The sequence below is a fragment of the Gossypium raimondii genome, chromosome 2 (genome assembly GCF_025698545.1).
Source record: "Gossypium raimondii isolate GPD5lz chromosome 2, ASM2569854v1, whole genome shotgun sequence".
Lineage (NCBI taxonomy): Eukaryota > Viridiplantae > Streptophyta > Magnoliopsida > Malvales > Malvaceae > Gossypium > Gossypium raimondii.
In genome coordinates this window covers 25362600-25506778 of record NC_068566.1, presented here as the reverse complement: position 1 = coordinate 25506778, position 144179 = coordinate 25362600, and the positions used below count along the sequence as shown (strand labels likewise).

The window sequence follows — 144179 nt, the reverse complement described above, 5'->3', positions numbered from 1 at the left end:
AGATGACACCACTTTTCCATCTTTTTCCCATTTTATTTTTTTTTATTACTAAATGATTAAAATGCCCTTACTAAAAAAATCTATTTTACTAATTCTATGCCCATTTTTGTCCATCAATTTACTAATGGTCTAATTACAACATAAGAACCTCCAATTAGAATTTCATAACAATTTGACATTTCTAACATGTAGAACTCAACTTTTGTACTTTTTACAATTTAGTCCTTTTGACTAAATTGAGTGCCCAAACGTCGAAATTTTTGAACGAAATTTTTATGAAATTTTTCCGTAAAATTGTAGACCATAAAAATATAATAATAATCATATTTTTCCTTATCGGATTTGTGGTCCCGAAACCACTGTTCCGACTAGGCCCAGAATCGGGCTGTTACATAGTGACCATACTGAGTCCTGAAAGCAATATTAGGAACATCCGTCTCTTTCACTTTCAACTTATAGTATCCAAACCTTAAATCAATCTTATAGAACACATTAGCCCCCATGAACTGATCGAATAAATCAACTTGTTCAGTTGCTGATAATCAATGCATAACCTCATGGATCTATCCTTCTTCTTTACAAACAAAATAGGAGCTCCCCATGGTGACACACTCAGTCTAATGAATCCACGATTCAGAAGTTCTTGTAATTGCGCCTTAAGTTCCACTAGCTCTTTAGATGCCATGCGATATGGGGCAATGGATACCGGAGTTGTGTTTCGCAACAAATCAATGCCAAAATTTCGGTAAGGAGAGAAGAAGAAATCAACAATGTGGTTTTATGGTGACTAGGGGTTGCGATAGCAAAACGGTACAGCGGTAAAAGACTTTCAGCGGTGAAAAAGGCTAGTTGTAACAGTTGTTGCGGCGTTGGGATTGCTCCGGTGAAAAGTTTACGGTGTTAATAAGAGGGATTTGCGACAAGGAAGGAAAATTAAGGAGAACTTTCAAGATTTGAGGCTGACAGTGAAGAGAAAGAAAGTAGGTGGCTAGGGTTGAAGCTAATTGCTTGAATGGTGTGAAAAATATGATGGTAAAGAGGAGTTTATATAGTAATAGATTAGGGTAAATTTGTAGCAAAAATTTAGCTGCAATGGGCTACTTGGGCAGCAAGGTATGGAGGGAAGAAAAAGTAGCGGCAAATTTAGGGTTTTGAGGGACCCTTTGAGCGACAATAGGTGGGTAATTTCCTCATCTTCAGTATTTTGGGCCTTAAGCCCAAACTGTAATTATTTCATGTACTGAAGAATTAAACTAAACCAAAAAGTAAATGGATTAGTACTTAGGCCAATTTGGCCCTCTTATTTAACATAAACAATTAAAATTAAAATTTTCTTTTGGATTACTTAGAAATAAAAAAATTACGTCAAATTAAATTCCCAGTAAAGGTTGGAGGGGTCACAAATAGTCCCGCTTAAATTCCAATCTCCGTAGACGGAATTAATTTAATGTACTAATTCAAGAAAAATAATTTCTAAATATGTCATTTATTAAAAATAAAAATAAGAAAAATCAAGGGTTTGTTAAATTGAAAGATGTTTCAACTCGCTCAACTTCACCATCTCAATAGTGTTTGAGACATTGACCATTAACTTTAAATGTACCTCCCTTGTTGTCATGTAATTCTACTACTCCATATGGATAAACTTTGTGAATTGTGTAAGGTCCAGTCCATCAAGATTTGAGCTTATTATGAAATAACCTTAGACTTGAATTAAACAAAAAAACTTTTTGACCTTTTCTGAATTCACGAGGTTGTATATGGTTGTCATGCCATCTCTTAGTATTTTCTTTATACATATTGGCATTCTTGTACAAAAACAACCTCAACTCCTCAAGCTCATCAAGTTGTAACATTCTTCTCTCACCGACTTGCTTTAGATCTAGATTTAATTGTTTCAAGGCCCAATGAGTTCTATTTTCCAACTCAAGTGTCAAATGACATGCCTTTCTAAAGACTAACCAATAATGATTCATTCCTAACACTATCTTATTTATATGCCATAGTGTAACACCCCTTACCCGAGATCGTCACCGAAGTCGAGCACGAGGCGTTACTTGACTTAACTTACTAGTTTGAGGCATAAAAATTTGTTTTTAAAATTAATTTCACTATTTACAACAAAGTTGTCCAATCACATAGTAGTTACTAAATTAATTATAAATAGAGCTACGAAACTCAAAACTTAGATCCGTAAATTTTCCCTGAAACTAGACTCATATATATTCTTACCATAAATTTTTCAGAATTTTTTGTTTAGCCAATTAGTACAGTTTATTAGTTAAAGTCTTCCCTGTTTCATTGTTCGACTGTCCTGACCTCTTGTCACTAAAATTCAATTTTCTCATTGTATTATTTTAATATGGTGTTCTCACTTGTTTCTATAGAAAATAGACTCATTAAGAAATCTATAAATATAAATTAAAACTCATAGCTATTTTTTTTTACAATTTTTAATGATTTTCTAAAGTCAGAACAGGGGACTCCAAAAATAGTTCTGACCATATCTAACTAAAATCAACATATCTCAGAATATAAAATTCCTTTTTCTACACCGTTATTTTTCTATGAAAATAGACTCAATAAGATTTAATTCTATATATCATTCACCCTCTAATTCATTTTATACTATCCTTGGTGATTTTTCAAAGTCACATTACTGCTGCTGTCTGAAATCTGTTTCATTTCAAATTTTTACTTTTTCACAATTTCTAGGTATAAACTATCACCTAGTCATTCATAATACCAAACATATTCTTACTTAGTCATTTTAATAGCTAAACATTATCACATATTTACACACCATCCTTTAGCATTATCATAAGGACATACATTCAAAATGACTAAGTCCCTATACATGCCATAGTTCAACATTGATCATCATAAAATACCGAGTTGTTGTGGTTGATAGTGTGGACGCTCTCCGACGTCTTTAAGATCCTTGAAGTAGTTTTGCAATACTATAAAAGAAAGAGAAATAAAAGAAGTAATCATAAAGCTTAGTAAATTTACAAGTAAATGAATAACAACACTTAACACAAATAATTATATTCAAGTAACATGATCCCTAATTTCCTCTTTACTTAATCTCTTACTCGTTCTCTTGCTTGTTTACTTAGCTAACTCATGATTATAACTTACTCTTCTCTTGCTGAAATGTTGGTTCTCAATTGATAACATAATATGTTCTTAACTCTTACAACTCACTTGAATTTGCTATTTATGCTTTTACCTGAACTTTCATGGAACATAATTTGTTTACTAGCCCGTTGAGCCACATTGGAATAATAAGGATACTTAGGTCTCTTTTCTGATAATAACATGCCAAAGCCATGTCCCAGACATGGTCTTACATGGGATGTTTCTTGTACTACCAATGCCATATCCCAGATATGGTCTTACATGGGAGTTCTCATATCGGTGGCCATGCCATGCCCCAGACATGGTCTTACGGGGGACCTCTCATCTCGGTGCCAATGCCATGTCCCAGACATGGTCTTACATGGGACCTTTCATAATCTCAATGATGCCAATGCCATGTTCCAAACATGGTCTTACATGGGATCTCATTACCCAAATGTCACGACATTTGTATCCGATACATTCCAAAAGTTTCAACGGAACTTTTTAATACTAATTCTCTATCGTCTCATACTTGAGTCAACATCAAATAAATTCATGAAATAAATATATAATTGCTGGAAAATAATAGCGTTAATGATAATTATTGAAATATTACATTTATTTACCGTAAACTTACCTCGGTACAAAATATAGCCAAATCCACCCATTTAGTCTTCAACCTTATTCTTTCCTTTGTCTAACCTCGGATTCCGTTCTTCCTGATTATGAGCTTGAGAAAGTGAAGAAACCCTAGCTATGGCTTCTTTCAAATTTCGGCAGCAAGCAAAGATGATGAACACAAAATTTTCACATCTTTTTCCCTTTTTAATCCATTTATTTACTAAATGACTAAAATGCCCTTACTAAAAAAATCCTATTTCACTTATCTCATGTCCATTTTTTTTCCATCACTAACTAATGGCCTAATTACCATATAAAGACCTCCAATTTAAAATTTCATAAAAATTGGACACCTCTAACATGTAGAGCTCAACTTTTGCACATTTTACAATTTAGTCCTTTTGACTAAATTGAGTGCCCAAACGTCGAAATTTTTGAACGAAATTTTCACAAAATCATTTCGTGAAATTGTAGGCCATAAAAATATAGTAAAAATAAATTTTTTATCATTGGATTTGTGGTCCCGAAACCACTGTTCCGACTAGGCCCAAAATCGGGATGTTACACATAGAGCATCATCGAGCCTTCAGGTCGAATCTTTTCTATTAGTTGTACCACATTCTCAAGGATTCCTTTGATCTCACAGTTTACTCGTTCAACTTGCCAATTTGACTGTGGATGATAGGTAGTGTCAATTTTGTGTTTCACATTGTACTTGTTAGGCAACCACTTAAGCCATTTATTTACAACGTGAGATCCTTCATCGCTAATTATAGCTCTCAGAGTCCGAAACTTTGTAAGCACATGCTTATGTAGGAATCACATAACTACTTTAGCATCATTTGTGGTATACGCCTCGGCTTCAACCCACTTGGATACATAACCCACCGCCACTAGGATGTACCTATTACCATAAGAAGAAGGAAACGATCCTAAAAAATGAATGCCCCAAATATCAAATAATTTTACCACTAAGATGTTTGTCAAGGGTATCTCGTTCCTTCTTGATATGTTTTTAGTCCTTTGGCATCAATGGCAATTTTTCACATATGCGTATGCATCTTTAAACATCATAGGCCAACAAAATCTAGCTTGTAAGATCTTTACTACAGGACGGGAACCACAAAAATGTCCCCCAACTGGAGATGAATAAAGATGGTATAGGATCTCGTTAATCTCACTTCCAGCTATGCACTTCCTGATTATATTATCTAGACACTGTTAAATAAAAATGGATCTTCCCAGAAATAATACCTACTATCATGAATGAATTTCTTCTTTTATTGGTATGTCATTCTAGAAGGTATTATTCCACGTGTTAAATAATTCACATAATCAGCAAACCAAGGAATTTTATGAATTCAACTTACCTTGAAGATATGCTTATTTGGAAAATTCTCACTGATAGGAACAAGTGAATGAGTTACCTCGTTTTGTTCCAACCTAAGCAAATGATCAACTACTTGATTTTCAACTCCCTTTTTTACTTGAATTTCAAGGTCAAATTTTTGGAGTAAAAGTATCTATCGAATTAGGCTTGGTTTAGCATTTTTCTTCGTGAGTAAGTATTTAATGGTTGCATGGTCGATAAATACTATGACTTTGGTACCTATAAGATATGAACGAAACTTGTCAAAAGCAAAAACTATCGCAAAAAGTTCTTTTCTAGTCACCGTATAATTAAGCTGGGCTCCTGTCAAAGTTTTGCTTGCATAGTACATAGGATGAAACACTTTATTTCTTCTTTGACCCATTACAGCTCCAACAACAAAATCGCTAGCATCACATCAACTCAAAAGGTAAGTTCCAATCTGGCATAACGATTATTATGATTGAGATTAAGTGACTTTTTAATTCTTCAAAAGCTTCCAAGCATGCTTTGTTAAACTTAAAAATGGTGTCTTTTTCTAATAGCATACACAAAGGCTTGAAATTTTTTGAAAAATCTTTAATAAACCTTAGGTAAAAACCGACATGGCCTAAAAAACTTTGAAATCCTTTCACATTAACTGGAGGTGGTAATTTTTCAATTACATCCACCTTCCCTTTATCAACTTCAATCCTGTTCTAAAATTTTGTATCCTAAGAAAATTCCCGCCTTAACAATAACATGACATTTCTCCTAATTAAGGACAAGATTTGTCTATTCGCATCTCTTAAGTACCTTAGCCAAATTACTCAAATAAACATTATAATACCCTATTTTTGCCCGGGTCAAAAGGGCCCAAATTACAAACGGGCCTATGTGGCCCAAATCAAACAAAGGCCTAAAACCAAACCCCAAATCCAGTGGCCCAAACAATCAGAAACCCTAGGGTTTCTAGGATGAACTCGCGCCGCAACCAGGATCTTCGCACTAGCCGCCTCCCCGAATCTTCATTTGCACACAAAAAAGGAAGCAAAACAGTAATGGAAAGAAATCAAAAGATTGAGAATCAAATCGATGTAATGGAAAGAAATCAAAAGATTGAGAATCAAATCAATGTAAACAAGATTTTATTTCTATATTTTTATTATGGCTATATAAAGCCATTGAGGATACATTATTGGAGGAGATCTGATTTTGGAAAAAAATCAATAAAGAAAAAAAACGATTAACAGTTAAAAAAAGAAGGTGATTTACCATTTTTTCTTTTTTCTCTGCGTTTCTCTACTGTGTTCTTTTATTTTATTATTATTATTATTATTATTATTATTATTATTTCTCCTTGGCAAAACAAAAAGGAGTAAAAGAGGGGAATATACTTACCTGCGTGGAGGAAGACGAAACCCTGTTTACTGCCAAATCGGAACCGGAGGGGAGACTCGGGTTTGCCGAAGTGGTTGTGGCGGCTAGGGAGTTTGGGTTAAAGAAAACCCTAGCAGAGAGTTTCCCCCTCTGCTTTCTACTCTTTTAAAAAAAAAAGAAATGAAATGTTTTTAGAAAATCTTTTATTTTTAATAATAATAACAAAACGGCACCGTATCACTCCATGACCCTCGCGTGTGACCCGACCCGGGGAGGATCCGCGTGCTTTTAAGCGGAGGGGTAAATTTCTCTTTTAGCCCCTCTGCCTTTAATATTTTTACAATTAAGTTTCTTTTATTCTTAAAATTTACCCCTTTAATTTTTCTTCGATTTCAATTTAATCCTATTTGAACGACGCCGTTTTGGAGGAGAAAGGGGTAATTTCCTTTCCAGCCCCTCTGAATTATTAGCGTGTTCAATAGGGCCCTCCAGTCTCCGTTTATTCGTGGATTGGCCCCAGATTTCAATTTCTAATTCAAATTAGTCCTCTTTTTGTTATTTTTAGGAATTAATTAATTTAAACGGTGTAATTATTATTTTTATTTCTATAATTTATATACATAATCATTATTATTTTCATAATCTATATATACACGTGCACATTTATTTCAAAATTAAATATATACATATATCCATCTATTTATTTTCTTATTATTTTTGCAAATGTCTTAATGCGCATTTATATATATTCTTTACATTTTAAATATTCCTAGTTTTACATAGATTTTTTATTATAATTTGTATATACATATTATTTTATAAATTTTATAATCCATATTCGTACCTTATGTATGTCTTTTACTTTTCATAATTTCAATAGATATATTATATACATACTTTATATCCTTTATTTTTCTACTTTATAGTTTTGCTTATGTCCCTCACTTGTTTATTTATTTGTGTTTGCATTTATATTCTAAAAGAATGCTTTACGTTGCTTATTTATTTATTTAATATTTTTACATTTTCATTGCTTTATTTATTTATTTATATTAATTTCGTTTATTTACCATTTATATATTATTTCTATACAATTGTAGCATTTGTTATTGTGACATTTATACATATATATAATATAACGTTAGATCATCTTTTACTCAAATTTAAAAATAGAAAATTTTCAAAATTGAGATAATGCTCGTATTTAGGATTTTCAAGGAAATTGAGCCCTAACGTATTGGGTTCCGATTTTCTTCATTAAATCTAACAATCGAGCATTTCTCTTTAATAAAAAATAAGACCTCATTATTGGGAATTCAACACGTTGTGTCCTAACGTATTGGATGTGACGCTTTGATTTCTCGAAATGAAGATTTTTTCTAAAAAATAATAAATGAAATATTCCGAGTTTGGGATTTTAGAGGAATTGTGCCCTAACGTACTGGGCCGCGATTTCTTAAATCTTGAATAAATGGATATTCTTTTAAATTTTTATTACACGAGTATTCTGGCCTAATTCATTTTTGAGGAAATTAGAATGTCGTGCCCTAACGCATTGGGTGTGGCATTTTCTTTCTCTGAAATGATAAGGGTCTTAATACGTAACGTTTAAGAGTTTTGTGCTAAGGATTATATTTTTCAAATTTTCGACATTAAGACATTAATTAATTAACTAGGTACCAATTTTGGGCGTTACGAGGGTGCTAATCCTCCTCGTACGTAACCGACTCCCGGATCCGTTTTTCTAAAACTCGTAGACCAAAGCCATTTTTTCAGGTGATCCAATCACACCTCAAGAAAAGTTGGTGGCGACTCCCAATTTTCATTTTTTAAAGTCGACAACCTAAAAATTTTATTTTTCAAAAAATGGTTTCGACAGCTTGGCGACTCCCAATTTTCATTTTTTAAAGTCGACAACCTAAAAATTTTGTTTTTCAAAAAATGGTTTCAACAGCTTGGCGACTCCATTGGGGAACTTAAGAGCGTCGAGCCACAAAGTTGATTAATTCTTGTCTTATAGTCGAGAAAATATTTTTTTATAAAAAAACTCATGACATCCTTCATTATCTTCTTGTTTAAATATTGTTTGCATTATACATTCCACGAGCTGAACAATTTTACCCTTTTAAGTGGGAGTGAGAAGCTATGCCTTCGTGAGGTTTTCACCTCCGTGTAGGGTAGTGGATTGCTTTTGGGATACATCCGTACCTATGTCTTCGTGAGATTTTCATCTCCGTGCAGGCATAGGGAAATGTATTCCCCTGAACTGAACTCAGTCCATATGAGCCTATAATGGGTGAAGATCGAGGAATCTGCTGGTTCGGGTACCTTTGCCCTAGAAGCCGAACTTCATATAGTGAACTTTAGGAATCCACCTTAGGTAGAACTATACTAAACCCTAGTAGATATCCTAGTAGGTGTTTTACTCTTTCTTGATTATATTCTATGTTTATATTCGATACTGGCTTTTTGTGTTTTATTTTGATTGCATGACATGACATGACATTTCATCATAAAAAAGGAGGTGTTGATTCACGTTCAGTTGCTAAATAGAGAGCTTGTCATAAGGAAATGGGTTTCTTGATAAAGTGGATGACAATATGGTTGTCTGAATATGGTCCAAGAACACGTGATAAGAGAAGGATGATAATTTAATGGAAGACTACACGACTATGGCTCCGTTGCCCAAGGATTCAAGATGACAAAGATTATTTGAGAGCTGCTGAACCTTCTTAAAGAGAAGCCAACTAGTATCACGAGGATGAGTGAGCAACAAGTTACGACCTGGATCGTGCAAAAAAGGAGATAGAAGAGACGTTTTTTAAAGAGTTCGTGAGATTTATCTTAATGCTCGAATGAAGAAGAGGATCGAATATCTCCACCTATGAGGGCAAGGCCATATAAATATCCATTTTATGTAAAGAGATTTGTTTTCTAGTAAAGTTTTCTAAATGAAATTGAATCAGAATCAACGTCTCTTTATGCATTCATTTCATGCATTCGCATTACATGATATCATAGCATTAAAGTCCACTAAAAGATTCTAATTAATTTAAATCACTCCTCAGTTAATCTGGAAACCAATCAACCTACCAAACACCGCTACGGTACTCGTTTGAAAACTAAAGACATGGATCAAATGATGGAAAGGCTAGAACAGTCCCAAAAGGAAATGCAGGAGCAGCTTCAAAAGCAAATGAATGAGCAGCAAAAAATGATAGACAAAATGATGGAATCTCAAGGGAGTATGATGGCCCAGTTAACTCAATGGTTCAACAAGGGAACTGATAAAGGAAAAGGCTCTGTGCTCAATGTTGAAGAAGGAGACAATGAGGGACCTGTCTATCCTCTAGACTTTACCTCCCAGCAAGTTGAGATATACCCGCGTAGGTCCTCTGTTACCATTAATCCTCAGCAATTTCAGGGTGACGCTGTAACGCCAATGAATCTTCAGACAGGATCAGGCTTTAACCCCGGAGCCAACCTTGTTAATCCTGCTATCCCTGATTTCGATGAGACGGCTAGAAAGGAGAAAATGAATGATGAATTGCCAAGACAGCTAGGGGAAAAGTATAAATGGCTGGAAGAGAAATTTAGAGCGATGGAATGTGCGGAAGGCTACTATGGGATGGATGCTAAAGAATTGAGCCTAGTTCTGGATTTAGTACTCCCTTACAAATTCAAAATGCCAGAGTTTGAGAAGTACAATGGAACTAGTAGCCCCGAAGCTCATGTTACCATGTTTTGTAGGCGGATGACTGGGTATGTTAATAATGACCAACTGCTAATACATTGTTTCCAGGATAGCCTCGCAAGGGCAGCATCCAAGTGGTACAATCAATTGAGCCGTACCCAGATTAATTCATGGAGAGATCTAGCACAGGTGTTCTTAAAACAGTACAGCCATGTGACTGACATGGTACCTGATAGAATTACTCTGCAGAACATGGAGAAGAAGCCTGGTGAAAGTTTTAGGCAATACGCACAGAGATGGATGGAGGTTGCCGTCCAAGTTCAGCCATCTCTTCTAGAAAGAGAGATGACGATGCTTTTCGTTAATACATTGAAGGCCCCATTCATCACACATATGTTAGGGAGTGCAACAAAAATCTTTTCTGACATAATCATGAATGGTGAAATGATTGAAAGCGCCATAAGAAGCAGAGAGATTGATGCTGGAGGAAATAACAGAAGGCAAGCCTCAAAAGAAAAGGAAAATGAGGTGAACAGCATGAATACGTACGGCAAATTGATTGCTAATCAACAGGGTTCATCAAGACAAGAATTAGGTGTGAAGCCAGGTACTGAAAAGCTCCAGTTCACACCAATTCCAATGTCATACAAGGAGCTGTATCAAAGCTTATTCAATGCGCATGTTGTTTCTCCTTTACATGTGAAGCCTCCACAGCCCCCGTATCCCAAATGGTATGATGTAAGTGCACAATGTGATTATCATACAGGAATTACGGGGCATTCTATAGAAAATTGCATTACCTTTAAAAAAGTGGTGGAAAGGCTTATCAGTATAGGCGTTGTCAAATTTGGTGATTCATCCAGTGCAGAAAATCCGCTACCCAATCATATTTGATAATGTGGGTGAATGGGATATATGAAGAGATGTTGGGAAGTGTGCACATCAATGAAGACACAAATGAAAGGGGGACCTTGTTAGATATCCGCCCTTATAAATCTGGGAGTGTTCAAAATAATTGGATTGTGGAAGAAATCTCTGTTGTCTTTAGAGCTTATTTAGAGTAATGTTCAGAACATTCTTTTTGTTTTTAGCCTAAAAATGATAGGAATTCCTTTGTGAAATAGGCTCATGTCTGAACATTATTATTCTAATAAAATACATCTTTGCATTCATTTTTGAGCCAATTCTTTTTAAATAATTATTCTTTCATTCTTTTGGATTTTCTTCCACATTTATAATTATATTGTACAAATAATCATTTTCAAATTCATACATTATTTGTATATTCTTTTGTACTTATTATAGGTCCCTGGATATCAACGACATGAGTGACGCTGCTACAGACTCAGAATCTCCTTTTGAGCGAGACATGTGTTTAGAGGGATCTCATGACTTTGAAGATGACATAGATTGTAGCCTATTTCCGGACCTGTTAAGGATGGTAGAACAAGTCGAGAAACGAATCTTACCCTACAAAGAATCATTGGGATACGACTTCTCCTTATGTGGGGCATGAAGGTCATTTGGTCAATCTAGCCAAAAGAGTCTGACGATCATCGATTCATCTTTGTGGTCGTCAATTACTTTACTAAATGGGTGGAAGCTACTTCAAATGTCAATGTCACAAAGTTGACAATTAGCAAATTCGTGAAGAATCAGTATGGAATGCCAAAAGAATTATATCTGACAATGTACTAAATTTGAATAACAGCACAATATCAAAAGTTTGCATTCTGCTCATGATTAATGCCATATCGCCAAAAATGGGATAAAAAAATCTACCGGGGCAATGTCTTTCTCTTGGGTCCATTGCGGTTTTGCCGATTGAAGACAAGATTCTTTCTCTCTAAGTTTTTTGGATCCAATTTCGATTGAAAATGAATTTTCAAAGTTATCCATCATGGTCAAATGCGCCAAAAGCAAATGATGCAAGCTCACAAAAAGGTCCGCTTTAGAAAATTCCTCAAGAGGGACCTGGTATTGAAGAAGACCCATCCCATGAAAAAAAAACTTTATCCCAAGTTGGGAAGGACCTTATGTAGAATGCCTTATTTAGAAAAGTGTCAATTTTGATCAGAAGGGATAAAAAGGCATGCCTTATCCTATGAGTTCAGATTCAATCAAAAAAATATTTCAAAATAATAGCAAAGAAAAAGGAAAAAACAAAGAAAAAGAAAAAGGAGAGGCCAAGGTGAAAATCCGCAAAGGACGCCTTGAAACCAAATGTGGATTTGAGTTGAAAACCCAAAAAGGGCGGCTCAAATATTGATCAGAATGGGGCATGAGGATCGAGCAACTTAAATTTTGATCAAATTGGGGCATATGATGATATTGTTATACTTGAACCAATAGGAAAGGGTAGGCGACATCTTGGGGCATCGACAAAGCGTTGTAGATCTCCTAAACTCATGTCAAACTCAGAATGGTCTTCAGAAAGTTTGTACAGAGAAGCTCAAGCTGCGATATCTAGGGCACCCAATTTTTATACTATTTATGTTGAATTTGTTGTTCTTGGAATACTTCATTCTTTTCCAAGATACACATTCCCAATCAATTTCTTTGTTATCCTTCTTTACTATTTTTGATAATTTATTCCTTTCGAGCTATGCTCAGAACTAACTTTATTCTTATCCATTGTTATGACCTTTTCGCAAACATGTTGCATTGGAATAATAATTAATGGACTAATAAAACTTTCACAATGGAGGTTTTGCATATTACTCTAGAAGTTTCTAAATAATACAGGAACCTGAAACAGGACTATTGTTTAGAAAGCACCAAGTTTAAAGGCTGGAAATCTGAGAAGGAAGAGTCTAAATTAAGACTTTCTCTTGAGATTTTGTTGTCAAAAACATTGATTGAACAATATGACAAGATGTCAGTTTGGTGACAAAGCTTAAATGAACAAGCAAGTAATGATCACCAGACAATAGGAAGAGGTTACCTCAGAGAAGAAAGCCTTCATTTGCGCATGAGCCTTTGGTACGATACCTTGGGAATGGTGTAAAAGACTAGAAAAAGTTAGATCCTGTATCCTTGAATTGTGATAGGAGAGGATTGAAGAAGCTATATACCCTTGGGTTACAGTGGGAGAATAATGGTTTGAATTTTTACGCCCCAATGGATTAAACTTGGAGGTTCACAGTGGGGGCAACCTGGCTAAATGTTTATTCAGAAAAGCCATTCAAGCAAGAAGGCGTTTTAGCACGTCAGCCAGAAAGCCTTAATAAACTTTGAGTAATGACAACCTAAACGGGATTATTCTCAGAAAAAAATAAAATTTTGCATTCATGCAAACACCATCCACACATGTCTAGTTAGGAGCATTTGATTCATTTTATGCCATCCTAATCATTAGGCATAGATAAGTTCATTATACAGGTCATGTTCCCCAAAGAGCAGATCTTGCCTTCCTACACCGACAATGAAGCAGATCAAAGACATCAGCCTTGCCTCCCTAGGTTGCAGCGGAGCAGGTTAAAAAAAAGCAGATCTTGCCTTCCTGCACCGACAGTGAAGCAGATCGAAGATGGTGGATATTACCTCCCTGTGGTTACAGTGGAGTACATTGAAGCCAGTAATTATACTTCCCTAGACAATAGTGGAATAGATTGAAGATTTCAGATCTTATCTCCCTAAGCAGTAGCGGAGCAGATCGAAGATGGCGGATTTTACCTCCCTGTGGTTACAGTGGAGTACATTGAAGCCAGTAATTCTACTTTCCTGGACAACAGTGGAATAGATTGAAGATTTCAGATCTTATCTTCCTAAGCAGTAGCGGAGCTGATCGAAGATGGTGAATTTTACCTCCCTGTGGTTACAGTGGAGTACATTGAAGCCAGTAATTCTACTTCCCTAGACAACAGTGGAATAGATTGAAGATTTCAGATCTTATCTCCTTAAGCAGTAGTGGAGCAGATCGAAGATGGCAGATTTTACCTCCCCGTGGTTATAGGGGAGTACATTGAAGCTAGTAATTCTACTTCCCTGGGCAACAGTGGAATAGATTGAAGATTTCAGATCTGATCTCCCTAAGCAGTAGTGGAGTAGATCAAAGATGGCGGATTTTACCTCCCTATGGTTACAGTGGAGTACATTGAAGCCAGTAATTCTACTTCCTTGGGCAACAGTGGAATAGATTGAAGATTTCAGATCTTATCTCCCTAAGCAGTAGCGGAGCAGATCGAAGATGGAAGATTTTACCTCCCTGTGGTTACAGTGGAGTACATTGAAGCCAATAATTCTACTTCCCTGGACAACAGTGGAATAGATTGAAAATTTCAGATCTTATCTCCTAGCGATGGCGGAGCGGTCGAAGATAGCAGATTTTACCTCCCTGTGGTTACAGCGGAGTACATTGAATCCAGTAATTCTACTTCCCTGGGCATCAGTGGAATAGATTGAAGATTGTGAATCCTATCTCCCTTGTCAGCAGTGGAATAGGTTGAAGATTGAGAATCCTATCTCCTTGGTCAGCAGTGGAATAGGTTGAAAGTAAACAAATCCTATCTCTCTAAAGTTATAGTGGAGCGGATTAAAATGATGGATCTTATCTCTCTGAAATTACAGTAGAGCAGATGCGAAATTCATCTTTATGCTGCAGAAGATCAAGTTGAAGCTATAAGTCTTATCTCCCTGAAGTTGCAGTGGAGCAGATTAAAAATAGCAAATTTTGAGAAACTACAACGTACAAATCCTATCTCCTTGACATTGCAGTAGAGTAGAAGATGCAGTAGGAGAGAATGAGGTTACTTGAAGAAGAAGAGTACCGAGATCCAGCACAACCGGGCAAAATTGGGCATTTTTAAGTCTTCGCTCTGTTCCTGTTACACGATAACGAGTAAAGAGGGGCAGCTGTAATACCCTATTTTTTCCCCGGTCAAAAGGGCCCAAATTACAAACGAGCCTATGTGGCCCAAATCAAACAAAGGCCCAAAACCAAACCCCAAATCCAGTGGCCCAAACAATCGAAACCCTAGGGTTTCTAGGATGAACTTCAGCCAGAACCGGATCTTCGCACTAGCAGCCTCCCGAATCTTGATTGCACACAAAAAGGAAGCAAAACAAGAATGGAAAGAAATCAAAAGATTGAGAATCAAATCAATGTAATGGAAAGAAATCAAAAGATTGAGAATCAAATCAATGTAAACAAGATTTTATTTCTATATTTTTATTATGGCTATATAAAGCCATTGAGGATACATTATTGGGGGAGATCCGGTTTTGGAAAAAAATCAATAAAGAAAAAAAATGATTAACAGTTAAAAAAAGAAGGTGATTTACCATTTTTTCTTTTTTCTCTGCGTTTCTCTACTGTGTTCTTTTATTTTTTTCTTTTATTATTATTATTATTATTATTATTATTATTTCTCCTTGGCAAAGCAAAAAAAGAGTAAAAGAGGGGAATATACTTACCTGGTGGAGGAAGACGAAACCCTGTTTGCTGCCAAATTGGAACCGGATGGGAGATTCGGGTTTGCCGAAGTGGTTGTGGCGGCTAGAGAGTTTGGGTTAAAGAAAACCCTAGCAGAGAGTTTCCCCCTTTGCTTCCTATTCTTTAAAAAAAAAGAAATGAAATGTTTTTAGAAAATCTTTTATTTTTAATAATAATAGCATAACGGCGCCGTATCACTCCATGACCCTCGCGCGTGACCCGACCCGGGGAGGATCCGCGTGCTTTTAAGTGGAGAGGTAAATTTCTCTTTTAGCCCCTCTGCCTTTAATATTTTTACAATTAAGTTTCTTTTATTCTTAAAATTTACCCCTTTAATTTTTCTTCGATTTCAATTTAATCCTATTTGAACGACGCTGTTTTGGAGGAGAAAGGGGTAATTTCCTTTCCAGCCCCTCTGAATTATTAGCGTGTTCAATAGAGCCCTCCAGTCTCCGTTTATTCGTGGATTGGCCCCATATTTCAATTTCTAATTCAAATTAGTCCTCTTTTTGTTATTTTTAGGAATTAATTAATTTAAACGGTGTAATTATTATTTTTATTTCTATAATTTATATACATAATCATTATTATTTTCATAATCTATATATACACGTGAACATTTATTTCAAAATTAAATATATACATATATCCATATATTTATTTTCTTATTATTTTTGCAAATGTCTTAATGCATTTATATATATTCTTTACATTTTAAATATTCCTAGTTTTACATAGATTTTTATTATAATTTGTGTATACATATTATTTTATAAATTTTATAATCCATCTTCGTACCTTATATATGTCTTTTATTTTTCATAATTTCAATAGATATATTATATACATACTTTATATCCTTTATTTTTCTACTTTATAGTTTTGCTTATGTCCCTCACTTGTTTATTTATTTGTGTTTGCATTTATATTCTAAAAGAATGCTTTACGTTGCTCATTTATTTAATATTTTTACATTTTCATTGCTTTATTTATTTATTTATATTAATTTCATTTATTTACCATTTATATATTATTTCTATACAATTGTAGCATTTGCTATTGTGACATTTATACATACATATAGTATAACGTTACATCATCTTTTACTCAATTTAAAAATAGAAAATTTTCAAAATTGAGATAATGCTCGTATTTAGGATTTTCAAGGAAATTGAGCCCTAACGTATTGGGTTCCGATTTTCTTCGTTAAATCTAACAATCGAGCATTTCTCTTTAATCAAAAATAAGACCTCATTATTGGGAATTCAACACATTGTGTCCTAACGTATTGGATGTGACGCTTTGATTTCTCGAAATAAAGATTTTTTCTAAAAATAATAAAGGAAATATTCCGAGTTTGGGATTTGAGAGGAATTGTGCCCTAACGTATTGGGCCGCGATTTCTTAAATCTTGAATAAATTGATATTCTTTTAAATTTTTATTACACGAGTATTCTGGCCTAATTCATTTTTGAGGAAATTAGAATGTCGTGCCCTAACGCATTGGGTGTGGCATTTTCTTTCTCTGAAATGATAAGGGTTTTAATACGTAACGTTTAAGAGTTTTGTGCTAAGGATTATACTTTTCAAATTTTCGACATTAAGACATTAATTAATTAACTAGGTACCAATTTTGGGTGTTACGAGGGTGCTAATCCTTACTCGTACGTAACCGACTCCAGGATCCGTTTTTCTAAAACTCGTAGACCAAAGCCATTTTTTCAGGTGATCCAATCACACCTCAATAAAAGATTGGTGGCGACTCCCAATTTTCATTTTTTAAAGTCGACAACCTAAAAATTTTCTTTTTCAAAAAATGGTTTCGACAGCTTGGCGACTCCCAATTTTCATTTTTTAAAGTCGACAACCTAAAAATTTTGTTTTTCAAAAAATGGTTTCGACAAACATCATAAGTGTTACCAAAAATAGAAAAATCATCCATGAATACCTCAACAAAATTTTTTACCGTATTAGTAATTATTGTCATAATGCATTATTGAAATGTGGCAGGTGCATTACATAGACTGAAAGGCATTCGCCTAAAAGCAAACGTACCGTATGGATAATTAAAAGTCATTTTGTGTTGGTCTTCTAGGGCTACAACTATTTGGTTAGATCCCAAATATCTATGAGTTGTTTTATTTAATTTTATGTAGTCAATATAGATTCTTCAACTCGTGATTGTCCTCATCATGATTAACTCGTTACATTCATTCTCGACAGTCGTGATTCCACCTTTCTTTGGTACACACTATACTGGACTTACCCATAAACTATCTGAGATGGGGTAGATAATTCTCGCATCTAACCATTTGATAACTTCGTTTTGAACTACCTCTTTCATGATTGGATTTAGTCTCCTTTGCCCATCAATTCTAGGTCTTTCGCCTTCCTTTAAGATGGGCTTATTCCTCGAATATCAGCTATGGTCCAGCCGATTGTCTTTTTAAATTTCTTTAAAACTCCGATCAACTACTCCTCTTGATGTTCTTTTATTTATGTTGAAACAATAATAGGCAAAGTAGAACAGTTACCCAAATAAATGTATTTCAAATGGGAAGAAAGTACCTTTAGTTCAAGTTTAGGTAGTTCCTTGATTGTCAACTTTGGTTGTGTGTATTCCTAAGCTTCCAATCCTAATGGTTCAAACCATGCTGGTTGAACATAGTCCATCGGATTGACTTTCATCAAAGCCATACTTCCATTACCTTCTTCATCTTCCAATGACTCAGACCCTAAAGTGTTCTCTAATGGGTCATCTACAAAATTATTCTCTCATTCCATAGAAACTAAGGTTTCTAATCCTCTATCACTGAACATTCCTCCATAGGATCGGGAAATTTCATTTTAAGAACATTAAATGTTACCTGATTGTCTTGAAATCTTGTTGTAAGTTCACATTTTTGCACGTCTATTAACGTTCTTCCCATGGCTAAGAAAAGTCTCCCCAAGATGATCGACACTTCCTTATCTACTTCAAAATCTAATACAATGAAATTAACAAGAAAAATAAACTTATCTACACATACCAAAACATCCTCAATCTTTCCTTCTTGATATGCCAAAGATCGATCCGCCAATTGGAGTGTCATAGTTATGGGTCTTACTTCACCTATTCCTATCATCTTGAAAATAGATTTCGGCATTAAGTTGATGCTTTCTTCAAGATCACATAAAGCTTTACCACAGTAAGATTCTCCAATATTATAGGGTATAGTAAGCTTCTACGGTCTTTCATTTTTAGAGGAAGCTTGTTCTATAAGAACACACTGCACTCATTTGTTAAAGCTACCATCTCAAACTCATTGATTTTCTTCTTCTTGGATAGAATGTCTTTAATGAACTTGACATAGTTGGGCATTTTTTCTAAGGCCTCCACCAATGGTATATTGATGTGAAGGTTTTTTAGAACGTCCAAAAACTTCTTGAATTGCACATCTTGTTTCTACTTATGTTGTTGGAATCTTTAAGGATATAGAGGTGATGGAACTTTGGTTTAGACTGGACAAATTTTCTGAAGAGATAAATATGCATCTAAAGCTGGTGTTAGCTTATTAGAATTCATTAGTTTATATTTTACCTCATCAAACTTTGTAAGTTCTAGCTCTTCTAGTACAGGAATTTCAATTGTTAGTTGACTTTCCTCCTTCTCAGTAGGTTCATCTTTAACCACAGCTTCCTTGGGTTCCAAAGTCTTACCATTTCGTAAAAAAACTACCTTGCAATGTTCCTTACTCCAATTCCTTAAATTTTTTGTATCACTCAACAAGGCTCCTTGCGGTCTATTACGAAACTCTGTAGCTAATTGACCCATTTAGTTCTCTAAATTTTTTAGTGTTGCTGCTTGGCTTTAGATTAAGGCGTCATTCTTCGCCATGTGCACCTTCAACAAATTCTCTAAACTATTAGATGATTCAGCTTGTGGTGGTTTTGGAATTGATTAAACCCTTGGGATTGACTTAGTCTATGCTGCATGTAAGTGTTGTTCAGCCTATTTCCTTTGTTTACTCTAAGAAAAGTTTGGATGGTTTCGCCATGAAAGATTAAAGAAGTTGGACTGTGGTCCTTGTCCACTTCTATTTTGGTGTCGATTTCCTACATAATAAATAGACTCGGGATTTGATGGACAATTCTCAAAAGATGATTGTCCCGACAGTATACATAGAAAATAACCTTGAATTGACTTGGTGATTGGGCTGCAACAGGATTTAAATCGTTAGTAGTAAACTATTTCAACATTGAAGAGATAGAAGATATCTAAGCTGAGAGTGAAGTAAGGGCATCTACTTCATGCACTCTGGCTACTCGTCTTCCTGAAGTTGCTCAATTTGTCGATCACTGGTAATTGTTACTGGCTATTCTCTTGATGATTTCGTAGGCCTCATTATAAGACTTTGATAAGAGAGCACCATTTGCAGAAGCATCTACCACCAACCTTATGTTTGTGTTGAGACCATTATAAAATGTCTCCAATTGGATGCAATGTGGAATCCCGTGGTGAGGGCATCTACGAAGTAACTCCTTAAATCTTTCTCATGCCTCGTATAAGGATTCGTTATCCATTTGTTGAAAAGGGTTTATCTCATTCCGCAACTTAGCAATTTTGCTAGGTGGGAAATACTTTACCAAAAAGCATTTAGCTAATTCTTACCATGTTGAAATTGAATGTGGTGGCAACAAATTAAGCCATGCTCGAAGGTGGAGGTGTGGATCTTCTATGGGCATTCCACTAAACTGGCCCATGGGTTTAAGCATCTGAAACATTATAGGCTTCAATTCAAACTACGGTGCCTCGATCTTCGATCTCCTAATTCCCGGATTTAACTCATTAAAAAGGGGCACATCGTACTGTCTTATAGCTCGATCCTTATCATCAGCAATAAGGATTGGATTGTGAACATCATTTTGATTTCTAAGGTCCATTTCTATGACTTGTCTTTGGGCTATTCTTTCTCGCCTTCATTGTCTAAATGTTCGCTTGATTTCAGGGTCTACAAGTAATAAATCGATGATTTGATCTATGCTCATAAACACCTAAAAGTAAAATCACAAAAAAATTAAGGAATAAATAATAAAAAATTAATTAGTAAAGTTAGAAAAGAAAAAAATAAAATAAAAACAAAATTGCAAATAATAATTTCACAAAAATGATTAAGGCAACACTCCCCGGCAACGACACCAAAAACTTGTAATGCTGGGGTTTCTGCAAGTATACACATTCGTTATCAAGTAATAGGTATAAGAGTTATCATCTTCATAGGGACTGTATATGTTAATCAATATTCTACAAAATTGACTTTTTACAAATTGGTGAGAAAAACAAACACAATAATTTTAATAAGTGATTGATGTAGAATTAAATACCTAGACAAAAAAATCCTAAATGGAAATTAACCTAAGTGTGATGAATAATTAAAATGTATGAGGTGGATTTAGCAGAAAATTTGCAAGCTTTAACAAAAATAACATAAATAGGCTAGAATAGTTACAACATTTGACTTGGTTCATTTTCATCATGCTCACGATGTTCTGGAAAATATTCCATGGCAACTCGATCTCTCATTAACTTTGAAACCAGTATTAAGTTCTTTCAGAATATTTTACTTAGAAAACATGCATACTACCAATATCATATTTAACTAAGGGTTTCTTAGATTTTATGCTAAGTAATAGGGACAAATTAGGTTTGAAACAATTTAATCACACAAATCTAAAAGTTATACAAGGTAATAAAGCTCTCTCAAGTTATTACGAACCTTTAATTTAATCTGGATAGGATCTAAATTAAGCATGCACATTTTAATTATTGCTAAATCATGCCCATTATCTTAATGTGAACAAAATTCACCTAATTAACTGTCAAATATTTGGGATTAACATAATTTTTAAGTAAAAATGTGTCATAAACAACTATAAAAAAATCTATATAATTTAAATTTTTAGACAATGCTCAATATGAGATGCATCACTATACACCACATAATTCTTCCCAGACTCTAATTGAATCAGAATAGGCGATTGAGTCAACATGGACTTAAGCTTTTCAAAACTGTCTTGCTACTGTACAGTCCAGTTGAAAGGGGCACTTTTCCTCAACAACTTGGTCATTGGAGCTGCAATTAAGGAAAATTCTTCCACAAACCTCCTATAATAGCCAACCAATCCTAGGAAACTTCGAATCTCACTGATGTTCTTAGGTTGTTTCTAGTCCAATATTGCCTCGATCTTCTTTTGGTTAATACGAATACCCTCAGCCTATACCACTTGTAAAGACATTGGGATAGCTCCTCATTATACGAATGTTCTCAACAGATTATTCACTAACACTCATATCCAGAACGTAAGCCAGATATGCTTCGCATCCCTTGTGCACAAATTTTCAGCCATTAGAGCGGAGATCATGTTAGATAAGTAATCTTTACACTCCCTGTTGCATGTAAATATGTAATGTAAATGTGCAAGTGTACACGTAGATTCAAGTAATATAATGATGAGTGAGTATCATCTCTACAGGGATCAGAAATTAATTACAATTGGTAAAGTATTACTATAGATGTAACTAATTAAAATGTGCATAAGAAACAGAGGATAAATTGATGAAGAGAATAAACGAATGAACTAATAATATCAATTATAACTAAAAAGGAATGACAAGGCAATCTAAATGTCATGGAAATTCACAAAGAATAAGTAGAGAGTATTTCTGCTATTGAATGATAAAGGTTGGAATTACTCAGGGAATAATTTCATAACATAATAATGCCATGTAAAATTTTGACTAACTACTGCCCAGAGAACTACTACTGCAGTCAACTTCTTTCGAAAGTCAAACTCTAGTTATTATCCTGAGTCTATGTATGTCTACAAGACTCACGAATGATAACCATAATAACGTTTTTCACTTATACAGATCACAAGTTTTATGTCTAGAGTGATGCAATTATTCTTTCGAATACTTGCTTGTATCCATCGATTAATAATCTGATGTATTTACTCCTTTCAGATTCAAATCCATCTAAGAACATAACATACATTCAACTATGTCTAGAACTTACATGCATGCATTCAAAATAAGCATAAATCGAATGGAATTGTAATTCTAATCAAAATCATATCATTGACATTACAGATAATTCAATATTCACCCAAACAATCCCAACCCAAAGATAATTAGCTCATAGGTTAGGCAATGAAATCCAAAATTAAATCATTCATCAACATTCTTCAAGTTTTACGAATCACAGAAATTAAAATCAAGAAAAAAAGAACAAATGAGGGACTGTAGGAAGTTCTCACTGCACTTCAGCTTCTTCTCAAGATTTTACACAAAACTTAGGGCAAATTTCTCTTCCCCTTCTTCGCGTCTGTTATCTCCTCTTTTTGGTTGTTACCCTCTTCTTCTTTTCTGAATTTTCCACACAGTTTCTCCACAGAATTTTATTGCAGAGAGAGTAACTGTTCTCTTTCTTTTCTTTTCTCTTCACAATCCGTATGTCCTTCATCTCTTCTCTCTCCTCTTTTTATAGGGTATACGTACAGTGGCTGAGAGTGACGTGGATTAAATGTTGTGTCATCTTCCTAGAAATTCCATGAAATTTCTATTTGCAATCTATCCCACCATTTGCCGTGGCAATATTTCACCTCCTTCGTTCTCTTTTCCTCTTCCTCATTTCCTTCTGCTTGCCTCTTTCAGCCTATCTGCAACTACCACCAAAGACTAACAAATCTCTTTCCAGAAATTAAAAGTAACATAAATTTATAGTTAAAACACAATCCAAGATTTAGTATATAATGTTGTAACACCCCTAACCCGTATTCATCGTTGGAAAAGGGTTACGAAGTATTACCATACAAACTAAACATTAAAACATTCATTTCTTACATCAATACGAACATAATCTAAATAGACTCAAGCACATACATAATGTCCCTTAATCGAGCCCTCGAGGCCTTAAAATATACCTTAGGAACAATTCAAGACAAAATTGGAATCAATTGAAAAGTACAAGAAAAAGTTAGAAAATTTAAACTGCAGGGGTTACACGGCCGTGTGGCCAAGCACATGCCCTGTGTCTTAGGCCGTGTAACATTCAAAATAGGGAAAAATGACCATGTCCCAGCTCATGTCCTCACCCGTGTAACTCTCTGAGTTGGGTCACATAGCCAAGCCACACGCCCGTGAGGTAGGCCGTGTAATACTCGAAATAGCCCCACACACCCGTGTGCCAGGTCGTGTGTTGGGCTATGTAATTGCCTGACTTGTGAGACTTAAAACCTACAGGGGACACATAACCATGTCGCCTGGCTATGTGTCACACACAGCTGAGTCACACGCCCATGTCTCAGGTCGTGTGGACATGAAATTGGCCAAAATCAAGCCATTTCCATCACCCAATCAAGCATGTACCTAAAAACATTTTGTGCACATAATAAAGGGACCATAACATGACCAAAACCAATATGAAATGACCAACTCAAAATGGCTAAAACCATACAACTAGTATGCCATGTAAGGCACCTCAAAAACATACATATAAACTTACCTAAACATATGCATATTTGACTACATTTCATTCATTCACATCTAGTTCATTTACCTTTCGAAACATACCATAATTTGACTTTTACCACTTCAACATAACTCACCATTTGAGCCATATTATACCATTCATGCATTATAGTACCAACTAACATAAAACACCATCATCAAAATAATAACAAAACAACCAACTCATATATACCAAAATCAACTTCTAGCATTCAACTAAACATCAAACACAAGTCCACCTATTATGCCATTATTACCTTGGCCAAAACATCAAAAACTACTGATATAAATGCTGGATAGTGTGATAGGTCTCCGATGAGCTTCCAAACCGATCGAGCTTCTGATTATCTATAAAACATAGGAAAGAGAACTTCGTCAGCACATAATGCTTAGTAAGTTCATAAAACATGAACATAACTTACCATTTCAATACATAATATTAAGATTAAGCAAAATATAATCCAACCACAAGTTTGGCACAAGCCTAAGCACCATCAACAACAGATGTTAGCATATTCAAACATATTTCACATGGATTTAACATAAGGTAAGCCATTATACATGACATAATTCACATGAATTCATCATTTTCCTTAACATAACATACTTCCAATGAACTTATCATTTCAATCCTTTTCACAATTACATGATATAGTTCATTTGAACACTTACCATTCTTTTCCTTTTCATGCCTGTTGAACCGTTCAGAATATTATCAGATACGTGGGATAGCTCAGACGAAGTGTGCTAAACATATAACCGTAACTTTTCTTTTCCTTTCCTTTACATCCTTGCTCACACAAGTTGTGAAATGGGCTTGCTCACATAAGTTGTGGGTCGAAATGTAAGCTACACAATGCTGCTCACACGAGCTGTGGAGTATTCACAACAAATGCAGAACCTCAACCATCGGTAGGACATTCAAGACAAGCACCCGAAACATGAAAACCCTAATGACATGTCATTTGTATCCTACAAATTCCTAAGGTTCAAACAGGGCTCGATAATTGTCGTGACATTGTTGGATATACATCATTTAATTAAATAGAAATTAACATATTAACATATAGATCAATATATAACATTAAAATGATATATAATCACATGAACTTACCTCGATGAATTGAATGTAAAAACGAAGTCGATCAATCCGAGGCTTTTGCTTTTCCCCGATCTAAATTCGTACGAGGTCTATCTTGATCTAAATATACAAATTCAATCCATTTAACACTTCTATCATTAAATTTAATTCATATTTCACATTTTTATAAAATTACTATTTTACCCTTAACATTTCAACTTTTTTATAATTTAGTCCTTAAGCTCATAAATTGAAATGTAAGCATTTCATCCCTAACCTATGCTAGCCAAATTTGTTATGAATCCATATCAACTCATACAAACCATCATTTCACAGTTTCACAATCTACTTTTACTTTTTTTACAAATAAGTCCCTAAATGACATTTTCATCAAAAATCACTTTACCAAACTTGCTTATTTATCAACAAGGACTCATAATCTTTCATAAAAAATCAAGAATCATGTTATAGCATTCATGGAAAAACCCTAATTCTTTAACAATTTTGCAAATTGATCCCCGGGATAATTAGATTAAGCTACAACGACTTCAAAAAAATAAAAATCATTAAAACCGAGGCTAAATTACTCACCATGCAATAGAAACAAAGCTAGTCGAAATTATCTTCTTCTCTAATGGTAATATTCAGTTAACATAAAGAAAAGGGAAGAAGATATAGCTTTTAGGTTTTAGTTTTATTTAATTAACCTTTATTTACCTAATTACCAAAATAACCTTTAAAATCTTTAATAATTTCATCAAAACCTTGCCATATAATTCCACTAACTAAAATATTGGTCTAATTACAATACAAGTCCTTTAGATTAAAATTTCATAGCTAAATAACACCTTTAACTTATAGAACTCCACTTTTGTACCTATTACAATTTAGTAATTTTCACCGAATAAATTATGCAAACGTCAAAATTTCTTAACGAAATTTTAACACAACTCTAATATAGTCCTAGAAACATCAAAATAATAAAATAAATATTTACTCATCGGATTTTTGGTCCCAAAACCACTATTCCAATTTTACGAAAGACGAGTTGTTACAAATGCTCTAGTAATAAGTCTAAAATGAAAATGTATTTTCTTAGTTATAAGCAAATACTTTAGTTTAGAGGCCTGAAATATAACTCTTTTCAAGAGTTATCACACCCCCAAACCTGAATTATTGCTTGTCCTCAAGCAAATATGTATGAGTATGAATGAATGCAGGTATGCATGAGTTTGCCAAAACATTACAATTACCTAATATATCACTGGACGATCTGAATATGTTTTATACCTCCATTCTCAGCAATCTTGTTTTCAGAAAATTGGTTCAAATTTTATAGGTTTGTTTAGCATACGAAATGTAGAAAATGTTACCTACAAATAAAATTTCCTAAATATTCATGCAATTCTGACTATAGCAAGAATCCCCTAATGTACTTAGTTTATATTTCCACTAAAACTCAATGTCTCTTCTCATAATTATTCTGTCATTGCATACTTTAGTTATATTTTTTTCTATGGAATTCATCTTGTCACATGATTTCTGTACTTGACAACCTCAATGGAGTAATTACTAGATTGCCAGATATACATCATGCCACGATTTGAATGGAATTCACTCATGAAGCTAAGGCTTTTAACTAAAAAGATGGATGGAGCAAACAACTACCTTCTTAGCTACTCAGCCTAACACTATAGTGGAGTGTCCCTACTTTTTTTTTTCAAGTTCACTCTTATTTGAAACTATTTTTCTAATTAATAATGTAATGGAGCATACAAAACATTAGTGACCTATTCAACAAATCCCAAACATTGGAGTATTCAATGTATTTTACCATGATAAACATTATTTGTTTCTACCAGCTTATTGAATTTAGGTTCAAGAAATCCTAAGTGTTTTAAAAGAAACCTACTATAAACTAACTACACTTATAAGTAGGACATTCTACTCTTAAGTATCAATTTTCAAATAGCTATCCTAAACTAAAAATACCTAATTACTCGAATAATTTTCTAAATTTATCAAAGAGTTATTATCCTCATCAAATATTATAAACAAAAATATACTTAGCAAAGTCTTGCAATTATTTGGCAATTGTATGTCATGGAAAAATAAATGAACTGCACGTTCTTGTGTAGACATAGGTGCTTCCTATCTTGGTGTGGCGGCAGTGGTAGTGTCTGCAGGTGCAGTAGCTTGAGTCACATCATCATCTTCCTTTTCAGATTCAACATGGACAAATTTGGGTTTTCTTTGATAGTTTTCTTCTCCGTAGTAGGTTCTTCACCTTCTTCATCATCCTCCTCAAGCTCAAACAACAACTTCTTAGGAAAATCAAAGAATAGAGGCATTGCACGGGTAAAATTCATTTGAAGGGACTTCTTAATGGCTTTGTCCCTTCTTCTAACATAACCTTAGAATATTTTTATTTCCTCTTGATATTTGCCAATATTAGTGGCTATCAGCTTCTGCTATTTTTCCAATTTCTGAAATTGTTGCTACAAGACCTCTAGAGTCTTGACCACCTTCTGTTCAAATACATTCTTAGAGGTTGATGGAGCAACATCATTGGGCCTGGGTGGAGAAGATGTCGGGGAAGGATCTGAATGCCGTGGTAGTTCCTGTCTAGAAAATTCTAGAGCAATGTGCTTAGTGGTAGCACCTTCGCTAGGGATTCAGTCTTCATCTGCTTGAAGTGGAACTTTCACCTGCTGACAAAGCGCAGTGATAAGTGATGAAAAATTCAAGGTATCAATGTTTTTCTAAGCACAACGATGGATTTCTTGAAAGATAATGTTCCCAACATTTATCTTTCGTCCCGCCATAATCGAATGGAGTAGCAGCAAGCAGTCCTTCGGGATTGTAGAATTATAGGTGGATGGAATGAGACGATTTTTGAGGAAATGATACTAAACCCTGTCTTGAGGCTTCAAAGTTACCTTGCCAATGGTGTAGCAACCATTCTTAGAGACCGTCCATTTTGTACCATCAACACAAACATCAGTAAGCACGTGGTTTAATATTTCTGCTATCATTGTCTTGATAAAATCAGTGTGTTTATCGGGACCATTAGACAACCCGTATTGTGCATTTATCAAGTCGACATCCAACAATACTGATGCACCTCGCACATATATAAAAGAATTTGTAGGGAAGTAAGGTAAGCGTAGAACTCCTTTACTACTTTAGGGAAAATATTATCAGGATGGAGACAGAAAATCTACCATCCATGTTGGTCCACGACGAAGGGAATGGCTTCAGTATAGCCCATAAAAGGGGCATATTGAAAAAGGAATCCTTTTTCCATGCACATCAGGCATTTGGAGATGTTGTCGTGGTATTTGGTTTCTACGGTCTTACTAAAAAATGTACACGGCTGTGCAGCAGTAAAAGTAGATGGTGCTTGACGAGCCATTGTCAAGAAGATGGTAATTGTAAGAGTGAAAAAAATGAGACCTTTAAAAGTTTGGGATGAAAATAGAGAGCAAAATAACCTAGAAATAAAGTGAAGGTAACGATGAAGAGGAAACTGAATCGGCTAGGGTAAAAACTTGAGGGGAAAGAATACATCACGTGGGTGATAAGATTGGGCCTTAATCATGGTTTAACATAAGTAACAGTAAATATTTAAGCGGGAAAAATGAAATACTAAGTAAATTTATTAAACTAAAAAGTGGCTAATAGAATGAGTGGGCTAAGGCCTACAAACTTGGGTCGCAACGTACCTACAACAAAAAGAAAATAAAAGTTAAATAAATTTATTGATTCAACTGAAAAAAGAAATTAAAATAAAATAATTGAATAAACATTACAATGAAATACCTAGGCATATTATATAGCATGAAATACCTTGGCTTTTCTTTGTCCCAGGACTGCTCCTACGACAAAGCCACTGACATCACACATCAATTCGAACAGTAAAGTCCAGTTTGGTGCAGTGACTAATGGTGTTATGGTCAATCGCTTCTTCAATTCCTCAAATGCTTGCAAGCATGACCCATCAAAATTAAAAGATTTTTTTTGTTCCAATAATGTGCAAAGAGGTTTGGTTATTTTGGAAAAGTCCTTGATAAGTCGATGATAGAATCCTGCGTGACCGAGGAAGCTTCGGATACCTTTTACTGAAGTAGGTGGTGTCCATTTCTCAATAACCTCAATTTTTTTTTCAACGACAATTCCTTGTTGTGAAATCTTATGTCCCAGAAAAATACCCTCACAGACCATGAGGTGGCATTTTTTCTAATTCAGCACAAGATTGGTTTTTGTACATCGACATTGAACTAAGTCTAGATTTTGCAAACAGTCTTCAAATGTATCATCCAAACATAGTCAATTCAATTTAGTATTAACAAATATGTCATTTCTCAGATAATATACGGGCTAATGTATACTCCAATACCATCTAGAATTTAACTAGGACTAATTTGCAACATTCTCAAAATTTTAGTTTAATTATAAATCAAAACAATTCAGAGATCAAATTAATCATCATAAATCAATAGTCAATAATTATTCATAGCATATATGCGAAAACAAAACTTAAATTGGGTCCACAGGACCTTAAAATCAGTTTGGAAAAAAACAGAGATTAATCTGAAACAAAACAAAAAAGATGGAAAAATTTGAAAATAGAGGTCACACGGCCGTGTGATAGAACCTGGGTTGTATGGCTCAAGAACGTGGCCGTGTGGGCAAATCATGTACAGTTTAAAAATAGGGTCACACGGCCATGTCGCAGACCGTGTGCCAGATAGTGTGTGATTCGAAATAGGGTTATACGATCGTGTAATAGCATGATGCCGTGTACAAAAACCTGTACCTAAAAATTAATAAGACACACAGTCGTGTGGTAGCCCATATCACAGGCCATGTGTACCTGAAAAATTTCAAATCCATGCCACATTTAAGCACCATTTCTTAAATACCAAGCCAAACCACTTGCAATAATTTTCATCTATTCAAAACACATTTAAACCTACAAAAAATACACCATATCATTCAACCTAATTTCCTAACCAATGTACCCTCATTGATACCATAAATTAAACATCTAAACAAACACACATTCAATAGCTACAAGTCATTACCTTTAAGGACATACCAATTCAATCATTTTGTCACAACCATTTACCATATCTCAAGCTGATCACATAAGACATTTATCAAATGACTAAAAGCACATTTAATCACAAACTTAAGCCAAAGATACCCTACATCTATATACAACCATAAAGCTTACTCAAATCAACTTATAGACAACATCATCATAAACAAAATAACTTAAAGGCTCCTAGTACATGCCACTTATAACCTAAATAAAAATAATCACAAATTTATACCAAATTGTTGAAAGGATAGTGTGAGCTCTGACTTGCACTTCTAACCGACGTAAACTTCCAATGATCTACAATAAATCAAATACAATGGATGTAAGCAAATCTTTGCTTAATAAGTTCATATTAAACTTAAAATTTAACTTACTGTAAAGGTTGTAACTTAAACTTTTTGCAATTAAATTCATAAGTAAGGTCATGAGTTCATTATTAACCTATACATATCACAAGTCTCACAAGGTTAGTGAGTTCACATATATGGAACGATGGAAATGTGTAAGTGTACACAATCACAACAAGTAATAAAGTGACAAGAAAATGTGGAGTTATCGTACCCACAAGGAATGTTCAAAGAATTATTTATGAATGCAATTTTAAAAACACTTTGGTGAAAAAATATTTTAATTTGAGAAGGTGATTAAAAACTAGGATTTTAACTAAGTAAAATAAATAAAAATAAAATAAAAGTTCCAATGCACGATTCCAAAAGATGATTTTAATCAAGATGACATAATTGTGTTAGATTAATTAAATTTCTTAACTTAGAATTATTAAACTCATGTTTATGTTGTTACGAATAAATTCACGGCAACTTGGTAATTTGCTAACTTATGAACATACTTACCTACCAAAATCCATTTATCTCTTGACTATATCTCTATGTCAATTCAATCGATTAACCAAATTTTAATAAGCAAATGTGTTAATGCACATAGATATTTTGAAATCAAAATAATCTCTTGTACATATCTCTATGCCAATTCAAACAATTAATTCAATCTCATAAGCACATAAAAGATTACGTAAGGTAACAATGTATTTCTACCTTGAAATGTTTAATCACAATAATCTTGCAATTTATGCAAGACTAATGTATCGCTAGATATCGTTGCTAATTTAATCATTAGCTACCTTAGATGATTAAACATGCACTGATTAAGTATTGTGTCAATTAAATTTAATTCGTGTTATAGCCATCGATTCCATATACCTAATTTTACCCTTTTTTCCCTAATCCTTTTTTATATCGCTTTTGTAATGTAAATTCATATCTTCCTTTTATTTTTATTTACAATTATCTCATTTGGATACAATCTAAATGAACGAATTCATTAGACCATATCATTGCATACAAATAAAACATCAATATCAGATTTGATTGAGCTAAGTTCATACAATTTATTTTATTATTTAAGAAAAATAAATTTCTTTTGGTCAATCATTGAATTGAATGAAGAAATCGACTAAAATGGGAATCATTCTATATAAAGAACAAATTTTTAAAAATCATAGACCTTAAATTACCATAAGAATTCCTATTCAAATTAGGACTCATAATATTGAAATTGAATAAGCAAAAACAATATCAAGATAAAGATAATATTCATTGAAGGTAAATGTGATATAAATATAAGTAATAAACAAATGGACCAACCCTGAATTTTAGGAAAAAGATCTTTTCAATTAGATCTCTTTCATTTTTTTTATTACAATTCTCTAATATCATAATCTTTTTTGTTATTACGCTAGACTATTTCAAAAATAAAAAACTAGTCAATGATGACCCTCCATGGATTCGCCTATATAAGCTGCAGCTAAAGTTGCAAAAATAAGAGCTTGAATCCCACTTGTAAATAATCCAAGAAGCATGACAGGTATAGGTACTTGTAAATAATCTTCAAGGGCTATTTTGCAATCCAAATAATCAGCCAAACAAGCTGATTGGGTCAGCATGTGGGACGGTTTTGGGCTGCCCAATGCTCGATTGGATTGGTTTTCTCGGTTTAGCTCAACTGGGCCACTTTTCATAATTAATTAATAATAATTTATTTAACCAAAATTAAATTGGATTAAAATTAAAATTAATTATACTACAAATTAATACACATAATTTGGACTGTCTTAGGCTAAAAATTTAATTTGCCTTGATGCTTTAAAATTACTTCTCGATTTTGCGCTTCTAGTAGTGTTTGCCGAGCCGTTTTACTCCCTTTGAGCATATCTGTCGAAAATAATCAAAATTAATCATAATTTGATATTAAATTAATCAAAATTCAACATGTTAATAATTTAAGTACAAAATAATTATTTTATAATAATTATATATTTTTTGACAAGAATTTTACTGAAACTGCATGAATTTGAGTTAAAAAGGGCGTGAAAAAGTGTATACATTTTCGTGTTTCCACACCCCCAAACTTAATTCACTGCTCGTCCCGAGTAATGTAAAAATTGAAAAGAATTTTTGGGAAACAACTTTGGAAAATTCCTTCAGAACAACATTCTTCCCAAAATTATGAATTTGGTATACTTATGCTCAAGAACAAAAATTTTGAGATTTACGCTACTTAAGTATACATATCATTCAAATTAATCTCAAGTATTCTTATGATAGCAAAAATAGACTAAATGCTTTCTAATAAAGACATGTTAAATCCCTACCAATTTGATTGTATCCCCTTATTCAAGATTAAGCTGCAATCATTAAGTTTAACTTATGCCTTCATATGTTGTGTCAAAACCATTTTTTAAAAACAAAAAATTTAGGTTGTTGACTTTAAAAAATGAAAATTGGGAGTCGCCACCAATCTTTTATTGAGGTGTGATTGGATCACCTAAAGAAACAGCTTTGGTCTACGAGTTTTAGAAAAACGAATCCGGGAGTCAGTTACATACGAGGAAGGATTAGCACCCTCGTTACGCCCAAAATTGATACCTAGTTAATTAATTAGTGTCTTAATGTCGAAAATTTGAAAAATATAATCCTTAGCAAAAACTTAAAAATGTTACTTATTAATACCCTTATCATTTCGAAGAAAGAAAATGTCACACCCAATGCGTTAGGGCACAACATTCTAATTTCCTCAAAAATGAATTAGTCTAAAACTCGTAATAAAAATTTAAAAGAATATTCATTTGTTTAAGATTTAAGAAATCGCGCCCAATACGTTAGGGCACAATTCCTCAAAATCCCAAACTTGAAATATTTCCTTTATTATTATTTTTTCAAAAAATCTATACGTTAGGATACAACATATTTAACTCCCCAACAACAAGCTTTTTATTTTATATATTTTTATTAATGAGCAACCTCGATCGTTGATTTAACAAAGAAAATTGGAACCCAATACATTAGGGCTCAATTTCCTTGAAAATCCTAAATACGAGTGTTATCTCAATTTTGAAAATTTTAAAATCGAAAAAAAATGATGTGATGCTACATTAAATATAAAATGTAATAATAAATACAACAATGGCATAGAAATAACTGAAATTAATGTACATAAACAACGACATGTAAAATATCAAATGGATATAAATGAAAACATAAATCAATAAGCAAATGAAGGAAATAAACAAAAAATATAAAGAGAAAAGGTACAAAATATATATACATTTGAAATTATGAAGAATAAAAGACATAAATATAATTTTTTTGGGTTATAAAACTTATATATATATAAAATACATAATGCATTTATGAAAACAAGGAAAATATAAATATATACATATAAAATATATTCATGCATTTACAAAAAATGAAATATATCAAGATAATATAAAACCCGGAAAATATTTATAATAAGCTTTGAATGGAGTATAAATATATGTGTATATATTACAAAATGTATAAACATATAAAAATCATAGAATATTGGCAAACGATAAATATTATGAAATATAAATGTGTATATATATATATATAAAAACTATGAAAATAAAATAATAATAAAGTATGTATATAATATGTATATATATTAAAACGTTTAAAATATATATGTATATATATTAACATGCATATGCACATATATGTAGGTATAATAATAATAATAATATATAATATAATAATAAAAATAATAATAACAAAATTAATAAAATAGACTAAAAACCTAAAATGAAAGATTAAGGATTAAATTGAAAATCAACATAATTTTAAAAAAATGAAGGGCCCAATTAAAAGGTGCAAATAACTCATAGGGCTCGAATGGGAAAATATCTCCATCCTTTGAAACGCGTCACTTTATTAGGGCTAAATAAAATAAATAAATAAAATTCGCAGTGGTATCACCTTCTCCCTTTTTTAAAATCGAAAATAAGTAAAAAATAATCGAAAAAGAAAAAAAAGAAAACAGTAAGCCACCTTTAAAAAACTGCCAATCGTTCTCCCTTTTTTATTGGTTCTCTTTTTTTTTCTGACAATGAAGGGAGAGGCCTCTATTTATAGCTGAGCCTCCCCAAATCCAACGGTACAGATCAATTACATCAACGGCTAAGATTAAAGGGTATCTACAAATTAAATCTTTAATATTACAAAATCATATCTTCTAAGATTGTATATATCATATCTAAGATTGCATATATCATATCTAAGATTTCATATATCATATCTAAGATTGCATATCATATCTAAGATTGTATATCCTCGAAAATTATGTTTCCATATGTGAGCCCGGGCTAAAATTGGGTATTACATGTTGAATATAGCAATTTCTCTCTACTAATGTAGGTAGCATAGAAACTTAAATCAATAGGTCTTTAAAAAGGTTGTAACGTAGCTAGGCTAGGGATAGGTAAAAGATAGATAAATTTAGGCTAAAAACTCTAGACTCAGCTTCAATCGGACCTTCGGAATAATTACCTTCAATACACCAACTTACTTTGCTTCACATGCTCTTTTTTTCTGTACATCTATTTTCTTTCAAGTACATATGCTTTCTCTTTTTTTTCACGAGCATTTTGCTGTATGTACTACAGTTTTTTTGAGCATTTGATACTTCTTTTCAACTCCCCCAAACTTGTTTGAAAGAATATTCTGAGTAGTGCTAAGTCTAGTGTTTGGGACAATTTAGATAATTAAGAGAAAAGTGATGGCTAAATATTGTAAGGGCTCAAATAAAATTAGGCCATATAGTCTCAAATTTGGGTTTCAAGCGATAAAAATTCATCATGGTTGGCTTGAAAGGCTCAAACGGTCCGAAAAAAAAGTTACCTAAATAATTTTCAATATTCCATGCTTCCTAGGATTTCACCTCAAGAAACCACTAGGTCAATTCTAGAGACTTAAACTTTCATGCATGCCTAACTTTCCTAAGGAACTAAAAATTTTATGGTATGATTTGCATGCTTTATTAAAAATTCATTTATTTCATTATTAAGCTAACATAACAATTATTGAAATAATTGAACTTTATTTACACTAAAGTTTAGCATACTTAACAAAATTTCAAATTTTTGAACAAAATATATCCTAATCATAATTAAAAGAAAATTTTATTCTAAGAGGAAATAATTTTAATTTTTCGGTCTCCCTACTTAAGATGAACAATGTCCTCATTGTTAAAAAGTGAATAGATACTATACACCAGATAGGATTCTAGAAAAGAGGAGGTGAGTCAATTCGACTGCTTAAGTGCCAAGCTCTCTCTGGATCCAATCCTAGACATGTATATATTTGATTCCACACTTTATACTTTATACTTTTGCACTTTGTTCATTTTTATTTATGATTTCCACCTCTTGTTTTATTATGCGAAAAATAAAAATTCCTAATAAAACCTAATCCTATTAAATAACCTAAAAAAGAAAATAAAATAAAGTCAAGATCCCTTCAAATTCGACTCATCTTTTTCTCCATCGTCTTTGTTTTTGCATGAATCGCTTTTCTCCCTCTTTGATAGTGGACTCTATGGTTCAAATATGAAGTTTGAAAACTTAGGCACAAAAATAAACGGGTCATTGTATATTTTCGTATGAGCGCTTCTCATTTAGTCATCCCGTATTTTTGGATATCTCTAGTAAGCTTGTTGCTGCCACTTCATATGTTGTATGATGTCGATCACCTTTGATAGCTCATCTCAAAGATCTGGGTGAGGCGATTGCATTGGTTCGATTTCTCTGGGATCTTTTCTTCTTCTTCTTCTGGATCCTCACTCTCTTCAACTCGTTGCTGTAGAACAGAGTCTCCAGCTATTCAGTAGAGGTCCTAATCTGTGATTGTGCCCTGGCTATAACCTGTCTTCTTTACGTTTGCAAGAATTTTAGCTTTCAGGCACAAAATTATTATCGTAATTGGAAAGTAAGCTGGGTCAGAACGTCTAGCGGCACAATTCCACATTTCTCTCAAGATGATTTTTCCCACACCAATGGTCTTTCCAGTTAAAATTGAGTATAATAAGACCATTCGCTCTAATGAAATTGTAGTCCCATGTGAAATAGGCATAAGGCTGAATCGAATGAAATAGAACCATACTTTCGCTAGTGGTGTTAAATATTCTCTACGGCAAGTGTGAATTCCTTGCTTTGCCACAGTCCACTTAGAACTTGAAACTTTAAGTTCCTCGAGAATTTCTTATAGATTTTTAGACTCAATATTGCTCATCAAGGAAGAATATTCGTTGTCTTCGAAATTAGGTAGTTCAAAGGATTCATTAATAGCGTTTGAGGTTATTGGTACCTTGATTCCGTGAACAGAAACTTTTTTCAATTCGCTTGAGGTCAAATTCGCGTAAAATTCACGAACTAACTCCTTATCTGTACTAGGTCTTTTCTCGTAAAATAACTCCCAATTAAGAGCTTCAGCAATTTCTTGAATGCGCACCATGAAATCAATATAGTTGCTTTTTTTCTGCGTAAAGCCTTTTTCTGGGTGCATCTATTGATTCTTGAAAACGATTTCGTATCTTGCTTTGGCTTCTTCACAGTGGAATTTGTTTTGTGATTCATCAATTTGGACAGAGCAGTAGCGCCTCAACATAGAGACGTGGAACACGTCGTGAATTTGACTCAATTCCGGAGGTAACTCCAGCTGGTAGGCAACCGGTCCCACAGGTTTTAGTATGCGGTAAGGCCCAATAAACCTAAGGCTCAACTTACCCTTACGACCAAACCTCAATACCTTCTTCCATGGCGAGACCTTGAGAAAAACAAAATCCCCCACAAAATACTTAATCTCTCGATGCTTCAGATCGGCGTAGGACTTCTGCCTATCAGATGCCGCTTTCAATCGATCCCGAATCTGTCTAACTTTATCCTTGCTATCATAAACTAGTTCAGGGCCTAGACCATGCCGCTCGCCCAACTCAGTCCAACATGAAGGTGTGCGACACCTACGACCATATAAAGCCTCGTAAGGTGCCATTTGAATGCTAGACTGATAGCTGTTGTTAAAAGTAAACTCTGCTAGTGGCAAATAATCCTCCCAACTACCTCAGAAATCAATCACACAACTTCTCAACATAACCTCCAATATCTTAATCGCCCTCTCTAACTAACTGTCAGTCTGAGGATGGAATGTAGTACTGAAGTCCAATCTTGTACCCAGAGCTTCATGTAACTTCCTCCAAAATTGGGATGCGAAACGAGGATCCCTATCAAAGATGATCGAAACTGGTACTCTATGTAGTCTCATTATCTCAGAAATATAAAGCTTCGCTAGCTTGTGTAGAGAATAATCAATATGAACCGGTATAGAGTGGGCGGACTTGGTCAATCGATTTAGAGGCAACCCATTAACGAAATCCATAGTTACGCGCTCTTATTTCCAACGAGGAATCTTAATCGGCTGCAGTAAACATGAAGGTAACTGATGCTCAGCCTTATCTTGCTGGCAAGTCAGATGTCTGCCACAAAATCAGTAACCTCACATTTCAACCCTGGCTACCAATATAACTCATGAAAGTCTCGGTACATCTTATTTCTACCAAGATACATAGCATAAGAGCTACTATGCGCCTCTCAAAGTATAGATTGCCTCAATTCACTATCTTTTAGTACACAGATTTTCTCACGAAAACAGAGTACCCCTTCGCTATTCAGTCCAAAATCCTCGGTATTCCCACTCTCAACCTGTTAGAAACGAAGTCTTAACGACTCATCCTCTTTCTGCTTACCCTGAATCTGCTCTATACACGTCGATTTAACTTGTAATTCGGCCAACAGACTACCATCATCAAATAAACTTAGGCGAGCAAATATTGCCTTCAAATCAGTCATAGCCCTACGCCTTAGTGCATCAACCACCACATTGGCCTTACCAAGGTGGTACTTAATGATGCAGTCATAGTTTTTAAGCTGCTGATCCTTCTGCACTGCCTAAGATTAAGCTCTTTCTAAGTGAGGAGATACTTGAGGCTCTTATGATCAATGTAGATGATACACTTCTCACCATACAAATAATGCCTCCAGATTTTCAGTGCGAATACCATAGCGGCCAACTCTAAGTCATGCGTCAGATAATTCGCCTCATGGGTCTTAAGTTGACGAGATGCATAGGCTACCACCTTACCATCCTGCATCAACACACATCCCAAACCAACATGTGATGCATCATTATAAACAGTAAACTCCTTTCCAGGCTCCGACTGTATCAGAACAGAGGCATCAGTCAGTACAGTCTTGAGCTTCCCAAAGCTCTCTTGCTGTGCATCAGTCCAGTTAAACGGCACACTCTTACATAGTAGCTTAGTCAAAGGTGCTGCAATCAATGAAAAAACCCTCTACAAATAATCGATAATATCCCGTTAGTCCCAGAAAATTACGGATCTCAAACACGTTCTTAGGCGGCTTTCACTCCAACACAGCCTCAATCTTTCGAGGATCAACTTGAATCCCCTTAGTCGAAACTACATGACCAAGAAATGTCTCCTCACGCAGCCAGAACTCACACTTACTAAACTTAGCATAGAGCTATTTTTCCCTTAAAGTCTAAAGAATGACTCGAAGGTGCTCATCATGCTCATCCTTAGTCCTCGAGTAAACCAGTATGTCATCAATGAATACCACTACAAATTGATCTAGATAAGGCTAGAACACTCGATTCATTAAATCTATGAAAGCTACCGGTACATTAGTTAGTCTGAATGGCATCACTAGGAACTCGTAGTGACCATAACGAGTCCTAAATGCTGACTTATGAACATCAACCTCCTTAACCCTTAATTGATGATATCCAAATCGAACGTCAATCATAGAGAAAACTGAAGCTCCTCAGAATTGGTCAAACAGATCATCTATCCTCGGTAGGGGGTACTTATTCTTAATGGTCAATTTATTCAGCTGCCTATAGTTGATGCACATACGCATGGATCCATCCTTTTTCTTTACAAACAGAACTGGTGCTCCCCATGAAGACACACTAGGGCAGATGAACCTACGATCCAAAAGCTCTTGAATCTGAGCCTTAAGCTCCACAAGCTCCTTCGGTGCCATTCGATAGGGAGCGATGGACACCGGAGTTGTACCAGGAATGAGCTCTATCCCAAACTCCACTTCACGATTCAGAGGTAAACTCGATGGCTCATTACGTTCGAAACATCCTTTACCATTCTGATATCCTTAACTTTAGAGTCCCTAGAATCCGAAACACTTACATAGTCCAAGAATGCCTCACATCCCTTACGAACCAAATTTTCCGCCACCAGTGCAGAGATCACATTAGAAAAGTAGTTCTGACGTTCTTCGATCATGACTACCTCCATATCCTCCTTAGTGACTTTCGCCTTGTCGACCAGGGCAAGAAAGATCTCGCTCCCTCTGTGACGCTATCAAAACTCTCAAATTATCTCTGAAGCCATCCTCAAAGCCGACACATCGCTCATACTCAGATGCCACCATACCTCATGCATAGCGCTTAGTCTCAGAAACTCAGCCTCGTACTCAGCCACTGATCGATCCCCCTGTGTAAGATTCAAAAACTCCCTCCTACGTGCATCCACATAACTAGATCCAACATATTTCCCCTGGAAGGCAGTGTTAAAGAACTCCCAGGTTAGACGTTAGGGCTGAGAGCCTCCTTAATGGTCAGCCACCACTGATGAGCCTCGTCCCGCAACAGCAAGACTGTACCCTTTAATTTCTGCTTAGGGGTGCAATCTAGATCATCCATGATCCTCTCCGTGGCCTCAATCCAGTACTCAGCCACACTAGGGGCGACCCTAGTGACACCCCTGAATACCTCAGCTCTATTGGACTGGAGTCGTTCCGTAACCGACCCTTGGCCTCCAAATCTAGTATTGGGCCCAGTGACCCTCTTCAAAATCCTTAGATAGCCTGGGACAATGCATCATCCCCAGCCATGCAATCTTGAGACCAAGTCTCAGTAGCAGGCGACACTAGCATCTCACTCGTATCCAAATTTGGCAGATTACCAGATGAAAAAGACCCAGCTCGAGCACCTCTACGGCCTCTACCACGGCCTCTTGTACCCCATCCGTGAGTACCTCTGGTGCTCATTGTCTAATTACATTTTATCGATATTAACAGTTTTATGCATCAATTTACAGTTCCAGTGTTTATTAACAGATATTTTATGAAAATAGTATCAAAAGTGTAAAGTTTGTTTCATACATCGCGGTGTCAATCAATGTCTATCAGTTTTACTACAATCTCAGTATACACTATTTTAAGTGTTTTCAGTATAGTCTATCTATAGTAGTCTCAGTATATACTACCTATAGCAGTTTCAGGATATACTATCAAAGACAGTTTTAGTTTCAGTTTAAACAATTCACAGTTTCAGAAAACTTACTGGATCGGCGCTAGAGACTCGTTGTACCACAGTTTCAGTAAAAACAATTAGAAATTAGTTCTTAGAAATCACGTCTTAAAAACCCACATCCACGGTCGAGTTTTGTAACCTGGCTCTGATACCACTTGTAACACCCCAAACACGGCCTAGACGTTACGACCGAATCTGACGATATCACAAGGTAGTGCTTTTCAAAAAATATGCCGTCGCTAAATCCCCTTTTCTTTTAACCATTTTTTTCATTATCTTATGTTAATTTCAAATCGTGTCGTTCGTTTCCAAAACATTATTCATTTACAAATCGTTATTCAATTTCAAAACATTTTCTGATTGCAGAAGCTTTTAAACAGTTTGCATATTCGTGGTATTTTTGATAAAACATTAATTTCATTTAAAAAACTGAGTTTTACCTAACACTAGCAGATTTAAATCATAAAATCGTATAAAAACCAAATTTAAACCAAAACCCGTAAAGGCCATAATTACAGCAAAATACTCCCAAATAAAAGTAAAATCATAAATAGGTAATAAACAATGTAAAAGAAGTCGTGTGACCACAACTGAGTCCTCCGCCACACCGATCTGCCTAAATCTGGGGGATTACCTGTACAAATTAAACAGAAGGGGTGAGTTTACGTAAACTCAGTGTGTAATCCCCATACAAATTAATAGACAGTAAATAGATAGTCACAGTTTGGGCTTAAGCCCTTTTCAGTATCAATATCAGTCCAGTTTGGGCCTTAGCCCATCTCAGTACAAAAATAGTCATGCAGTAAGGCTTTAGGCCATCACAGTATCAGCAGTAGTAACAGATATGCAGTCACAAAAATCCTACCCATCCAGCCTCTACACACCATCTTCGTTCAACCCTACACTCTATGTGGGGATTTAATCAACCCACCCATCCCTACACTCCCAGTAGTACCGAATGTGGTACTAGACAGTAGTTTGCAGCTGAGCTGCCAGTAAATTAGACTCTAGGCCTTTTAGTAAACTTCCTCCGAACATTATAATCTCCCAACCTAGTGCAGTGCAATATACAGATCTGACATGCTATAACATAATATCATGCATGTAAACAGGGCATACAGTATCAAATTAGTGGGACATCGTCAGGCTTAATCATATCAGTCATACAGTCATTTCAGTCAATTAAGGGTCTAAGTAAGCTTACCGACCTTACAGTAGGTTCACAGTCGACTTGGGTGACCCGTGCAACCTTATCAGTCAAATAGTGAAAATGAGTCTACAAGCCCATGATGTTGCCCGTGTGGGCCCACGCGCTCCTGTGGCCCACATGACCCAAATTGGCCTTGGCCTCGTGATCCATTTTAATGTAACTCGTGCTAGTTAATTATTCATATGTGTTTCCACTATTTACTCATATGATCCTTCAAAGCTGTCTACTTGAGTCACTTTTACTAAATTATTTGTATCTTAAGCTATAGAATTCCGAATTAAGATCTGTAAATTTTCCCTGAAACTAGGCTCACATATCTTCTTACCATAAAATTTTCAGAATTATTGGTTTAGCCAATATGTTAAGTTTATTCTTTAAAGTTTCCCTATTCTACTATTTGACACTTTTGACCTTTCTACACTAAAAACTAATTATCTTCTCGTACGGAATTCAGATGATGTTCTCGTTTGTTTCTCTTGAAAGTAGGCTCATTCAGGATTTTAAACATATAAATTATAACCCATAATTATTTTTATACAATATTTAATAATTTTACAAAGTCAGAACAATGGATTCCGAAATCATTCTAACCCTGTCTCACTAAAATTCAAATATCTCATAATATGAAATTCTTTTGCTTACTTCATTTCTTCTATGAGAAACTAGGCTCAAATATATTTAATCCCATATTTTTTTTCATCCTCTGATTCAATTTCTACAATTTATGGTGATTTTTCAACTTAGCCTACTGTTGCTGTCCAAATAGCAAGCAATTTCGGCTTTTCGCCGAATCCCTTATTTTTCTGTTTCAGGTACACACATTGTTTTGTTTGATGCTAAAACAGTCCCCGAGCACTCCAAAGCCTATAATTGAACAAATAACACCATAATCAGTCTTACCTCGCGATTAGTCAAAATCTCGAAATCAAAATACTTACCCATAAAATGATGAACACTTACTGCAAAAACTTCAAATCGGTATGTTTACGAAAATCACGAGGTAAGGCTTAATCCTCGTTAAATGCTATTGCCCACAGCCCAGAATTAGACTATTGAATAGAAAATAATCTCTTAAAATGATACCCAACAACTTACTGAATTTGCACAAGTGCTACTTAATCCTATGAAATCAAGATGAAAGAATGGTTTAGGGGGAACAAGGGAATTTCTACTGTAGAGGAAAGAAAAGAAAATATAATTGAGTAAGAAGCAAAGAAGAAAAAAAAATTGGTAGAGATGGGGGAGAGAAAACGTCAAATGATGAAGAGAAAAATGTCTTTTTTTTTTTTAAAGTAAAAAGTGATCAGATTTTGGATATTCTCCCCCATAATCCCCCAATTCACTACTAAAATCATTCCCTCACTTCCCACTACACATCCACCACTCTGAAACCCAGTTCAGCACAACTCTTGCTGAAATTAGGAGTAAAAATACAACATTTACCATCCTAAAGATTCAAACCCATGACCTCCCTCACACCAACACTCCACTTATCCACCAGACCAGCAGGCCCATTTTATTAATTATTTTCCAACTTTTACTTAAAAGCCTCCTGATAAAAATACCAAAATTTACCCAAGTCCTGGCTTGAACTTAGGACCTCCCAAACACTCCTAGAACACATAACCACTAAAGCTGACAAATATTTGTGTCACACATTCACAATACCCAAATTTAAAATTTTGGGCCGTTACATTCCTTCCAAAAGAATATTAATTTCCATGTCTTTTATATTTTAACCGAAATGAATTAATATAACTGTTTATATCAATAAATTTGGTAAAATACAACAATTAATAAGTTAGAAAAGGAATTATATTCTTTCCAAAAGAATACTAATTTCCATGTCTTTTATATTTTGATGAAAATAATTAATATAATTGTTTATATTAATAAATTAGTTAAAATATATACAATTAATATTTTGAATGAATCAAATTCATATATTAATTATATTCTTTCCAAAAGAACATTAACTTCCATGTCTTTTATATTTTGACCGAAATTAATTAATATAACTATTTATATTAATAAATTCGTAAAATATATACAATTAATATTTTGTGTGAATCAAATTCATATATTAATTATATTCTTTTCAAAAGAATATTAATTTTCATGTATTTTATATTTCAATCGAAATTAATTAATATAATTGTTTATATTTATAAATTCGGTAAAATATATACAATTAATATTTTGCATGAATAAAATTCATATATTAATTATATTCTTTCCAAAAGAATATTAATTTCCATGTCTTTTATATTGTGACTAGAATTACTTAATATAACTGTTTATATTAATAAATTTGGTAAAATATATACAATTAATATTTTATATGAATCAAATTCATATATTAATTATATTCTTTCCAAAAGAATATTAATTTTCATGTCTTATATTTTGACCAAAATTAATTAATATGTAACACCCCAAACCCGGCCTAAACATTAGGGCCGAATCTGGTGATGTCACATTGTAACACCTCTTACCCGTATCAACGCTAGAATAGAGTACGAGGCATTACCAAAATAAATACACTTATAGGCATATTAATCCGAGTTATAAAATTTTATCCAAATTAAAACTTTCCAATTGTTATTCTTGGGTCGTTAGTTAGGGTTTACTTGGCTAAAAATACTCACAATCTTTCACTTCCTCATCGTATGAATTTATAAATTTTCACTTACTTGTTGAATTAGTCCTGAGTACCTGAATTGATCCGTATCATTACATATTCTCATATCGTCAAATTTTCCTTTTTAACTATTATAGTATATCAATAGTTCACTATCTGGTAAGCTAATTGTCACATACATGCATTAACCATTCATCTCCCATACAGCTAAAAAAATTAGCCACAAAGATAGTACAAATTTTCTCTATTCGATATAAACCAAAATCTGTTATTTCTTTTCCAACAAACCTTACTAAATATACACTTTATACTAACCCAAGTGTTTAACCGTTCACCCATGACATAAATGTATTTTATCCATTATTGCGAATATAGATATGCTTCACAAATCATAATTCACCTCAAATAGTAACCAATTAATTTTATCATTTTTCAAATAGATTACAAAATAAGTTATATAACAAAATATAGATACATTTTAAACCACACAATTAAACAAATTTTCATGGCATTACATGATCATCACATATCAAAGACAAATGTTCTTGACATTTCCATCACCTAAACCGAATTAATCAATGCAACTCAATAATATAATCATCCATACATCATTATTATCACACATATATATATCATGACTAAATTTCTTAAACATTTGATCATTTGCTTTTCAATACCGCAATAGCTCCTTCAGTACCAATACGTATTTAACATTCAATTTAACATTTTTTGATTATAATCGGGCATATAACCATTTATACACAATTCATTCATACATTTTATTGTCCTCCTCCTCCTCTCCATCCCACATCCTTTATGTATATAACATGCTTAAATAGCATTATACATAATTTCACTATCCACTTATATTTAAATTTAAAGTTGTCTAGTCAAGTTACAGTCACTAAATTATTTTTATCTGGAGCTACAAAGCCCCAAATTAAGTTCCGTTAATTTTCCCCGAAACTAAACTCACATATCTTCTTACCATAAAATTTCCAGAATTTTTGGTTTAGTCAATTAGTACAGTTTATTCTTTAAACTTTCCCCTGTTTCACTGCTCGACAACTCTGACCCCTCTTCACTAAAATTTACTTAACTCTTTGTACAGAAATCAAATGATGTTCTTGTTTGTTTCTATTGAAAATAGACTCATTGATAAGTTCGATCATGTATAATACAAGCCATAATTATTATTTTTACAATTTTTGGTGATTTTCCAAAGTTGGAATAGGGGATTTCGAAATAAATTCAAACCTGTCTCACTAAAATTCAAATATTTCAAAATATATAACTCTTTTTCTTGCTCTGTTTCTTTCATGTGAAAATAAACTCATTCAGCTTCAATTCATATATTATTCAGCCTCTAATTAAATTTCCACCATTTATGGTGATTTTTCAAAGTTGCACAACTGCTGTTGTTCAAAACTGTTCTATTTCTAAATTTACTCTTTTATAGTTTTGATATTTCATACCATCTTACACATGGGTCGATTAAGTATCAAACCCAATATTCCTCACATAATCTTGTCCATTTAATATGTACATTCATTTTCCAATTTCCCTATTGAACACTCGGAATATTATCCGTTACTTGGTGGATTCAACACTTAGCAACCACCTTAAATTTAGTGATACAGGGAATCATCACATAGCAACCCCTTTCACAATCAAAGATACGATGGAATCAGCACTTAGCAACCACCTTTATTTCAGTGATACGGGGAATCAGCACATAGCAACCCCTTTCACAATCAAAGATACGATGGAATCAACACTTAGCCACCACCTTTATTTCAGTGATACGGGGAATCAGCACATAGCAACCCCTTTCACAATCAAATATACGGTGGAATCAGCACTTAGCAACCACCTTTAGAATCAATAATTCGGGGAATTAGCACTTAGCAACCCCTCGGGGAATCTGCACTTAGCGACCCCTTTTTATCCAATGTATTCCGGTCTATTCCGAGTCTTCAATCAGGAACCTTGTTTTTTTAACATTTTACCACCTTTCTCAAACTTAACCACATTTTTTTTTATAATCTACATCAAATATTTAATCTATATTCACTCAAATCTCAACAATATATTGAATAACATTAAAACAATGCATTAATTCACATACAAACTTACTTTGGTGCAACATTATAGAAATTTAGCAATTTAGTCTTTAATCTTTTCTTTTCTCCGATCATGGTCGATTCCACTTCTTTCTTGAACTATAATAACACATTTAACTTATTTAACATGCACATTCATCAAAACAGTCCTTAACTCAAACTTTTGCAAAATTATAATTTTTCCCCTAAACTTTTGCATTTTACACTTTTTCCCCAAAGCTCAGAAATTAAACTTCATATCTTATTCTTATGTTTTATGACATACTAAACATTTTTCCCTTCTATGGCAACATCAAACTCCCACTCTAACACTTACTTATGAACATTAGGTATTTTTACCGATTATGTCGTTTTACTCGTTTTCACTTAAAATCGCTTAGCAAAAGTTGTTTAACATAATTTCTAGCTTTATATTATACCATAAAACATCAAAATAAACACATTTCACCTATGGGTATTTTTTCCAAATATAAACCCTAGGTTAAATTATTGCTAGAAATAGCTAAAACAACTTACCGGGACTCCAAAAACATAAAGAACATTAAAAACGGGGCTTAGAATCACTTACCATGGAGCTTGGAAGCTTGAAAACCCTAACTATGGCTTCTCCCCTTGCTAAATTCGGCCTTAGCTTGAAGATGGACAAATTTTTGGCTATTTTGGCCTTTTTAATTCTTTTAATTACTAAATGACAAAAATGCCCCAACTTAAAAAAATCCTATTTCACTTATCTCTTACCCATTTTTGTCCAACAAGTCAACCAATGGTCTATTTCCATTTAAGGACCTCCAATTTAAAATTTCATAACAATTTAACACCTCTAGCTTCTAGAACTCAACTTTTGCACATTTTACAATTTAGTGCTTTTGGCTAAATTGAGTGCCCAAACGTCAAAATTTTTGAACGAAATTTTTACGAAATCATTCCGTGAAATTGTAGACCATAAAAATATAATAAAAAAACAATTTTTTTCTCGTCAAATTTGTGGTCCTGAAACCACTGTTCCGACTAGATCTAAAATCGGGCTGTTACATAATATAACTGTTTATATTAATAAATTCGGTAAAAAATATACAATTAATATTTTATATGAATCAAATTCATATATTAATTTTATATATGTTCTCTATTTGTGTACAACAAGTTTGTACATATAATGTGTTTAATATTTAACTATCAATTTAAATTAATTCAATAATTAATTTAATTCATGTGTCAACTAAATACAATACCAAATGTATTTGGATTCTGTTCGTTTCAACTATAGGGTGACCCTGTAGGCTATTGTAATCTTGGTAGTAATACTAGAACGTTTCTAACATTACAATCAATGAGTGTCATCTAGCAATGCATCATTGTCACCCAAGTTAAAAGAAGTCGTGATTCAACATTTCTATGATAATCTTTTCATGTATTATATCCTTTTATCCTTAATATCAAGATTGGACACAAATCATGGAATAGTCACATTTTTATAATCCAATCTCATATTTCTTGATTTTCTGAGCAAAGTACAATAAACAAATAAATGTGACATCTCATATCCACTTATTCGAGCATGTCCATGTATTTCTAGTCTCACTCCATCAAGAGACCTAAGATATTGCTCCCATTATGTAGGAGGGATAAATCCTATCTTGATCAACCATATCCCACTATATGGATTGTGGTATATCCAACATCAATCTTCATAGTACAACCTATTGTGGTAGACGTTTTGACTATATCAAAATATACAACTCATGATGTTGGGACAATGATGATCTCAAGTCTGAGGATCATGTACATAGTTATCAAAATGAGTAATATTGTGACTATTACATAATAATCCAAGAAACATACTCATAGAGGGTCAGTCCAATATGTTGTTATCCAACACATACTCATGTATTGATTTTGACATATGTGACAACCCGTTTTTTAGTAGTGTCAAAAACTGTGGTTTCGAGACCACAACTCCAACGTGTAAGTCTGTAAATATTAATTATTTAAATTTTTATAGGGTTGTTAATGTCATAATAAATTTTGGTTAAGAAATTTTATTGTTTAGGTAGTTAATTAAGTAAAAAGGACTAAATCATAAAAGTTGAGTATGTTGATTACTATTAGTTAAGGTTATTAGATAGCTATAGAAAGGTTAATTAAGGGACTTGATTGGTAATTAACCCATCACCACCTATAGTGGACTGTAATGGGCCCAAATATTAGTGAAAGTTATTTGTATATTAAAGGGAAAATTTGTAAATAGGTAAAAAGTATAATATAATAAAACATGTTAAAATTTTTATCATATTCTTTGTCCTATCTCCAATCGAAAACCCTGGAAGAGACTAGAGAAAGCTTCGGTCAAGCTTTGGTCCTTTGATTTGGTGAATGAACCTTGTCCGTTTTTAGTAATTTTTATTTTTTGAGCACATATTATCTTGATTTAGCTAACCCAATGACTAATTTGTAAAACTATCAAATGTTATGGATTATTCCATTGGTACAGTTGAGTTATTCTTGAAGTTTTGTGGTTGACTATTGAGCTTGGTTACTAGATAGGACTATTTTGAGAAGTGATTTTTTTTATGATTTTAACGTTTAAGGACTAAAATGTAAAAATAGTAAAATTGATTGTACCTGATTGAATTAACAGAAAATATGGGTTGTAATGAGCTCCTACATGGTTCAGCTAAGCTGGGTTTAAGTTGAAAATGGTTTAATTGCGTGTTTTGGACTTAAGGACTCAATTGCATAAAAGTGAAATGTTGGGGCTAATTTTTTCAAAATTTTTAAAATGACTTAATTACATAAAATGAGTTCATTTTTTTGTTGGAATTAGTTACTTGAATGAAATTATTATTTTAATCAAGAACGAGTTGAAAATCGTGGAAAATAGAAAGTTGTTGAATAGTCCCTGAACTTTTGTGATTGATACAATTTAGCCGGGTATGTTCATTCAGTTTAATTTTTTTTAAATTGTAATGTTTTGAATTATAAATTACTATTGAATGTTTAATTAAACATTGGATGTTAAGGTGATGAACATTGAAGTTATGAATTATATGCAAAATTGATTAGAAATGTGATCTCTTATGTTGGATGAAGATAGGATAGAGTAAAATTAGCATGCCAATAGGTTATATCGCGTGCAATATGGAAATGGTATGAGATGTGATGATGATTCTTGTATATCTCCTATACACTGAATATATCGGGGTCTTGTATCTATTACGGACTATCGTGTTATATTATAGTGTTTTTCGGTGTGTTACCGGGGGCGGATGTTAGCCTTTGGGATAGGCACTTAGTGTCAAGGTGTGTTATCAATTGGATTATCTCGTATGAACATTTGGCGTGATCTCTGATGGTTAACCATGTACTCATATACGTATAACATTCATCGACAATGTTTTAGTGATAATCAACTATTATTGAAATGTAGAAAATTTGATTTATATTCTTGTTGAGCATCGACTCACCTGTTGCGACTATGTTGACAAGAAGCTTGATTATTAAACTTGTACATAGAATTGATTTGTTTAATTCAGTAAGCTTTCTCGTTTTAACTTTCGAACTTACTAGGCTTATAAAAACTTACTCGTGTCCATGTCTCTTTATTTGTATATTACTATTTTTTGGAAATCGGGAGATTGGATCAACTTGAAGAAATCACACTATCCATGGATTCTCTTGGTAGACATTAATTACAACTTGGCTTATATGGCATGTAATAGGAGGATTTAAGTTTGTTTGTAAAGATGCATAATTGACTATGTTGTATAACTTGCTATGCTTATGATCTTAATGTGTTTTACAACTCCTTGATATATATATAGGCATGATTCTAACTTAGACACAAATGGATGTAGTTGTGTAAGTCAATTGGTAAGCTTGGTTATCTTAATGTATGCTAGTTGAGATTAAGTGTTCATAGCTTGGAAGTCTGAGTTGTGGTGCCTTTGATGACTTATTGGTTAGAGTTTTGGTTGATTGATTTGGCATATTTTGGTTATTCTTGAATGTGTTTCGAGGCCTTGTGATCATGTGTTAGTAAGTTGGTTTAGGTACCTAAGCATTGGGTGTGAAAATAGCATGTTTTGAGTCATTTTGGGCACACATGGCCTAGGGCACGGGCTTCCACACGGCCGTGTGTCACACATGAGCAAATCTACATGACGTATGCCCTTAACGTGTTAGGTGCAGGTTGGTCCACATAGGCACAGAGAGTTACATGGCCTAACAACATGGTCATGTGACCCTTAAATACACTGTCATAGAAAGTTATACAGTCGTGTGAGCTTATATTACACGAGCACAGTTAGTTACACAGTCTACGTACACGGGCGTGTGAAGTAATCACATGGGCATATGGAGCAGCCCAACAGCCATGTCTGAAGCCACATGGGCATGTATGGTTTGTCAGCAAATAAAAGCTGAACATCAAGTACTGTCAGGATTGTTACAGCCTATCACGATTCCTGAGTAGAACTGGGAGCGTGTGATGATGGATTTCGTATATGGATTACCTATGACACAGAGGAAGAAAGACTCAGTCTGGGTTATTGTTTATAGATTGACGAAGTAGGCTCATTTTATTCCCGTCTAAACAGATTATTCACTTGAGAAATTAGCCAGTTATATGTGACAGAGGTCGTCAGGTTACATGGGGTACTTGTGTCAATCATTTCTGATAGAGACTCGAGATTCACCTTTACATTTTGGGGTAAGCTTCACGACACTTTGGGCACTAAACTTAATTTCAGCACACCGTATCTTCACTAAAGAGACAGGCAATCAAAACGAGTAATACAAATTCTGGAAGATATGTTATGATGTTGCATTCTTGAGTTTGATGGTAGTTGGGAAAAGTATTTATCGTTTGCAGAGTTTGCGTATAATAACAGTTATCAATCCAATACTAAAATATCACCATTTGAAGCATTATACGATAGAAAATGTAGAACACCGCTTTACTGGTCAGAGTTGAGTGAATCCATGTTAGTTGGCACGGATTTGATTCGTGAGACTAAAGACAATGTCTAAATAATTCGGGATTACTTGAAAATAGTGTCAAATCACTAGAAATCATATGTAGATTTAAAAAGGAAAGATATAGAGTTTGTTGTAGGCGATAAGTGTTTTTGAAAGTCTCACAATGGAATAAGGTGCTCCAATTTGGTAGAAAAGGAAAACTGAGTCCGAGATTCATCGGGTTGTATTAGATTACTGAAAGAATTGGTAATGTAACTTACACACTAGCTCTACCTACGGAACTTGAAAACATTCACAATGTTTTCATGTTTCAATGCTGAGACGGTATATGTCAGATCCTTAACATACCTAATGAAGTTGAATTACAATTGGATTTTTCGTATTCTGAGGAATCGATTAGAATCTTGGCATGGGCAGTAAAAGAGCTTCAGCGTAAAAGAGTACCGTTAGGAAAATTTTTATGGAATCGGTGTGGAGTTGAGCAAGCTATATGGGAAACTGAAGAATCTATGAAAACTCAGTACTCGAACTTGTTCACTAGTAAGAATTTCGAAGAAAAAATTTTCTAAGGGGGGAGAGTTGTAACAACCCGTTTTTCAATGGTTGCAAAAAATGTGGTTAAAATCTCTCGATCTTCGAAAGTGTTTTCCTCTTTTAATTCCACTAGTAGGCGGGTCCTATGAACTTTGACTCAGGAAGAGGCGTAACTCGCGCTCGTCTCGTATTTCATCCAATTTTAGGTTTTTTATGTAAAGCAGCGATAATGTTTTCCTACTAAATGTATGGTATCCTCTATCTTTGGACCTATCATTCGATACGTTGAACCCAAAGCCTATGACAGCTATCAAGCTTGGAGTTGTCCCTAGATACTCTATATTGGTTTTGGGGGAAAGAGTATCAGAACTTTAAGCCGGAACGCTCTTATCTGGAAAAAGTGTTCTACCCTAACCCTAACTAATCTTCACCGAGATTCAACAAGATTACCCATTTTGTTATGCTAAGCTTATGGAAACCCTCTTTCTTGAAGACGATTTGTCCTCAAATCAAGCCATTTGCTCGCGAAAAATTTTTCATCACCACAAACACCTTTGTTCATGAACCCTCCCTTTTGAGTAGGATACCATTTCAAATTGTCACCTACACAATAATAGAATAAATTAGTGACACTTTGAATTTTGAACAGAAAATAACTTTTTGACAACCTATTCAAACTTGGAATGCTTAAACCGATACCAGGATCAAAAATAGAAATTGATCTCACCTTCTCATAATAAATCAAAATGTTCTTTAATGGAAACAAACCAGAACCACAAAGTACTATGAAGATATAATCTTGGAAATCAAAAGTGCATCGCTCAAACACCTTGAGTTAGGCATGGTTCAAACAAATCAACGTCTCATAACAATTCATAAAACACACATTCCGATCAAAATCAAGAACATGGAAAAATCTTGGCAAAGGAAGTTTAAACTTGGATTTTCCAACAGACGCATCACATTTTCCAAAAACGAAAGTCTTGATGTCATCATTCAAAACAAACATTCTTTCACCAATCAAAGAATGGCAATTAACACCACCAAAGTACTTTACCTTTTCAAAATTAAAGTCGTGAGCAAAATCATCAATTCGAGTTGATTGAAGTGGTTAAAGGAATAACAGAATCTTACCTTGCTCTCCTTTAGAAACAAGTGACCAAAAATCGTATTGGACAGTACCTCTCTTAACCAACAAAAACCTTCTTTCCTCGAGAAGGTAGTGTAGTTAAAACTTGGTGGTTGAGTTAACCTTGTCGGAATAAAATACGAACTTCACGTACAACCAAAGAAATGGATTAAGGAACGAATTTAAATTGAAAACAAATTTGGCAAATTTCGTTACCTTATTCAAAAACCAAGTATCAAACAAATGGAAATTATTCACACAAAATTCAAGTTGCTGGTTTTTCCCACAACATGAACCAAAACAAATTTCGGGTTTAAAAACATGATTTTGATTACTTATGCCAAAGTGTAGCAAAGGTTTTAGTAAATCAAACATGCTGAGATAAAATGAATTTTGCATAGACAGATACATACAATCAAAACTCTTTACATTCTTCGAAACAGATTTGCACCAAATCTTGGATTTTTCACAAGACAGTAATTGATGCACAAAATTATCACAATTGAAAATTATAATCGCTTTTCGTGAAAAACCGTCATCATGCAGAATCAAATCTTTGGTTTGTCAATCAGACTGAACAACATCAACAAAGTTTTCTTCACAATGCAAATCAAAAGAAAAATTCCTTGTGCTTTCTTTTGGAATGAGTTCATTAACCATAGTCAAGGAATAGCAATTAATCAGATGCAGATAAGGGAATCTTTTAAAAACTAAACTAAGTCACCGAAAATGTTATTGATAACTTTCAAACATGTTTGTCATGATTCAGTTGTTAGAATTTCCTTACCTCGCTTACCTTCGAGCTTGTGGGTTCGATTTCATCTTCAACCTTACCTTTTTTGGTCATGCGAAAGCGTTTTTCATCAGGAAGGTATTGAAGTTGATACTCGACACTCGGCCTTTCAACATATGCATCAATTATTCCAGGAACTAGTTCATTAAAGAAGCATAATTAAATGAACTTAACTCATACATCAAGAAATAATCCTAGGAACTAGATTAATTAAGAAGCATCTATTAAATGAAGTTCAATAATAACTCAATTATTAAAACTAAGATGAGTTGAATTAATGACCAGCAACTCATTTATTAATCTAAGATGAGTTATTAACTAAGATGAACTCAATTTATTAACAAACTGAAATTAAACGTCTCATTTTGCACTTGGGCCCCTCGAATTTAGGCCAATCTCGATGTCGTCAAGATGTATCGAAACATGATGCAACCGGGTTCACATTGTAGCTAGCTTCCAAAAATCTATAAAACGTCAATCAAGTACAAACAGTAAGCTTGAATAGCTTAGTAAGTCATAAGCAAAGAAATCATCATATAAACATTAGTAATATACTTACAATTTGACCGAATATAACTATCTCATGTACTCACAAATTCCTCTTTTAACAAGCATAATTATATCATCACCTCAATTATTATACTTACCTTATTTTTATGAACATTTAATTTCTCACATACCTGAAACATTTATCTCAATTTCACATTGAATCTTGACTCGACATTGCCGTTGAACTATTCCAAAATTAATAAGGATGCTCTGATTTTTCTATAATCTTGTACAATGCCTACGTCCCAGATGAGGTCTTACATGTTATTAAATATCGATGCCACTGTCCCAGACAGGGTCTTACACGAAATTATATACAATGCCAATATCCCAGACATGGTCTTACAAGTAAATCTCAAATCGATGCCAACGTCCCAGACGAGGTCTTGCACGAAATCACATATTAGAATCCTATAGTTCGTGCAGGGCTTTCGGATGTCGTAATTCCATTGCATCAAACTCGTAAACAAATCTCCCATGCATAAAATGATTCGGCAATCACACATACAGTTGTAATAATTCAATTCAGCACACATATCACACATACTTTCGAATTTAACATCATTTATTCACTTACGAACTTACCTCGAACGAAGACGAATGAACCGGAACGACTATTCGACAACTTTTGACTTCCCCCAATCCAAATCTGATTTCTTTCTCTCTTGATCTAAATTAATTTAAATTTGACTTGTTTAATAACATATTCACTCAAATTCATTCAAAAATACATAATTTGGGCATTTTGCACTTTAGCCCCTAACGTTTCATATTTTCTCAATTTAGTCTCTATTTCAAAATAACACAAAATATTCAAAATTTCAACATCCTATAGTTAGACTGAATTTTACTAAGGTTCATAGCAGCCCATTTCTTTCATTTATTTCACATTTAGACCCCTCAATTTACAAAATTCACAATTTAATCCCAAATAGGCATTTTTACAAAAAAAAATCACTTAATTAAACAAGATAATCAAACAACATATATTTATTTTCTATCATCAAACAACAAAAAACAACACATTATCAACAATGGAAATTCTCAAATTCATCATCAACTCCAAAAATTAACTCATGGGCTAGATAATATACAAAGCAACGATCTCAAAAACGTAAAAATTATCAACAACCGAGCAAAACACTTACCCAATTTAAGCTTTCAAAGTGTCGAACCTAGCCTTTCCTTTCCTTTATTTTTTCTTTTGAAGTTTCAACCAAGCATGAACAAATGCATGGCCATTTTGTGTTTTCTTTAATTTAATTATATGTTATTTTTTTTACTATTTTAACCTTAATAACTTAACATAAAATTCACCTAACCTTGTCCATTATTGTCCACCACTATTATTAATGGTATAATTGACATGTAAGTGCTCCACATTTCCATTTTATATCAATTTGATGCCTTTAACAAATAGACCTCAAATTGTTCACTTTAGGCGATTAAATCCTTTTATCAAATTAAACACACAAACGGATAAATTAAATCACGAAAATTTCACACATGTCAATTCACATACTATAAGCACGAAAAATAATATTAAAATATTTTTTTGGCTTGGATTTGTGGTCCCGAAATCACTGTCCGACTAGGGTTTAAACCGGGTTGTTACAAAGTTACATGGCCTGGCCACACGACCATGTGACCTTATATTACACAGGTAGAATTAATTAAACAATCTGCGTACACGGGTGTGTGAAGTAATCACACGAACATGTGGAGTAGCCACATGACCATGTCCGAAGCCATACGGTCTGGGCTCTGTCACACGGCTTGGACACACCGCCGTGTGACCCATATTTTGAGAATTATTAGTTTTTCCTAAACTTTCTTGTTTGATTCAAATTGGTCCTTGATTGTTTCTAAACTATTTTTAAGGCCTCGTGGACTTGATTTAAAGCCCATAAGTGTATGTTTGACTTCAATCTGAATTATTTATAAATGTTATTAATTAATTGATAAACTCGATGCTACTTGTTGCTAAATATTTTAAATGTATGGTAATACTTTGTAACCCTAATTCAGCGATGGAAACAATTTATGGGTGTTACATCATCCCTATGTCAATGACAATTATTTGTCATTAGTCAACTACACATTAGTCTCAATGCATTATTGTTGTCCAAGCCCACAATAATACTTGACTAATGGCCTTTTAAGAATAATCATATTTTCTTAGGACTTTATTACAATTTAGTTTATTTTACACAAAAAAAAAAGAAACTGAAATAATAATGACAATGCCTTTTATTAATAAACAATGTAAAATGAGTATGTGATTACAATCATCTCATGATTGGTCTTTGGGTATACTCTAATAGTTACAGCATCATACATGGTCCGTCGGGACAATAAACATGGGATAGTCCATCGGGACAGTAAACACGGAGAATTATGAGGTGTAAGAACATAGTTCGACTATGGCAACCAATGGAGTCTGCCAGAACATTAAACATGGGGTATATTGTGTAAGTCCATAGCTCGGCTATGGTAACATGTGAAGTCCGTTGGGACACTAAGCACGGGTAGCCTGCTAGGACGTTAAACATGGTATTATAATGCGTAAGACCATAGCTTGGCTCTGTAAGCATAAAGTAGTCCGCCAAGATAGTAAAAGCGGGTGGTCAATAAGGATGACATTAATGGGGAGTATTGAAAACAAGGAAAAGGGGTTAGGAGGAAAATGGAAATATGAACACACAATAAATGGCTAGCGGGTTTAAAGATTTGCCATTTAATAGGAAGTAATCGAAGAAAGAACAAGTTGATGGAATAGGACACAAGGGTGGTAACCCAGTAGGAGGGAATGACACGCCAGTAGGTTCTTGGCATAGACAAACAAAAAGAAGGTTTATTCAAGGATCACAGATAAAGATCCATCATTAGGTACAGTCAGAGAGTACTCGAAGAAACCCTATAAGCTGGAAATTTAACATAAAATATGTCAAATGGTCTATAAGGAATAGAGGGTTAGTAAGAACCCATTGCCAAAGAAAGACGGATATGTCAGAAGACAGATATGTCTGTCAAGACTATCACTCCTTAAAGGTAAACTAGTGTGGAAGTACTAGCCAAACAACTAGTGTAGTAGGGAACAAATAAGTAAGAGAAATTGTGAATTTAAATTGTCACGCAGATGAGAGTCTGATGAGTATTGTAGGCTAGTAGTCTAAAATGAAAGAGTGTGTTGTATTTAAAGGCCAGGTATCGCAAATGAGATGAGTTACGAGGATGTAAACTGATCTCGATTTAACCCTAGTGGGCCTTAGTCTGCCCGAGTGGTGAGAGACCTCATTAGTTATCCCGAAAAAGGGAAAGTTAATAAGTCTTGTGAGACTTCGAGAATATAAGGAGTTTGTTCTTGACTAAACAGATGTGAAATATTCGCCATGGTGGACATAGCCTGAAGGGTCATTAGGAAGGTAGGTCGAAGAACCTTTTTTTTGTAATTAAATGGTGGAAAGAAGAAATCCACATTAGAGTAGGGTCAAATGAAAGGATATAAAGAAGGGTAGAGTTTGCAGATCTGAGGGTTCATTCAAGGAACCATTAAGCTGGTATGGTTCCAAAAAAGTTTATTTAACTGTCTATCCACTATCAGATAAGTTTGGAGATAAATAAAAAATCGTCGGATCATATTGAGGGAAATGTCCCCAAAAGAGCAAGAAGTTTATTGTATTTAAATATTATTTATTTGAACCCTCGATTAGGAAGGGATATGTTTCATGTAATGTAGAAACTCGCTAAGTTCATTTGAACTTACAAGGGTTTCTTTGTGATTGTAGGGTCCGCAGAATAAGGAACTCAAGGACGGACCAAACCATATCGTATGGGATCAAGGAGTTTGTTAATAAGGTGTAATGCATATAGGAAGGGGGCTATCTTTAGGGACTTCTCCAAGGGGGCGAAAAAGATGTAATTAGTTAGTCCCGATAGGGTCAGGGCTTGAAGCTGGAAACTTTTATTTAAGAATTTTACTGTAAGAGATTTATATTTATATATTAGCTAATAAAGCCCGACTTAAATTCAATAAGTTTGAATTTAGTATTTAGTTCAAATTGGGTCCTTTTGTGACACTCCGTTCTTGAATTCGGTGTTCAAATCAAGTAAGGGTGTTGCACACTATCCATTGTCGGCCATGAATACAGAACACCAACATTCATCCTCTCCCTCTTTTCTTCATTTGGAATATGAAATCTCACCTAAGATCTAAGGAGACAGAGAATCCTTTATTTTTCTCTATTTTTATGTGTTTTTAAGTTGACTCCTCTATTAGGGAGTTTTGATTGAGTTTTTTCTTTAAATCTTGAGTTTTAAATGGTTTATTTGTGCATGGGTAATATGGTAAAAAAATTTCCTTATTCTGGGCATTTGTCCGATAGCCCATTCAGGCATGAGTGTCCTAAATAGCTATTACAAGACTTTGTTGTTTAGTCTCATTTTAGGCAATTCTACAGAATAAACGTTCAATCAACCAAATGTTTTAAACACTATTGAGAATTCAATATGCTTGGAATGGTTTAACTATTCAGGCAAACCAAACATAACGTTAATTTCTGTTGGACCCTATTGTGGGACTATACTTCCCTAGAACTCACTAAGTTCTTATGAACATACTTAGTTTCTTTCTTCTTATTTTCAGGCTCTTAGGTTGGACGTTGTCATAGTAGGGAATTAGCCAGATTAGCGGCCTATTGTGAGCATTTTCTTGTCTTGGTGTAACATGTAATTGCAGGGGTGTTAGGACATTTGTTAGTTGCCACCTGTTGAAATTATCAGCCTGTATTTGAAAATGATATTTTGTAATTCTAGATGTTTATTTGTAGAATTGTTGGGTTTTATGTCAAACTTGGTTTTATGTGGTACTAAACTGAAACAAATTTTAAATTACTACTCGATTGATAACTCGATGATGAGATTTTATCTAAACTTGTGAATATTTATGAAGCTTCCACCAAAAATTGTTTACTCGTACTCATCTATTGGTGGGACAACACTATTTTTAACCATTTTCAACTTATTATATGTTTTCAATTTAGTGAGACTCTGCTCTAGCATGCTGGTACCCGCCAAGCTAGGATTCTGGTTTTCAAATGGTATAATTAGTTAAATGGTTTTACCTTGTGATGCTCCATACCTAAATCCAACGAACGGTTCGGGCGTAGGGTGTTACATTTTTCCTACCAGCCCCAACTTCCCCTAAAATGAAAATTTTTTTATTTAGGTCCTTTAAAATTTTTAAAATTTTAAACTAGTAAAGGTAAAATTACACTTTGACCCCCTTAAAGATAATAAAAATTTGATTTAATCTTTTAAAAATTATAATGATATAGACATTAAAATATTAAAATTGTATTTTTACTATCGTAAAAATTATAATTTAATTTTGACTCCTAAAAATATTTTCTAACTTTGCCTCTGATCCATTTATGCAAAATTTTGACCTACCCGAAAATAAAATCCCAAATCCTAGCTTTTACCTCTTGAATCTTTTTATCCACTTTTGTTTCATGTCTCGCCGTGAAAGGTCGAAACATACCTAGTTCCCTACATTTTAACAACAACATTTAAAAAAAGCTAAATTTTTACTCTATTTACATGTTTTTGCATGGTTTTTACCTTAGTTTAGGATACCATAGGTAAACTAAAAGTAATACTCTCATGACTGCTTCAAATGAATCTGACCACCTTTTTTTACCTACTAAAATAGGTAATTAATGCTAATAAAGTGTCACAAAAATTAAGTGGGATGGGATCAAAAAGCTAAGAGGAGAGGAAGGGAAATTAAGAAGTAGAGAATAAAATGGCGAGCATCGGTGCAGTTTCAACCACAACTCCCTATGTTCTGGGAGGTTGATCCCTCTATGGTTTTTTCACCTTTGGTTTTTTTGTTTTTTTTAAACAGAATTTTCCTTTTTTTTATTAGGGGATTAGGTCGATTAACTTTTGGATGACATAGTTTAAGTTATTTATCAACTTTTTTTACCTGTCAAATGAGTGGTTATATGGACATGAAGTGTAATGCCACATCAATTTTTAGAAAATAAATGGGTAACCAAAACAATATGTTATTGTAATGGGCAATAATTATATTACAAAATTTTTAATTACGTGACCATTAGATAACCAACTAAGCAGTTTACCAATAATTTAATTTAAAACCTCATAAAACCTAAATGGCTAAATCATTAATATCATTTCTGATTTCTCCCAAACGGTTAAATCATTTCTGATTAACCAATATATTCATAAATTCCAAGATCTGACTAGAGATTTATATTTTCTCAATGTTAACTGCATGAATTACCTACTCAATTTGTTTGCTTTGTTCCTCTTTTCATTAAAATGTTGACCGTAATTACAAAGTATAAATCAATTTTATTAGAAAAAGTAATAGATTATTCGAATGAAATATTTAATACAAATCTATTATAGATAATTAGTGTTCTGAATTAAGATCTCAAAATACTTTCATGAAACCGTGTCCATAAAATTAAAGCTATAATAATAATAATAATAATAATAATAATAATAATAATAATAATAATAATAATAATAATAATAATAATAATAATAATGCCTTTGAATTAGAGCCTCTTTGTCTAATTATCTTTCTTTTTTGTTCATTCATCATATATTTTACTACTCTAATTGTGTTTCTTATCTATTTAATGCACCTTAAATGACAATGATGAATTGGGAAAAAAGAGAGCAAAATAGACAAATTAAACCAAACCAATCTTATTTGGTTTGATTATTTCGATTATCCCTTTATTTTGGTTCGGTTATTTTTATTAGTACACAATTTTTGTTTTATTCAATTGTTGTCATGTAAAAATTGAATCGACTGAATGTACACTCTACCACGAGCATATAAACAGATAATATAACTTGTCTTATTTGAAGTTGGAAATATTTTCAATCAAATCAATTAGGAAGTGAATTAAATGATTTTGTGGCATGTGTTGGCTATTTTTGAAGATCCATCTTGTGGAGCAACAAATCTTTAAAGTTTGGGCCAGATTTAAAAATCAAATCCCTTTACTTTGTGAAGATTGGATCGAGAGCATTGAAGACATATCTTTCAACAGTCCACTTTACTTCATATTTTATTAGTATATTATTTTCAACTATTTTTGTTGTTGTTTAATAGATATTTGGATAGTAATTGATTCCTAATATGTTAGCAACTCTCAAACTTCTATACATTTGAGAGACTTGTATAAGTTTATGTACGGTGAGTATTGAGGGCACCTATCTATTCAAGTGAGGAACATTATCTACGAGTGCATTTGTGATTGTAAAATCTTTGTATTGTGATTTTACAGACTAAGTTCTCAAGGGAGAATTTTAGTGGTGAGAGATCTAGTCTTTGGATACAAAAGTGAGGATTCTAGACCAAGGCTGTTAGACTAGGATCAGTAGTTGTATTGAGTTCAAAGATAATAGATTTTTCTCATTGAGCTAGGCTCCACAGATGTGTGGAAACTAAACTACATAAACAATTTTGATATCCCTTGTTTTTATTTTGGTTTTCGTAGTGCTTGCAAAAGTACCCATTTCCACAACCACTTTTGCTCATATTTCCTTGCAATTATCGACTGGTTCAAATCAACAAGGTATAAAATGTTTGGGTATTCTTTTGCATGCATCCATATAGCTCTCACTTGTTTTGAGCTTTTGATGAGTATAAGACACAAATTTAATGGTTATGAAAGTATTGATATGTTGTCCATGTTTTGATGAATTATGATATAAGTCGAACATATTCTAGGAAGAGATTACACCTATTTGTGGTCATTCTTTAAGCATGTTTCAAGTTTACCGAGTGTGAGGTGTTTCGGTCGTTGTTTATGGTGTTTTAAACTTATGAGTTCTCTAAGTCCAACTTTTGGTATTAAACCTTTTGGTGGTGAAACAAGTGAAATTTAAGTTAACATTTGGCTATAGGTTATGGTTTTGATACTTGGTTTTTGTGGTATCACAACAAGTCAAATAAATTAAAAACTTTTACAATTCCACGGGCTTGCATCGATACTTTTCTAGAGGTACATGTACTTCTCACTCAATTTGCCTACTGCACTATTTTGGTGATTTTATACCCTCCGAAGCTTATAGTTAGTCTCAAATACATCTAAATACTTACAAGTTGATTCTAAATTATTTCAACATGATTTTAATGTTCTAAAATTAATTTTATTTGTTTTCTATGAATTGAGAAAAATGTTTTTAATGTTTAATTTCTCAAATAAATCAAAAGTTTTAGTCATGAAAGTTTTCCGGTAAAACTTCACATTCATACCATACATTGAGACAAATGAGAGGTGTTACAGTCCAATTGAACCCTTTAAAAAATATTTTCCAAAAAATTCAACCAATGGCTCTAATCGATCCTTGAAGAACAAATTCTTGGCAACCCAGAGTTTGAAGAATTTCCCCCAAAATCTTGAACAATATTAAATAAAAAAATATTTTGAAAAAGAACAAAAAATGAATCTTGCAAAATAAAATACTACAAAGAGTACTAGAAAAAATTTCTAAGTATGATGAGACTCTAATTCATTTGAAGTAGTTCTAGTCGAACTAAAAATACTTATAAACATGAAACTTTTAAATAATTCAAAATGCTTTAAAATATCATAAATTTAGGAAGAAATAAATACCAAAAATATAAAACTTAATAAATACAATATTGGGAGCCTTAAAATTGAATCGGATATGATTCAAAAACAAGTTAAAGCTCAAAACTTGTAATTTCTTGTAATAATTCTGTTCATAAATTCTGCTCGCCAGTCTTCATTAAAACAGTTATAACTTGAGCTATTAAACTTGAAATTAGATAATTCAAAGTGTGTTTCTAAACTAAAAGATAACTCTTTCATAAATCAAAAGACATCTTGACCCAGAAATGCTTAGATTCCTTCCAAAAGTGCATCGCAAGCCAATTGATTTTCTAGACTTTAAAATTAGCAACTTCAGTGAACAATAGATTTCACTTCATTCGTGCATATACCAAACCCTCAACTCTTTCAATTTAAAAATTAAAGTTCGATTGATAACACTACTTAAAAGGCTTCTGTTAAATTGAATTACGTGTAATATTTAAATTAAAATTTTACGACTAAATAAAATCTGAAAACCAAATAAACAAATAAAATATTAAATTTGGAGTTGTAAGTATTTTGTTTTGATTCGGCATTATAAGGTTTTCAGCACTACTCAAAGAAATAAAGTGTCTTTTGTTTTCTTACATGTCTTATACACGACTTTAAATTGATCTTGTGAGGATTTTTTTTGGATGTCACATAATTCAATCTAATAAATTTTCTTTTACGTAACTATCAATTAAACTTCAATTATTAAATTAAAAAAATAAAGAGACAAAATTCTAAAATTAAAATTAAAAGATTAAATTTTAAATCTGGGAAGAATATAGAATCTAAAACAGAATTAAACCCTTTTCTCTCATTCCTTTTCTTTCTTTTCTTCTTTCTCTCTCCTTTTCTTCTCATCTCACATCCTTGAAAAAACAGCAAGGTATCATGATTTTAAGATTAAACATGTACAGTCAGCCATGTATCTTAAAATTATACATAGTTATAGATAGATATTAATTTATTGGTACATAAAAGTCACTCTAGCTTATAGATATTATACTCGATTATAAAGCATGCATTTTAGGGAAAAACATAATCACTTTGTTAAATTTGAAAACTTCATCAAGGTGTAAGAAATAGTTCATAAAATAAATACATACCACACAATCTAATTAGTTTTAAACATGCTACAGTTCTAACTGCTGAAGAGAAATATCTATTCTCTCAATCATACTTTAGAAACAGTAAGAAATGATAAAACCTACAACACAGACTATAGACCTTTTTCTTTTTCACCCTCACACTCACAATCACACCATTTGTTTTTAAGTTTCTACATTATTTCGAGCAAAATACGACATTTACAGCTTACAACAATCAATAAGAGTTTTGGACCTCCAAATAAACTGATAGATATATATATATTTACTTTTTTTGAGCTTGTATCTCTATTTTCAACAACTTGCACTCCTCCAAAGCTGCACTCCACTGCGATTTCACAAGACAAGGAAATCCTTCACATGAATTTCAAAATAACCCAACCCAAGCAAAGCTGTTATTAACAAAAACTTGTTTAATTATCACTTACGCCAGTGTTTGCCTCCAAAGTTTTAAATAAAAAAAGCACTAGAATTTTAACTTAAAAGGAGAGAGAACACGAAGATTACAGTTCTACATGAAGTGGCGACAATTTTGTTGGATGAGAATTGCTACATTATTGGTTTCCCTGACGTATCTGTTTCATTTCTTGCACTGTAGCTTTCCATAAATTCTCCATCTCCATTTTTAGAAGCTGAACTTTGCTCAGTTCTAACTGTTTCACCCCCCGGAATGGAGACTTCATCTGATGGTTTCATATCTTGCCCTCCAAGAAACAATGAATCCATATCTCTTTCCCCTTCCTGCTTTATCATCAATTCGTCCTCAAAATCATCAAATTCCAAATTTCTCAAAATTTCAGGAAGTGAATAACCAGTATCTTCAGCAAGCCTATTTCCCATCTCAATGTCAATTTTCTCTTTTGAGCTAATATGACCTTCCATAAAGTTTGGCATCATTGATCCCATAACCATATGCTCACTTTCCTCCACAAATGAACGAAAATCATTTAATGAAGGTGGAATCTTGGACAAAAACATTTCACCAAGATTTCCTGCTGTTCCCTTGTTATATGGGTTTTCTTTTTTATCATATCGATAACGGAAGTTCTCGTACGTAGTCTGTAAAAAAAATTGGACAAGACTGCAATCAAATATTATTCAGAAACAAAACACACTGGGGTTGATATCTAACGCAGGGAATATTTCCTAATTCACAAAACAAAAAAGGAAACATATGGTAGAAATACAAGCATATACAAGCTCTAGCATGGTAATTTACACAACTTGTTAAGGTCAAACACAAAGCAAATCGAAAAATATTAGCATACAACAATATTGACTTTATGGTAGAGTTTGGGAACTTAAAGCCGTACTTGTATTCAGATTTCAATATTTCAGAGTGAAAATCATTTGAATTAAAATTCATAAATTTGAAATCCTTTGTCTAGATTAGTTTACAATTTGCTATTCGAGATTGAAGGGAGAGAATTGAAATGTGTTGAATTTGCAAATTCCTTAGAAATTTGGATTCTTTTAAAAAGTTTTCCAATAGGATGAATTTGGATTATAGAATACAAATAGAAATTCCAGTCCTCAAATAAGTATCTCCTAAACATAGCGAATGAGAGTTTATTATAGTTGCAAAAGCCAAAAGAGTAGTAAGCTTAAACAATACAGTGACAATCATCAAATATAAACAGTTCTAAACCCCCCTAAACAATCTTGAACTAGAAAAACATCATACCAATCTAGGGGGCCAACAGAGAGAAATCTTAAGGGATTTTTTTTTTTTAACACTTCTTAAGGTTCCTAGCAATTTCCAAATCATAACACTAAACAAAAGATAAAACTTCTATAGTATCCTCAAGTTTCAATTATACTAGAATGATTCTAAGACCCATCCGAAACATGCTTCATTTTATTTTGTTAAGAGACATTGTGCACTCTTTCATACCATCTTAACTCTTAATGTAAAGAAAACAAATACGGTCTCTCCCTCCCTCTCCCCTTTTTCTTTTAGCTAAATATAGGTTTAGTAGTGGAAGAATTTAGCAATAGTAAAAATGTGCTAAAGAAGGGAACTGCCTTGGTATGCTAATAGAAAGAAACTAATTTACAATCATGTCTTTCATTCCTCAAGTTGTACCCGCAAACTGTTAGAATTGAGTGACCCGAATCCTTATTTAAATAAAATACAATAGTAACCTTATTAAACTCCATCTATTTGATATTGATTAGAATAAGGTGGAAAATCTGTGTGTTTTTTATTTTATCTTTCTCTTTTCTTTGCAATATATTGTTATTACTGACATTCTATTTTTTTACACAAACACAGGAGGAAGAAATAGTAGAAGAATATCTATCTTTGGATAAGTGTCTGAAGGCTGCAGTTAAGTTACAGTTGGAATTGGCAATTATCATATTAAACAAAAATCTGCCTTTTGGAAGTTAATAAAATATAAAGAAGAAACTTCCTTTGAAATCATCAGCCATGATTCCTTACTTGGAGACCAAGAAAAAGAAAGCAGAGGAAAATGGCTTTTTTCCATAATCAACTGCCTTTGACCATTTCAAAAGGAAAAAGGGTATTCTGCCATGAATGGCATTTCAGCCATTAAAGAGAAGGGTAATTCAGCAATTGCGGAGATCAAGGTCGTATTTGAGAGGAAATAAGTGTCTATCAAACCAATACTTGAAACTCTCTACATTTAAAAGAACTTAGCCAGTGAAAATTAGACAATTTTAGTCAGGTGATCTTGTCTCTAACCAATGAATCATGACCAGTTTAGTAACCAATGATCCCACAAGTTCGTTATTTAATTTTGCATCAGTCTCTGGATAATTTATGTAATAATCATCAGTACTTTTCGGATCATCCTAATGCAGTTTAAAACTCAACAACTTCAGCAAACCATAAAGCAGCTAGTTTTCTTTTTGGCCAAACAAAAAGCAGCTAGTTTAAGAATATTATATGCGATACTTGTTCCTGACACTATTTCGCACTGTTACTGTTCAAGTAAATCAGTTTTTTAATACAGATTTAAAAAGCAGTATGGACTAATGAGATTTTTCCCATTAATTTTTTTTTATGAATATTTCCTTTGTTTCTTTTTGGTGATAAAATATTTCCTATTAATTAGCTCAACTGGAAGGATTGAGAAATTAAAATTAGCTGTCATGGAATGGCATTAAACTAACGTATGCTTAGTAAGATACATCATAAAATTAATTCCTAATTTCCAGGGCTTAGCCTTTGATTTGGTTACTATTTTTAAATATGGAGATATCCAGAATCTCCATTATTATTATTAGTATTTTGTTCCATATTTCCATTATTATTTAGCGTATATTTGTTGCCTAAATTAAGGGATTATTCTTATTCCTTAGAAATCTATTAAGATTTTATTTTCTTTTTCTATTTTTAAGGGATTCATTGACATATTTGTTATCATGCTCCCTATAAATTATAGTGTTTTTTCATCAATCTGATAATAAGAACAAGAGTTCCTTTCATTTTTTTTGTAGCAAGTGATAATATCTCCATTATTATTTAGTGTATGTTTGTTCGTCAACGTATTTCTTTTCCTACAAAAACCAAAAACAACACATTGACTTCTAATGGATCCAATTTCAGCATAAATGAGGAACTTAGTGTCTTAGCCTACTAAAACCAAGGTCTAGATTTTGTAAAGTCATCTCATAATTTAGATAAAAATGGCACTGGAGAGACAACATTTACCAATGAACTTGTTTACTCGCAGAAGAATAGAGGCAGATCAAAACTCCCCTAATTTTCCTTATCCCGACTCTAGTTTTATTGAACTTAGTGTTCAAATTGCTAAATGAAAGGGTGTTAGAACTTGTACCAAACACTCTATGTCAAAATTTGTTTCTTACAAAACTCTATCACCTACCTTCTATGCCTTTACAATTTGTCTTGCGTGAAAATTCAAAAGGTTGTACAGAATGCTCTACAGGGTCCTAACTGGAAAGAGGATATTCTCTCAGAGATGAAGGCTCTTGAAAAAAAAAAACCATGGGAGGTAATTGATTTGCCAAAATAGAAGAAAAAAGTTGGATGCAAATGCATTTTTACAACCAAATACAAGTCAGATGGATTGAGGGACACAAGGCACAGTTGGTGGCTAAAGGTTTTACACATGGATTACCTAAAAACCTTTGCAACAGTGGCAAAATTAAGCACAATGACAGTGCTTTTGTGTCAATTACAGCCAATTTTGATTGGTCTCTACAACAGCTTGATGTGAAGATGTGTTTCCTAACAAGACTTAAACAAAGAACTCAGCATGGATCCATCACCAGGTTTTGAGAAAAAGTTTGGATAAAAATTCTCCAAGCTAAAAAATGTTTATATGAACCAAACAGTTGTCAAAAGCTTGGTTCAAAATGTTCAGTCAATTCATAAAAAAAACAAGGATGCATTCAAGGACAAACTGATCACACTACATTCACAAAGTATTCAGCTAATGAGAAGATAGTTATTCTCATAGTTTGTGACTTTGTGTGGATGTCAAGTTTAACCTCGACCTTTTCATTCAACCCATTGTTGTATTATCTGGATTTGTAAGGCAGTTGAGAATTTAAAGACCATGTTAAAAATTCAAGTGTGTATTTGCCAGCTTATGGACCAGCTTCTTTGTTCTAAGAAGGTAGCAGGACCGAACAAGGTTTTGTGAAAAAATAACTTTGGTTTCTATATAAACCAACAAAAGTCTCTAAAGGTTAAAGGCAGAAACTTAAAGTATTGACAAAGAGTTGCATTGACAACTGAATGTCTTCATAAAATACTTGAGAAGACAACAAGTATTCTTAGTTATTTAAGATATTTTCAATCTAACATCTCTTTTCCAACAGCTCTACCTCAACAACATTTTTTACAACTGTTCTAGGGTCAAATTGGCTCAAGGCACCAATAAGAAAGTGGAGTCTAAGAAGGTAGCAGGGCCGAACAAGGTCTTTGAAAAAATAACTGCAGTTTCTATATAAACCAAAAAAAGTCTATAAAGGTTAAAGGCAGAAACTTAAAGTATTGACAAAGAGTTGCATTGACAACTGAATGTCTTCATAAAATACTTGAGAAGACAACAAGTATTCTTCGTTATTTAAGATATTTTCAATCTAACAGCTCTTTTCCAATAGCTCTACCTCAACAACATTTTTTACAACTGTTCTAGGGTCAAATTGGCTCAAGGCACCAATAAGAAAGTGGTGTCTAAGAAGGTAGCAGGAAAGTCTCTAAAGGTTAAAGGCAGAAACTTAAAGTATTGACAAAGAGTTGCATTGACAACTGAATGTCTTCATAAAATACTCGAGAAGACAACAAGTATTCTTAGTTATTTAAGATATTTTCAATCTAACATCTCTTTTCCAACAACTCTACCTCAACAATATTTTTCACAACTGTTCTAGGGTCAAATTGGCTCAAGGCACCAATAAGAAAGTGGTGAAACTAACAAAGGACACAATGGCAAAAAATATAAGTTAGAAAGATTTAAGAATGCATTGATCGACAATAGCCCAAAATGTTGTGCAGACTGTTATACAGCCAGCCAAATTAAGATGCCCTACCAGTCAGAGTATTCTTAGGCATGACAAATATATAATATGATAAGGAACGGACAGAACTTAGTTCTTCAGAAAAACATGGAGCTTTGACAAGAAACTTACTTGATTAGTGCAAATCAGATAGAAATGGAAAACTGTAAGACCACCAACAAACCATACAGCTATGAAGCAGTAGACTATGAGAATTATGGATAGGATATCATGCGACATGGCCTTCCAAATATTGCTATCATTGCCAGCTTCCTTTTCGAGCACATTGATCCAAGAACAAACAAAGACATATAAGCACAAGATGGTTGAGGTTGATATAAACATAAAGAAGAACCGATAGTTACGCTGCAACCAACACACAAGTCAAAAGCACCATTAGTTGCAACCACAAATAAATAAATAACAACATTTCAAAAATACTTAATACTTAGAAGTCATCTATTTAGAGATTATAGACAATATTATGCAACAACTAAGATTTGGGGTAACCTTATTGGTACCATATTTTTACAACTTTTGCCATTTGGCAGAGTTACATCCCTAAAAATAATAATCCTGAAGCCAATAGGAAAAGATATGGTACATCCTAAAGATCAAAATTTCCAACTAGAAGCAACCAGTGGCCTATTAGAAAAATATTATCAACAAGATGAATGGAAATCCCATGTGCACTTTCCGGGTTTAATGAGAAGCGCCATTTAGAGAATATATGCATGATTGTGCAACAACTGTAATTTGGGGCAACCTTAGTGGTACCATAATTTTACTACTTCTGCCATTTAGCACAGTTATATCCCACGTGCACTTTTTGGGTTTAATGAGAAGCACCATATAAGTTGTTCATATTTGCAATACGAAACTACAAAATGGTGATATTAAAAGACATAGATGGTCAAGCACCATTCAATGGTGAACTGATTTAAGACTAGAATTAGCTAGAATATTTTATATAGAGTTGTAAAATGTGTTCCTTTTGGCTAGGCTGCAAATTTTATTTAATTTTCTCTTTCCTTGAGTTTCAAGTGTTAGGAAAACTTGGTAATCGTGATCTACCAAAAATTGCAAATTTGGAGCCTAGAAGTTCTGTTTTATACTTTCTATACTTCCAGATTTTAATCATATTGATACATTTTTAGGTAAACTAATAATAAGGTTAGAGTTCTAGAATTATTTTTACAGAATTTCCCAAGCATGTTTGCTCCTCCTGTGCTGGTATAGTGAAATCAAAGTCAGACTCTTAAGGTATGCTAAATTTGAAGCTTATCGATCTCTTTATTCAGATTTTAAATCATCATCAATCAACTTGAACCAAACATCGAAATTCAATCTTAAACACTAAATTACCTTCCAGCCTCCACCATGCAAAACAGCTTCCAAACAGCTTTTTGACTACCTCGTTTTTTCATCATATCATTAATGCGCTACCAAATTTCATAGAACATAAATTACTCTTAATGTCCCACCTTTTCACCCCCAATGCAACCTAAAATTAAACATCCAACCTGATTTTACTCCTTCCTCCATAATGGAAGCCATTTCACGCATATAGAGATGTGAACTTACCTCAAGTGCATAAAGTATGACTTATTTTGAAGATGTGGAGGATAAGCAGCAAATTTGAGAGAGGGTAGCCAGCACGTACAATCAAGTTTAAAAAGACAATAATGAAGGCCCCGTATAATATTTACTTCAGTTTTAATGCTATAGAAAATATTTATCAAAGCCCAATTGATTTCTAATGTCATAAAATACCATGTTTATGCCAACCTAATTCAAATCATGTCAAGAAAAATATCCCAAGCTCGATTGCTCAATATTTAAGTACATCCTACCAGTAAGTACATTTAGTCGATAAAAAAGTTCAGAGGAAATTTAAACTTACTATTCCAATGCATTGACCAACCCACGGGCAGTGATGATCAAACCTTTGAACACAGTTGTTGCATATGGAACAATGAGATGCTCGGGGAGGACGATAAAGCAAACAGGTGTCACAGTACTTTACTTTCACAGTGTGGCCATTAACTATTACATCTTTAGCACGAGGAAGTTTTAAATGAGGAGTTCTACCATTGACCCACTCCATAGATGGGGTAGTTACATCCAAAGCTTCATCTGATTCAGGAGGTTTTGAATTTCTGGGTAGAATTCCAGGATCTCTACCAGAGGTAAAGAATAGAAACAGCAGATCCTGCAAAGTTGACTTTATTATCAATTTTATATCTTGTAACCGGAAGCGCGAGTTTTACACAAAAAGTATAATTGTGGTGTAAACTAGTTTAAATTCAAATAAAGAGATGAAAATAGTCAAACATACCATTCACCAAAGCGAGTGATAAAAACCAAATACAGTATGTAAATGAAAAATATTCATGAGGGCCACGGAAAACAAAAGAAAGTTAACCCATAGCCAATTGCATGAAAGAGTGACATGAGAGCTTTATTTATTTAATAATATTTTATTATTCCAGTTCTATTTTATAATATTTATTTTAAGTATCAGATATATTTTGGACCGGTTTAAATCTAAGGCTAGGAATAAAACTTTATGTGCAAGAAAGCTAGTAACTTGCTAGCAAGTCTATTATAAATATGTTGTAACATCTTTATGTCACAAGCTGAAATATGACCGTTGGGTGTGTTTTGGGTGCTGATTAATGAAAAGATGCGCAGAAGGATTTATTTAAATGGGGCTTTTTGTTTAATTAATGTTGTTTAATTTACCATTTATTTTAACCAACTTTTAAAGTGTAATTTCCCTTTCCATTTCTTTGTTTTATATGCGGTGACAAGGACCAAAAACGGTTATGAAAAAATTGAATGTTATTGAGCCAGAATTCTCTCTCTGATTTTCTTCCAAATCTCTCTATTTATTCTATCTGTCTTTTTCTCTCTTCTGTTAACAATTGTCGTACCAAAGGTATTAGAGCTCAGCGATGGCCGGTGACGGAGTAACCATGAGGCTACAGAAGGACATCGACGTGCTCCAGCAGGAAATGGTGAAGGTCCAAAACAAACTTGCTCAATTGGATTCTAAGTGGGACACCAAAATTGAGGCTCGATTTCAAGGGTTTAAGGAGTTTCAGATGGAGATGCATTCTCTGTTTGAAGAGTACCTGGGCAATGCAACTGTTTCAAACACAACAGCAAGTGCTTAAGCCAAGGGAAAGGGGGTCCTGGGAGGACCACCACCTGGATTCCCAGCCAAGGACAACTTGGAAGCCCCTCCACAAACTACGGGGCAGTCAAACCCCAACCCACCGAGAATCGGGTTCCTTCAAGAGCATACCTATAGGTTGGAGTGCCCTCGCTTCGATGGCATTGATTTTTGAGGTTAGTGGTTGAATTTGGAGTAGTATTTTGCTATAGAGGGAGTACCTGAAACTGACAAGGTACGAACAGTGATGCTCCACCTTCAAAGTCGTGCCTTGGACAGGCACCACTTCTATGCCCAAAGGCACGGTGGTCTTCCTTTGTTGGGCTGGGTCTACCATGTTCACAGCTTGAAAGAACGATCTGGGGCCAGTATCTTCAAGGACTTGATGGCCGAGTTAGTGACCCTGAATTAGCAGGGCTTAGTGGAGCACTATCATGACCAGTTTGTAAGCCTTTTAAACCAACTGCAATTGCCAAATCTTATGCCCTCAGCATATACATTAGTAATTTGAAGATAGACATAAGTCAGTACTTACAGCTATTTAGGCCCCAATCTTTGGTAGAAGGTTTTCACAAAGCTCAATAGGTGGAAAGTATCTTAGGAACCTCCCCTAGGAAGGGATTTCTAGCTGGAACTCACTCAGTCACCAGGTTTAGCCCCAATCAAACCACTACTATCTCCAATCAAACACCTATTTCTAACTAGTCGAGCCTTCTGTACACCCACCTCCAGGGGGATCTATGGCCTCTAAGGTACCTTCCAAGGGAGTCAATTCTGCACTTATGGCAGAGAGGAAACAAAAGGGCCTTTGTTTTTGGTGTGGAGCCAAATATGACATTGGCCATAAATGTGTTAAAAGTCAGCTCTATCAAATGTTATTGGATTGACCTGGTGAATAGGATACTAAGGAGTTTCAAGAATGTTCAGATAAGCTGGAGGATCTTCCTGTTGAAGAGGTACAAGCACAAGGCCCTGTGTTGTCCTTGCATGCAATAAAAAGGTCTTAAAGTCCCCATACCATGAGGTTTGAGGCAAAAATTGAGGTAGCTAATGTCATATTCTTAGTAGATTCGAGGAGTACACACAATTTTCTAGACTCTAAGTTGGTGTTTAGGTTGTCTTTACCCGTGGGGCAACAACAAATGAGGGTCACTGTAGCTGATGGGAGGCATCTATTTACTACTGGTGTTTGTAAAGAGATCGAATGGGAGGTTCAAGGGTTCAGTTTTATTGCTGACTTTATAGTTTTACCTCTTAAAGGATGTGATGTGGTCCCTGGGATACAATGGTTACTCTCCTTAGGGTCCATAAATTGGAATTTTGGCTCCATGACCATGCAATTCACTTCCAAAGTAACCCTTTGTATTATCAGGGGTATCTCACCAGGCAACATTGAAATGCTAAGTCAGGGACAATCAGCTAAGTGTTTTTCCTAAATGGTAGGTGAGTTGGACCCATGTGCATTAGTTTTGACCAGTGTTGAACAAGTGGCTCTCTCAACAGCTTCAAATTAGTTAGTGCCAGAAGAACTGCAACTGCCCCTTAATTTGTTCCAAGAAATTTTTCAAGCTATCTCAAGCTTACCCCCTGTACGACTTTAAGATCATAGGATAGCCCTCAAAGATGAAGGGGCAGTGGTCAAAGTAAAGCCATATATGTACCCTATGATTCAGAAATCAGAACTGGAAAAGCTGGTAGGGGAAATGCTCAAAGCTGGGATAATAAGAGATAATTCAAACCCTTTTGCCTCTCCTATGGTAATGAAGAAAAAAGATGAAATATGGAGGCTTTGTGTCGATTACAGGCACCTTAACCAACTGGCAATCAAAGTTAGATTCTCTATCCCCATCATCGTGGAGTTGTTGGATGAGCTTGGAGAAGCTAGAATCTTTCTCAAGCTGGATTTGAAATCAGGTTATCATCATATTAGGATGCATGAAGCTGACATCCCCAAGACAGCTTTCAAAACGCATGAGGGCAACTTTGAGTTCTTGGTGATGCCTTTCGGGCTCACCAATGTCCCTTCTACCTTCCAAGGGCTAATGAACGCCATCTTTAGGCCACTGTTGAGGAGAACAGTATCGGTTTTCTTCAATGATATTCTTGTTTACTCCCCCACTTGGTTAGAGCATTAGGCCATCTAAGGGAGGTTTTTAAGTTGTTGAGACAACTCTTTGTCAAAAAAAGCAAATGCTCATTTGGAACTGATCAAGTGGAGTATTTGGGGCATATAATTTCCAAAGGGACTGTCTCTATGGACAAGACCAAGGTGGACAGTGTGGCAACGTGGCCTATTCCTGCTTCCATCAAAGAGTTAAGGGGCTTATTGAGGCTTTTGGGTTATCATATGAGGTTCATTAAAAACTATGGTGTCATTGCGAGGCCACTCACCAACTTGCTGAAGAAAGTTGCTTTGGGGGTGGTGGGATCAGGCCACTGTTGCCTTTGAGCAATTGAAACAAGCTTTATGCTCAGCACCTGTCTTTACTCTACTTGATTTCAGCTTAGAGTTTTATGTGGGCACTGATGCATCAAGTTATGGGGTGGGGGCAATCCTTCAGCAACAAGGTAAGCTCGTGGCCTACTTCAACAAGGGATTGGGAATAAGGCATCAAGCCCTTTCCATATATGAGAAGGAAATGCTTGTTGTACTTTTAGCTGTTAAGAAATGACATTCATATCTAGTGGGAAGCCACTTTAAAGTCAAAACTGACCATTAAAGTTTAAGACTTTTAGCTGACCAAATGACAATCACTCCCTTCTAGCAAAAGTGGGTAGCAAAGATGCTCAGGTATGACTATGAGATGGTTTACAGAAAAGGGTCCAGAAATTTGGCTACAAATGCTTTGTCAAGGAAGCAAGCACTAAAAGAGGGGCAATATCTACAGCTCATTGAAAGCTCTATCAGTTTTGATCTCTTGATCGAGTGCAGGCATCATATTTGGTGGATCCTAAGGTTCAAAGGCAATGTTCAGAAGTTCAGAAGCGAAGTGCCAAACATTCAAAGCATTTCTGGGATGGTAGATTCCTTAGAAGAAAAGAGAAGATTGTAGTAGGAAATGTTGCTGGTTTCAAGTAGGAACTATTCCAACTCTTTCATGCAAGCACCATAGGACATCCAGGGGTACATGCAACCAAAAGAAGGATGACAAGCCTTTTATACTAGAAGGGCCTTATCACTGATGTTAAAAGGTGGGTGAGAGAGTGCCTGATATGACAAAAATGCAAGTAAAAAATAGTAGCACCACCAGGTCTTTTACAACCACTCCCAATCCCAGAAAGAGCTTGATCCTCCATCTCTATGAACTTATTGAAGGGCTTGCAAACTCCGAAGGTAAGAATGTCATTTTTGTGGTGGTTGACCGCCTCACTAAGTATGCTCATTTTGTAGCCATGGCACATCCCTTTACTGATGCGGATGTGACTCGAGAGTTCATGGATAATGTGTATAAGCTACATGGAATGCTAGATTAAATTTCTGACAGGGATAAGGTCTTTGTTAATAACTTTTGGCAAGATCTCTTTAAGAGGATGGGCACCAAGGTGCATTTGTCCACTACCTATCACCCAGAGATAGATGCAAACTGAAATAGTAAACAAGTGCCTTGAAGGGTACTTGAGGTGCAAGATAGGAGAAATGCCACAAGACTGGCAGAAGTGGCTTCCCTTAGCCTAGTGGTTCTGTACAACACCACCTTCCACTCAGCTGTCCAAGTCACCCCATATGAGGCTTTGTAAACCCCTCCTCTCCATATGCCCTACCTAGCTGGAGCATCCCTAGTAGCTACTATGGATAAAAAGTTGCAACAACGAAAGGCTATGAGGAAGTTGCCATAATTTCATCTAAAGAGAGCCCAAGATCGGATGAAACTGCAAGCAAACAAACATAGAAGCTACCACCTAAATCAGAAGCTCCAAGCCTATAAGCCTATAAGCTCCAAGCCTAAATAAAAAGCTGGCACCTAAGTTTTTTTGGGCCTTTTCGAGTAGAAGACAGGGTTGGAAAAGTGACTTACAAGCTCCAACTTCCCCAAGGGTCTCGTGTGCATCCCACCTTCCATGTATCACAGTTGAAAAGGCATGTTGGTGCAGCTCTTGTTCAAGCACACTTACCAGTGATCAATGAGCAAGGAACTTAGGCAAAGGAACCTGCCAAGATCTTACAGAGGAGAATGGTGAAAAGGGCAACGCTGCTATCACCGAGGTTTTGGTGGAATGGGCACACTCATTTCCGGAAGATGCCACATGGGAACCCCTTCAACAGCTCAAGGAGAACTTTCCACACATTGATCATTTAGGACAAGGATCACTTCGAACAAGGGGTATTTGTCACGAGCTAATTAATGAAACGATGCGCATAAAGATTTATTTAAACGGGACGTTTTGTTTAATAATGCTGTTTAGTTTACCGTTTATTTTAACTAACTTTTAAGGTGCTATTTCCCTTTACATTTCTTTGCTTTATATGCGGTGACAAGGACCAAAAACGGTTATGAAAAGATTGAATGTTATTGAGCCAAAATTCTCTCTTTGATTTTCTTCCAATTCTTTGCCTTTTCTATTGTTTTTTTTTTTTTCTTTTGTTAACCATCGTACCAATTTACAACAACATTCTTATTATTTCCTTTGAATTAATAGAGAGAAACTAGAGGTTTTCTATAAACTTACCTTTCCCGAATTTCAACTTCTTTTCACTTGTTTTTTAGTCCTAATTTTGCTAATTTACTTGTGTTGTTCCCTTAAAACACATTAATTTATGGTTAGATCATAGGGTTTATATTAGGATTTGCTATTAAGCCATGGTTGATGGCACTAAATGCCAAGGAAAAGGAAATCAATATCAATAGGCAAAATTGGCTGCAATGCAACATGCAATTGAAAAATTGCCGAGTGAAATTTATGCTAAGCCACAACAAGAACCAATGGGAGCCCAAATGAAGCTTCCATAAGGTGCCCACAACCAGCTTGACATAACAAAAAGTAGTCTTGTTAATGAATCTGATCTTGGTTGCAATGAGACATACACAAGTGGCCAAAAATGTAAACACCTATTTTGGTTGGAAATGGCAAATGCGAGGCAGAATGAGAATGTAAATAGTGTTGTCACTGCCCTGGAGCCTTAAATCTCTCTACATGCAATTCGAGCTTGAGGACAAGCTCATGCTTGAGGAGGAGAGTGATGTTACAGATGGAAAAAATCAATAGAATCAAGAATGAAATCAAGATCTTACAAATTAAGGCAATAATATAAAATAATTAGTTAATTATTCTATAGATTATTCTAGTCTTATATATTTTAGGTAGTGAGAATTGAAAGAACTACCCAGGTAATTACACCCAAATCCAACTTTAAAAGATTTATTTTTATATAAGTTATAAAAATTATATTATATGCATTAGAATAATTTAATCGTACAATTTAGAAGTTTGATTAAAATGGTAAGATCTGACAATGCAAGAGACTATCTTAATCAAGTTCTCTCATCTTTCTTCCAAAAGGAGGGTATAATACATGAGCCATCTTGTGTAGACACACCCCAACAAAATAGGATTGTTGAACGAAAAAATAGACATTTGCTAAGTGTAACACGAGCAATTTTGTTTCACCACAAAGTTCCAAACACCTTTTGGAGGGAGGCTGTTTTAACTGCTACACATTTGATAAATAGAGTAACTTCCAAAGTGCTAAATAATCAGAGTCCCATTGCTGCTTATTTTGTTTTTTAGCCCAATTTTAATGTCTCTTACAAATTGTCACCAAATGTGTTTGGCTGTGCTGCTTTTGTACAAGTTCATGCACACCAAAGAAGGAAACTTGATCCAAGAACTTTAAAATGTATTTTTGTGGGATACAAGTGTTATCATCCACCTTCAGAAAAAAAATTTACCTCCATGAATGTCACATTTGCTGAAAATGAGCCTTACTCTCAAAGTAACAATCCTCACCTCCAAGGGGAGAGTTCTTGGGAAGATAAGGAATTTCTTTTTTATTTTCAAAGTCCTACACCCAATTTAAAGTCTTTCAAACCTAACCATACACCTAACCCAAAGGAGAACATGCCAGCAGTGAACTTGAAATTGAAGGTGAACATACTAGTAAAGAAATTGAACCTGATCTTAGAGCTAAGAGAAAAACCGGTTTAAATCCTACTATACCATTCAAGGAAGAAAGTTCATATTTCTGAACCTGTGCAAGTCCAAGAATCTGAACCACAATTAGGTATTGAAAATTTTGCACCTTTGTCTTCTCAATTTGATTTTGTTCCTTGTGAATTTAATGATTTAGACTCATCTATTGTTGTTCAAAAAGGAATACGAGAATGCGCTAAGCATCCAATCTCAAATTTTGTGTCTTTCCATAGACTCTCCCCACAACATAGAACTTTTCTTACCACCATCAACTCCACTTCAATCCCACAAACTACAAGAGGCACTTAGAAATAAGAACTGGTTACAAGATATTAAAGAGGAGATAAATGCTCTAGAAAGAAATAAGACTTGGGAAATTTTAAATCTGCCCAAAGGAAAGAAAATTGTGGGGTGTAAGTGGGTGTTTACTTTGAAATATAGGATGATAGCACCATAGATAAGGGAAGATATCAACGGTTGACTGGAAAACTAATATACTTGTCCCATACAAGGCCAGACATAAGTCGTAAGTGTAAGAAGTCAATTCATGCATGATCCAAGAGAGAAACACTTGCAGGCTGTAAACAAAATTCTATCTTATCTCAAAGGAACATCGGGTAGAGGAATTTTGTTTAAGAAAAATGAAAGGTTGCTCATTTAGGCATATACCAATGTTGATTATGTAGGTTCTGTTGTAGATCGTAGATCAACTTCAAGATATTGTACATTTCTTGTTAGGAACCTAGTAACATGAAAGGGTAAGAAGCAATCGGTTGTTGCAAGATCAAGTGCTGAAGTAGAGTTCAGAGCTATGGCTCATGGAGTTTGTGAATTTCTTATGGCTCAAAATAATACTTGATGACCTTAAAATCAAGTGGGAAGGACCTATGAAACTCTATTGTAACAACAAGTTTGCCATCAACATTGCACACAATCCAATGCAACATGATTGCTCAAAGCACATTGAAGTAGATAGACACTTTATTAAAGAAAAACTGGACAGCAGCATGATAAGCACTCCATGTATAGCATCAAGTAATCAATTGGCAGATGTCTTAACAAAGGGAATGCCTACTTCCAACTTTGAAGACATTACATGCAAGATGGGAATGGAAAATATCTATTCACCATCTTGAGGGAGAGTGTTGAAAAATCTAAAATATCATTTCTGTACAGCTATAATTTTTATGTATATTCCATGATTTCTACTATTTTTTTCAAGGTTAGAATAGTTTACTCCTAATGTATTTTAGGATAGAATAAATTAGCTCCTAATTCTCATGGAATTGACAAAAGTTCACTTCCATTTGTATAAATATTGTATACCTTAGCCTAGAAAAATACAACAGGTTGAGTTCTTTTTTGAATATTAATATTATCAACTACTTTTTTAAACTAACATGATACATATGATGATGTGATTTTAATTTTTATTACATGGTTAGAAATTATGTTTTTATCATGCTAATAATCTTTTATAATAATTAATATTTTTAAAATATATAAATTATGTAACTGTATAATTACAATTTATACTACCAAACATGATATAGAGAATTTCGATGTAATTACACTTGTTAGCCAAACATGTCTAGGGAATTGCAATTCTTTGTAATTATAAGAGAGTGTAATTAATACACTAATAATTACAATTTCATTCAATTACTCTGTGTTGTCCAAACAGACCCTTGGTCAAGTCATATAATAGAGGGATTAAAATTCCTATTATCATGTTCGTAATTTACTCAGCCTAGCATTGTTATTTAAATGGTACGACGTGATGAATGAAAAGAGCTTCAAGTTTGAAATGGGCAGCTCTCTCTGTCTCTTTTTGAGCTTCAAGGTTGGTAGTCCCCTTTGAAGAGCTCCACTCTTTCTTTTACAATTCTCTCACCATATGTTCTCATAAAAAAACCCAGGTCAAATCGTCCTGTGACTAGATCTCTATCTTAGGCGTCCAGCAATGTGCTTGACTTAGTTCCTTTGCCACTTGGAACTAGGGTGAGTGATGATGGTGAAACCTTTTCTGATCATGTATGATAAGTTCATCAAGAGGTGATGACTGTCTCGAAAACAAGCAATGAGAACAATGCTACAGCAGTTAATCACATTGGATGAAAGAATCTGAAGAGGGAGATTTAGTTCTCATACATTTGAGATGAGAGAAGTTTCCAAAGGGAACTTTTCACAAGTTTTAGTTAATGAAGTTTGGGCCTTCTAAGGTGCTGAAGAAAATAAGCTCTAATGTTTATGTGGTTGAGTTGCCTTCAGATTATCAGTCCAGTTTTTAATGTTTATGGCTTATATCCCTTTGAGGGTTTTGATGGGAATGTTGCTGAAATTTCAGGCCAGCTGCAGCAACTTCCCAAGGCTAAGTCTGAGGTTATCAAAGATGTGTTGATTTTAAAGAAGCGAGGTCCAAAGGAGATAATCGATATAGGAGATTTTTGGTGAAAGGTTAGGCAAACTAGTGAAAGCTCTTGGATTGTGGAAAAAGAGTTGCAACGTGTTGACCCGAAAATCTATGCTGAAGTTGTTAGTGTTTTCTTGTTGGAGTCGAGTTTTCCAAGCTAAGGAAAATGATGCAAGAGCTTTATTTATTTTCTTATTTCAGTTTTATTTTATAATATTTATTCTAGGTATTAGATATATTTTCGACAGCTTGGATTATTAGGGCTAGGAATAAAACTTTATTTGCAAGAAATCCTAGCAACTTTACTTGCAAGGGAACCTATTATAAATAATCTGTAACCTATTTAAAGCCACAACATTCTTATTATTTCCTTTGAACTAATAGAGAGAAACTAGAGGTTTTCTATAACCCTACATTTTCTAGAGTTCAAACTTCTTTCTACTTGCTTTTCAGTCCTGATTATGCTAATTTACTGCTGTTTTTCCCCTAAACCCCATCAATAAGGATACACCTTGGATCAAAATTGTCCCCATACAAGAAGCTTTTCTTTTTCACGCAAACACAGTACCCAATTGAATATCAGCCAAATAGAATTGTTCATAAAATGAACATTACTTAAGTGCTTAATCACATTTAAAGAGCTTATAAATTGTTGCTTAGGAACAGTGGAATAACGAAAATTACTGGTTTGAAAACTATTTGGCACACGTATTTGTTTAGCAGTGACCATTGACACAACTAGAAGTTCAACCAAAAAGAAGACTTACCAGTGCAGTGAGTAAGGCACCCAGAATTAATATGGAATAACAGCGGCCAGCATTGGTATTTTCATGTTTGATCTTAATATACATCCTTATGCAGAAAGCAATGGCGGGGCCAGCAATAAGAAATGTGGATAGAAACAATGATGCAACGTCAGGACCAAAGATCAATCTCCCACCACAAAAGAATCTCTGTTAGTAACAAAACAAAACCACCCTCAATAATAAAACTTTGTCACAACAACAACAACAATAATAACAGTAGCTACACTAATGTTTGTCAAACACGACTGTGATCATGGTTTTACACAGAAAGATTTGGAAGACGTTTGGATTTTATTTTTCCTTTTCTGGAGAGCTTAAGCAGGGAAGAAGAGAAGAACAGTAGATCAAGAATATTCAAATGGATAAATGAAGTAAATAGGAGGTGAGAGAATTCAACAACTCAGCTATAAAAGATCATATGCCCTTGGTTTTTGGTAGCAAATGTTACAAACTCTCATTCAACTCAAGAAAGCTTCATCCATCCATCATCAATACTGGGTTAAGAAATTGATTTAATTTAATTTAATTTAATTGGAATTAATGAAAATCAACATAATTGCAAAATCTCCCAATCGACCCAGGCAGGCTCAGAATTAGAGCTAACAGGAATGTTTGTAAATTATGACCTTCGTCCATCCATTTGTTTGGTAGAAAGAAAAAGAAAAAAAAGAGTAACAGTGTCCCGTAGAGTAAACTAAGATAGTGATTGCTAAATCATAATTTCCACAACCGAAAACCAAAAAATAAAAAAAAATAAAAATAATCCTAATCGCAATTCAAAGAGAGAAAACAACAAGAAGAAGAAACTCACATTGCTCCCCTTCCAAACTTGATAAAGCCTCTTGGATTTAGTAGGATCGCTATTCGGGGCCATAGCTGATTGACTCGACGATCGATGATTGTTGATAACGAACAAGAAAAAGAAAACAGAACAAAAAACCCAGAATAACTAATAACTAATTCCTAACATAATATCCCAAACCAAAAGAAACCAAAGCTCATTGCTCGTCTTCCAATAGAGACTTAGGAGGAGAATCAAATAATTAAGAGTGATAATTGATGCGAATGTGGCTCAATTCGGCTGCCAATCTATGAGCAGTGAGGAGAGACAGAGAGAGCATTTTTGGATTAAACCAGCTGCTGCCCTCTCTCGTCTCTCTGCCAACATTACAACAGCAAAGACGGATACTACCAAGCTGTAATTTTCTCTCCGCTCCTCTTTTTTTCAACCAAGAAAAAAATGAAAAGAAAGAAGAAAAAAGAGACAAACTTTGCTGCCCCTTGTTCCCTAATTTCTATGTAGACTTTGAAAGATTTTGTTAGTTTTTTGTTCTTTCTTTTTCTATCCAAAATATATGTACATATTTGGAAGAAATGAATAACGCTGGCCATCTCCAATCCAAGCACGTTGAGCTGGGCGGATGTTTCAATTCCTCGCGGCTTTTACGCGCCTACTCTTCTCTTGCTTATGCTTAATTTTTTATTGGGTTAAGGCCTGAAATTAACTTTTTTTTTTCATATTAGGATTTAATTTTTTATCTAAATTAAGTCTTAAATTTGCCAATTGTTCCCATATTAGGAATTAGAATTGACAACTTTTCCCATATTGAGGCTTAAATATTTTTGGTCTAAGTTAAGTCTTGAACTTAATAAATTGTTTTCGTATTGAGGTTTAAAATTGACAATTATTTTCACATTAAAACTTAAAATTTAGGATTTTAAGAACTAATTTAGATAAAAAAGTTGAAGTCTCAATATGAAAGTATTTACCAAGTTCAAAACCCAATTTGGATAAAAAATTCAAACCCTAATGTAAGAATGATTGTCAAATTCGGTTCTAACTTAAATAAAAATATTCAGAACCTAATATGAAAAACTGTCAAATTTAAGTCCCAAAATGTGATTTAACACTTTCTTCTACACTTTTTTCTTACAGCTAAGAATATTATTTTTGTATGCATAAAATAACATTTATTTGTTTTATTAATACGTGTTCTGAAAATTTATTATATTTTGATTCTTTTCTTTGGATAATAATTAGATTATGCAATTTGTTGAGCCAACGTGCCGTCACATTATGTTCTCCTTCTTGTTTCCCTTCCCTCCACAGTTTTTCTTTTCATTTTAATTCTTTTAGCATTTATACAGTTTCCTTTTAAAAATATTGAAGTCAGTGAACTTTTCATTTCAAAATCTATATATCTAAATCTATGTGTTTATATAAAAATGAATTTAAAAAATATTTAAACCAAGGAGAATATTATTTGATGTTGATTTAATTATTATATTAACAATAAATAATAATAGAAGTTTTATTCATTTGAACTTTAGTTAAAATTTTCTATAAAAAAAATATAAAATCAATCAATAAATTTTTTTGCATAATAAAGTTTTTATTAGTTTTGTTGACACCATTTTTTGGATGAAAACGGGGTCGACTTGGGTTTTGAAAAATGAAAACGAAACAGGAGTCGCCACCGATCTTTTTAATGAGGTGAGATGGGGACACCTCGAAAAGTGGTTGTTTTTAATAAACAATTTAATTTTATTAAAACAGCGAATTTGGTCTACGAAATTCAGAAAAATGAGTTCGAGTCGATTCACATACGAGGAAGGATTAGCACCCTCGATCGCCCAAAATTGGTACCTAGTTGATTACTTAATGTCTTAATGTCGAAAATTGAGAACTTTGGAGAATTTTAAACATACAATCCTTGTATTAAAAAGTTGAAAATTTTCAGGAAAAGGGGGTATTTCACGTTATTCGAGAAAGAGTCATATCCAGTAAGTTAGGACATAATGTCTCGAATTCCCAATACGCGAATAAAAAATGCTTATTTAAAGATATTTAACCATCTTGGATTAAAAAAAAGGGGATCACGACCAGTAAGTTAGGACACGATCCCTTTTAAATTCTCGATATCGTTTAAAACTTGAGTTTGAAAAGATTCGTGTAATAAAGTTTAAAAGAATATTCAATTGTTTAAATCAAATGAAGAAATCGCAACCCAATACATTAGGGCACAATTTCTCAAAATATTAGACATTGAATATTGCATTTATTTCGAAAAATCCTCGTCTCGAGAAAACGTGTCACATCCAATGTGTTAGGACACAACGTATTGAATTCTCGATAACGGGCTTTTTATCATTTTTAAAAGAATAATCTCGATTATTTAATTCAACGAAGAAAGTAGGAACCCAATACGTTAGGGCTCGATCTTCTCGCATCTAAACGCGAAATACCATTTATTTAAAACAAGTTTGGATATGTCGAGTAAAACAAAACACGAAGTCGTAGTAAAGAATGTGAAAACAAATTACATTGTTATTATGCATGGCAGAACCATAATGAATACGAAAGTGTAAAAATGATACAAGCAATAGTACAATATAAAATAAATAAAAGGTCAAATCTCGACATACAAAATAACAATGTATATAAACGAATAAAATTAAAACATTCATTCAAAATAATAATGAAAATAAAATAAATAAATAATGAATACAATTAAAATGTAAAGATATATATATATATATGTACATAGATATAAATTAAAACATGTATATATATGTGAATTATAAAAATATATAAAATATATAAAATATATTTTAAAATATAAAGAATATATAAATATTTATATAAAAATATGTACATATACGTAGGTATATAAAAATTATGAAATATGAAAATAATGAAATACATGTAAAAGGGTAGGTATATACGTACAAAAATGTATATAGGTATACTTATATCTTAAGATTATAAAGTATATACAAAAGAAAAAAAGAATATATGTGTATATATATAGGAATTATAAAATATGAAACACATGTGTATGTATAAACATATAACATAAAATTTGTGTGCATGTATACTATAAAAATGTGTATGTACGTGTATAACAAAATTTTAAATAAATATATAAATAAACAAACAAATAACTAAATAAACAAATAAAGGATTAAGAGAAAGGGCTTAATTGCAACCTAAATTAAATTAGCAGGATAAATTAGAAATAAAATAAACAAATAAAGGGACCAATTTCAAATGCGCAAAGTAAAGCAGGGATTAATCAGGAAAATATCCCATTGACCTCCTGTGCTGCGTTTCAATGGGCTAAAATGGAACGAGCAGGAAATTGTGCGGTCAAAATTAAAGAAGCAACAGAAACTAGATTGAACCAAGACACAAGAGTGGAGGACCTGGCGCGCAAATAGTCCTTCCCATACCAAAACGCGCGGATCTAGCCGCGGTTGGATCGGGTCATCGGATACGGTCCGATACGGCACCGTTTTGGAGCCATTGGGACGGGCCTCAAACGGTGCCGTTTTAAAGTCTGTAAAAATAATAAAAAAAAGGCAATGGTCATTTTTCAATATTTTGTAAACCCTAGCCTCCCTCTTTTCCTCTCTGCCGCTTCAAAACCTAGAAGCCTCTCTTCCTCAGCTCCGATTTGGACAGAATGAAGAAGAGCTTCGACGGCGTCGAGGTAAGAACTTCGTCTTTTCCTTTTCTTTTATGTATATAACCTTATATATATATGCTTTAAAAAAACAAAAAAAACAAAAAAGGGAATAAATAAATTCGGAGACCGAATGAAAAAAGAAAAACATGAACCTTTCTTCAAAGATTTTCGATTTTTATTGATTCAGCAATGTTTTTTTTTATCTTCCATCGAATCCCCCTTTACATTGTTCGATTCTTGAGCTTATAAAGCCGAAATACAAAATTCTTTTCTTCTTTTTTCATTTTTTTTGTCTATTTCTTCTGCTTGTTGTTGTTGTTTTCGTCTTTCTTTGTCTGCAGGTACATGGCGAAGTTCACGGCTTTTTCTCGTTTTGGTGCAAGGTCGGCGACAGAAGAGGCAGCACATGGGGCGTGGTGCGCACTGAAGGCGCACATGGGTAGCAAGATGCGGCGCACTAGGGTTTCTAGGTTTCTGATTTTTGCTGAAACTAGTTAAGGTTTTGGGCTTATTGGGCCCTGGGTCATAGGTTTGTAATTTGGGTTGTAATTTTGGGCCCGGGCATAAATTGGGTCTTACAGCTGCCCCTCTTTGGTCATTGTCGTGTAACGAGAATAGAGCAAAGACTAAGAAAGACCAATTTTGCCCGGTCTCACCGAGTCTTGACTTCTTGGTGCTTCTCTTCTTCAAATAACTTCGTTCCAGTCCACTGTGTCTTGTTGCTTCGATCCACTCCACTGCACTTCAGAAAGATCTGACTTGTAGCTTCAATCTTTTTCGCAGCAACTTCAGGGGATGAGGTTTATGATTTTAGTCTGCTCCATTGTAACGTCAATGAGATAAGACTTGTTGTGGTAGATTTAATCCGACCTACTGCAACTTTGGAGGTATAGGATTCATCATTTTAATCCACTCCTACTGCAAATTCAGGGAGATAGGATTAGTTATCTTCAGTATGCTACACTGCAACTTCAGTGAGATAAGGCTTTATGCGATCCACTCTACTGCAACTTCAGAGAGATAAGATCTATTACTTTAATCCGCTCCACTGTAATCTCAAGGAGATAGGATTACTAGCTTCAATCTGCTTCGCTGTAATCTTAGGGAGATAAGATTTCTGGCTTCAATCTACTCCACTGTAACCTCAGGGAAATAAGATCTGAAATTCTTCGGTCTACTCCACTGTAACCTCAGGGGGATAAGACCTGATGCGATCTACTTTACTGTAACTTCAGAGAGATAAGATCCTTTATTTTAATCGCTCTACTGTAACTTCAGGGAGATAGGATAGTGTCTTCGATCTGCTCCGCTGTAATCTCAGGGAGATAAGATCTCTGGCTTCAATCTGCTCCACTGTAACCTCAGGGAGATAAGATCTGAAATTCTTCGGTCTACTCCATTATAACCTCAGGGAGATAAGACCTGATGCGATCTACTCTATTGTAACTTCAGAGTGATAAGATCCTTTATTTTAATCCGCTCCACTGTAACTTCAAGGAGATAGGATAGTGTCTTCGATCTGCTCCGCTGTAATCTCAGGGAGATAAGACCTGATGCGATCTACTCTACTGTAACTTCAGAGAGATAAGATCCTTTATTTTAATCCGCTCCACTGTAACTTCAGGGAGATAGGATAGTGTCTTCGATCTGCTCCGCTGTAATCTTAGGGGGATAAGATCTCTAGCTTCAATCTGCTCCACTGTAACCTCAGGGAGATAAGATCTGAAATATTCACTGATCTGTTCTCTGGGGAACATGACCTGTATAATGAACCTAATTATGCCTAATGATTAGGATGGCATGATCAAAATGAATCAAATGCTCCTAACTAGACATGTGTGAATGGTGTTTGCATAAATGCATAATTTTTTTTTGAGAATGATCCCGCTTAGGTTTTCATTACTGGAAGTTTATTAAAGCTTTGCGACTGACGTGTTACAACACCTTCTCGCTTGACTGGCTTTTCTGAAGAAACAATTAGCCAGGTTGCTCCCCACTGTAAACCTCAAAGTTTAATCCATTAGGGCGCACAATTTGTGCCATCATTCTCCCACTGCAATCCAAGGGTAGAAATATGTGGCTTTTATCTCAATCCTATCTTATCACAAATCAAGGATACATGACCTAAATCGTTCTGGTTTCTTACACCATTCTCAGGGTGTCATACCAAAGACTTATGCGCGGATGAAGGCTCTCTTCTCCGAGGTAACCTCTTCCTACTGCCTGATGATTATTGCTTGCTTGTTCATTCCAGCTTTGTCGTTAAGCCATCATCTTATCATTTTGTTCAATCAATGCATTTGACAACGAAATCTAAAGAGAAAGTCCAAATTTAGACTCTTCCTTCTCAAATTTCCAACCTTTACTTGGTGTGTTCTAAACAATAGTCCTGTTTTAGGGTCCTGTGATATTTAGAAACTTTCCAGAGTAATATGCAGAACTTCCTTTGTGAAAGTTTTATTAGTCCATTAATCATTATTCCAATGCAACACGTTTGCAAAAAGGTCATAACAATGGATAAGAATAAAGTTGGTTTTGAGCATAGCTCGAAAGAATAAATTATCGAAAATAGTAAAGAAGGATGACAAAGAAATTAATTAGGAATGTATATCTTGGAAAGGAAAAAAGTATTCCAAGAACAACAAATAATATGAGAATTGGGTGCCTCAGATATCGCAGCTTGAACTTCTCTGTACAAACTTTTTGAAGACCATTTTGAGTTTGGCATGTGTTTAAGAGATCTACAGTACTTTGTCGATGCCCCAAGATGTCGCTTATCCTTTCCTGTTAATTCAGGCATAGCAATATGATCAAAATTCGAATCGCTCTGATCGCCTGATGCCTCATTTGAACAAGTATTTGAGCCGCCCTTTTCGGGTTTTCAACTCAAATCCCCTTTGGCCTAAGGCGCCCTTTCCGGGTTTTCCCCTTAGCCTCTCCATTTTTCATTTTCATTTTTCATTTTTCATTCTCATTTTTCATTTTTTTTGACTCAGAGTTTCCTTTGCGGGTTTTCACCTTGGTCCTTTCTCCTTCTTTAAACGAAGTATTTCTTGACTGGATCCGAGTTTATATGACTAGCAATCTCACTCAGGATCAGTGCTCTTCTGAAGAATGTCTTCTTTACAACGTAGGGACATTCCGGTTTGGCATTCATTTCCCTCTGGAATCTTTTTGGAGAGAAATGATCTTTTTTGACATCCAACCCTCTCGTGGAATTCTCTGAGATGACACTGTTCATTATGGGCTTGTATCATATGTTTCCGGTACATCCGACCCTGAAGAATAGCTTTTAACCTTTTTCCTAGGTTCAACCGAGCATCGCGATTGGATCTATTCTGCTTCATCCAATTCTAGCTCAACTAATACCCGGAGAGAAAGGATTTCAATAGGTAAAACTACCTAAACCCCGCAAACCAAAGAGAAAGGTATTGCCCCGGTACAGATGTTCGACAAGCAAGGAAGGTAAATAGTAATTTCTCATACCAATCCTTGTAAGTCTCAGTCATTTTCCTTCAATTTTCGATGTTCAACTCTAGGCAATTCAGTGACGAATCGTGGTGTCCACTTCTGAGTTAATTTGAGACCTCAGCGATCGTGCTATTATTTAAGCTCAATGCATTCTCCAATACCCTCTTCTCTGAAATTTTGTATCGATATACGATAACTTTGGCTCATGAAGTAGCCTCTCAAAATGAAGCAATGCCCATTAGAAGTCTTCGATAATGGTGATCTCCATGCCTCATTGTGCTCGAAATTTGAGTCGCCCTTTTCGGGTTTTCAACTCAAAACCTTATTTGTCACAAAGTGCCCTTTGCGGGTTTTCGCTTTGGCCTCTCCTTTTCTTTTTCATTCTGATTTTTTCATCTAGATTTCTCTTTTTTCATTCTTCTTTCTTTTTCTCATTTTCATTTTTTTCTTCTTTCATTTTTTTTGTTTTTTTTATTTTGATTTTTGATTTTTTTTCATTTTCCTTTTGATTTTCTTTTGATTTTTCTTTTTCCCTTTTTTGATCTGAGCCTTTTGGGCGCAACTTCGACAAAAAACTTTGGACCTTCCTCTTTAATCAGGATGGACCCGACAACAACTTGAAGAGATGGAAATTTGACTTCAAATGGGCAAAGCTATGCTGACTCCACGAGAAAGGTATTGCCCCGGCAATGATTTACATCGTTCATACTGCAAATTTCTAACATCGTGCTGTTGTGCAGATTTCATTATAAGAATCGAGGCATACCCTGGTATGATCATACAAAGACATCTTTGAACTCTAGAGGTACCTCAACAAGGTCTTGCTTCGTCTCTGTGGTTAGGTCAATTCTAGTCTCCACCAAGCTCACAATTTCTAATGATTCCTTGAGAGGTAGGATCTATTTATCCTCTTATTCTACCATCCTCAACAAGTCCGGAGATAGGCTACAATTTATGTCATTTCCAAAGTCATGAGATCCGTCCAAACACATGCCTCGCTCAAGAGGAAAATCTGAGTCTGTAGCAGTGTCACTCATGTCATTGATATTTGGGGACTCATAATAAGTACCAAAGAATATACAAAAGAAAATATAAATTTATGAATAATTATTTATACAATATGATTATGAATGAATGATGTGGAAGAAAATCTAAAAGAATGAAATAATCAGAAATAATTATTCAAAAAGAATGAAAGAACATTGGCTCAAAAAGGAATGCAAAGATGTATTTTATTAGAATAATGACGTTCAGACATTAGCCTATTTCACAAAGGAATTTCTATCGCTTTAGGCTAAAAACAACAAAAATGTTCTGAACATTACTCTAAATAAGATCTAAAGACTACAAGGATTTCTTCCGCAATCCAATCGCTTAGAACGCTCTCAAATTTATAAGGGTGGGCATCTAACAAGTTCCCTTTTCAATTGTGTCCTCATATATACCATTGGTGTGAACACTTGCCGACACTTCTTCATACATCGCATTCATCCCGTTGTCAATATGATTTGGTAGATAGCTTTCTGCACTAGATGAGTCACCCAACTTGACAATACCCATGTTGACGAATTTTTCGACTAGCTTCTTGAAGGCAATGCAATTCTCTATTGAATGCCCCGTAATTCCCGCATGGTAGTCGCATTGTGCGTTCATATCGTACCATTTGGGATAGGAGGTTGTAAAGGGGTCAAGTAACGAGGAGCAACAACATGTGCATCGAACATGCTTTGATACAGCTCCTTATATGACATCAGAATTGGTGTGAACTAGAGCTTCTCAGTACTTGGTTTCACTCCAGATTCTTGCTTTAAAGGGCTCTGATGGCTGGTGGTCTCCGTCTTTGGCCTGCCCACAGTGATTGGTTTTGAGTGGCCCTTGTTATATCCGCCTACATTATCCCTTTTATTCCCCTTCTTCCTTGGGGACTTTGTAGTATCTGGGTACTCTACCCTCATCTGCTTTATTTCGGCTAGATTAGCAACAGGATTAACTAAATCGTTCCTCAAATTGGATCCTAAGCCTGTCAGGCAATTTGCTAGTGTCGATGTACCAGTCTGATAGTGTTAGGATTCGATAGTAAAGAGTGCTCCTTGTGGGCGCCCATCTGGCTGGACCTGGACACTTGTCGGAGTACAATCTAAGGAATAAACAAGATCTTCATTATCAACCTCACAGTAAACCACCGAGTCTTTCACTTCTTTTGACTTTCCCGTTAGCAATCGGTTGAACTGGTTTATCATAGTTCTCCGTAATTCTAGCATCTGATCTCTCATTTCCTGTTGAAATTCAGTCAATTGCTCCTGCATCTGAATCTGCATTCGCTCTAATTTTTCCAACCTTTGTTCTATTTTTCTAACCTTTGTTTGGATACCGTAAGGGTGTTGGGTTGGTTGGTTTTCCAAGTTAGCTGAAATAAATTTATTCAATTAGACTCTTTTAATAGATTTTAATGCATGTAATGCAAATGCATGAAATGAATGCCTAAAGAGACGTTGAATCTGATTCAATTACATTTAGAAAACTTTTTTAGAAAGCAAATTCCTTTACATAAAGCAGAGGCATGTACGGCTTCGCCCTTATATTCCAAGAGATAATATTGATCTTTTTCTTCATCTGCATGTTTGCGGTAATCTCGCCAATAGGTGCCATTGCTAGCTCCTTTTCTTGATCTTGGTCGCGATCCATCACCTGCCCATCTTCATAAGGCTCATCAGCTTCTTTAAGGGAGTTGGAACGTCGAAGGCTCTCAGACAATCGCCTTGAATCCTTAGGCCACGAAGCAAGGTCACGAACTCTTCCCTCGCCATTATTGTGTTTCTCAGAATATATTCGGGAAGTCGTATTGTTTTCCATTTTATCAAGGAAATCGTATTCCATGACAAGCTTTCTAAGTCAGTAATCAAACTTGAATCAATACCTCCTTCCTAAGATGTAAATGCAATGCAATCTCAATCAAAACACAACAAGAGGGGTTAGTACAAAACAGAGGTAAAAAAGAAAAATAGAAAATACCTAATCAGGTAACCACTAGGGATTTGGAGTGGCTCTACCTAGGTTAAGTTCCTAAGTCCACTATATGAGGTTTGGCTCTAAAGATAAGGTACCCGAACCAGCAGATTCCTCGATCTTCACCCATTATAGGCTCATATAGACCGAGTTCGGTTCAGGGGAATACATTTCCCTATGGCTGCACGGAGATGAAAATCTCACGAAGACATAGGTACGGATGTATCCCGAAAGTGATCCACTATCTTGCACGGAAGTGAAAACCTCACGAAGGAGTAGCTTCTCACTCCCACTTAAAAGGGAATAATCGAGCAATTATGTAATTCAATATGCAGAAATATATCAAAATTCAAACCAATAGAGCAATTACAAACTGAAGTAATGATTATCGTAACAAAAACGGACAAACATACAACAAAATGACCGTAGATTTGAACCAAGCTTCCGGGTGACCTCTAGGCATTCGGTGTGGTTCTACCTAGGGTAGGCTCTTAAGGCTCATTATATGCGGTTCGGTTCTAAAGTAAGGGTACCTGAACCAGCAAATTCCTCGATCCTCACCCATTATAGGCTCATACGGACTGAGTTCGGTTCAGGGGAATACATTTCCCTATGGCCGTGCGGAGATGAAAATCTCACGAAGACATAGGTACGGATGTATCCCTAAAGCGATTCACTATCCCATGCGGAGGTGAAAACCTCACGAATGTGTAGTTTCTCACTCCCACTTAGAAGGGTGTGACCAACGGTCATGCAATGCAATGTGCAGAAATATACATCTAAATGCAGTAATTATAAACAAAATGATAAATACTAAAATAAAGACGAATGGGATGCAACACAAGGATCGTGTCAAGTTTTCAATCTTTGACAAAAAGACAAAGTAATCAACACATGGCTCGACTCTCTTATTTTTTGTCCCCAGTGGAGTCACCAAGCTGTTGACACCATTTTTTGGATGAAAACGGGGTCGACTTGTGTTTTGAAAAATGAAAACGAAACAGGAGTCGCCACCGATCTTTTTAATGAGGTGAGATGGGGACACCTCGAAAAGTGATTGTTGTTAATAAACAATTTAATTTTATTAAAACAACGAATTTGGTCTACGAAATTCAGAAAAATGGGTTCGGGAGTCGGTTACGCACGAGGAAGGATTAGCACCCTCGATACGCCCAAAATTGGTACCTAGTTGATTACTTAATGTCTTAATGTCGAAAATTGAGAACTTTGGAGAATTTTAAACATACGATCCTTGTATTAAAAAGTTGAAAATTTTCAGTAAAATGGGGTATTTCACGTTATTCGAGAAAGAGTCATATCCAGTAAGTTAGGACACAATGTCTCGAATTCCCAATACGCGATAAAAAATGATTATTTAAAAGATATTTAACCATCTTGGATTAAAAAAAAGGGGATCACGACCAGTAAGTTAAGACACGATCCCTTTTAAATTCTCGATATCGTTTAAAACTTGAGTTTGAAAAGATTCGTGTAATAAAGTTTAAAAGAATATTCAATTGTTTAAATCAAATGAAGAAATCGCAACCCAATACATTAGGGCACAATTTCTCAAAATATTAGACATTGAATATTGCATTTATTTCGAAAAATCCTCGTCTCGAGAAAACAACGTGTCACATCCAATGCGTTAGGACACAACGTATTGAATTCTCGATAACGGGCTTTTTATCATTTTTAAAAGAATAATCTCGATTATTTAATTCAGCGAAGAAAGTAGGAACCCAATACGTTAGGGCTCGATCTTCTCGCATGTAAACGTGAAATACCATTTATTTAAAACAAGTTTGGATATGTCGAGTAAAACAAAACACGAAGTCGTAGTAAAGAGTGTGAAAACAAATTACATTGTTATTATGCATGGCAGAACCATAATGAATACGAAAGTATAAAAATGATACAAGCAATAGTACAATATAAAATAAATAAAAGGTCAAATCTCGACATACAAAATAACAATGTATATAAACGAATAAAATTAAAACATTCATTCAAAATAATAATGAAAATAAAATAAATAAATAATGAATACAATTAAAATGTAAAGATATATATATATATATATATATATATATATACATAGATATAAATTAAAACATGTATATATATGTGAATTATAAAAATATATAAAATATATTTTAAAATATAAAGAATATATAAATATTTATATAAAAATATGTACATATACGTAGGTATATAAAAATTATGAAATATGAAAATAATGAAATACATGTAAAAGGGTAGGTATATATGTACAAAATGTATATAGGTATACTTATATCTTAAGATTATAAAGTATATACAAAAGAAAAAAGAATATATGTGTATATATATAGGAATTATAAAATATGAAACACATGTGTATGTATAAACATATAACATAAAATTTGTGTGCATGTTTACTATAAAAATGTGTATGTACGTGTATAACAAAATTTTAAATAAATATATAAATAAACAAACAAATAACTAAATAAACAAATAAAGGATTAAGAGAAAGGGCTTAATTGCAACCTAAATTAAATTAGCAGGATAAATTAGAAATAAAATAAACAAATAAAGGGACCAATTTCAAATGCGCAAAGTAAAGCAGGGATTAATCAGGAAAATATCCCATTAACCTCCTGTGCTGCGTTTCAATGGGCTAAAATGGAACGAGCAGGAAATTGTGCGGTCAAAATTAAAGAAGCAACAGAAACTAGATTGAACCAAGACACAAGAGTGGAGGACCTGGCGCGCAAATAGTCCTTCCCATAACAAAACGCGCGGATCTAGCCGCGGTTGGATCGGGTCATCGGATACGGTCCGATACGGCACCGTTTTGGAGCCATTGGGACGGGCCTCAAACGGTGCCGTTTTAAAGTCTGTAAAAATAATAAAAAAAGGCAATGGTCATTTTTCAATATTTTGTAAACCTTAGCCTCCCACTTTTCCTCTCTGCCGCTTCAAAACCTAGAAGCCTCTCTTCCTCAGCTCCGATTTGGACGGAATGAAGAAGAGCTTCGATGGCGCCGAGGTAAGAACTCCGTCTTTTCCTTTTCTTTTATGTATATAACCTTATATATATATATATGCTTTAAAAAAACAAAAAAAACAAAAAAGGGAATAAATAAATTCGGAAACCAAATGAAAAAAGAAAAATAGGAACCTTTCTTCAAAGATTTTCGATTTTTATTGATTCAGCAATGTTTTTTTTTATCTTCCATCGAATCCCCCTTTACATTGTTTGATTCTTGGGCTTATAAAGCCGAAATACAAAATTCTTTTCTTCTTTTTTCATTTGTTTTTTTTTTGTCTATTTCTTCTGCTTGTTGTTGTTGTTTTCGTCTTTCTTTGTCTGCAGGTACATGACGAAGTTCACGGCTTTTTGCCGTTTTGGTGCAAGGTCGGCGACAGAAGGGGCAGTACATGGGGCGTGGTGCGCGCTGAAGGCGCACATGGGTAGCAAGATGGGGCGCACTAGGGTTTCTAGGTTTCTGATTTTTGCTGAAACTAGTTAAGGTTTTGGGCTTATTGGGCCCTGGGTCATAGGTTTGTAATTTGGGTTGTAATTTTGGGCCCGGGCATAAATTGGGTCTTACAAGTTTAACACAATTGATTATATTACTTATTGATAAGATATATTATTTTAAATCAATTATTATTTAATTAGTGTTACGGTTATGTACCAATTAAAATTAAGATTTATCATTGTAAATAGCATCCAATAAAGAAAAATTATTAGCATTGATAAGTTTGAAGTGTCTTACAAATAATAATAATAATTTCAAGTCCTAATCAAATCACAATAACACTAAAACAGATGAAAAACATTTTAATCAAAAATTAACCAAAATTATAGTATTCATTCATCATCTTCTTCACACATTTATTTAATTTATAATACATATTATACAATATTTTTGAAACTCGTCATTATTCACTTCCCTTTCTTTATCTAATATCAAAGCTTCACCTTATAAATGTTATTATTAATTTTAATTTTCTTTATACTATTATTCTAATTAGTATTGTAATAATAATTTTATACAAATATACTCATTTTAACTTTCTATGAAGTTATCTTAAATTTATCTTCAATTTATTCCATTTTATTCTTCATAATACAAAGACAAAATAAAAATTCTTACTTAGTCAAATTTGAAATCAATTGATATAATTTTATAAAAATAATTTCAAGTATTTACAAACTCATCAAATAATTAAAGTTATAAAATGCCTCTGAAAAATCTTGATTCAAAACAATTTTTACAATTTTGGGACACTTCTATCAATACAAGTGGATACTTGTATCAATAGAAGTAAGTCACAGAACATCCCAAGCATTCTTCTAGACTTTTATCAATACTTGGGGGCTCTTCTATCGATGCATCTCCAATTGTATCGATATTTGAAAGAAGTTTTACCGGTAGAAGTAAATCAGAGAGCATCCCAAGCCATCCATCAAACTTCTACCGATACTTAGGGGGACTTCTACCAATACAAGTAAGTTTGTCAACATTTTTGGATTCTCCTACACTTTCTACTAATACAACTATCATGACAAGTCTGAAGCCTTGAAACCTTAAACTTTTTGTAACATCCAAAAAATATTTGTGTCATTAATAATGTGTAAAAAATAAAATATAGAATAAATAAATAGTAAAATTTATGACATTATTAAAAAATAACGAGAGTAAAGCTAAATTAAATACCAAGAAAAGAAAGTGTAGTGTATTTTAGTAAAGATTAAAACTGAATTTTAATAAAAGTAAGAGAAAAAAATTTATCATAGAAAGAAAAGGTGGGATGAATGAGAGGCATGGAACACATATTTATCTGAAAAATATAGATAAAGTATAATTGTGTTATTTTGTAAAAAAATCAATTTGTAATTAAATCATGATTAAATAAATATCATGAGATATAAGGATTAATTTGGACAATTAAATATATTAATTGTCCATTGATGGATAAGGCTTGGTGATTAAATGTGCAAAATGATGGAAGTTAGATTGGTTGGTGAAATTGAAAGCTTAAAAAATGTAAGAAAATAAAAAAGGAAATGTGTCCATATCTGGACATCATGGACGGGGGAGCAAGAGAGTAGGAAGAGAGCTTTTTTTTTTTTAAGGGTGAAATAAAAAAAATTACTTTCATGACTAAAATTTAAGATTTTTAATGAGCATTTTCATTATCTCTTCATGAAAGGTTATTTTAAATTTTATAAAAAAAAGGAGATATATTTTGATGGGATGAATATGGACCATTGGATTATTTAATCACAACCATTGATTTAATAACTAAATAAGTACATAAATAAGTAAAGAAAGAAATAGAAAAACCTAGAAATTGAAAGAGAAGTCATTCTCTTCTTTAAATACCAACGTGGGGTGCATAGGAAGAGGTAATAATAGAGTTTTAACCTTTTCATAATAAGTAAACAAGGATAAATTAGAGTTAATATTTATATTGCCAAATGAATATGTTGATAAATTGATTAATTATGAAATTACCAAAATATTATATGAAAAATGTGAAAAGTGATTGAATATAAATGTTTAACTTAATAAGATTTTACATAAAGACTAAATTGTAAAAACAAAAATGAAAAGAGAAATAACTAGATCTGTAACTATACCAACAAAATATAATGAATTAGATGAAATTGCAAAAAAAGCACATGGTCATTTCTTAAATGAGACAATTATGAATATATATATCATGGTTGTTGGTAAAATATAGACCATTGGATCAAATTGAAAATTGAGAACAAATATGAGCCATTGGATGAAATGGTGATTAGGGGTGTTCAATCGGTTAATCGACCGGTTAGCCGACCAGAACTATTATTAACTGAATTAACCGACCCTTTTAAACCCTTAACTGTTAACCAAACTGAATTTTTTTTAAAAAAAATTAACCGAACCGAACTTTTTCGGTTAATTTGGTCGGTTAGCTGAATTAACCAAAATTTATATATATTTTTTATTTTTGGTTAAAACAAGTATAAAACATATAAAAAATTAACCAACTTAACCGGCCAATTAATTTACATTTCCAAAAAATTAACCGAACCGACCAAATACTTATATATTATAATATTATTTATTAAATTCGGTTAATTCGATTAACCGACCGATTTCGAACCGAATTAACCGTTAACCAAACTTTCAAAAAATTATTAACGGACCCCGACCGAATTAATTCAGTTAATCGACCGATTAACCGAATTCAGTCGGTTAACCAAATTAATTCAATTTTACCCGAAATTTGCACACCCCTAATGGTGATGTTTGAAATTTTATATTATATGAAAATATTTTATTAATTAATTAAATGAAGATATTTTTAAAGAAACATGATAAATTCTCTTCATCAATATAAGGGCGGAAAACTTTTCCATTTTATGCAATTTGGTCATTTGTCATCCATTCTCCTATTTCACTCTAAATTCTTGAGAACTTTCATATGCACCTAATTGAAAAAATGAAGTAGAGGTTCTAAAGAACATATTCAATAACTTAAAAGTTAGAAATAAGTGAGAGAAAATAAAGAAAAGTGGAGGAAAATATTGACTTGTAAATGACATTTGGAGAAGAAAGGTAAGAGTTTAGCGATTTTCTCATACTTATGTTTTATATGAGAAAGAATATATGATATATGAGTATAACTTATTATTGATTAAAGTTCCAAATATGTATGTTTTGCTTGAAAGTAAAGATTTATTTGTATGAATATTGGATATGGAATGGAAAGGAAGAAGAGGAAAAATAGATAAAGAATATTAAATTAAGTTTCATGGATAAATCATAAAATAAACAAGAAAGTGAGAATCTAAAGACTAAGTGTAATGTATGAATTAAAATAGTGTGATTGAATTTTGGTCATTTAAGTAGATTATTTTTAAATGTGTTAAGGTACGTAAATGGTACAAATGTAAAGATGCAATAGTATATCAAATGGGAATTATTGGAGTGTTAAGGGGAAAATTGTTAGTTCATGAACTTGTGATGTTTAGATTGATATTTTAGTGTAGTTTAAGTTTGGAAATGTAACACCCTATACTCAGCCTAGTCGCCGAGCTCGAGTAACAGGACGCTACACCACCATCACAACATCATACATTACATAATGTCTCACTGGCATGCAAACATCCTCAAATTTGAACATTTATAGAGATTCCAAGTTAAGAATACCCTAGGTGAGGTTAAAATTCACAAAACATACATTAAACGATCATATCATGAGTTAGAAACATGCTTAAAGACCATTTAGCAAAAGTTTCTAAAATATCACATAGGTATCGATACTCATTCAATGGTATCGATATTTCTCATAGATGGTATCGGTACTGCTTAGAAATTCGGTACCAAATTAGCATTCTATTTTTCGACAAAAATTGAAAACTCACTAATTATCAATACAATATCAAAAGTATCTATAATTTTACCCCGAGTATTGATACTCGAGAACTGGTATCGATACCAAAATGAGCTACTATTTTCCTGCACATTCGAATCAACTCAGAGGTATCAATTTTTATGCCCGATTATCGATACTCTATACTTAGTAGCAAAATTAACACCAAATTTGGGCATTTAACACCATTAAGCACATACCGCTTCAACATGTCAATAAACTTCAATAAACAATCATCAGATCGACCATAAAAATGTAGTTCAAAGCATCATCAATGTTTCCATCAGAGTAATCCAATAGACTATTAACAATGTCCATAAATCTTAAAGGGCATAAAATCATGCAAACATTTAAAATGTCAAGGAAATAAACAACCAGCAAAACTATCACATTGCCTTATTCCCACAATTCAAAATAATGATAATGATAACACCTACTCAAATACTAGCCTAGCTTGAATCACTTCTTTGGATTTCCGTACCACCAACACTGAAAATGCTAACAGTCTACAAGGTTTAGAAAAGAGTGGGTGAGCTTAAACAAGCTCAGTGAATGATTAACATAACCACTAAATAGACATGCTTTAACACATTAAATAAAAACGATTAAAGCTCCACTACATACACATTTTATTAAGAGTACATACTAACATATTCATGTAATTTTAATCAACTCATTCAACTTCTTTATCCACTTGTTCATGTATATATCACATATCATAATATCACATTTTATTAAATCATCTTTAACGGTAGTTTGACACTTGAGGCTATGAAACATAAAAGTGGGTTCATCACCACACATCGGATACACGGATCTCTGACACACTAAATGACTCGTAGAGTCGAACATATCCCCAAAGCGTAGCATATAGCTAACTCTCTCCAACACACCAACATGTCCCGGTGAATGGAGCGTAGCTCACATTCCTTTCTCTCTTTGAAGCTATTCCAGGCCTCAATGCCCCCAAAACACAACATATAGGTGAGTACTCACAAATCTTATGGCATGCCAACTATATCTAATTGTCTTATAAAGTCACAAGGCCAAAGTATCCACAATAAACCACATAATTACTTACCGTTTTCTGCACACTTTCAATGCACATTTATATCGCTAACACAACATCATCATTGTCATTCAGCATATTTAATATGCCCACAACTAACACATTCACAAGAGCTATCACAATATATATCACATGGCACATTATCACAACTTAACACTCAATTTATTGGGAAATGTGCCTATATTGTAGTAAACATGTAACTGTTTTCTATTTATTTGAACGATGAATAAAGAAATAAAGTTAATTTCATATTTCACTATTATGTCTTTTGTATTTCTGTCTTTTATATTTTGCATGCATAGCGAAATTGTGACAAGCAAATATTAACTCATTGATTGTCTAAGTTCAAACTCAAGATAAGTGGCATTGTAAGAACGTTTACATTGCGGGAAAGATAACTTACTTCAGTAGATAATCTAAATAAGTCCGTAATCCCATAAAAGAATTAAAGTGAACATTTGATTCAAATACTGAGAAGGATTATTATGCCGTCTACAATTCTAGTTGGAGAGATGGCTAGTCTTGGCTATCAGAGCAGTCGAATCCACGGGTAGAGACATGGATGTATTCATTGGTAGAATAATACATTGGGCTGGATCCAAGATGAATTAATTCTGAATCTGTTTGTGAATTAATTTAATTGTGATGTTCATGGTGTGATTTACCTAAATCTTGAGTTAGTCACTGACCATGCAACTCACGTGTTTTGATATAAGTGGAGACTTATGTTCTAAAGATGATTGAGCCCATAGCCGGTATGTTGGGTACATGACTTGTGTATGGCATGACTTTACTAGCAACAGTGAAATTCATAGCTCAATTAAAGAGTTAATGATATCCTCTCATTGGCATTGTGTGGATCGATAAATATGAAACGTGGCAACAAGTTGCTTGTTCTTGAACGAGCAATATATCACAGTCATTTATTGACAATGATCATGTTAATAATTAAGAAGAAAAAATTGTGACAATGAGATAAAATATGATTGTATTGAGTGAATGGATTTAACCCAAAGGAATCAAAGATATCATTTGAAGGTAACACAAACATGACGAGGTAATTAGACAAAACAGTTGGAGGAATTGTTTTCGTAAGGAGTATACAATAAGGAGTTTTCAATCATGGTACTTCTTGTGGATTGACTCCATGATTAAGTAATTATGAATTTTTGGAATGATGTTTCTGGACATAATTTCAATTACTAGAGCCTAATTGTATATGTCCGATTAGTCCCTCCTCTAGCTCAACAAAAGCTTGATTAGACTACATTTGAATCAGAAGAAAATTCTACGACTTTGGAAATAATTTAATTAAGTTGATTTATTCGACATGGAATTTAATTGAGTCATGAGAATTGTTCAACAAGAGAATTTGATTAATTTCTTGAAAAATAAATTTGGAAAATCTAAGTTTTTTGAAAAAATTAATTTTAATCAAGTAAAATTAAATTAATGAAATAAATTAAAATTAGTATGATATTTTTGGAAATTAATTTTTAAGTCAGACAATTGGCCTAATTGGTAATTGAACTTGAAAATTGGACCTAAGATCGTAAATTGGGCACGAGAACCCAAAACCGAGACTATAACCAAAAACTGGTCGAACCGGGCTCGGTATATGAAACCAGGCCAGTGGTCCAACCAGTGGCTAGACCGGACTGGTCGGGTCGTCATTGACTTGGACTGAACCAGCTCAGGGTGCTGTGAGTGAGATTTTGTAGAAACATTATGGTAGATTTTGTAAAAGTAGAGTGAAATAGGCGGGATCTGTGTAATATAGTAATTATAGGTTAGCAAATATGTGCAATAAAAGGAAAAAATCAAGATGAGCAGAAAGTACTTGAAAAGTAACTGCATTTGTGAGTGAGATGTATTCAACAAGAAAAAAAATTGTGACAAAGTCACAAAAGTAGAAAAGCTTGTTCATTAGTGCACAAAAAACTTGTGAGCGAACCATGATCGTTATATTAGGCTATGACTTCCTATGTAGAGAAATAAAGAAGGTAAGAGAAGGAGACATAAGGTGGTGAGTGGGAAAAGGGTTACTAGGTGGGAGAATAGGGGACAATATGATGTGCCAAACTTTTTTCATGCTTGAAAAAATTTGTATCTCACTATTCTTAAAATCCATACCTGTCCTTAGTCTTAGCACGTTACAAGCCAAAAGCCCTGTGTGATCTAGGTAGACTTATTCACAATTCAAAATCATACTGAATGAGTGCATTTACAACTATTTGTATTTTTATAGGATAATAAAATTAATTGTATGATTCATAGATGGATTCTTACACTTGAGACCCTTCATGCTTGTATGTTTTGTAATATACTGAACTTAGGTGTTTGATATCAAAAAATGGTAAGTCAGTTATATCTCATGCCAAGATTATATGCGAATATATGAAATGCCTATTCATGTGCTCCGAGCTAACACTTGTACCATACATGTTCAAGGGTTGTCTATTCATTTATTACTTTTATTTGTGTTGCTTTACAGCAAGCAATAACTTAAGTATGAAGGAGTTTGATCATAATTCAGTGTAGCAGATTAAACTAGTTTTCGCATTTGAGGTGCTTGAATATGAACATTTTAGTTAGAATTTAGTTAAGTTTTCTTACATTTACTTAAATGCAATAAATTGTGTTATTTGAGTCTTTTATTGACCTTAGGGGCTGAATGAGGCCTAAGGGTGAGCTGATGTACTTTGTGAGTGTGCAGGAGACCATTAGAAGGTGTACTAACTTCATACTGGTTACTAGGTTGAAACATGGTGCATTAGATGTCGCAACATAGGGAGAAGAACTGAAGAAGTCCAAGATTGCCGTCAATGTCGTGACACAACATGAGGATGTCACGACAGACCCTTGTTGAAGAGTATACTACCCTCGATGTCTCAACACAGGACCTAATGTGTCGCGACATTGCCTCTGTATGGGAAATTAATACGATTCAGGGGTGTTTTGGTCCGCACAATCTAAATTTAAGCTCAAGAATGTCAGCTGACCTATGGTTAAGGATAACGGTCATTCTAAGTTTATAAGTAGGCTCAGCTAACACATGTTATGGACACATTTTTTTATTGTATAGTTTTTCTTTATTTTTAGTCTTTAGTTTTTTTCCCTTTTCTTAGGTGTTAAATTTAATTTTCATTCTTGTTATTTACTTTTGGGGAGAAATCAGATTTTGGAATTATTCTCAAACTTTGTGAGGACTTCATGCTTAAATTCAATACAATCAGACTTCTTTTAAACTCTATTCTTGAAATTATTCTTTATGTTCATTCTTTCATTCAAGTTTGTATTATTTACTAGATTCACGAAGAACTAATCCTCTTGTGGGGGATTAGCGAGTGGAGGTATGAATAATTAACAGTTTTGTAGGGATTTCTTAACGTATCAACTATTTAGTAAATGAAGAACCTAAACCTAGGCTTGGCAACCCTAGGAAGTAATCAAGCTGGGAATTAACCCAAATTTGGTATGGTCTATCCGTGAACACCTTAACCCTGGACCGGTCTAGACTGTGAGGTCGAAAGATAAGTAGTTCTTGTCGACTTAGTATTTCAGTGGATGTATCAGAAGATCCTGCTGGGGTATTTGACTAGTTAGTTGAATAAGAAAACTCGAGACGACAGTTGATTAAGATTACCAAAGCGAGCTAATCACCCATGCCTAGATTTGATACATATTTTCTTATTTGATTTCATGTTTTTCATTTATTTAATTTTCTTTTATGTCCTTTCTTATTATTCGTATAGTTTATTAAAAACCATTATTTTAATATTTTGTACTATAATTCAATTAAAGTATTAATTAAATTTATTTTTGTTTAAATTAGAATTAATTTAGTGCTCACCGCCTTTGGGCACAATCATCGGAGTAGTTACTTACTCTGTTGTAACTATGTTACAACCTGACCCGTATACTTACAGATATTGGTTTTTCACATCTTTTGTGTAGGATTTCTACTCTAGAAGTTGGTATGTCTGGAGGGGGTCAGAAGGGGAAGGGTAGGAAAGTAACGAGGAAGGCAGTGATAATGTAGAAGGCAAGGAGACAACCTTTGAGGAAGATGACTAAATTTTGAGTTTTGTTTTTAACGATTGTATTAATTTGGGATAATTTTTAATTTATTTAAGATGCTAGAAATATGAGTACTAGTAGATTATTAGTTGTTTTGGATCCTATTTTAATTTTCTATGTAGGAACCCCGCATGGAGGAGGCATAACATTTAGAATTTTCAACAAGCAATGGAGGAAGCACCCACCAATAGCCTATGAAACTATCATAATCAATCAGATAACTTCTTTCCTTATCTTTTTAGGGACTACACATTGAGAACAATGTTTTATCTAAAGTGTAGGGGTAACATAGAAAATTTATTTTAAATTTTATGCTTTTCTTTCATTTTCTTGTCAATTATGTGCTTGAGCTTGTAGAAATACAAGTGATTGGTTAGGAGCATGAACATAGGTTTCTTGTATTCACAATAAATTTGGCATGAGGATAAGTTACTTTAAATTTTTTCTTTTTAGACTAATAAGATCTATATATTGTACTCTAAAATAAGTATTATGCAATTGAATATGCCAAAGGATATAGAGAATACAAGGAAATGAGCATGCTGGTATGAATGATAAATTTTTGAATTCGTGCTTGTTTGGTTGATTAGAGTTGTAAATATTGAGATACCTAGGGATGACCTAAGGCATTGTTTGGTATACACCCAGAGCCAAAAAGCTAACCATATTATTTATCTTTGGTACCTATTTTTTTGAGCTAGAAAATACTTCTTGATGAACCTTCGTGGCAAGTATTTACCCTTTTTCTTTGAGCCAGAAAACTCGAACCAAAATAACAATTTGTACTTACCCTTTTTCTTTGGTCCTGAACTACACAACTATAGACGTTTGGCCATATGTATTAAGGGTTAAGTAGATACATTATGGCAAATTTTGTAAAAATAGAGTGAAATAGGAGGGATCAGTGTGATATAGTAATTATAGGTTAGCCAATATGTGCAATAAAAGAAATTTTCAAAAAGAAAATCAATACGAGTAGAAAAAGGTTACTAAAGGGGAGAATAAGGGACACTGCTTGAAAATATTTGATGCTTACTATTCCTGAAATCCATACTTGTCCTAAGCCTCAGAACGTTACAAGCTGAAAAGCCCTATGTGATCTAGGTAAACTTATTCACAATTCAAAATCATACTGAATGAGTGCATTTATGACTGTTCGTATTTAGCTAGGATAATCAAATAAATTGTATAATTTATTGGTGGATTTTTACATTTCAAACCTTTAATGCTTGTATGCTTTGTAATATAATGAACATAGGAGTTTGATATCAAAAAATGGTAAGTTAGTTATATCTCATGCCAAGATTATATGCGAATATGAAATGCCTATTCATGTGCTCCAAGCTAACACTTGTACCATACTTGTTTAAGGGTTGTATTTTCATTTATTGTTTTTGTTTGTGTTGCTTGATGACAAGAAATGACTTAAGTGTGGGGGAGTCTGATCTGCCGTAATTCATTGTAGCTGATTAAACTAGTTTTCGCACTTTAGGAACTTGAACACAAGCATTTTAGTTAAGTTTTAATTACATTTCTGTAATTTGAGTCCTTTATTGACCTTCTGAGCCTAATAAGGCCTAAGGGTGAGCTAATAAACTTTGTGAGTGCATAGGTGATTTGCTATAATTCGACGTAGCAGATTAAACTAATTTTTGCACTTTAGGAGCTTGAAAGCAAGAATTTTCATTAGGTTTTAATTACGTTTTTGTAAGTTTTCTTAAAGTCAATAAAATGTGCAAAATGAGTTTTTTATTAACCTTAGGGGCCGAGTGAAGCCTAACAGTGAGCTAATGAACTTTTTAAATGTGCAGGAGACTATTAAAGGTGTACTAAACTGATACTGGTCATTATGTCACAACACGGAATGATCAATGTCGCATCATTGGGAGCAGAATGGAGAAATCACGAGACTGCCTTTGATGTCGCGACACAGCCTAAGGGTGCCGCAACATACCCCTGAAGACATTCTAAGAGGAGTATATTGACTCCTTTGTCGTGACATAGGTCTTGATGTGTTGTGACTTCGACTCTGGACGAGAATTACACGAGCCAGGGGGCATTTTGGTCTGCACAATCAAACCTAAAGCTCGGGAACATCAACTAACCTAGGGTTAAGGATGATGACCACCTAAAATATATAAATGGGCTCATTTGTCACACATTATGGACACTATTTACTTAGCGTAGAATTTTTCTTTTAATTTCAGTTTATTTTTTTTCTTTTTTTTTAGGTTTTAGATTTAATGTCAGTTTGTTCCTTGTTTTATCTCGAGAGATTTGATTTGTTGATAACAATCAAACCTTGTGGATTCGCTTTCATTCTTAATATAAATCAAGCTTTTTCTTAAACTCTATCCTTCAATTCATTTATCATGTTTACCCTTTATATCGATTCTATACTGTTTATGAAAATCATGAGGAACTATTCCCTCTATGGGGGATTAGCGAGTGAAGGTATGATCTATTAACTATTTTGTAGGGTTACTCAACAGATCAAATATTTGGGAGAGGAAGAACCTAAACTGTAGGCCTGAAAACCCTAGGAAGTCATCAAGGTGGGAAGTAACCCAAAATTAGTATGGCTTACCCGTGAACACCTTCACCCCAAACTCGTCTGGACTGTGAGGTCAGAAGATAAGTAGTCCTTGTCGATTTTTTATTTTAGTGGAAGATTGGAAGATCCTACTAGGATAATGACTAGTTGATTGACGAGGAACCCGAAGTAATAGTTGATGAAGATTATCGAAGCGAGCTAATCACCCAAAACCAGATTTGATTAATTCTACCTTTTCAATCTTTTAATATCTATTTCTTTATTATATTATATTCTATTACTATAAAAATATTAAAAACTCCTTTTATTAATATTTTCGTACAACAACTTAGTTTTAGAACTAATTAGATCTTTTGGTGTTTAGGTTAAGATTGATCTAGCACTAGCCTCCCTTGGGTACGATTCTTGGTTTACTCACCTACTCCATTGTAACCATATTACAACTGAACCTGTATACTTGCGGATTGTAACACTCCTTACCCGAGACCATTGCCGGAGTCGAGCACGAGGCGTTACCTGACTTAACATACTAATTTGGAGCATAAAAATTTGCTTTTATAATTAATTGGTTCACATTCAATAAATATGTCCCTAAAAAAAGAACCCTCGAGACCTTAAAACATGCAACAGAAACGGTGCGAGTCCAAACTCAGAACATTAAAAATTTTCCGAATACTTAAACAAATCAAAATAATTTATTTCACTACTCACAATAAAACTGTCCACTTGCGTAACAGTCACTAATTTAATTATAACTCGAGTTACAAAACATTAAATTTAGATCCGTAAATTTTCCCTGAAAATAGACTCATATATCTTCTTATCATAAAATTTCCAGAATTTTTTCATTAGCCAAATAGTACAGTTTATTCGTTAAAGTCTCCCTTATTTTACATTCTGACGGTTCTGATTTCTAATCACTAAAAATCAATTATCTCATTGTGCAGGCTTCATATAGTGCTCCCGCTTGTTTCTATTGAAAATAAGGAATGTGGAAATCTAAATTATGACTCATAATTCTTTCTATACAATTTTTAATGATTTTCTAAAGTCAAAATAGGGGACTTCAAAAACCATTCTGACCCTATCTCACTAAAACTCAAATATTACAAAATAGAAAATTTATTTGCCTACATCGTTTCTTTCATGTGAAAATAGACTCGATAAGCTTTAATTCTATATCTCATTCATTCTATAATTCTATTTATACTATCCTTGGCGATTTTTCAAAATCACGTCAATGCTGCTGTCCAAAAACTGTTCCATTGCAAATTTTTACTCTTTTATAATTTCTTTGTATTAACTATCATTTAGGTATGCATAACACCAAAACATGTTCTTAAATAGCCATTTCAATAGCTAATCATTATCAAATATTTACATGATATTCATTAGCCATATCATAAGGACACACACATAAAATGACTAAGTCCCTATACATGCCATAACTTAAAACGTTTCGAACCACAAAATACTGAGATGGTCTATTGATAGTGTGAATTGATCTCCTATGTCCTTACGATCCCTAAATTGGCTTGGCGATACTATAAAAAAAGAAGGAAAATAAAAGGAGTAAGCATAAAGCTTAGTAAGTTTACAAGCAAATAAATAACAACATTTATCATAAATAATTATACTCATAAATCATCATCATATATCATTTGCTTCTTCTTTACTTACTCTCTTACTTGTTTACTTACTTGCTTACATAAATAACTCATGATTATAACTTCTCCTCCCTTGCTGAAATTTCTTTCTCAACTAATAACTAAAATATTCTTAACCCTTATAACTATCCTGAATCTATTTATTATGCTTTTACCTGAACTTTCATGTAACATAGTCTATTTACTAGCCCGTTGAACCACTTGGAATACTAAGGATACTCGGGTCTCCTATCTGATAATAACATGTCAAAGCCATGTCCCAGACATGGTCTCACATGGGATGTTTCTTGTACTACCAATGCCATATCCCAGATATGGTCTTACATGGGATGTTTCCTGTACTGCCAATGTCATATCCCAGATATGGTCTTACATGGGAGTTCTCATATCGGTTCCCATGCCATGTCCCAGACATGGTCTTACGTGGGACCTCTCATAACCTCAATAATGCCAATGCCATATCTCAGACATGGTCTTACAAGGGATCTCATCCCCTAATGTCATGACATTTGTATCTGATGCATTCCTAATGTTTCAACGGGACTTTTTAACACCGATTCTCTATCATCCCATACTTGATTCAACATTAAATAATTTCATGAAATAAGTACATAATTGCTATAAAATAACAAAATTAATAATAATTATTGAAATATTGAATTTATTTACCGTAAACTTACCTCAGTACAAAATACAATCAAATCTAGCAACTTAATCCTCAACATTTTTCTTTCCCCTGTCTAACTCCGGATTTCGTTCCTCTTGATCTATAAAAGAAAATTTAGCTTATTTAATACTCGCATTCATCAAAACAGTCCTTGACTCAAACTTTGGAAAAATTATGGTTTTACCCCTAAACTTTTGCATATTTACACTTTTTCCCCAAAGCTCGGAAATTAAACTTCATCCCTTATTCTTATGTTTTATGACATGCTGAACATCTTTCCCTTCTATGGCAACATCAAATTCCCACTCTAACATTTACTTATGAACATCAGGCATTTTTACCGATTATGTCATTTTACTCGTTTTTACTTAAAATCACCTAGCAAAAGTTGTTTAACATAATTTCAAGCTTCATATACTACCATAAAACATCAAAATAAGTACATTTCACCTATGGGTATTTTTCCAAATATGAACACTAACATGAATTAATGGTAGAATAAGCTAAACCGAGCTACGAGGACTCCAAAAACGTAAAAAAAAGGGGCTTGGATGCACTTACTATGAGCTTGAGAAAGTGAATAAACCCTAGCTATGGTGTCCCTTGAAGTTTAGGCCCTTATGGAAGAAGATGAGCACATTTTGCCGTCTTTTTCCCATTTAATTCTTTTTATTACCAAATGGCTAAAATGCCATTCATTAAAACTTTAGTTATTTTTATCTATGCATGCCCAGTTTTGTCCATGAAAATCTAATGGTCTAATTAGCATTTAAGGACCTCTACTTCAATTATGCACTTCAATTAAATCATTTATCATCTAAATCTCATATTTACCCACTTTTGCAATTAAACCCTAATATGCAATTCAGACATGCAATTGCTGAAATTTCTTATCGGTATTCTAACACATGCATCCAACCAATCAGTAAATCATAAAAATTAATAACAATAAACTTTTCTATCTCATATTTTTGGTTTTTCAACCACTATTTAGTTTAGGCCCTATTTCGGGATGTTAGATTTCTCCCCCCATTAGGGATTTTCGTTCCTGAAAATCTTACCTGTGAAGAGATTTGGGTATTGTTTTCGCATAGCCTCTTCGGGCTCCCATGTAGCCTCGTCTACCCTATGCCTATTCCATAATACTTTCACAACTGCAATACTTTTGTTCCTTAGTTGCTTGGCCTCTCGAGCTAGAATCTTTACCAGTTCTTCACTGTAAGTCATGTCTGGCTGAATCTCAACCTCACTCCGAGAAATCACACGTGACAATTTGAACTATAACGGCGTAACATAGACACATGAAATACATCATGAATCTTATCTAACTCAATTGGCAAAGCTAACCGATATGCTAAGGGCCCAACTCTTTCAGTCACCTCGAGCGGTCCAATAAAACGTGGACTTAATTTGCCTTTTGTGCCAAATCTGAAACTTTCTTCCATGAGGATTCTTTCAAAACTACCCTGTCACCAACCTAAAATATAATCTCTTTTATTTTCAAATCTGCATAGGATTTCTGTCTATCTGAAGCTGCTTTCAAGCACTCTCTAATAACTTTTACTTTCTCTTCTTTTTCTTTGAGTAGATCAACCCCGTAAATCTGATTTTCCTTAAGCTCTGTCCAATACAAAGGCATACGACACTTACGTCCATACAAAGCTTCATAAGGTGCCATCTTCAAACTCGACTGATAACTATTATTATAGGCAAACTCTACCAACGACAAATATATTTCCCAACTACCTTGAAATTCTAAAACACAACATCTAAGCATATTTTCAAGTATCTGAATAACTCTCTCTTACTGACCATCGATCTAAGGATGGAAAGCTGTACTAAAACTCAACTTTGTGCCCAAAGCTTCCAGTAATTTCTTCCAAAATTGCGAAGTAAATCTTAGATCTTTATCTGAGATAATTGATAACGGTACTCCATGTAGTCTGACTATCTATTAAATATATAACTCAGCCAACTTGTCAAGTGAATAATCCATACGAATTGGAATAAAATAAGCTGACTTCGTTAGCTTATCAATCACAACCCATATTACATCTTTCTTTCTCGGTGTCAACGGCAACCCTACTCTAAAAACAAGCATCTAGAAACAAATTCTGAAATATCTCTTTTCATTCCTTCCCACTAGTACGTTTTCTTCAAATAATTATACATCTTTGTACTACCTGGGCAAATAGACGAAGAACTACTATGTGCTTCCTGTAAGATCTTTCAAATAAGCTCATCATTCTTCGGTACAGATATACGATTTCTGAACATCAAACAACCATCAGAACCGATCTGAAAATTAGACTCTACACCTGACTCACACTGAGCTTTTTTAGCTTGCAACTCACTGTCATCTTTCTGAGCTTTACAGATTTCTTCAAGAAACATCGGTTTAGCTCTCAAATCAACTAAAATAGAACCGTGATCTGATAAAGCCAAACTAGTATTCAAAGCTCTCAATGTAATTAAAAACTTTCTACTCAAGGCATCAGCAACAACGTTTGCCTTACCCGAGTGATAGTCGATCACTACCTCATAATCTTTAATCAACTCTAACCATCTTCTTTGCCTCACGTTAAAATCTTTCTGGGTCATCAAGTATTTCAAACTTTTATGGTCAGTGAATATTCGGCACTTCTCACTCTACAAGTGATGTCTCCAGATCTTCAATGCAAATACAATGGCAGCTAGCTCTAAATTGTGCATCAGGTAGTTTTTCTCATGTGACTTTAACTGTCTGGAAGCATATGCTATTACTTTACCTTTCTCCATAAGTACACAACCCAATCCATTCAAGGAGGCATCACTGTAAATAACAAATTTTTTACCCTGTTCTGGCTGTATTAAAACAGGAGCTTCAGTCAACAATGCCTTTAACTTGTTAAAACTCTACTGACACTTCTCGGTCCATTCAAACTTGATACCTTTTTGCAACAACCTTGACAACGGGGTAGCTATCATGGAAAATCCCTTTACAAATCGTCTGTAATAACCAGCTAATCCAAGAAAACTTCTAACCTCTAACACATTTCTGGGTGGTTTCCACTCAACAATTGCAGAAATTTTACTCGGATCAACTTTAATACCATCACCTGAGAAATGTGTCCAAGGAATCTAATTTTTCAAAGCCAGAACTAACTTTTGCTAAACTCGGCTTACAACTGATTATCTCTCAAAATCTGTAAAATTGTTCTCAAATGTTCGGCATGTTCAATTTCATCAGGAGTGTAAATCAGAATATCATCAATAAACATAACTACAAACTTGTCCAAGTACGGTTGAAAGATTCGGTTCATTAAATCTATGAATATGGTAGGAGCATTAGTTAAGCCAAATGGCATCACAAGAAACTCATAGTGACCATACCTAGTCCGAAACGTAGTCTTCGAAACATCTGACTCTTTAACTCGCAACTGATAGTAACCGGATCCCAAATCTCTTGAAGAACGCAGTGGCTCCCTTCAATTGGTCAAACAGATCATCAATCTATGCAGTGGATATTTATTCTTTATTATTACTTTGTTAAGTTGCCGATAATGTATAAACAACCTCATCAAACTGTCTTTTTTTTCACAAAAAGCACTGGTGCACCCCACGGAGAACAACTAGGCCTTGCAAAACCTTTATCAGTTAATTCCTGCAATTGAGCTTTCTATTCTTTCAATTCCAATGGGGCCATTCTATAAGGAGCAATAGAAATGGGAGTGGTACCTGGAACCAACTCAATACCAAACTCAAATTCTCTAATAGGAGGCAAACCTGACAATTCTTCCTGAAACACGTAGGAAAACTCACAAACTACTGGCACTGATTCAATTTTCAATTCTGGATCTTTAGTATTCAATAAAAAATCAAGATAAGCTTCATACATTTTTTTCAAACATTTCTGAGTAGACATAACAGAAATCATGGCAAGAGAACTATCTGACTCATCTAAATTAACCCGAATAATATCACTATTTTATCATTTCAACTCAATGTATTTCTTTCTACAATTCACTCTCACATCATGGGCAGTCAACCAATCCATACCAAGAATCGCATCAAACCCATCAAATGGCAATAGAATAAAATCAGCCGGAAAATAGTGACCTCTAATCATCAAAAGGCAATTTTGATACTTAATCACAAATTCGGTAGATTCTATTGACATGTGCATACTAGGCATCAATCTCATGCAAACATAGGAATGGGTTGAACCCGGATCAATCAAAGCAATAACACTAGTATCATAGAGAGAAAATGTACCTATTATCACATCAGAGAAGGATGCCTCTTCACGAGCGCGAATAGCATAAGTCCTTACGGGTGCTCTAGCATCTGGGCTAGCTGTTGAGTCTCTAGACGTACCCCTGTTACTTACTTCAACTCCCAGATTCCTCTGTGGTCTGCCTCTAGCGGGAGCATTTCCTGATCTTGTACTCGGTATTACTTCTCTTTTAACTGTTTCGAGACAATCCCAAATAAAATGATCTAGTGCACCATATCTGAAACAAGCACTTTCATTTGCTCGGCACTCACCGAGATGACGTCTACCACATTGAGCACGCTTTGGTCTAGGTGGTCAAGTACTACCCACACTTGCGATTGTAGTAGTCTGAGCTCTTGAATCCACAAATCTTCTACCTATGTTTTGGCTAGGATACCCAGCTGAAAAATTCGATCCAATAGAGAACTCTCTAGGCCTCTTAGATGTAGAATGAAATAATCTGCTCATCTGCCTTTTCTTCGTGTCTTGAACCTCAATTTCATCTTTGCCCTTTTCTTTTTATTTTAACAACTCCTCTGCCTTACATGCTCTTTCAACTAGAACAACAAACTCTTTTATCTCTAGAATGCCAACTGACAGTCGTATATCATCATTGAGCCCATCCTCAAATCTTTTGCACATGATAGCTTCTGTAGACACACACTCTCGAGCATACTTGCTGAGTCTAACAAATTCACGTTCATACTCGGTTACAGCCATCTTACCTTACTTTAACTCAAAGAACTCTTTTCTTGACTGATACTTTTTACGGAACTCCTCCTGAAAGAAATCCCAAGTAACTCACTCACTCGGTACAACTGACACAACAGTCTTCCACCAATGATAGGCCGAATCTCTAAGGAGTGAGACAACACATTTCATGCATTCCTTAGGTGTACAGGATAACCCATCAAAGAATCTAATAGTATTCTCGAGCCAAAATTCTGCTCTCTCTGTATCATCATCTTTAGTAGCCCAAAACTCTTCAGCCCCTTATTTTTTGATCTTATCAACTGGTGGCCTTTCATTCATAGCTTGGAAGAAGGCTTCTCCAGCCCTTCCTCCCTGACTAAGTGTAACAGGCCTTTCACTACTATCTGGTGGCACCGTCCCTTCTACGGGAGTGGGCGCATTACTTTCTACATCATCTGCACCAGCTCGTTCAGGATCCACAACTATGAAAGAAAAACATTTTAAAATCGTCAGGAGTCGTCACACTATCAAAATACAAGTATGGCATGTATAGATAGACTCTTATTCATACTGAATATTTTGAGAACCAACTAAAATTTCGCTCTAATACCAATAAATGTAACACTTCTTACCTAAAACCGTTGTTGAAGTCGAGCACGAGGCGTTACCTGACTTAACTTACTAATTCAGAGCATAAAAATTTGCTTTTAAAATTAATTCACTCACGTTCAATCAATATGCCCCTAAAAAGGACCCTCGATACCATAAAACATGCAACGAAAACGGTTCTGGTCCAAACCGGGATCATTAAAATTTTTTCGAATACTTAAACAAATCAAAATAATTTATTTCCCTATTCATAATAAAACTATCCACTTGCATAACAGTCAATAATTTATTTATAACTCGAGTTACAAAACTCAAAATTTAGATCCGTAAATTTTCCCTGAAATTAGACTCATATATCTTCTTGTCATAAAATTTCTATAATTTTTAGGTTAGCCAAATAGTACAGTTTATTCGTTAAAGTCTCCCCTATTTCACTATTTGACGATTCTAACCTCTATTCACTAAAAATCAATTATCTCATTGTATGGGCTTTATATGGTGCTTCCACTTGTTTCTATTGAAAATAGGCTCACTAAGGAATCTAGATATATAAATTATGACTCATAATTCTTTCTATAAAATTTTTAATGATTTTCTAAAGTCAGAATAGGGGACTTGAAAAACCATTCTAACACTATCTCACTAAAATTCAAATATTACAAAATATAAAATTTCTTTTCCTACACCGTTTCTTTCATGTGAAAATAGACTTGATAAGCTTTAATTCTATATCTCATTCACTCTCTAATTCCAATTCCATTTCTACTATCCTTGGTGATTTTTGAAAATCTCGTCAATGCTGTTGTCCAAAAAGTGTTCCATTGCAAATTTTTACTCTTTTATAATTTCTTTGTATTAACTATCATTTAGGCATTTAGAACACCAAAACATGTTCCTAAATATTCATTTCAATAGATAATCATTATTGAGTATTTACATGCTATTCATTAGCCATATCATAAGGACACACTCACAAAATGACTAGTCCCTATACATGCCATAACTTAAAACGTTTCGAACCACAAAATACTGAGATGGTCTGTTGATAGTGTGAAACGATCTCCGACGCCCTTACGATCCCTGAATTGGTTTGGCGATACTATAAAAAAAGAAGGAAAATAAAAGGAGTAAGCGTAAAGCTTAGTAAGTTTACAAGCAAATAAATAACAACATTTATCATAAATAATTATACTTGTAAATCATCATCAAGTATCATGGTCTTTGCTTCTTCTTTACTTACTCTCTTACTTGTTTACTTACTTTCTTACTTATAACTCATGATTATAACTTCTCCTCCCTTGCTAAAATTTCTGTCTCAACTGATAACTGAAATATTCTTAACCCTTATAACTCTCTTGAATCTATCTATTACGCTTTTACTTGAACTTTCATGTAACATAGTCTATTTACTAGCCCGTTGAACCACTTGGAATACTAAGGATACTCGGGTCTCTTGTGTGATAATAACATGCCAAAGCCTTGTCCTAGACATGGTCTTACATGGGATGTTTCCTGCACTGCCAATTCCATATCCCATATATGGTTTTACATGGGAGTTCTCATATCGGTGCCCATGCCATGTCCCAGACATGGTCTTACGGGGGACCTCTCATCTCGGTGCCAACTCTATGTCCCAGACATGGTCTTACGTGGGACCTCTCATAACCTCAATAATGCCAATGCCATGTCCCAGACATGGTCTTCTATGGGATTTCATCCCCTAATGTCATGACATTTGTATTCGATACATTCCTAATGTTTCAACGGGACTTTTTAACACTGATTCTCTATCATCTCAAACTTGAGTCAACATTAAATAATTTCATGAAATAGGTACATAATTGCTGGAAAATAAAAACATTAATAATGATTATTGAAATATTGAATTTATTTACCGTAAACTTACCTCAGTACAAAATACGATCAAATCTAGCATCTTAGTCCTAAACCTTTTTCGTTCCCCGGTTTCACTCTGGATTTCGTTCCTCTTGATCTATAATAGCAAATTTAGCTTATTTAATACTCACATTCATCAAAACAGTCCTTGACTCGAACTTTGGCAAAATTACAATTTTGCGTCTAAACTTTTGCATATTACACATTTTCCCCAATGCTCGAAAATTAAACTTCATCCCTTATTCTTATGTTTTATGACATGCTGAACATCTTTCCCTTCTATGGCAACATCAAATTCCCACTCTAACATTTACTTATGAACATTAGGTATTTTTACCGATTATGTCGTTTTACTCGTTTTCACTTAAAATCGCCTAGCAAAAGTTGTTTAACATAATTTCAAGCTTCATATTCTACCATAAACCATCACAATAAACACATTTCACCTATGAGTATTTTTCCAAATATGATCGCTAACATGAATTAATGGTAGAATAAGCTAAACCGAGTATGAGGGATCCAAAACCATAAAAAAATTAAAAAACAGGGCTTGGATGCACTTACTATGAGCTTGAGAAAGTGAAGAAACCCTAGCTATGGTGTCCCTTGAAGTTTCGGCCCTTATGGAATGAGCACATTTTGCAATCTTTTTCCCTTTTAATTCTTTTTATTACCAAATGACTAAAATGCCCTTCATTAAAACTTTAGTTATTTTTAACTATGCATGCCCATTTTTTTCCATGAAAATCTAATGGTCTAATTACAACTTAAGGACCTCTACTTCAATTGTGTACTTCAATTAAATCCTTTATCATCTAAAGCTCATATTTACCCACTTTTGCAATTAAACCCTAATATGCAATTCAGACATGCAATCGTTGAAATTTCTTATCGGTATTCTAACACATGTATCCAATCAATCGATAAATCATAAAAATTAATCACAATAAACTTTTCTATCTCAGATTCATGGTTTTGCAACCACTGTTTCGTTTAGGTCCTATTTCAGGATGTTACATGTTTCGGCTAGGATACCCGGCCGAAAAATTTGATTTAATAGAGAACTCTCTAGGCCTTTTAGATGTAGACTGAATAATCTGCTCATCTTCCTTTTCTTCATATCTTGAACCTCAATTTTAGCGTTTCCCTTTCTTTCTCTTTTTACAAATCCTCTACTTTACAGGCTCTTTCAACTAGAACAACAAACTCTTTTATCTCTAGAATGCCAACTGACAGTCGGATATCATCATTGAGCCCATCCTCAAATCTTTTACACATGATAGCCTCTGTAGACACACACTCTCGAGCATACTTTCTGAGTCTGACAAATTCACATTCATACTCGGTTACAGGCATTTTACCCTACTTTAACTCAAGGAACTCTTTTCTTTTCTGGTCAATAAACCTCTAATTTATATACTTTTTACGGAACTCCTCCTGAAAAAAATTCCAAGTAACTCTCTCGCTCGGTACAACTGACACAAGAGTCTTCCACCAATGATAGGTCGAATCTCTAAAGAGTGAGACAACACACTTCATGCATTCCTCAGGTGTACAGCATAACTCATCAAAGACTCTGATAGTATTCTCGAGCCAAAATTTTGCTTTCTCTTTATCATCATCTTTAGTAGCTCGAAACTCTTCAGCCCCTTATTTTTTGATCTTATCAACTGGTGCCCTCTCTCTTATAACTGTACCTGTGACTGGGGGAGCTACATGGGGGATCAGAGAATTATGAGGGGGTGGAGGTCTAACAGCCAGATTCGTACGAATGAACTCGACAAACCATTCATTCATAGCTTGGAAGAAGGCTTCTCTAGCTTCTCTTCCCTGACTAACTATAATGGGCCTTTCACTACTATCTGGTGGCACCATCCCTTCTGCTGAAGCAAGCACATTACTCTCTACATCATCTGCACCAGCTCGTTCGGGATCCATAACTATAAAAGAAAAGCATTTTAAAATTGTCAGGAGTCATCACACAATCAAAATACAAGTGTGGCATGTATAGCTAGACTCTTATTCATACTGAATATCCCAAGAACAGACTAAACCTCGCTCTGATACCAATAAATGTAACACTCCTTACCCGAAAACGTTGTCGAAATCGAGCACGAGGCGTTACTTGACTTAACTTACTAATTCAGAGCATAGAAATTTACTTTTAAAATTAATTCGTTCACGTTCAATCAATATGTCCCTAAAAAAAAGAACCCTCGAGACCTTAAAACATGCAGCGGAAACGGTTCGGGTCCAAACCGAGAACATTAAAAATTTTTCGAATACTTAGACAAATCAAAATAATTTATTTCATGAAATAAGTTTATAATCGCTGGAAAATAACAACATTAATAATAATTATTGAAATATTGCATTTATTTATTGTAAACTTACCTTAGTACAAAATACGATCAAATCTAGCAACTTAATCCTCAACCTTTTTCTTTCCCGGGTCTAACTTCGAATTTCATTCCTCTTGATCTATAATAGCAAATTTAGCTTATTTAGTACTCACATTCATCAAAACAGTCATTGACTTGAACTTTGGCAAAATTATGATTTTGCCCCTAAACTTTTGCATATTTACACTTTTACCCCAAAGCTCAGAAATTAAACTTCATCCTTTATTCTTATGTTTTACGACATGCTGAACATCTTTCCCTTCTATGGCAACATCAAATTCCCACTCTAACATTTACTTATGAACATTAGGTATTTTTATCGATTAGGTCGTTTTACTCATTTTCACTTAAAATTGCATAGCAAAAGTTGTTTAACATAATTTCAAGCTTCATATCCTACCATAAAATATCAAAATAAGTACATTTCACCTATGGGTATTTTTCCAAATATGAATACTAACATGAATTAATGGTAGAATAAGCTAAACCGAGCTATGAGGACTCCAAAAACGTAAAAAAAGGGGCTTGGATGCACTTACTATGAGCTTGAGAAAGTAAAGAAACCCAAGCTATGGTGTCCCTTGAAGTTTCAGCCCTTATGGAAGAAGATGAGCACATTTTGCCATCTTTTTCCCTTTTAATTCTTTTTATTACCAAATGACTAAAATGCCCTTCATTAAGACTTTAGTTATTTTTACCTATGCATGCCCATTTTTGTCTATGAAAATCTAATGGTCTAATTAGCATTTAAGGACCTTTACTTCAATTTTGAACTTCAATTAAATCCTTTATCATCTAAAGCTCATATTTACTCACTTTTGCAATTAAACCCTAATATGCAATTCAGACATGCAACCGCTGAAATTTCTTATCGGTATTCTAACACTTGCATCCAATCAATCGGTAAATCATAAAAATTAATCACAATAAACTTTTCTTTCTCGGATTCTTGGTTTCGCAACCACTGTTCCGTTTAGGCCCTATTTTGGGATGTTACAAGGATACCACCTCATATATATATCTTTTACTACAGTATTCACACTTTGGACATTAGTATGTCTAGAGGTAGTCAAGTTGTTGGCGTCGTTGCCGATGAGGCATTGTCACTTGTTTGATTTTAATTTTTGCACCACAAAAAATGAATATTTAGGAAAATTTTAGGTTACAGATACGATTCATTTAGCCATAAATAAAACTACTAACACTATACGGGTCTTAGGGACATTGTTAGATGTAGATTGTCTACGATCTAGCATTACTCGTCCCATCATTCATAGCTCACATTTTGAAATAAATCTTTCTTTACTAACATGGATTTCTAATAATGTCAGATTCGTCGATCATAAAACTGAGGACCCCATATCATTCTTGCGAAGATTTGATCATTAGTACCGTTACATACATAGACGTTCCACCATATACTATGAAATTATTATTAATTCCAGTTGCAATGGATGGTGTCACGTATGAAATGATAGCGATGTGTTCAAGTATAAACGTCAGATCAAGTAATAAAGTGATGAGTGAGTATTGTTACCATGAGGATCGAATTGAGGCACAAAAGTCGTCAAGTTCTTATAATAACGCAATTAATGGTATGGTAAAACAATGGTAAGTATGCAACGACAATTAAAAGGAATAATGATGTATGCAATATGTGGAATTAATGAATAATTTGAAATGCTATGGCAAAAGGAAAGTAGAAATGTAATGGCAATGATGAAAATGATTACATGAATAATGTGTAAATGAACAAGTAAAAAACTAAGAATTCTATGGCAAATATACGATGAAAAGGGATAAGGGATATACGATGTTCATATGAGAGGTTGGAATTACTAAGAATCTACCCTTACTATCAGAATTGCCTTGGAAAAATCATTATCAATCTACTGCTCAAAAGAGTTCTAAAGTGGTCTTCTTCTTTCAAGAGCAAAAACCTTAAGTTACCTTGCTCGTGTCTATAGGCCTTAATGTGGTACCTTGCACTGTTTCTTTCTGTATGAACATTGCTCTATGTCTAGAGTCTACTGTAAGTATCTATCGAGTACCTGCTCATTTCATTGAATTTTTCTCTAACTAATCCAACCTTTTTAGAATTAGATTTAGTTTATGGGTATGCTGAACAGTTATCTATCTCAAGGGATTGCATGCATACAATTAAAAATAAAACTATTGAATGAAACAGAAAATTGATTCAAATCTATGCTTCAACCATTAATGAAAATAAAAGTTTCATCATACAATCTCAACCCTATGAGATTTAACTCATGGGTTGGCAAATAAAATTCAAAACCAAAATATCATCTAACACCATTTTCATCATTCAATTCACGGAAGAACAAAGTAAGAAATACAGAAGACTTCGGGAAGACATCTTTCCTTGTCCAGTTGACAGTTCAGCAACACAATGTCCCTACGATGGTTGAGAGGGACTATTTTTGTCTTCCTCTTTTCGTCTCGACTCAGCCGCTACCCTCTATTTCTACCTAAGGATCTCTTCACTCTTTTTCGTCTTTTTGGGTTTCCTCCTATGGCTTTTTATAGGCTTTTCCCTAGGGTAAATCCAACAACCCATGTTATCTTCTCGTCCTTTAAATTCATATTTCTAGGATAAAAATCAACAACCCAATATTATCTTCTCCACTTTTTTAGGCAATTTTTTTTGGTACAAGTACAATCGGGTTGAAACTGGTAGTCATTGAGCGTTGACTCGGTCTTCCTAGAATTGCCACGATATTCATGCTGAGAAAATGTCCAACCTTTTGCCCCAGCAAACCTTTACTCTTTATTTCTCGTTCCTCAACCTGCACCTGCCAAACCACTGAACACAGCCCTGCCATAAACAATTAAAAGTACCTAATATTTAAACACAGCCCAAGCTCCTAATGAAATGATGAAAATACAAATGAAATGTCCTAAAATGCAACTAAATGTACCTACGTACAAGCAATTGACTAGGTCTAAAGGCATGAAATATAACCTTTTTCAAGAGTTATTGCATCTCCAAACCTGAGTTATTGCTTGTCCTCAAGCAAAATAAATATGAATGCATGAATGCACAAATTTTTGCCCTTGCATATAACTATCTTGTGCTATTAATCTATTAAAAGAACAACATATACATCAGTTCTGAACAGTCTTCTGTCTCTAAAAACTTGGTCGAATGTCAAGGGTTTGTTCCAACAAAGGTAGTGCAGAAAAGTTACCCCAAAATTTTTTTCTAAGTACTCATGTATGCTTTCTGAGCATAACAAATGTCTCCTAATGCACTCAATTCATTTGTTACCTTTACTCAAGTTACTTTGTAACCTTTGCTCACAGCCTTTTCAAGATATTTATTTGTGCTTGTTTTTTCTCTTATTATTATTATTATTATTTTCTTTTTCTTCTTTTTCTTGTTTTTATAACATTAGGGGGTTTAGCATGTCACAAATTCTTTGACTTGGTAATCACAATGGAGCATACACCAAATTACCTAGTAATCAATCATGTCACAATTTAACTATAAATCACTCTTGAGGCTAAGGCTTTTAACTAAAAAGATGGATGGAGCAAACAACTACCTCGTTAGCTACTCAACCTATTGCTATAGTGCAGTGCCCCTTTTCTTTATTACATGCTTTTGCTCGGACTCACCTTTCTAGTCAACAGCACGATGGAGCAAACAAAGTGGTGCTGACTTACTCGATAATTCCAAGTATTGGAGTGCCTACTGTCTTTTATTTAAGTACTATCGTGGCAAAATGACTGAGTTTGGCTTCAAAAACCCTAAGTTCATCAGAAAACACTCACTATAATAAAAAAAAAGCTGAGTATGGAACATCTTATTTTTAAGAATAAATTTTCACGCAATCTAAACAAAGCTAAACTCGCCTCATCCACTATTACATGTTCTAGATATACTGAAGAATATAAGCTCATCATCGAACCTCATGAGTAAAGATTGAACTTCTCATAGATAAAATAGTACTTAATAATCACATGACATTGGCAAACAACTTAACTATACTAGGATGAACATACATACTAGATACATAATGCAACCGAAATGCACAATACACCCCCAAACCTAAGGGATGCATTATCTTCAATTCATGAATAAATATATGCAAACTATGTAATATCCCGAAATAGGGCGTAAATGAAACAGTGGTTGCGAAACCAAAAATTTGAAATAGAAAAGTTTATTACGATGAATTATCGTGATTTACCGATTGATTGGATGCATGTGTTAGACTAACGATAAAAATTTTATAGATTGCATGTTTAATTTGTCTATTAGGGCTTTTTTGCAAAAGTTGCAAAATATGTGTTATAGTTCATAAAGTACTTAACTGAAATGGGGGTTTAAAGTAGAGGTCCTTAAATAGAAATTAGATCATTAAAGTTTGATGGAAAAAAATAGACATGGTTAGTAAGTAAGGTATTTAAGGGCATTTTGGTAAAATGCCTTAATTAATGAATAAAGACAAAATAACATGAAATAAGCTATCATTTTCTTCATTTCTTTTCTCCATGGCTGAATGTATCAAGGGAACACCATGGCTAGGGTTTGTTCATCTTCCAAGCTTCATAGTAAGTTCGTTCTAGCCCCGTTTTTCATGTTCTTTACATTTTTAGAATCCCGGTAACTCGCTTAAGCTAATTTTACCATTAATTCGAGCTAGGATTTATATTGGAAAATTACCCATAGATGAAAAGTGTGTATTTTGATGTTTCATGATAGAATATGAAGCTTAGAATTACGTTAAACAATTTTTCCTAAGCGATTTTCAGTGAAAACGAGTGAAACGGCATAATCGGTAAAAATTATTATTGTTCATAAGTGCATGTTAGAGCAAGAATTTGATGTTTCCATAGAAAGGAAAAATGTTAAGAATGTCATAAAATATAGGAAAAAGGAATAAAGTTTAATATCCGAGCCCAAGGGAAAAATTGTAATTATGAAAAAGTTTAGGGGCAAAAATGCAAATTTTGTCAAAATATGTTTTAGGTCTGAAATGCTTAGTAAATTGATTAAATAAGTGAAATATGATGTTTTAGATCCCCAAAAATGATATTTGGACCTAGAACGGGAGAAAAACCGAAAATCAGGAAAGTTGATCAAATGGTCGTTTTGGTTCGAGGTAAGTTCATGTGTTTAATATGCATTTAATTAAGCATGTTTGAATGCTAAATTGATATATTAGTTATAAATGCTTTAGTATTGATTTTTGAATATAATGATAATAGTTGAGAAATGTTCGATAGTGATTCGACATTAAAAATGCGAATTCGAATAAGTTTGCATATAAGACCATAGTTGTAATGTGGCTTTGTATTAGATCAAGAAAGTATTGAATATCATAATTTGAGGAGAGTAAGATAAATTGAGGATATGATGAGATTGAGAATGTAAGTATGTAAGTTGAGTAGCATTTTATTATTATGCAATTGTTGCTATTATTATTATTGAGTTATGTGACTGACCTTGAGAATTTGAGCAAGTATGTTTCAGCTATGATTTGTCAAAGCATTGATATCTCAAGGTCCATGTTTATAACATGGAAATTAAGGAAGAATTGATGAAAAAGTCCATGTTTATAACATGGCAATTAAGAAAGAATTGACGGAAAAGACCATGGTTTGACCATGGCAGTAAGTGTGCCAATGTAAGACCATGTCTGGGACATGGCATCGGCATAGACCGAGGAGTGCCAGTGTAAGACCATGTCTGGGACATGGCATCAACACGAAAAGAGAAAAAAGTCAGTGTAAGACCATGTCTGGGACATGGCATCGGCTCGGGATGAGTGCTAGTGTAAGATCATGTTTGGGACATGACATCGGCACCGATATGTGATCCCATGTAAGACCATATCTGGGATATGGCATTGGCGTCCTACCAGGTGTACGAAATATCCCGAACATTCTTAATATTACAAGTAGTTCAACGGGAAATTCAAGGAGTATGCTCAAGATAAGTAAGAGTAGGATATGTGAGTATTATGACTAGGCACAGGTATGTACATCAGGCTTAATAATATTGGGGTTATAAGTTGATGATATTAAAAGTATTTTAATGAGTATATTCAAGTATTAAGTAAGTGATACGTTTTCAGTTATACTTATGACGCTTTGTGACATGATTGGAAATATGCCTATATTATGAAAGAGTATTAATGTGTTAAATGAGATGTTGTAGGTACGTAAGCAAGCTATTAAGTAAGGTACTTTATTTTTTTTTATTCTGAGCTTTTGGTAAGGTTACCGATGAGTAAGATGGGAAAGTATGAACTTAGCATTATTTATGCAAATTATGAAAGCTTAGTAATAAGCTAAATTCATTACTAATTATTCTTATGTTACATGTGAACTTACTAAGCTTTATAAGCTTATCTCTTTCCTTTCCTTTGTTCCAGAGTCTTATCAAACAAGCTCGGGTTAGAGGTCGTGGAAGATCGCTTCACACTATCAACTATCAAGTTACCAATTGGGTATTTTCATTGACAAACGTTTTAAGTTATGGCATGTATAGGGACTTAGTCATTTTGTGTGTATGTCTTTATGAAATGGCTAATTAGGAGTATGTTTGATGTTATGTATGCCTAAATGATATTTAATACAAAGAAATAATAAAGGAGTAAAAATTTGCAATGGTACAGTTTTTGGACAGCAACAATGACGTGATTTTGAAAAATCACCAAAATTAGTAGAAATCAAATTGGAGAGTGAATGAGGTATAGAATTAAATCTTATTGAGTCTAATTTCATATGAAAGAAACAATGCAGGCAAAGAAATTTTATATTATGAGATATTTGAATTTTAGTTTAACAGGGCCAGAATGGTTTCTGAAGTCCCCTGTTCTAAATTTAGAAAATCATTAAAATTTGTAAAAAAATAATTATGAGTTATAATTTATATTCTTAGAATAATTAATGAGTATATTTTCAAAGGAAACAAATGGAAATATCATCTGAATTCTGTACAATGAGATAATTTATTTTTAGTGAAGAGTGGTTGGAATTGTCAGGCAGTAAAACAGGGGAGAATTTAACTAATAAACTGTACTAATTGGACAATCCAAAAATTCTGAAAATTTTTATGATAATAAGATATATGAGTCTAGTTTTAGGGTAAATTTACGGATTTAAATTTTGAGTTTTTTTAGCTCGAGTTATAATTAATTTAGCGACTACTGCGCAGTTGGACAATTTTTTTGTGAAGAGTGAAATAAATTATTTTAATTTGTTTAAGTATTTGGAAAATTTTTAATGTTCCCAGTTTGGACCTGAACCGTTTTCATTGCATGTTTTAGGGTCTCGAAGATCCTTTTTAGGGACATATTCATTGAATGCGAGTGAATTAATTTTAAAAGCAAATTTTTATGCTCCGAATTAGTAAGTTAAGTTAGGTAACACTTCGTGTTCGATTCCGGCAACAGTCTTGGGTAAGGGGTGTTACAAACTATATATATACAGGAAATGTCACGGAAAAATATATTCAATGTAATGTATGAAAGAAAAAGAAAACTTTCCTTGCTTGGACTGTATTGTAGACACTTCATTCTGTCCGATGGGTTGATTTACGAGCAACAACCTTGTACATCTACTTCCTCTTTGTCCTCACAATCAATCTCAATGTTGACAGACTCTGTTTTCTTTGGTTCTTCCTCCAGTGGTTTGGGTGCATTCTCTTCATTGGCACGATTCATCTCAATGGGCTCTTCATCACCGACCCTTTCCCCTCTTGTAATTTATTAAACAAAGGAAATTAAATAACTAAAAGATATTTAAATCAACAAAATAAAATAAAAATAAAAATAATTTTAAAGATGTTGAAGTTAAACATATTGTAGATAAATGGACTGTTTATGTTGCTCTACGTGAACACCCTAGTAATGCTTCAAGCGTTGTCTATTATCTTTAAATATGTCCCCCGTTTTCATGTCCTTGACATCAACAACTCCATGTGGATATACATACGCTACCAAGCATTTTTCATCAAAATTGAAAGGACTATTTTGCTCCAACAAACTGCACAAGGGTCTTCGTTCAAATGAATCTTCATCACTATCAAAATTGCTGTAGCAAAATCTTGTAAATTCTTCCTCTACTACTGTTTCTATCAAGTGAATGGCTCGACTCTTCATTCTCATCAGCAAATTTTAGGGTATTAAATACATTGAACTTGACCTACTGATCATTCATCCTCATGGTCAATTCACCTTTCTGAACATCAATTAAAGTCTTGCCTGTAGCAAGAAAACGTCTTCCAAGAATAATCGATACATCTTTTTCAACTTCACATTCTTAAATAAGGAAATCCGCAGGAAAGATAAATTTGTCTACCCTTACCAGTATGTCTTCAATTTTACCTTCCATATGGGCATAGGATCGATCGACAAGTTGCAACATAACCGTAGTAGATCTTTCTTTCCCAATTCCTAGCTTCCTGTAAATAGACATATGCTTTAGATTTATACTTGAATAGGGGATAGTGATTTCCAATTGAATAGGGGATAGTGAAATTCCCTACATCCTTCAACTTCAGAGGTACTTTATTCATCAACATTGCTATGCACCCATCAGTGAGAGCAATAGTCTCCAACTCTCCCAATTTGCGCTTCTTTGTATCTTTCATAAATTTCACGTAGTTGGGCATTTGCTCCAAAGCTTCTACTAGCGTTATATTGATATGGAGTTGCTTCAAGACATCTAAAAATCTTTTGAATTGAACATCCTATTTAGAATTTTGGAATCGCTGAGGAAAAGGTAAATGTGGCCATCCTTTAGGTTGCTGATATAGTGTTGTCGTGGCATTCCTATTGACAACATCATTCGATTCTGCCACAAGATTTTGCTACTTACCCTTTTTAGATTCAGTATGTTTTTCAGATGACTCTAGGATCTTTACCTGATTGGTACTTGCATTATCCTCTTCTACCATGGCATCATGAACAACATCACTCAACTAAGTCCCGCTTTTAAGGGTGATTGCTTTGCAATGCTCCTTGCTACTTTGCAATGTTCCTTGCCTTGTGTTCTTGAATTCTTAGTATCACTCGACAATGCTCCTTGTAGCCTTAAATTTAGAGCATTCGCTATTTGCCCCACTTGATTTTCAAGAGCTCGGAGAGATGTAGCCTGACTCTGAATTACATCATCATTCTTGGCCATATGTTCTTTCAACAAGTCTTCAATAGATGATGATGCCTGACCTTGTTGGACATTTTGCCTCAGCATAGGTTAATTATAACTAGGTGGTGCACTGGTGGCATTCTGTCTTATAGCGTGTTAAAATTCTTCGTACCGTGATTATTCCAACCAAATTTTAGCTGTTCCTTCCACCCTAGATTATAGGTGTTGGAATAAAGATTATTACTCCAATTGAAATTACCCATGTAGCACACAGATGCTGAATTTGATGCGCATTCATCAAACACATGATTTTCATCATAATAAACACATGACAGCTCGACTGATTTCATCTCCTAGACTGCAGTTGGATTTTTCATTATTTTAATCATATTAGCTAAAGAAGATGCCTGGGCTGTCAACGAAGTAATTGCATCAAGCTCCATGGTACCAGCAGCTCTCTTGTGCGTCCCAACCTTTGTGGTAGGGTACTGATAGTCATTGTTGGAAATCTTTTCCAAAATCTCATATGCTTCGTTGTAAGATTTATCCAGCAATGTACCATTAGCAGATGCATCAATTACCATTCTCGTATATGCATTCAGCCCATTATAGAATATTTCCATATGAGTCTTGTGTTGAAAGCCATGTATCAAACACTTTTGAATTAAATCTTTAAATCACTCCTAAGCTTCATATAGCGTTTCATCATCCAATTTTCAAAGAGATATGATGTCATTTCTAAGCTTCGCATTCATATTTGGGGCATTATACCATAGCAAAAACCTCTGACAAAGATCATTCCATGATGCCACTTTTTCTGAAGGCAGAGCATTTAACCATGCTTTCATACGATCTCTTAAAGAATATGGAAACAGTTTAAGTTGCAGAGCATCTTTAGGAACACCCTGTTGTCTAAATGAGCCACAAACTTTTATAAAAATTCTTAAATGCAGTCTTGGATCTTTAGTGGGTAGTCCATTGAACTTTCCTATTGTTTGCAACATCTGAAACATTATCAATTTCATCTCAAACTACTGAGCTTGTATTTGTGGTCTGACTATCCCTGGATTCAGGTAATCCAAAATTGGCACAACATACTGTCGGATTGGTCTATCTTGGTTATCTATCACCCCACGAATAGGAGGATTAACATCCTAACCATTTGGATTATTATTGAGAGTAAAACCATTTGAAATATCATTGAGACTGGGATCATTCCCATTTCTAGCCATTTTTCTTAGTTCTTTTCGCCTTATTCTCAAAGTTCTATCAATTTCTAGGTAAAAAAGATACTATTTGTTAGCAGGAATGCCTCTTCTCATACACTGTCAGCAAATCTATAAAGATTAAATTAAACTAAGTTAATTAAAACTAATGGAATTAAGTCAAATAACCAAACCAAAATTTACCAAATCGCTGATCCCCGACAACGGCACCAAAAACTTATCGCGTGTGACATGATATACGATTTATGCTAGTATACACATCGAATCAAGTAATAAAGTGATGAGTGAGTATAATTTCCATGAGGATCGAATTGAGGCAAAAAAGTTGTCAAGTTATTATAATAAAATGCAATTAATGCTATGGTAAAACTATGGTAAGTATGCAATGGAAATTAAAAGGAATAATGATGTATGCAATATGTAGAATTAATGAATACTTGGAAATGCTATGGCAAAAGGAAAGTAGAAATGTAATGGCAGTTTTGAAAATGATTACGTGAATAATGTGTAAATGAACAAGTAAACAACTAAGAATTCTATGGAAAAGATACTATGAAAAGGGATAAGGGATATACGATGTTGATATGGAAGGTTGGAATTACTAAGAATCTACCCTTACTGTCAGAATTTCCTTGGCAAAATCATAATTAATCTACTACTCAGAAGAGTTCTAAAGTGCTTTTCTTCTTTCGAGAGCAAAAAACTCAAGTTACCATGCCCGTGTCTATAGGCCTTAATGGGGTACCTTGCACTATTTCCTTCTATATGAACGCTACTCTATGTCTTGAGTTTACTGCAAGTATCTATCGAGTACTTGCTCATATCATTCAATTTCGGTCCAAATAATCCAACCTTTTCAGAATTAGATTTAGTTTATGGGCATGCTGAATAGTCATCTATGTCTAGGGATTACACGTATACAATTAAAAATAAAACAATTGAATGAAGCAGTAAATTGATTCGAATCTATACTTCAACCATTAAAGAAAATAAAAGTTTCATCATGTAATCCCAACTCTACGAGATTTAGCTCATGGGTTGGGAAATAAAATTCAAAACCAAAATAACATCCAACACCATTTTAATCATTCATTTCACGGAAGAATAAAGTAAGAAATTCAGAAGACTATGGGAAGACAGTTTTCGTGTGTCCAGTTCATACTCCAGTAGCACAGTGTCTTGCGATGGCTGAGAGAGACTACTTTCATCTTCCTCTTTCCGTCTCTACTCAGCCACTATCCTCTATTTTTGCTTAAGGATATCTTCACTCTTGTTCGTCTTTTTGGGTTTCCTGCTTTGGCTTTTTATAGGCTTTTCCATAGGGTAAATCCAACAACCCATGTTTATCTTCTCCTCTTTTAAATTCTTTTTTCAAAAACCCAAGATTATCTTCTCCTTTTTTAAATTATTTTTTCTAAGATAAAAACCAACAACCCAAGATTATCGTTTCTTATTTTTTAGGCAGATTTTTTTGGTACAAGTACTGCCAGGCTGAAACTGGTATGTGTTGAGTGTTGAATTGGTCTTCTTGGAATTGCCACGATATTCGTGCTGACAAAATGTCTAACCTTTTGCCCCGAAAATTCTTCACTATTTTATTTCTTGTTCCTCAACCAACACCTGCCAAACCACCGAACACAACCCTACCATAAGAAATTAAAAGCATCTAATATTTAAACACTGTCCAAGCTCTGAACTAAATGATGAAAATACGAATGAAATATCCTAAAATGCAACTAAATGTACCTAAGTACAAGGAATTGAATAAGTTTAAAGGCATGAAATATAACTCTTTTCAAGAGTTATCAGATAGGAAGGAAAAATATGGTTAGAAGCATTTCCCCTAGACACCATTACTACTTGGACTGAGTGTGTGTAGCTATTTCTTCTTCGAGTATTGCCCATGACCAAGGTACTAAGTATTTATACACAATTATTTTATTTCAAGCAAAGTACCATTGAAACATTGGGACAGGAATAACTTAGTAGCAGGAACTAATGAAGAAATTAAAGAAACTTTCACAGATGAACAATTATTTAGAGTATACATCCATCAAAAAAGGCCTAGAAAAAGCATAACACTGTGCTATGTAGATTATGTTAACTACATTACAAAAGGTTTCTTTCCATCATAGGCATCCTGGCGATAGAAGAAGAGGATAGTTCATGAATAGAAAAATTACACTTGGGAGGATCAGTATGAGTTTCGGAAATGTGCAGAAAAATTGGTTAGAAGGTGTGTAGCAGAGGAAAAGATATACAACGTTTTACAAGGATGCCATACGTCTCCATGTGGAGGGCATTTTGGCCGAAAAATGATAGCCCAAAAGGTTCTACAATCAGGTTTTTATTGGTTAACTATGAATAGAGACACCTACGAATTCATACAATGGTGTGATAGATGTCAGTAAACTGGGAGTTTATAAAAAAAGGGACAATATGCCACAAACAAGGATAATTGAGGTAGAAATATTTGATGTCTAGGGGATTGATTCATGGGACCATTTCCAAGTTCTTTCAAGAATCAATACATCCTTCTAGTTATTGATTACATTTCAAAATGGTTCGAAGTTGTTGCTTTACCTACCAATGATACAAAATCAGTAGTGAGATTTTCGAGAAAAAAACATATTCACTAGGTTTGGTACACTGTGTGCATTGGTGATCTACTGAAATTTGGTGTAGCAGATTATACTTGTTTTCACACTAACGGAGCCTGAATAAAAGCATTTTCATTACATTTTAGTTAAGCTTCTTTAGTTTTACTTACATTCAATAAAATGTGCAAATTGAGTCTTTTATTGACCCTAAGGGCCGAATGAGGCCTAAGGGAGAGCTAACGTACTTTGTGAGAGTGCGGGAGACAACCAAAAGGTATTTTAGGATGATACTAGATGTTATGTTGCAACACAGGAGAACTGATGTCGTAACATAGGGAACAGAATGAAGAAAAATAAAGTTTGCCCTCGATGCCGCGACACAGACTGAGGGTGTCACGACATACCCCTAAAGATGGCTACAGAGGAACATATTGGTTGCTATGTCGTGACACAAGTCCTGGTGTGTCACGACATCGACTCTGGGATGGAAATTAGAGACAAAGCAGGGGTGTTTTGGTCCACACAATTGAACTTAAAGCTTGGGAACATCAGCTAACCTAGGGTTAAGGATGATGGCCACCTAGATGCTATAAATTGGCTCATTTGGCACATGTTAAAGGCACCTTTTTATTAACCTAGTTTCTTTCTTTATATTTAGTTTCATTTTCTTATGGTTTTAGAGTTTAGTTTATTTGTTCGTTGTTTTCTTTCAAGAGTTTTGGATTGTGGAATTATTCAACTCTGTGGATTTACGCTTAATATCAATACAATCAAGCTTTTTCATTTACCCTATCTTGTCGATTTAATTAGCATGATTTCTCTTTACATCAATTATATACTATTTATGAACTCCATGAGGAACTAATCCTTCTATGGGGGATTAACGAGGGTAGGTATGATTTGTTAATTATTTTGTAGGGTTACTCAACGAATCAGCTGTTTAGGAAAGGGAGAATGTGAAACAAACCCTAGGCCTGACAACCCTGGGAAGTCATCCAGGTGGGAATTAACGCAAAATTGGTATTGCCTATCTGTGAGCACTTTAACCCCAAACCAGTCTAGATTGTGAGCTCGGAAGATAAGTAGTTCTTGCTAACTTATTTTGTTAGTGGAAGATTGGAAAATCTTGCTAGGGTAGCAACTAGTTCTTGGCGAGGAACCCGAAGCAACAGTTGATGGAGATTACCGAAGCGAGCTAATTACCCATAATCAGTTTTGATTTATTCTTCCTTTTTAATCAATTGAATTTTATCTTTTTATGCTATTTTATTTTTAGTATTATAAAACCCTAAAAATCTTTTATTTTATATCCTTTATACTATAACTAAATTTAAAAGTACTAATTAGATCTTTCAGTGTTTAGGTTAGAATTGATCTAGCACTCGCCTCCCTTGGGTATGATCCTCAGAGTACTCACCCACTCCATTGTAAAACTATACTACAACTAGACCTGTATACTTGCAGATACCGCCTCATAATTCTATATTTTATTGTAGTATTCACACTCTAGACGTTAGTACGTCCGGAGGCAGTCAATTGGTTAGTGATGAAGGATCTCATTTCCAAGCAAGCAATTTGAAGCTGCTTTGGCAAAATACAACATAAGACCGAATGGCAACGACCTATCACCCGCAAGCTAGAGGGCAAGAAGAAGTGTCTAGTCATGAAATTAAATAGATTTTAGAAAAATAGTGAACCCAAGTCGAAAGGATTGGGAAACAAAGCTAGACGATGAATTATGAGCTTACAACACAACATATAAGACTCCTTTAGGTAATATAAGCTAGTTTACGATAAGAACTACCACTTACCAATTGAATTGGAGAAGAAGGCATATTCGGTAATTAAAGAATTAAATTTAGATCCGAATTTAGCCAAGAAAGAAAGACAATTTCAATTATAGGAATTGGAAGAATTTCACTTTATGGCCTACGGAAACACTAAAATGTATAAGGAAATGAGTAGACTTCGACACTATCCAATGATCTGGAAACGTGAATTTCTACCTGGACAAAAAGTTCTACTATTCAGCTCAAGATTAAAATTATTCCCTGGCAAGCTTAAATCAAGATGGACATGTCCATACACCTTACACCAAGCGACTCTTCATTGGATAATAGAGCTGATCAACAAAGAAGGACATCTTTTTCTTGTAAGTGACCAAAGAGTGAAACATTATTTTGGAGGAATGACAAACATAGTAATTGATAACCAAGTCTTGCAATGCAATGCTCTATGGGATTTAGGAGGAAACAAGGGGATATTAATAAACGAAAAGAGTGATGGTGAAGAAAGTGACCAAATTGTTGATGTCACAACACAACTGAAACACATAGGAATCTGGCTTGCATGTCACGACAATGGACAACGTTCAGAACATAGAAACTGCTCTCGATGTCGTGACACCTCTAAGGGATGTCGAGACACTATTGAGTAACTCTGTTCTCTGAACTAACATTAACTGCTGACATTTTTATAGTTTAATTATAGTAGGATTCTTATTCTTTAACTTCTTGCTTAGTAGAAATAAATTATAACTCCTAAACACTTTATTCTTTTCTTCTGGTGCATAAATAGGTCACGTTAAGCCTCTTATTTACAACCAATAAGAAAGAAATATCAATTTACAGACGTAAAAGATAGTGCAAAGGACTTTAGATAAAAAAGATTATTGAATGGCTAGTTATAATGTAAGCGCTCCAAGCACAGCTATTGAATTCCAGGAAGGCAACATGGATAAATGCTTGCAACAACTATAGCTGGATACTTTTATCTAAGAATAGGGATTGGAAAGGAATATGGGAGAACACAATAGAGAGGTAATGGACTAAATTTTGTTTTCCATCTGAAGAGCCTATAATAGTTCCAATAGCGTAGAAATTTTATCCAACATTGAAACAAAGGGAAGCAACCAGACCATTCTGTGGGATGTGGTCCTTTGTGAAGGTCAAAGGGATTAATGTTCCAGTAATCGATATGAGTATTTGCTAATTTTATGACGTGCCATATCATTATCGCGACTATCTATATAAAATATATCTAAAGGAATTCAAAAATATAGACATGAAGAGATACTGAGATTCTTAATGGAAGGGAAAGTGATTTGGACATATAGAATAGGAACAACAATACCTAAAACATTCAATCAAGAGTTGATGACACTAAGAGCCAATATGTGAATGAAATTCATCTGTTTAAGAATATGGCCTATAGTAGAGATGTACGAGATTAGTCCAATCCATGCTATCATAACATATGGGATACTCCAAAAGAAACAAATATGTATTGGTACATGGATATACAAGAATATGGTTGAATGTATAAGAATTTTAGGATAGGGAATATTTTCCCCCATTTAATTACAGAATTGTGCAAAAGAGTAGGAGTCCCTATCGAGCGGTTGGACAAGACCATGAATCCCCCAAGGAAACTACTTGGAGATGACATATTCAAGCAATTTACTCTTCTACAGACAAAACAAAATGAGGAAAGGAGAAAAAGAGGATTTCAAGAAGATGATGAATAATATTTCGAGTTACTTTAGTAGGACTTTAATTTCTAGGAGTAGATGGATTTAGGAAAATTAAATTAGTTTCTTATTATTAGGGATTTGTACTTCTTTTTAAATTATTAAATTGAATATTTCCTTTATGTTCTTAAGAGGGACTGTATTAATTTTAATTTGTTTTTAGGAGTAGGATAGAAGTAAATTTTTTGTTGTTTTATTTTTGGTTTTGTTTTTCTATGTAGGAACCCCACAGAAAGGAGACACAATAATTTGAACTATCAATGAGTTGAGGAGGAAGCACGCACATGCCATTAATAGTTGGAACGACCACAATCAATTGGGTAACTTCATTCATTATCTTTTTAGGGACTATACATTGAGGACAACGTGTTATCTAAAGTGTTGGGGGGAGTAACATAAATTTTTTTCATTTTTATGCTTTTATTTCATTTTTCTTGTCATTGGTGTGCTTGAGCTTGTAGAAATACAAGTGATTGGTTAGTAGCATGTACATAGGTTGCTTGTGTTTACAAATAAATTTGGCATGATGATAGGTGGTTTTAAATTTTCGACTATTACACTACTCAGTTCTATATGTTACACTGTAAATAGGCTTTAAGAAATCAATTGTACCAAATGATATAGAAAATATATGGAAATAAGCTTGCTAGTATGAATGATAAATGGTTGAATTTGAGTTTGTTTGGTTGATTAAATTTGTGCATATTGAGATATTTAAGGGATGACCTAAGAGATTGTTTGGAACATATCCAGAGCCAAATAGCTAACCCATATTGATTCACCTTTAGTACCAATTTTTGAGCCTGTAAAAACTTCTTGATGAGCCTTATTACAAAACCCGAGACTGAAACGTTAATTTGTATTTACCCTTTTTCTTTGGTCTTAAACTGCACGATTATAGATGTCTAGCCATACGTGTTGAGGGTTAAGTAGATACATTACGATGGATTTTGTAAAAACAGAGTGGAGTAGGAAAGATTGGTGTGATATAAGAACTATAGGTTAGCCTAAAAGTGTAGAATAAAAGAAAATCAATCCAAGTAGAAAAAGTTCATGAAAAGTAAAAAACATTTTTGAGTGAGATGAATTGAACAGGAAAATGACAAAGTTACAAAAATAAGAAAAACTCATTCATTAGTGTACAAAACCTCCTAGGCTAGTCGTAGTTACTATGTCATGCTATGATTTCTTATGTGGAGAAACAAAAAAGGTGAGAGAAGGATAAATAAGGCGGTGAGCGAGTAAGGCAAGCTAAGGGGGAAGAATAGAGATCGATACAATGTGCCAAACTATTTTTATGTTTGTAACCTTTTTGATGCTTACTGTTTTTGAATTCCACACTTTTCCTAAGTTGATCTACCGTAATTCGGTGTAGTAGATTAAACTAGTTTACACATTTACGGAGCTTGAATACAAGTATTTTTGTTACGTTTTTGTTAAGTTAGTTTTATTTACATTCAATAAAATGTGAAAATTGAGTCGTTTAGGACAACAACCACCTAGAAGCTATAAATAGGCTCCTTTGGCACTTGTTATAGACATCATTCCATTAGCTTAGATTCACTCTTTAGATTTAATTTTGTTTTCTTGCTTTCTTAGGTTTTTTAGAGTTTAGTTTATTTGTTCATTATTTTCCTTCAAGAGATCTAATTTGTGAATGAGATCAACTTCTATGGATTCACACTTGTTATTAATATCAATTAGGCTTTTCTTAAACTTTCTACTTCAATTTATTCACTATTATTAATTCATCCATCTATTCCATGTTGTTTATGAAAGCCATGAGGAACTAATCCCTTTGTGGGGGATTAGTGAGTAGAGGTATGAACAATTAATCATTTTAAAGGGTTACTCAGTGGATCAGTTATTTGGATAAGGAAGAACATGAAACAAACCCTGGGCTTGAGAACTATAGGAAGTCATCAAGGTGGGAATTAACCCAACATTGGTATTGCCATTTGTGAACACCTTTACCCTAAGCGAGTCTGGACTGTGAGGTTGAAAGATAAGTAGTTCTTGTTGACTTGTTATGTTAGTGGAAGATTAGAAGATCCTACTAGGGTAGCGATTGGTTGATTGACGAGAAACCCAAAGCAACAATTGATGAGATTACCGAAGTGAGCTAATCACCTATAATCGAGATTTGATTTACTTTACTCTTCTATCTCCCAAATTTTATTTATTTTATGTTATTTTATCTTATTACTCTAAAAACTTTAAAAACCTTTCTTTTATGTTCTCGTACTATAATTTATTTAAAGTACTAATTAGATCTTTTAGTGTTTTGGTTAGAATTGATTTAGCGATCACCTACATAGGGTACGATCGTCAGAGCACTCACCTATTTCGTTGTAAAACTATATTACAACTCGACCCGTATACTTACGAATACTGCCTTGTCGTTCTCTATTTTATTATAGTATTCACACTCGACCAGTATCTTTTAGTTTTTGACATTGTTGCTGGGGAGGCAACGTCACTAGTTTGATTTGAATTTTCACACTCTGAAAGAATAATTTGAAAATTTGTACGTTATAGATACGATTTTATTTTACTTATTTTGACTAATTACTCTTTTTAGGTTTAGTGTATGACTCGGAGTAGCGTTACGCCTATTGTAGCAGCCACAGATCGAGAGAGAATAATTCAAAGAAATTGCTGACAATAATAACAACAACAGCAGCAACAATAGATGCAAGATCCACCACTACCTGTTGTAGGTAATGTACCACGTGACGCTGACTATAATGCCTTAGGAAACCCACCAGCACCACAGCTTCCCTTAAATGTGTAGATGGCTTGAAACGAGAGAACTTTAAGGGATTATGCCTTACGAAGTTTGGATATGGTTCAGAAGAGTGTAATAAGGCTGGCAATTACAACTAATAATTTTGAGATTAAACCGAAAATGATTCAAATAATCCAGAACAATTTGCAGTTTAGGGGCATTATGATAGAGGACCCTAATCAGCATTTTAAATGGTTTTTCCAATTCTATAATACTTTTAAGTGTAATGGGGTTACTGATGACACTATTCATCTTCAGTTGTTCCCTTTCTTCTTGATTGATAATGCTTTTTCTTGGTTAGACTCGCAGGCACTAGGGTCTATCACGACATGGGATGAACTCACTGGAAAGTTTTTACAGAAATTTTTCCCAATCAGCAAAGCAATTCAACTAAGAAGAGAGATCATTGTCTTTGGACAGATGGAAGGAGAAACTTTCTATGAGGCATGGGAACATTTCAAAATGTTTATTCAAAAATGCCCGCACCATGGATTTCCTAAGTGGAATGGACTATGAGTTGGATGCAAATGTACGATCTAGATTAGGCGAAGTAGTAGGAGGAGCCCTTATGAATAGGATGTATGAGAACACGTACGAAATTATTGAAAATATGTCGTTAAACTCCTATCAGTGGCCAATTGAATGCTTTACATATAGCCTAAAACTTGCTACGGTCAAAGCTATCGAAGAGGAAGATAAGTATTAGCAAATAGCGGATAGACTCAACAATATTGAATCTACTTCTACACCGTACACGTATAAAGGAAACAAACAACTCTTCCATTATATCAATAATCCTGCTAAGGATATAAACTATGGAGGAGACAAGCAACTCTTCCATTATATCAATAATCCTGTTGAGGTTATAAACTACATCGTGAATAGGGGTGGGAACCCTTACTTGAATACATACAATTTCAGCTGGAGAGATCACCCAAACTTGAGATGGGGAGGAAACCAAGGCAGAGGTAACAGTTCAAATCAAGTTAAAAATACTAATTACTAACCTCCTTATTTATAGAAACCTTAGGATAGGGCCAACCCTAGTGACCATACTACATGTGGTCAACGACTGGACATAAGTGAGGGAGAAATGCAGTCAATGAGAACAAATGTCAAGTAGGTGCAATCTGAGTGTACTAACTCAATAAGAACATTGACTAAGCTCAAGGATCAGATGAGCCAATTGATGAGCATGATGGGCAACATCAAAAGACAAATTGGCACAGGTATTCCCAGTAACACGAAAGCTAACCCACAGAGGGAAGGTAAGGAGCATGTGAAGGCTATAGCTCTCGGATTGGGCAAAGTACTGGGTAACCTAAAAATTCCTACCCCAAAGGCAACTGTGGACAATACTGATGAACCTAAAGATAACTCCTTAAAAGTGGGAAACGAACCTGAACCAGAGGAGGAGAATGCACTAGCGGCTGAGAAGGAAAAAGAAACACTTAAAGATGCCGAAATCACAAAGGTTCCATTCTCACTAAGATTAGAAGAAAGAAAAAAGTAGGATGAGGATGAATTTGTAAATTTCTGAAACTTGTTTAAAACATTAAAAACCATTAAATGTTAACCTACCTTTAATCGAACTAATTGAGAAGGTTCCAAAGTACGCCAAGTTTTTAAAGGAGATGACGACAAGGCGTAAGAAAATCAAGGTAGGAGAACAAGTTGATTTAAGTGCTCCTATAGGGTGATTATTCCAAGACAAGTATCTCGAAAGTTGAAAGACCCAAGGAGTTTTACTATTCCTATAGAGATAGGAAGTATTCACTTTAATAGAGCTCTATGTGATTTAGAAACTAGTATTAATTTAATGCCTATATCAATTTTTGAAAAACTCATGTTAGGGGATCTTAAAACTACTCAAACAACGTTACAATTCGCTGATAGGTCATCAATACATCCGAAAAAGGTATTACAAGACGTGTTCGTCAAGGTATGAAGCTTTTCCATTCCCGCAGATTTTGTGGTGCTTGATTTTGAAAAAGATCGTGAGATAACGATCTTATTAGGAAGACCCTTTCTAGCCACTTCTGAATCTACCATTGACTTAGAGAAAAATGAATTAACTATGAAAATTAATGGTGAGATTGAAATTTTTAACTGTGACCATCAACCAAGTGAGGAAGATAGAAGGAAGTTAAGGGAGCAATGTAAAAAATTATTTATTCTTAATATCCCCAAGTCAAGGGGCACACATCTTTTTATGCATGCAGAAAGAATAAATAGGTTTAAGGAAAGGGAAAAAATGGGCACAGGTGGAATGGTACAATTGACGATAGACTAATACCAATAGAACAAAAAAAATCATCCATCTGTGAATTGATGACACTGTTAGATGAATTCGACAGTAAAACTTAAAAATGTTTGAATTGCTTAGCTGTTGTAAATTATTGTATATTTAACTAACCATGGAGTTTTGATTCTAAAATTTATTTGATACATATTTAGACCAAGGCATCCTCACGATGGAATTTTGGGCTGAAACAGAGTTGGTGTTGCGACACAGCAACCCTATGTAGCGACATCACGCACATAATACAAATATCGATGAAGAACACAGTGGAGCGTCATTATTATTCCATTTTTTGTTAAAAAAACTTGTATTAGCTTCCAGATAAGTTTAATTTTAATTTGTAGGAATAGGACTAATAACAGGTTTTTGTTATATTGTATTTTGTTTAAATTTTCTATGTAGGAACCCAACACAATGGAGACACAACAATTTGAGCTTTACACAAGTAAATGAGGAAGCACCCACCATTAGCAGTTGGAATGACCACGATAAATCATGTAACTTCTTTCCTTATTATTTTATGGGCCACACATTGAGGACAATGTGTCAACTAAATTGTTGGGGGTAACATAGAAAATTTGTTATAAATTTTTATTTGTTAAATTTTTTTACATTTTTCTTTGATTTTATTATATTTTTGTGTGCTTGAGCTTGTAGAAATACAAGTGATTGGTTAGGAGCATGTACATAGGTTGCTTATGTTTACAAATAAATTTGGTATGATGGTCGGTGATTTTAAATTTTTGATTATTAGACTACTAAGTCTATATGTTACATTGTAAATAGGCATTAAGCAATCAACTGTACCCAGTGATATAGAAAATACAAGGAAACCAGCATGCTAGTACAGATGATAAATGGTTGAATTTGTATTTGTTTGGTTGATGAAGTTTATGCATGTTGAGATACTTAGGGATGACCTAAGGCATTGTTTGGAGCACATCCAGAGCCAAAAAGTTGACCTATTTGTTTTTCACCTTTAGTACAAATTTTTGAGCCTGTTGACACTTCTTGATGAACTTATTACAAACCCCGATCCTGAAAATATTAAATTGTATTTCCCTTTCTTCTTTGGTCCTGCACTGCACGATTATAGACATATGGCCATACGTATTGAGTGTTAAGTAGATACATCAAGGTGGAGTTTGTAAAAATAGAGTGAAATAGGAAAGATTGGTGTGATATAGGAATTATAAGTTAGCTTAATGTGTGAAAGAAAAAGAAAAATCCAAAAAAGAAATTATTACGAGTAGAAAAATTCTTAAACTAGTGAAAAATCATTCTTGATTGAGATGTATTGAAAAAGATAAAAGTCACAAAACAATAGAAAAAACTTGTTCTTAAGTGCCCAATAACTCATAGGCTAGCCATAGTTAGTATATCATGCTATGATTTCCTATTTATAGAGAGACAATGAAAGTGAGAGAAGGAGAAATAAGACAATGAGAAGAATAGAGATCAATACAATGAGCTAAACTATTTTCGTGTTTGTAACCTTTTTCATGCTTACTATCTTTGAATTCCATACCTGTCCTAAGCCTCAGAATGTTAAAAGTCAA

At 34.1% G+C, this 144179-nt stretch overlaps 1 protein-coding gene and 3 non-coding genes across 5 annotated transcripts; 2 read left to right on the top strand and 2 right to left on the bottom strand.

Moving 5' to 3' along the window:
* Positions 1-20089: 20089 nt before the first annotated feature.
* On the top strand, positions 20090-20195 carry LOC128039410 (small nucleolar RNA R71). The gene has a single exon (XR_008193912.1). It is a non-coding gene; the product is annotated as a small nucleolar RNA R71 (small nucleolar RNA).
* A 44518-nt stretch (positions 20196-64713) lies between these two features.
* Positions 64714-84189, bottom strand: LOC105788303 (probable protein S-acyltransferase 4). Of its 2 annotated transcripts, none has more exons than XM_012615126.2 (6): positions 83607-84189; positions 82757-82942; positions 72173-72481; positions 70402-70635; positions 65281-65832; positions 64714-65165 (listed from the first exon to the last, which is right to left on the bottom strand). In XM_012615126.2, the coding sequence occupies exons 1-5, from the start codon at positions 83667-83669 to the stop codon at positions 65323-65325; spliced, it is 1302 nt and encodes a 433-aa protein (XP_012470580.1). In that variant the 5' UTR covers positions 83670-84189; the 3' UTR covers positions 64714-65165; positions 65281-65322. The 2 variants fall into 2 exon arrangements, with proteins under 2 accessions (XP_012470580.1, XP_012470581.1); XM_012615127.2 differs by having other exon boundaries at positions 64714-65101.
* Positions 84190-130814: 46625 nt separating this feature from the next.
* LOC128039425 (small nucleolar RNA R71) lies at positions 130815-130921 on the top strand. The gene has a single exon (XR_008193928.1). It is a non-coding gene; the product is annotated as a small nucleolar RNA R71 (small nucleolar RNA).
* A 9784-nt stretch (positions 130922-140705) lies between these two features.
* LOC128039496 (small nucleolar RNA R71) lies at positions 140706-140812 on the bottom strand. The gene has a single exon (XR_008193998.1). It is a non-coding gene; the product is annotated as a small nucleolar RNA R71 (small nucleolar RNA).
* Positions 140813-144179: the final 3367 nt, after the last annotated feature.

Bases quoted from the DNA above. Each gene is read 5' to 3' on its own strand.
- LOC105788303 (XM_012615126.2), bottom strand. From the start codon at position 83,669: ATGGCCCCGAATAGCGATCCTACTAAATCCAAGAGGCTTTATCAAGTT. The intron at 70,636-72,172 runs GTAAGTTTAAAT...TGTTGGTTGCAG, and splicing joins TTGGTCAATGCATTGGAATA to CGTAACTATCGGTTCTTCTT. The intron at 65,833-70,401 runs GTAAGTTTCTTG...TTTTTTTTACAG, and splicing joins ATCTGATTTGCACTAATCAA to ACTACGTACGAGAACTTCCG.